At 36.8% G+C, this 144,179-nt stretch overlaps 1 protein-coding gene across 4 annotated transcripts; it reads left to right on the plus strand.

Moving 5' to 3' along the window:
• The first annotated feature begins 23,111 nt into the window (after positions 1-23,111).
• LOC128871929 (homeobox protein abdominal-A) lies at positions 23,112-110,307 on the plus strand. 4 transcript variants are annotated; one of them, XM_054114111.1, is made up of 7 exons: positions 23,112-25,183; positions 26,924-26,958; positions 27,053-30,340; positions 38,433-38,668; positions 55,837-55,884; positions 102,424-102,647; positions 107,555-110,307. In XM_054114111.1, the coding sequence occupies exons 3-7, from the start codon at positions 29,433-29,435 to the stop codon at positions 107,906-107,908; spliced, it is 1,770 nt and encodes a 589-aa protein (XP_053970086.1). In that variant the 5' UTR covers positions 23,112-25,183; positions 26,924-26,958; positions 27,053-29,432; the 3' UTR covers positions 107,909-110,307. The 4 variants fall into 4 exon arrangements, with proteins under 4 accessions (XP_053970086.1, XP_053970085.1, XP_053970088.1 ...); XM_054114110.1 differs by lacking the exon at positions 26,924-26,958; XM_054114113.1 differs by lacking the exon at positions 26,924-26,958 and having other exon boundaries at positions 38,436-38,668.
• Positions 110,308-144,179: the final 33,872 nt, after the last annotated feature.

Genomic DNA, 144,179 nt, shown 5'->3' on the forward strand with positions numbered 1-144,179 from the left:
ACAATCGATTAAAAAACCAAAAACAAAACGATTTCATCATTGAGGCAATTAAAAAGTCATGAAATGTTTATGATGCCTTTTTATAACAGTAACAATCGCAAGCATATACTAACAGTGGTAATGATACTCTCATACTAACATAAACAAACACATACACAGATGTTCATAAGTATACATAATGAAAAACGAACTGTTTTCTTTTGATTTATTTATCTGCTTTGGGAAAGAGACAGGGTAATAAATACATATATGGAAGCATCAACGCCTTAATACTACGAGTACGGCATCAAAACTTACAGAATAGGTGTATAAAACACGAAAGCACGTGCCCACTTGCCAAATACAAGAGAAGCCGAACTGGTTACAATTAAAATATCTGGGTGGTAGCAGTTGGGAGAAGCGTTACAAATGATGGCGTGTTAAGGCATTTTATAATCGTCATTTGCATTACTTTAAATCACTTAAGTAACATTTGTTTAGTTGTTGTTTAATTTAACTCATTCAGCGATGAGTTTTGTCAGATTGGACCCATTTTCTTTATGTTACTATGCATTTAATGGCCATAAATTCCACTCCACTTGCAGCTGCTTCTTGACGATCCGAAACGGTTACTTTCCTATTATTTGGAGCTACTGCATGAGCTAGAGGCACATGAAAGTAATAAAGCGTTTATGCACTCAAAAATTATTTGAAATAACTCTTGTATGAACTAAAGGATACAGAAGCTATGAGCTTTGAACGTTATAGTTTCAAATAATTTGTTTCTGAAGAGTAATTTTTTTCTCTTATTGCACTGTGCTGAATGCCGAGTACAGTCATTTCTTGCTGGTGCTAACCGGTGCCAGTTGGACACACCAAGTAAAACCAAGTCTTTCTACACCTGGTCTTTTCAACGTAGAGGAGGGCTTCTTTTTCCTCTGCTAACACGAGCTAGATCCGCATCCAATAGTTTTGGAGCCGGAGCGTTCGTATCCATTTGCTGCACTATCTCTATGTCGCCGTAAAACTCATACAGCTCATAGTTCCATAGCCTGGATACTCGGTGTCGCCAATGTGCAAAGGCCCAAAAATCTTCTGCAGAATCTTTCTCTCAAAGACTCCAAGGGACGCGTCATCGAATGTTGGCATCGACCAAGCTTCTGATGAAACCCTTTAGAGTGTAGTTTTGACTTTTTTATTTAAATGTTATATCACTTTTTTGGGCAAAGGTATATTGCAGGGATCAAATATCAGATCTTTAAAAAAGAAAATAAAAACTTTAAGACTTTTTTCTATTATTTATTTATTAACTTTATAAAAAGCGCGGGATTAAGAGAATGCTTAGAATCTAGTTAAATAATTCATTTAGTGACATTTTGAAGAAGTACTTTATGGAAGAAAAATCTAGGCCAACATGATTTAAAAGCATAGCAAATTCTCTAAAGCGTTAAACTTTTTACACGAAACAAATTATATATCTTTATGCTGAAGAAAAGGAAATTTCAAGTTAGTTTTTTATATAGCCAAAAATTCAATTCTACTAATGCAAATTACACTAATCAGAAGCCAAAAGATGTGCATATGCCTCCTAAATGTATGCTTTAACTTTGATTCTGGATGAAAGAAACGCGTTAGGTAGCGTTTTAAAAACAAGATTTGGGTTAGTATTAGTGCAAGGATAATGGTAGAGGTGAATTTGTAGATGTAGAAAAGGGTAAAGGCAAAGATAAAAATAAAAATAAAGATATATACAAAGGTGAAGGTGAATATGTAAAGAAAGAAAAATATGAAGGTAAATGCAGAATTAAGGATAAAGGCGCCGAAAAGATAATGACAAAGCACAGAAGAGGAATATAGACAAAGATAGAATTAAAAAGAGTGAAAGAGAAGAAAAGCGAGCACTTGGCGAACACTAGTTACACTGGGCAACAGTAGTTACTCAACATGCACAAACACTAATAGTTATGAAAGAGAATGCCTCTCAGGCACACTTTGGCGCAGCGAGTACTAGTCTCGAAGGTTGTTTTTTACGTGGAGCTAAAGTTTTAATATTTTGACCGAAAGTATTATGTGTGAAATGACTTCTAAGTAGAATTTAATGAGGAATTATTTTGAAGTGGAGTTTAGCCCTCTAACTGCTACTTAAATTGATACTTTTAACTCGTTTTCAAAACAGCTATTATGTAAAGTCGTTAAAAACGGCTACTAGAGGTTTAAAAAGGTCGGGAGGTCATCGAAGAAAAAAATCTTACAGCTTAAGGTAAATGCTTAAGTTTACTTCAAGTTAATGTTGATACACTTGGCACAGATATATTGCGAATACCTGCACTTATGGACGTTAAGGGGTAACACCACTCTACACGCGTAAAATAAACACGATTTTTAAAGAATTTTTTTGTATAGAAAGAAAGGGAAAACAATCACTCTGATTTGGAAAGTTATTACTTATATACTAAAATACAAAACTACAAAGTTAGATCGAAAAATTTTGCAAAATGGCGGCGTTGGAGACATTTTTGTAATGTGGTTTCTCTTGAAGGAGCTCCGCGGCACGCAGCACAGAAAGTGCAAATTTTAATATGGAACAAGGAAATTTTTTTTTTCTTAATCTAGATAAGAATAGCTAGAGAAACACTTAGGGGATTTAAAAAATATTTATTTTTGTGGAATTAGCAAGCATTTGAAGGAAAAAACTCTATTTTGGACTAAAAAACGGCACTTAAATAATTATAACAATCGTTTAAATTAATCTATCGAAAATCCCCTACGCTCTTCTCTTAAGAAGGTTATTATACAGACGTAGTGAAAAACCTGATTAAAAATATTTAAAATTGTTTGAGTTATGCTGCGTGCCAATTTCAGAAAACGTGTTTTGAGAAAAACGCGTTTAAAGTTTGGAAATTTGAAGAAATCGTTAGGTAGCAGTCACTAACGCTTGGTTAAAAGCTTAAAATATTTATGAAATAAACTTCGGTAACGTATAAAACTTTTTGTTCTGTATTTTAAAAGGTTCAAAGAATTTTTTAAGCTTATAAAAAAAAAATCAATTTTTTGAAATTTCTACAGTGGTGTTACCCCTTAAGGTGGGTCGATTAGAACTGGGTGTGAGTTTTGCAGCTAAATATAAATACCAGTAAAAGTGCAATTAAACTAAATTTAAGATAATAGAATTTTTTATACCTTTTAATCCCTTTTAAAAGAAGTTGAACTTTATAAAACTGTTACTCGCACCTTCAAGTGCACATATAATTGGATCTCCATAATCCCAATAATATATTGTTATATAGAAAATAATGTCACCTCATTATATGTCTACAATACGAAAAAATTGCCTTCCGCCATGTGAAAATGCTGCGTATTTCATGCGAGAATAGAAACAGTAAAATTCAACACTTGAATAAAATATATAAGTATATGCATCCATATATTGAATACTATGAAATTGATGATTTAGCTTGTTTTTAATTTAAGTTTTCGCATAGTTATTTAGACGAACTTTTACACACAGACAAATTAGAATCAGCTTGTCCCAACGTTGTCGCGCCCGCATTTTTTATATAGGGAAAAAACATTGCAATATTGAAGTATTTCGGCCAACTAGATTCAACAATTTAAGAAAAAACACGCAACTCCATGCGCCATGTCCTTCGCAAAGACATCCAAAATTTTACGGCTCGGGCGCAGGGCGGAATAAATTGCGTAAAAAGAAAGCACCATTTGTAAATATGCCTAGGAAAGAATGTATATATATATATATATATATGTATATATAAATTTATAGTATTTTAAAAAATGTACTATAATATTTTCTCTTTTTTTCAATCAAACCGTATTTCATTAAAAAAACATTCCAATTCTATAATTTCAGAGAAAATCTGCTAGTTCATAAGTTTTACTTTTTTGTTTGTTCCAATAAAAACAAAAAATAACATTATTTGAAAGACAAAAAGTCGAGTTAATTTTAATGATTTACAATAATATTTTTGTGTAAACACTAATACAAAACATTTTTTTCGTTGAATGATAATTCCGTCTGCTATGACTGTTTGAAGTTGCCCTTACTAAAAACCGGTTGGCTTGACACAAATTTTGAGGCTCCAAAACATAGAAAAACCAGAAATAGTTGTTTGTCAAGACTATACGTACTTCTCGCTTAGCCACGAACTAACTAATTAATAATTAGAAAATGTTTCTGGTCCTCCAATAACGATGGAAATCAAGGAAGCGATAAAACTAGTGTGTGATAATAAAGCAGCAGGGCCCGATTCTTGTACAAATTATAGACTTAATATTGGGTAGTCGAAAAAGTCTTTTCGTATTTTGTCAATAGATGTCGTTGGAGTCATCTATCTCCAGTGCTACCAATCACATTGTGTCATATCATATGGTGTTAGAAAGGTGACATTTTAAGCTTCATTTAACCAAAAAAAAATTAAATTCGGAGAAGTTGAAAAAAAGTTATAGGTGTTCAAAAAAGAGTGTAAATAATGAAGAAATTCGCTATATTTTGAAATTTTTGTATAAAAAAGGGAAGAATGCCACGCAAGCCACCAATGAAATTTATGAAGTTTAAGGAGACGATACTGTATCAGTTCGTGTAGCACAACAATGGTTCGCTCGCTTCCGTTCTGGAAATTGTGAAAAATGCACCTCACTCCGGTCGACCTATCGTTGAAAAAGTCGATAAAATTATGGAAAAGATTGACCAGGACCGTCACATAAGCTGCCATGACATCGCCAAGGCACTAAACATTCATCATCAAACGGTTTTGAACCATATAAAAATCGCTGGTTACAAAAAGAAGCTTGATGCTTGGGTACCACATGAATTGTCTGTGAAAAATTTAATGGACCGAATTAACATCTGCGATTCTTTGCTGAAACGAAATGACATCGAACAATTTCTGGAGCGAATGGTAACAGGAGACGAAAAGTGGATCAAATACGACAATAATGTGCGAAAAAGATCATGGTGCAAGGGTGGTTGAAGCTCAACAAATGGTCGCAAAGCCAGCATTGACGCCTCGAAAGGTTATGCTGTGTGTTTGGTGGGATTGGAAAGGAGTCATCTACTCTGAGCTGCTCCAGCCTGATCGAACGATTGATTCTACACTTTACTGTCAACAACTGATGAGATTGAAGCAAGCAATCGAAAAAAAACGGCCAGAACTGATCAGCAGAAAGGGCGTGGTCTTCCATCAGGACAACGCTAGGCCACACACATCTTTGATGACTCGGCAATAACTGGGAGAGCTTGGTTGGGAAGTTTTGATGCATCCACCATATAGCCCAGACTTTGCACCATCGGACTACCATTTGTTTCGGTCAATGCAGAACTCCCTTAATGGAGTAAAGTTGGCTTCAAGAGAAGCCTGTGATAACTACTTGCCGCAGTTTTTCGCCGAGAAACCACAAAAGTTTTACACTGATGGAATAACGTCTCTAGAAGAAAAATGGCCAAAGGTGGTCGACCAAAATGGTACATATTTGGTTTAATAAAGTTCATTATAAATATAAAAAAATTGAGTTGAAGTTTGATTAGAAATACAAACTTTACTTTTTCGACTACCCAATATATTAAAACACCTTTAATGTGCTGTTCGTGCCGTTCTATGCTGTACCCAATGAATTTTCTATTAAAAGTCTAAAACTAGGTTAGGAAATGTATAAAAAGTACACTAAATGCTAAATTTGTAAATAATTTTATATTCGAATTGAAATATTTTAGTATAATATAAGTGTAAGAATCTGTGACGGGTAAAATAGGTATAAGTGTGCCTAGTTTTGTGTCAATTATTGCATTAACAGACTGTCTATTTTGTTTCAAAATTTGACTTGATCAAATTAATGTTGTCATACGCAGTTTAAAATGAACTGTACAAACTAATTTCTTACATTTATAAAATAAATACACATATCCTTAGAATATAATACATCCACAAAATGCTGCTCACCTCTCAATACTGTGACTTTTTCCTCCCTTCAATGTGAAATCGTTTTGTAGAAACTAATGAAAATAATTTGCATAAAAACCCTTCCACTTCTCGCTATCTATTTTCTTTTGTTTTCCACTTTCAGTTTTAATTACAATCTTTTGTTATCATTCTAATTTTCCACACAGGAGTCAACATTGCAGCATCAAAAGCGGCAGCGGTAAAACGTTAGATGAATGTAAACGGGTTTCGGAGATCACACAGTTAGGTGTATGTGTTCTTTCGTATCCTATCATCCTAAATCGCTGTGTTTAGTTTCATTTCATTTCATTTCAGTTTGTTTTGTTGAGCTTAATTGTGTTTACTCTTTTTCATTACTTTTGGGAGTTTATAGCTTTTTACTGTTTTTTCACGCTGACAATCCTGCAGCGGCAGCGGTTTTATTGCATTCAAGCGGTTTTCCGGCTGCCTGTCTGACTGACTGTGTAAACGATGATACCTGATTTGTTGATTTTTAAACGTTCAGCGAGTCATGAATTTCGCGCTATTTTCCTTCTCTTTCTTGCATGCCCACAACACGCAGTGGCAATCAAAATTATGGCATTAAGTAGGATTTTATTGTTATTTTATTATGTTAACGCCAATACTACTCAACGAAGCATGACACATGTGAATCTCAGACCTACTCGAGCCCCGCCACTTGCCTATGTGGCTCACCGCTCAAGCGCTGTATTATAGCGTCATCCCAGCTCACCCAGTTTCTGTTTTATTAGTTTATTACGATTATTACCTTTTAATGACACCGTTGGACAGACAAATGTGGTACATCGCCGAATAGTTGACGACGACGTTGTGCACTCCTTAAAAAAAAAAACAATAACAATAATATAATGACAAACAAGACGGGTAAAATGAGAAAAAAGTGAAAAACAAAATAAAACCACAAAAGTTGTAGTTAAAACGAATAATATCCGAAGCTGTTTTATTATTTGTTTTGATTATTAAAATGCTATCAGCGGCTGCAAATTCTGCTTTTTCTCTTCCTGAGCTCAGACAACAAAGCTCGACATAAAACATTCAAGTTTAATCACTGAGCCAAGAAACAGTTACACTGGCTGCACATGCGCGGCGCCGGTTTGTGCTCTATTGAGCAACTACGAAACTGCGACGAAAGCAAAAGTGTGGCAGTATATTTAGCTAATTTGAAATTTATGAGCAATTAATCTTAAAGTACTGCAGTTCATGCTTAGAGTTGTTCATGTTGCTTGTGTAAGCTGGAAATACTTAAGAGCCTAGCAAAGTTACGAAATATTTGTATGTGTGTGTGTACCTTACATAACTAAATTTTAACAGTTTGCTTAACAACTTACGTCAGAATATCTTCACATATTGTATTTATACTCCTAGAATAGGTTACAATTCTAGAACATACTGATATGTACATGGAACGTGAAATAAAATGCACTCACATATTTTTACGTATGTATGTGGTTACTTATAGTTATTACCCGGACAACCCAAAATATGCTCAGGCATGTTTCTTGTCACGCATGCTAGAAGCAAGCTGATGCAAAACAAAAATATAGAATTTTAGAAATAGGCTAGACTGACGGTGGCGTTTATCGCAATTACGGATTAATTCGGAATTATCTCAGGAATCAAGTGCAACTAATGCAGATCGACAACTAGACTTAATTGATCTAATTTAATATCTATTATGAGTGAAAAATAATGAAAATTTTAAAGGGAAGAACTGAAAAGACTGGATGCAATGCACTAGGTTATGTTAGGTTAAATGGCTGCCCTATCTAAGGGCTCACTTGGACAAATATTAAGAAATTCGTCCGTTGTGGTGCCATACATGGGAGAGAAGAAAGGAGATGGGAAGGAAGAAGGAGCCTTGGGATTAGAGACGATGATGACCATACATTTTACGACGACGCCGACGGTGGCTGATTTGCGTTCGTAGTTAGCCGTAACAAGCTACTGATGAACTTCACCAAATTTATGATATTTACACCGGCTATATCCGCAGGCGTAGCGAAAAAGTGAGAGCCCAGATGTCTAAGTCTTTTCCAGACGAGAGCAGGGCAGCTGAGAAGAAGGTGTTGAGATGATTCCACCTCGTCCTCCAGACAGTTTCTGCAAAACGGACTTGAGGCAATCCCAAGTCTCACGGCGTGAACACCTAACGGACAATGTCACGTCAAGGATGACCACTAAATTCGAGAGCTGGGGCTTTGTTAGCCTTAGGAGTTCCCTTGACCGTCCCCGATCTACCCGTGGCCAGAAGGACCTCGCGACCTTGCACGGTTGCGCACTAGCCCAGCGCTCGCTGAGTTGACTCGAGGCCCATCTTTCCAGGAGCAGACCACAGGTTCTCAGGGGAACCCCAATTCTCTCATTTCGCGACGAAACCGTCTCCAAAGTTCCCTGTCTAGCCAGCTCATCAGCCCAGCAGTTTCCCTCTATGCCGCTGTGCCCGGGAACCCAAATGAGCCTGATGTCGAAGTATTCGGATGCAATCGAGAGAGAAGCTAGATATTCCCCGACCAATCTCGAACGCACAAACAGCGAGCCCAAGGCCCTAATTGCCGATTGGCTATCGGAGTAAATATTTACTTCCTTAACGGTAATTACCGAACTAAGCAACCAGCCCACCGCTTCCTTAATTGCGGATACCTCCGCTTGGAAAACATGCGCTAACTCTTTCGAAATTACAATAATTGCTTTGCTATTTCGGAGTATTTTGAGAAATAGCAATTTAAGACTTTTTTTTAATAAATAATTATTTCTTAGTATCAGGGCAGCTAATACCCGTATTTGTTGTTTGCCGTCCAGCTTTTACTGACAAAATTGTCAAATAAGCAAATCAGCTGTTCACTAATCACACTACAATTTTAATCAGAATTAAGTGTGCCGGTAATCCCGACTAACGCATGTACATGTTGCGGCCTGCAAAACAAAAATTATCAAAAAACCTGCGCGATTTTTGAGCCACTTCAAACTTGCACCTTATTGTACCAAAATGCAATGGGCACTCTTCATACCCGAAATTTTCTAAGAATTTTCATTATGAGTTTGATGAAAATTTTTTTGTGAAAATATAATAATATATATATAATATTATAATACCTATAAAATATAATATATATAAAGGTATAAATCCTATTTTTAAACTTTTACAAAATATTCAACAAATTCTCATCAAACATAGTTAACTGTCCCCCAAAAAGGGTACAAACCCAAGTTTTAACAACACAAATTCAACAAATTCTCATTAAAAAGTTTGATGAAAATGTGTTCAATTTTTTTATAAAAGTTTAAAACTTGGATTCATACCTTTTTTGTGGGATAGTGAACTATGTTTTCACAAAAAAATATTAAAATTAAATAAGAAACAAATAAATTGTCAAAACTTGTTAATTAGTCACGGTGCCATAGTTATTAAATGTGCTCTATACGAAATATAAGGGGCTTATATAGATTCGAGAAGCGTTTCCGGAGCATAAATTTGGAATTTTATAAATCCAGAAATTCATGGTTTCTTATAGGCGAAATAGGACTAACAGTATTCTTAGCAATTATTTGTATACATTTACAGCTGATGATGATTTTTAAAGAGCTATAGAAAAGTTTTTCACAAAAACACACGTAAAATTCTGAAAAATGCATGAAATTTTTATTTAAATCGATAGTACAGTGCATACAATTTAATGTTGAAGATTATTTCATGCAAATATTCACCGCGACTGCGCCTCAAATGGTCCATCCGCTTAGTCCTATTTCGGCATACTCTTTCCAATGTTTCGGCCGGCATCTCACATATAAATGCTTTAAAGTTGTCTTCCAATGCGTTAATTGAAGGAGGCTTTAACATAGCCCCACAAAAAATAATCTAAAGGCGTTATATCGCACGAACTGGGTGACCAATTGACAAGTACCGAACGTGAAATAAAATGTTCACCGAACTCTCCTCTCAACAAGTCCATCGTTACGTGTGCTGTGTGGCATGTGGCACCGTCTTGCTGAAACCACATGTCATGCAAGTCAAGCTTTTGCATTTTGGGCAATAAAAGTAGGATATCATTTCACGGTAGCGCTTACCATTCACAGTTACGTTACGATTCGCAGCATCTTTGAAGAAGTACGGTCCAATGATACCTCCAGCCCATAAAGCGCACCAAACTGTGACCTTTTCTAGATACATTGGTAGCTCTTGCAATTCTTCAGGCTTTTGATGTCCAATAATGTAAATTTGGTTCTAAATTTAGTCACAATAGCTCGAATAGCCGCTTCAGTGGGTCGATTAAACTGACCATAAAATGGAAGACGCGCGCGATAAACTTTCTTAACAGAACACGCATTTTTATAATAAAATTCAATGATTTGCAAGCGTTGTTCATTTGTAAGACGATTCATGGTTAAATAATAGACCAAACTGAAGATGTTTGACTGTGAAACAAAACACGAAACGTGCGTCAGCTGTTTAAACCAACTGTTTAAAAAGAGAATAGCTTAAAAATCATGACTGTCTCCTACTATATGCGTAAAAATATTCCGAAAACATTGCCTAATATTTTTTGGTGAGGTCTCGTTAGTTTGCGAATTTATCCAAATCTTATATTTGTTCGGGTGAAAAATCAAAAGCCGAGGGACTTGAAATCTTGTTGAATTCATTCGATGTTCTAATCAAAGATACTTTCGAGGCATAGACAGTTCTAGCCCGCTCTAGGAACAATAAAGCATTGCCCCGGAGACTTTTTAAGTTATGTGAAAATGAATGCGCTCTAAGAGTAAAAGCGAGTTAACTGTCCCATTTATAATATCGAAAACAAAACAAAGTGAAAGTATACTTCTTCTACTTTGCAACGATTTTACATATTTTAATGCACGCCTCGCGTTGTATAAAGGAATCGGATACGCGAAGATTAGAGATCTGAGTGCAAAACGAAAAAAAATCTTTGGAAATATTACCCCCAAATAAAGATGGCATGCACCTGCTTCGACCAAACCAACGAGGTAAATATTGATTTTAGAGTGTATGGTCCATAAAATCAGAAGCAAAACGCCGAATGAATGAAAGTGTAGAATACGATTTGGTGCTGACGAAATTCAAATGACTAAGAAACTGAAAATTAGAGTCAAAGATTGCTCCCAGATTAGAAATTTCATTAAGAGTATTTGGATTAAAATATGAATTTAATCGCATATTTTAAGTTGTTAAAATTAGTTGTTAAGAGCTTAGTTTGGGTTGCCCTGGTTATTAGATAAGTGACGCATAAGCGTACAAAGTTTTCTAAGCACTTTAAAGTTAATATGCACTTAGTTTTAAGCTATTAATAATCAACCTGATATAAGCATTGCATGAATTGTACATGAAATTAATAAATATAATTGACTATTACTTTATAAACTTTATAAACTGTATTACAAATGTTAAGTAATTATAAATAAATGTTTAGATACCAAACTTATTTTTTCTCATCAAAGGTTTAGGGAAATAATAATTTTTTGTTGGTATTGTTTCCTTTTTATACAAATATGTGCATAGCAAGCTGACTTACAGAATTCGAGAGTAAGTTTTATGTAATAACTAATTTAACATTTTAATATTGAAAAACCATTTAATGTCGATTTTTAGTTGATTTTTGAAAAATACAAAAAACCACACTTGCGCGAGATAAATACAAAAATCTCTGATCGGGATTATGCCAGTGAGAATGAGCTTTTATCTTAACTTTTGTTTTTGGAGAAAATATTAACTCTTTAATATCGAGATGTCACTGTGAAAATAAACTTTTCTACTGACTTAGTAGAAGCCGTAAATTTAGTTGAGTAGTTCACAGAAATATGTTTGGAAATTTTCCAACAACCTTAAATTCGCATTTTATTCATAGAAAACCAATTTGGCATGATCTCACCTACGAAACAAGCTTTAGCTCCTTTGATTTTTTAACAATTTTAAGTTTTAGTATTTCTTTGGAAAGAAGAATGTGGCATTTCAATAAAGGCTTTGGTGAAAACACGTTTTATATTTCACTTTTATTTATTAAGTCTATGATTACAGACTGAATGCATATATTTACTTAAAAGTAATTCTTACAAGCTAGAACAAAATAGACCTTTATGGATAGTGAGACGCAATTCTCAAATGGAAAAGAAGTCTTGTCATATCAAAATCAATGTCGAGCAGTCTGTAGATACTATTTAACCTCGTAATAGGAGCAAAGTCATGGTAGTTTGATTTTACTACTTCGACGTTAAGTGCATAGTAAAATCGTAAAGGTTTGCGAGGAACATTGAAGCCAACCTATTCAAGAACTTCGGAACAATCAACAGAACCATAAATAACATCAAAAACAAACATCACGGACTGATGCGTACATCTATCAGCAAGGGACCTCAGATTTATTAACATGCATCGAGCACTCTAGGTTGTAGGCCTATTCGAGTTGAGAACGAACTAGGGAGTTATATAAATTCTAGTATAGCGGTCTTCAAAATCCCGCGCATAGAAGTATTAAAGTATCAAACCCTTCGGCACTATCTAACGAACATGATTTACAAATATGTATAAGGAGTCTACATCTTAAAAATCTTTAACTTTAGAAAGAATAACTTTTGATAAAGTATACGAGGGTGGAAAAAGATTCAACGATTTTGAAAAGGTGACGTGAAAACAATTCTTTATATTAGGTAGGTAGGTAGGTAGGGTGGTTGTCATAAGACACACTTAGACCTTCCGCAGGTCCATTGTGATACCACTGGAGCTTATCCTTACTCTACGTGTTCCTTTTCAAACCATCCGGTTGCGTTAATAAACGAGCAGAGCTTCGTTAGTTTTAGATGGGCTATGTCCGCTACATCGGTTAGAAATGCTGTATCAAGAGTGCGTAGCCTTCTCATAGCTAGGCTTTCACACTCACATAAAAGGTGTCTGACTGTTTCCTTTTCTTCTGTATTAAGACAGCTTCTATAGAAATCGAAGTACGGGAGTCCTAACCTTCTAGCGTGGCTGCCTATTTAACAATGACCAGTTAAGGGGGTAGTATGGTATTTTTTTTTAAATTATTCTATAACATCTTACGATTATTGTGTGAAAGTTTGAAGTGCATTAGAGTAAAATTGACAAAGACACAAAGGATTAAGTATCTACCTCTCCAACCGGATTTCACGCTGCCGAAAATCTTTAAACGCGTTTTTCTCACACTTGCCTTTTTTACGGTCGGTGTCCACTGCAGATTCATATCTACTGCACCGATTCTTTTCAAATTTGGTTTTTTTGTTTCTTTACTTTATTCACGAGGTAATGACGTCAAGTTTTTGTTTTTTTTTTTAATTTTGTCATATTTTAAAACAACAAAGTTTTCAAGTTTTTTTTTTATGAAAAATCGGTGTTTTGACTTCAAAGCGCTTTAAAAAATTAAAAAAAAAAAAAAAAAAAAAAATTCGACGTTGTTACCTGCGAAACTTTATTAGCTGATGAAATCAATTTGGTTTTTTGATTTTAGTTGATCCAGTAATGAGTTCTGAGGGACACCGCAATAAAACTTTTTTATGAGACGTCCGCGAAGATTCGCTGCCACCAACTCATTTCTTCATAAAAATCAATGAAAATTTCACACAATATTCTTTAAATATGACTTTATAATGAAGTAATTTTAAAATTTTGAATAAATCAACTGTGTCGACAAAAAAAATTTCGAAAAATATGCTTGTTTTACACCGAATTAACCATACTACCCCCTTAATACACCTATCATTTTTCTTATAGCTTCTCTGTTAAATCTTAGCAAGATCTTCGATCGACCGCTGTTCCAGTTCGGCCATGTCTGTCTACTTAGTTCGCATATTGTGAGGTTTTGCCAGGTTTTGATGGTTTCCCTGTCTATGAGTAACTTACAAGTGGCTATGGGCAAGTGTATCAGCGCCTTATCCGGTTCGAAATCTAGCGTTGTACCGGTTCTTGCAAGTTCATCCGCCTTCTTTATATTAGGTGAAAGCTTATTTTGCACACTCCAAGTCATTATTGCCATCAGTTCAGCCTGAAAGACACTACAGTAGTCGGGGAGCCGAAAACGGAAGGAAATCCCCAGATGCTCGGAGTATACACCTCCGCCCACACAGAACCCGAGCTCTGAGCCATCTGTGTACACATGGATAAACTTGCCCTGTCTTACATCGTCCCATTCCCACTCTACCCTTGAGGGTAGGAGGGTTGTGAACGTTGTAATGGCAAGTGTAGGTGGCAGTGCTCCCAATCCGGGAAGCTCCGAAGTGCCTGCCAGGATTTTGCCGTGACCGTAGCTCTTATTTGATCATTTACTTAAAGTGTTCAGCCTTATAGCAGCACTACGCGCGATTTATTTTTCCTGCAGAAGTTTAATGTCGCATATAAAGCTTTCGATCGTGTGGTTGACATCGCGCCAGTTATGAGAATAGATGCTAGTCTTTGAACTTTGTCAAACTTTTTGATATTCACACCCTACTCAAGAGTATCCCATCATATTACAATACCATAGTGGAGAAAAGGCCTAACCACTGCTGTGTACAGCCAGTATATCATTCTGGGTTCCAATCCCTATTTCTTTCCAATTAGCCTTTCGCAGGAGTACAACGCCATCATAGATTAGCGTACTCTATCTGCGACTGTGAGCCCCCAATTTAGCTTCCCATCCAGTACAAATCATAGATATTTCGCCTTTTCTGTTACTTTAAGTGGCTTTCCCCCTAGGAATATGTCTTTAAGAGCAGGTGTTTTATGTTACGTGCTATACAGTATCAGATCCGTTTTTTACACCAAAGTGATATTCTGTTGAGAGATCTTTGTTGAAGATCACATAATGTTGGAAAGTGTTTCCCCGAGATTGCTATAAAAATATTATCGGCATATGAGAATATTTTCCCTCCCATTTTTTCAAGTTCTTGAAGAAGATTATTGACAGTAAAGTTCCACAGAAGTGAGGAGATTCCCTTATCGGGAATTTCTTAGTGAATATGACACCCAGATTTGCGCTTATCATTCGCCTAGTAAGCATTTGTTCTATAAACGAGACATTCCCTCCTTTGGGAATGAATACCACTTTTGCTTCTGCCCATTTTTTGCGTATATAATTGAGTCTACTGGTCTCCGAAACACTTTCTATCTTTTGACAGAAGCTTCTCCAAGACGCTGCCCTTATGGCATACCTCAATCTACGTTGGCATTCTTTGTATCCACGAGTTAGTTATACATAGTTCTGCATTCCTTTTTAAGGTCTGCTATATCAGTGGAACACCATGGAGGTTTCGGTTTCCCTCTTCTCGTTCTCTGATGACGTGCTCCTTTTTCCCGCTTGTTGAAATGTTGAAGTCAGCTCATCAACCCCTGAGTCGAGCTGTAGTTTGGTAGGAGTTAGTTTGGTATGTCGCGGCAGGGAGATTGTTGGCCAATGTGATTTCAAACACCTCCCGGTTTCCACATCTGCGGCTTATGGCCGGCTTTCATTGCTTTGTTGTTCATGAAATATTGTACATTAGGTACCTATGATCTGAAAAAAGAAATGTCGTTAGACACTCTCCAGTCTTGTAAAATTTGCGCACCTCGTTCGTTGACACAAGTGATGTCTACAACTTCCCTTCTCCTAGTTGTTACAAAGGGGTACCACCTGTATTACTAATATAAAGATTGTTGCATATAACGAATTCAAAAATGTACTCACCACTTGCATTTGTGTCTGAACTGCTCCAGACATGATGATGTGTATTAGCATCTGCTCTCAATATGAATGGGGTACCACATCTTGATGCTTTCTCAACTGCACCTTTTATGAGCGGTAATGGAAGTGGTTTCTCCGCGTCGTGTGCCCTATTTGAGGACGCGAGCCATATCGTCCTTCCCCAGAACTCCACCGATATGATGACGCAATCCGCATCCCTAAATTTTATTAAGACATATACATTAATACATGTTTTTACTAGTATGCATGGCCTGGGTTTACCTTTGACAGTGACATAGACCAATTTGTATTCTTTATTGCTCAAACCGCAAACCCGATCTTTTACGACCCATGGTTCTTGGATGAGCACGATATCGTCTTCTCTCTCTGCGAGACGTAGGATGAGTACGGCTGAGTACGGCTGAGACCGCCTTACTTTGGTTAAGATTGATTTGTACAACCCTCACCATCGCTTGTATGCATTATTGGGGCAGCCAACCACGGTTTGGTCAGCGTTCTCTTCATTGGATGTAGAGGGGAGAGACTCCTCATTCTCCATAGCAGAGAGATCGGAGTACTCCCCTATGTCCTCTAAGGTAACCCTTTCAAAGAGTTCGCCAACCATGCCGGAGTTGGATGCCACCTCATCATTGTCTGTAAAAACCTCGTTCGCCTCTGCAGATGCAGTCGTATTTTCTGCGGAGGTGTTTTTCCTAGCTACAGCCCGTCTGTAGACATGGAGAGTCAGTGCTTGGAAACCATAATTTATCTTCCATTTTCTGTTGGCGAGTGGGTCTAATAATTCCTCGTTTAGGATTATCACGGCTAGTCTTCTTTTGCCATCCACTTCGCCAATCTTTGCTGCCTCCAGTCGCTCGTAGGTAGTTCAGGGTTGCCTCGTTTTATCAATTCCAGAACCTCCTCTATATCAGATACCAGGATCTTGATATTGGCCGGTTGGGGATGTCTTCTTGGAGGATCACATCAAGGCGACGCCCCGGCCAAGGATCCCCTATGCGATTAATCGCCAGGGTGTAAACTGCGATCAATCACCGCCTGTATACGAGTATAGCATATTAAACATTATTAAATATCTATCATCCAAATATTGCTTAATCAACTATTCTACGTTAGTTAACACAAGGAAAGCGCTAGTGCTATCCAAGATAGATTATGGACTCCCCATCTATGGTAACTGCGCTAAAAGTTCCATCAAACTGCTTTACTCCCCATACCACATGGCTGTAAGAAGAAGCATTCGCGCCTTCCCCACATCAACAACAAAATATATACTAGTGGAAGCCGACCTACCCACGATCGAGCAACGATATGAACTTAACGTAAAAAGACTTATACCCAAGCTTTTCCTTTGCCATAACAACAAACTTTACGAGAATGTATTATTCGAGCTGCATCCGAAAAAACCTCCCAGACGCAAGTCGGCAATTTCAATCTGTATCGAATACGCCAGAGAACTCGGCATCCTTTATCCTTCACTTCGCCAAAAGGAATTGTCTCCGCCCTGGAAGATAACAAAATCTCAATTCCTATTAAATTTAGAGAAGCACACGAAGAGCAGTACAAGTTCAACAGTGTACCAACAACTTTTTACTGAGCACACAAATGCTCTGCCTCCCGAATGGTGCCTGATTTTTACGGATGGTTCAAAAATCGACACAAATACTTCTTTTGCAGTTGTTGATTCTCAGGGAGCAACAATCATAGCAGGTATACTCCCCAGCTATTCTTCTGTCTACACAGCTGAAGCTGCAGCAATCTTCAATGCAATCATCTTCGCAGAAAGCAACAATTTAAAAGCCGTAATTTGCACCGATAGTAAATCAACCTTACACTCCATAATGAACAGAAAGAACAAATCTTACTTAATCTCCGGCATACTAAGCAAACTGATCGGTAACTGCAATCGTGTGAAACTTATATGGGTACAGGGACATGAGGGCATCAAAGGAAATGAACTGGCGGACGAAAAAGCAAAGCTTGCCTCAAAGCAACCCCTTATAACCTTTAAATATATCACTAAAAAAGACATATACAACTTTATATCGCATCGCCAACATAAAACACTAATGGCATTATGGAGTTCCAACATACACCAATATACCATACATAATCCATACAGGACAACACCAAACTATCCAGCAAGCTGCCGTTGCAACGACGTGAAAGCATTCGTCCGCTTACAGCTAGGACATACAATCGCCACACATTCTTATCTACTACAACGCTCCAGCCCTCCCAGTTGCTGTCACTGCCCGAGATTGGCCTTAACCGTCAACCACCTACTTGACGAATGTCCACATTTCGCAGCAATAAGGAAAAATATATTCCTATATATTCAAACCCTTTTTCGCTATTAAATACTACTTCTCCAGAAAACATATTAAAAATTTCGGAATACTTATTACGAACAGGGCTGGGCCCTATCTATGCGAGCTGCATGGCCAGGGGCTATATACCGGGACCTTGGAGGGCGGTGAGGGCTGTATTCATACCCAAGGCCGGCAAGAGCTCACATGTCTGGCCCAAGTATTTTAGGCCAATCAGTCTCTCATCTTTCTTGCTGAAAACCCTTGAGAGGCTGATTGACCTACACATAAGAAGCGGAATTCCTCGGGGCCGTTTGTCGCATACCCAATATGCTTACTGCAAGGGCAGATCAGTGGAATCTGTTAAAGACATTGAGGAATCTCTATATCAGAAAGAACTCGCAGTTGGCGCCTTCCTCGACATCGAGGGAGCTTTTAACAACGTTCTCCCGGAGGCAATCATTAAATCTCTGGGTAGGCTGGGGGTTGGAACCAACCTTTCCAGGTTTATTTACAGAATGCTTAGCGACAGAACGGTCGTGGCAGAGTGGAGCGGCATCTCTCTCCGCCGGCAGGTGAGCAGGGGCACGCCGCAAGGCGGTGTTCTCTCACCATTTCTCTGGATCATTGTTATCAATGACTTGCTAGAGGAGCTGGTGAGGAGAGGCTGTGGGGTGATTGCCTACGCGGACGATGTGGCATTAGTTGTTAGAGGAAAGTTTATAGACACCCTGTACGATTTAATGCAGGGGTATCAGAACGTAGTTGTTCGATGGGCAGCGGATTGCGGCTTATCGATGAATCCTCTTAAACGGATCTCGTTCTTTTAAATAATAAATATCCTTTTAAATATATCCTTTAAATATAAAATATCCAGAGCTCAACCCCTTCGATGGGGGGCGCTCCACTGGTGCATTCTGACAAGGTGAAGTACCTAGGTCTAATCCTTGACAGTAAGCGAACGTGGAAGCCCAACATTGAGGAAAGAGTAAGGAAGGCAACAATCGCCTTGTATGGATGCAAGGGCGCAATTGGCAAAAGAGTTGTATTTTGGCTCTATAATACCATAATTAAGACAATCTTGTTATATGGATTCGTTGTCTGGTGGAATTCACTAAAGAGGACGACATCAGTTAAAAAGCTAGAGAGAGTTCAAAGGTCTGCACTTATTGGAATCAGTGGGGCGCTTCGAACTACTCGCACTCTAGCGCTTAATGTAATGTTAAATGTGGTACCTATAAACATCGCAGGCAGAATTGCCGCTGCACGTACCGGAATTAGACTGAGGGGCTTGGGCTATAAGCTCAATCTCACATATGGGCAGTCAAGCATCCTCAGAAACTTTGAGTTCATCCCCTCGTCGACGGATCAGTGCGTGCCTTCTATTATGGTGCACTCGAAACTGGTCAGGGAATGCCTGGTCTCTCTCTCGATGGCATCAGAATTCTTCGATATAAAGATAATTTGGGTACCTGGCCACAGTGACATTGCTGGAAACTGCGAAGCCGACGAGCTGGCCAGACAAGGGTCCTGTGAGGCGGTGTGCCCGCAAAAGGAGAGAAACGGGATCCCCTTGTCAACCTGCGCTCTACTCCTGGAAGGATGGGCTTTGCAGCAACTCAGCGAGCGCTGGGTAAGTACACGAACGTGTAGGGTCGCGAAGTCCTTCTGGCCACGTTTGGATAGGAGGCGTTCGAGGGATACTCTGAGGATGACGAAATCTCATCTTTCAAATTTCGTGGGCATCCTCACGGGGCACTGCCCGCGGGGTACACATGCCGTGAGACTCGGAATCACTTCGAGTCCTTTTTGCGTCAGCTGTATGGAGGATGAGGTGGAATCATCTCACCACCTGCTCTTCAGCTGCCCAGCTCTCGCGGGACTAAGATTCAAGCATCTTGGTTCTCACTTTTTTTCTGCGCCTGCTGATGTAGCGGGTCTTGATAACAAAAAACTGATGAACTTCATCAGCAGCATAGAGAGGTTAACACAACCGCAGACCAGTCACCGTTCATAGTCCACAAACACTCAACCCTCCCCAACCCTTTCCCTTCGTCCTATCGTCCTTTTCCTTCACCTCTTTTCCCCCTCTTGCAATGGTATCACAAAGGATGAACCAAACTCTTTCGTCCAAGTGAGCCCACTCTCTGGTTACCAACACTACCTAACCTAATCCATTACGAACAGGATTAAACCCCTTAATTAGATATGTACAACCACATCTTAATAGCTAATTTCATCATACCCTCACTCTTACGTTTAAGTTTTAATTAAATTATCCTTCTTTATATCCGCATCAGCGAGCCGAAGGCCCTGGCAGCCAGGGCTCCTTATTTCGTGTAAAAATAATTTATTGTTTTTCTTCGTTATAAATAAATAAATAAATAAATAAATAAATAAATATTTGTCAGTGCTGGCGTTTTTTTTTATAGGAGAGTGATATCGTTCCGCTAACTTTGCGTGTTAAAATCTGCCATGTAATTTTAAAAAGTAGGAACTAAAAACAATATAAACAATCAAATGCATAAATATTAAGGCAGTGTTATATATATGTAATTGGCGCGTACACCCTTTTTGGGTGTTTGGCCAAGCTCCTTCGATTATTTTTGGCGTGCGTCTTGATGTGGTTCCACAAACAACAGGCAGTAAGCTCACTCCTTAAAGAACTTTCTAGCCAATTTAACTGTATTATGTTGCAGCGGCCGCCGTATCCGAATGGGTTGGTGCGGACTACCATTCGGAATTCACAGAGAGAACGTCGATTCGAATCTCGGTGAAAACTCCAAAATTAAGAAAAACATTTTTCTAATAGCGGTCGCGCCTCGGCAGGCAATGGCAAACCTCCGAGTGTATTTCTGCTATGAAAAAGCTCCTCATAAAAATATCTGCCGTGCGCAGTCGGCTTAAAACTGTAGGTCCCTCCATTTGTGGAACAACATCAAGACGCACACCACAAATAGGAGGAGGAGCTCGGCCAAACTCCCAAAAAGGGTGTACGCGCCAATTATATATATATATATATGTTGCAGCTTCACAGCTTGAGCTGAATATAGCATCCTTTACATTGTGCCGTCTGTCTATGCAATCAATTTTTCAATCAAAAATTTCAAAATTTTTAAAAGTACTATAAAACGGTATGCACTAATGCACGAGACTTAGGAAACTAGCGCCAGCGGTCTAGTAATTCTTTTAACTCTCATATGATTGTGTATGGAATTTTTGTATTTAGAGTAGTGCATAATAAATCATTGCAAAAGTACTTATATTCTTACTCGATACTTTTCAATACTTCCTTTGTTTTTCATGTGAATATTTCTTATCAATTCCTTCATGCAATGATTTGCTGTGGATTTCCATCAGCAACTCAGCTACACAGTTTACATAAATGAATATATAGCAACTGAATGCTTAATAAATTATTAAGGACAGATTTGCCGTTAAGAAGCAACAGTCTACGAGCAAGACGAAGTGATGATAATTGCACGGCTGTCGCTATGAAGTGCATGAGCGGCTTTTTGATTTACAATCCATTATGACAACCATAGAGCAAATCTGTTTTTAATATTTCTTTTATTTTTTTAATGGCAAGTGGAACACAACGACGTGTGATAAGGCAAATCATCTGTCAAGTCAATCCAAATTGTGCGCACATATATCTGTATGTACACATATGTATATATAAGTTGAAAAATTTTTAATTTCTAACAGTTTTTCGAGTTGACTACACATACTGCTTGTTGACTAATAATATGCGGGTTAGGGCTCGGCCTACCTCTTAAATCTAAATTCATTTCTTGCACAATACACTTGCATATATGAAGGCGATCAACTGCAGTGGCAATCAGTCATCTCCGAATCCTCACGGTATGGGCAGATTGTTTATTGTGAAAGAGAAACGGCCACAATACGCCCGCCAGGTAGTAGCTTAACGCAAATTGCTACAGTTGGTCAAAAGTAAAGCTGCAGTAGGTATCCATCCATCCGGCTGTCAACCGTGCAGATTTGATGGTGAATTTACAGCAGTTTGCGAAATCTATGCCACAAATGCGTTAAAAGAGTTCAACCCTACATACACGGAATGCCCCAAAATATATAATATATTATAGTACAGCAACAATTACTATGTAATTGCAGCCGCCCATCATTTAATGCCCGCCTCACCGAGTTGGGTCGAAATGATTGGATTTGCAAATGATTAGAGAGAAAATGCGGAACCAAACGAAATGAAAATGCTCCCCGCCATCTGCATATGTACGAGTATGTGTGCTGTTGTCTGTGCTTTTTTTACGAATTCTTGCGCTGGTACGGCGCCTCTACACACATACATGCATACATAGTTCAAGTGAATTGCCAGCCGAAATTGCTCGAAATGGCTTGTTGTCCAATCATAAATTTGAAAATTTTCATAAAACTGTCATAACAATAATTTTAAATCGCAACAACAACTACCACCACCAAAACAACAATTATGCATATAACTGCGACAACTCAGAAACATTTAGTAACCGCATCAATGAAAGTCCTCAGTCAGCGAAATTACTATGCCGGCGTTTTTCATGTCATTCCAAATCCAAATTGCACTCCAGCAAAATTTTACTTCTGTCAGACGGTACGTCTGCTTGGATACTTTCTGGTCGGCCCGCTGCTGGCTTTTCACCTCTGCTACTGTCTGCTACTGATATGAATAGGACGCGGTCGGTTTTTTCAATGTATGCATAATTTTTGTCGTGGCCGCCTGAAAAAAATTGGAGATTTTTTGAGTGACTCTATTAAAAAAAAAACATGAAAAGGGCAACAAACTCAAATCAGTATAGAGCAAGAAATTGAGGGTTTAAGAGATAAATATGTATGTGAATGCATAAGTATTTAGGTAGGATGAATAATAATAGCTGAAGTATTGTTGAGGTTTGCCTTAACAAGCAGACAAATAAGATAAGTTAACTACTTGATACCAATTCGAATATTCTGAACAATTGATTTCAAATAAATTGGTAATTTATGAAAACCGAAAAGTAAAATTAGCACTGTCTTTAAATACACAGATGAATATTAAATAATTTAAAAAGTAACAAAATATACGTGCATGTTAATAAATCTGGGTTTTTGAAAAATTTATTAATTGAATTCGTAAAATGGACTGAACTAAAAGCTCTCGATAGATTTAGTAAATTTTATATTTTATCTGGCTTATTTTTTATTGAATTACAGTAAATTCTCTCTTTCCGTTTGACACAAACATTCATCCCACATGCATACGTGGGCATACATTCACGTGGCTTCTGTTTCATATCAGCAATCATCAATATGAATAGATACCTTATTACATCCAGTGGCTTTAAATTTACACCTTTTTACGAAACGATTTCATATGACTTTAACAAGATTTTCATTTATAATAGAGTAGAATTTCAAAGATGTTGGTCTCTACTTACTGAAATCCATGCCAATTGGAAGCACTCAAATACAAACGTGTTGCCTCAACTAATTCTCACTCGTCTCTTTTATCTGCATCAGCAAATAAAACTCAGCCCAACTCATATTTGGAGAGTGCTTTCTGCTTTTAGTAGATATTTTCACGCTATTAAGCAGAAATAAAGTATCCATAGAACACTTAGTAAACAAATAAAGAAACTGCTACAAAGCTACTAAAATGTCTACCTCACTGAGAGAAATTTACAAATCGCGCGAGCTCATCTGAACCCAATCTCAGAGAGCACACTTTTCAATACACCAAAACAACTACTCAAAGATTCTGAAAAAGCATCAAAAAGCAAAGCATGCCTGCGATTCTACTCAAAAACAGGAAACTGAAGAGGCAGTCGTCACATACACAATCATTCACTGCGAGAGTATTTATACTTGCACACAAGCCGGGAAGCAGCAGCCATTGAAAGGTACGGCGCGGTGGTGAAAGCGAAATAGCACTGCATGGGTAGCGCAACTGACATACGTAAGAAATATGGAAGAGTGAATGTGTCGGCGAGTGTCATACGTGCTGGCAAAGCTTAAAGCAGAGATGAGCAGCGCAGCAAAACAATGCGTCGCGTACAATGCCTGCTACCGAACCGTCGCTGTGGCTGCTGAGTGTGAAATTGCGGTTTGTTTGTTTTGGTTTTCTTATTGTCAATAAGGCATCTGGTCGATTGGGTGCTGCTGCCCAGAAGAGAGTGAGCAAGGCTGAAGAGTTATTGGAATAATGTGAGCAATTAAGTGGATGAATAAAGACTAAAAGCTACTGCAAAACACATCAGATATAAAAAATTATAATGCGCATATTTAAAAATTATACCCCAAATCTACATATCCAAGAAAAAATAAATTCATGTCTCGTTGCTTATTAACCAGTAAACATCAATAGTACTAGTACTAAATCTTATTATGACTATAAAAGCGCATTTTAAGTGGCTCGTACATTGAGCTCTGGAATCCAATCCACTCAAAACATTCCGCTCTCACACCTTTTAACCTGACAGTTTTACCCTCACCAACTCGGTTCTCTTCCCACTTAGAAAAACAAAGAAAACAAAACCAGAAAACTGCAAATATTTCCAATTAGACTTGCAGCGCAGACCCTCTTATCGTTTACGTCCCTAACAATTGTAACGTAAGCACAGTTCCAATCAGTTGCTGAGCAACTCGACGAATAATCACTCGACTCATTTACGCATCGTTTTGCTTCGTATCAATGGGCCGCCTTCTACGTCTCGGCCCACCATGGCACCGCTGATTTGTGGCGTGAGTATGCGCCCGGTCAGGCGAAGCACAAGCGTAGTAGAGTCGCTGCACTTGAGCGATTTAGTGTCGCAGTAGCGTCACCGCACTTCTGCCCTGTATAGCTGCTGATTCTGTCGCTGTGTTGGAGCGCCGCTGCTGCCGCATACGTGTGCATAGTCATAGCGCGTACAAAGGCGCAGATATTACCAATTACACGAATTTTTATACTCTTTTAAAAATTTCGTTTTATTATAATATTTATTATCGTAGAGCGCAGTAGTGTCTGCGGAGCGTTTAGTGTTTTGTGTTTGCGCTGACTGTGTGTACCCGACGAACAACAGAAGCGTAGCCAAGCGTATACAAAAATACCAGCGAACCAACGACTCCAAGTCGATTTCAAAGTGTACGAGCGAGTGCCGTGAAAGCAAATTTTCGCGTCTTATTGTCTTTTAACTGTTTGTGATTATTACTACAATACGAGCGACAATCGTCAAACGCCATACGCCATCGCCATACACCATAATATATCGTACGTTGAACGCGCTACGTCGTGGATACTAGTTCTTTTTTGCAATATTATTACTATTATTATTATTGTTATTTTTTACGTTATTTTCATTGTTATATGGGCTATGTGCCTTAGAGCCGTGTATTGTACGTTTTGGTTTCTCTGCTGATTGTGTTCACGGAGAAGTTGACAATTTTCGCTTGGAGCAAACCTACAACCGACCAACTCGACACTGCAAGACTTCCTGTCAGCCGAATCGCGGATGATACGCGCGCCAAATAGTTTAAAAATCGTAAAAAGCGCTCTCCAAAGTGGCAATGGCAACATAATAGATAGTAAAATAGGAAATAAAAATATATTTGAAAGTGAAGTAAAGCCAAGCCCGAGCAAAAAGGCGGATTGAAAATGCAAATTAAAAAAATTGTGATAAGTCTTAATAAAAACAGAAGAATACAACGACGCTGAAGAACACATACGTATGTATATGTGTGGGAGTATACGACAAAAAATTATGCAGTAGGCAACAGCATTGCGAGAGTCAAACTGAATGCCCTCACTAGAAACTCCGGCTTTGCCTTCCCAATATGGAACGACTCGTAAATTAACTGTTTGCAATGCCATAAAACATAAACGACAGTTTTAAGTAAAAGTAAACATACAAATGTAAAGCAAAATAAAAACACGCAAGCGACGTACCATCAAACAGAAACAACAACAAGCGGGAAACCAAAAATCAAACCGCCGATCGAGCACTTGGAAAAACATAAAAATTAAATAGTCATAAAAGTAACGCACTTGTAATTACATGCCATAAAAACAAAAACCACACAAGAAACACCACAACACCAACAATGGTGCAGCGTTTGCAAATGCAACAAGAACGGAAGAAGCTGCAGATACCTGCGAATGGAAGCCCAAGAAGGCAGCTGGATATTTACTCAGTAAGTCCATCAGTTAAAAAGACACTTGCGCTACACAAAATATTTGTCAAAATATGGTTTGCTGACAAATTTCTGGCAAATTCAGAAAGCAATTTCTTTTCCTACAAATAATCAAAGAAATATGTCTGACAATCTGACTACATGCATACGTGCATGTGTATATGAGTTGAACCAAAGTACATGCCTGGCAATTTAATTAATTTAATAAAATATACGCTGCGTAGACTCCAAAGAAAACTTAAAAGAGAACAGGAACAATTAAAAATAAAAAAAAAACACAGGAAAAACACCTTCTGTATGTGCCCGTCAAGTACGTGGCCACCTTTAGTTATGTACATACATATACATATGAATGAATGCAAGTATATATTAAGTATACACACGCACATACACATATATAAATGTGGCCAATTGTCGCAAAAGCATTTTGGCTGATTTAAATTAAATAGTTTTTTAAACACCGCACTTAAATGCCAACATAGATAGTTAGTAAAATCGACAAACATATAAGTATGTAATGCAAATAGAAGATGCAGACGAAAATATGGACTTCGATCGTGCCCAAGTGTACGCATTTGTTATTGGTGAATGCGAACTCTGTAAAAGTTTCACGGTGTCGTAAGTTGGTTGGTTGTTGTTCACGAACACTAAAAACACACAACAGCAGCAGCAGCATCTACAATAATGCAGTCTCAAAGCCAAAAACCAGATTATTGAAAATACCGTTAGTAACAAATAATAATAATAATAATAATAGTAATAACCAATGTATGGTAAACCAAAAGTGAAAAAGTGTTGATTCCGCCGCATTTATTTAAAGGTGGAAAATGTGCCGACGGCACTTGAGCTGTGATGGTGCGATAGTGTTTTGTGTTTTACTTTATTTTGTTTGAGAATGAAAAAATTATGTATTCAATTTTCAATTAATTTTTTGATTTTTTATACCCAGTGTTTCCACGACACGGCCAATAGGCAACACTGTCATTCCATTAAATACGCAAACACTAATAATTGTGCACAAAAACAAAAACAAAAAAAAAACAGAAACAAAAATAACCGCACGAAAAAATTAACCAGTTTTATTCCAAATCAAAAGGATACAAAAATTAATAATTTCACCAACTTTGAAGATAAAAAAATGTTATAAAATAATTATATGCGTGGTCGAAAGGCATACATATAATCTCAATTAAAAAGGTAAACACATTTTAAGATTATGCTCAGTTATCCACATTCTTGTAGTTGAATCCCGATCAGAGAAATATCACTTCTTTTCTGTTCCTTTTTTGTCTCTCTTCTTCCAATTGAATGCAGTAGTATTGGCTGCTTTCAATCCCATCCCTAAATAATGCCTGTCATTTGCCCTGGATGTCATTTTACACTAACAACTATTCTCGAATCGGTGCCAGTACCTGTGCGCACTGCTTCGACATGAAGCATTCATATTTATTTTCCACTAACACATTTACTTTCAAGCGGCCGACACTAACCGGTGGCCATATCTCTTTTCCATGTTCTTTTTTGGATTCCCATCCGTGCGAATGTGGTTTACTATCTATACAAATTTGTCCGTCGACTGCATATTGCCTGAGAGATATTGAAATTCAAAATAGCATATAATTTATTAAATCTTTTTGATAAAATACTAAAACGAACTAAGGAACTAAGAAAGTAAAATCTGTTTGTTTAGCTGTCTGTGTCACATGAGAGTGCTTTTTGAATGCAGCAATCGGAAAAAGTAAAGACAGATGACATTTCCGACGGCTTTGAAATTAGAAATGCATTGGCTACTGGCCAGAATTTTTTGTTTGGAAATAAATTGAACATAAATTATTTACGATTTGGATCAGCATACCTATATATTTATATATTGACTGCAAATTAACTTTAACAAATTAACGTAAATTCAATGGAAACTATCGAGTGAATACTGAATAAGAATAGATCTTTAAAATCATCCCTTCTTTTTTTGTTTTTGAAGGACGCATGTGTATTACAAAAACTTCAACAGTTAGGAGGAAAATATAATTTCAACTAAAAAAAAAAATACATTTATCACACGGCATCTATGAAAAACAATTTAAATACCTCGTATTTGAATTCCGTCATATTTGCGTGAAATATATCGGCTTAAAAATATATCATTGCCATATTAGGGCTTAGGCTAAAATAATTCCTCTTTAAACCTCTAATTAAGTTACATTTTGCATTGACAAAAATTGTTTACTTAAAGTAGATGTAATTGAAAGTATAAAAATTCTTTTTTTCACCTCAATATATTAATCAGCATAGATATACAAATATATCTCTTTCCTACATTTTTTATTTCCAATTTGAATGGAATGTAGCTTTAAACGAGAAAAATATTTAGAGTTTTGGTAGTTTTCTTGTAGTTTTAACCTTTTGAGCAGATCTGCATTGATAAAGTAAAGAAAATCATAGAAAAAGTGTTGTACTAACAAGTGGACTTTGTACTCGCACTTCAACGCCAATTATTATTTACGCTGGAGCATTGAACTCTAAGAGTATAAAAGCCGCATAACTTTAGTCATTTGACTTTGTAGAGTATGAACCATTCATAATTTAGTTTACTTTATCAGCTATTTTCTCCAAGGCAATAATCATAGTAATATTAATTTAAACCCCAGCTGATAGAGGTAAATCAATTTTTATTAATTAGCCATAGAAAGATGTTTTCTAAAAGGTCTTCATAATCAATTTGTTTTACTCTGGTAGGTACATAAATATTCGTATATTTTTCGCAGTACTTATAGCAAGAGTTTGTTATACACTTTTACTCATTTGTATATAAATATTAGCTGGTATGTAATATTGGCTGGCTTAGGCAAAAGGAATAATAATTATCAGCACAATGTTAATCATATTTTAGCTGAAAATCTCAAATACAACCTTGAACTTTACTTTGACCGATTCGCATCTGCTGAAATCTGAATTTTTCGAAAGTTTTATCTTTCCTATTTTTGCGATATTGTCAAAAATCTGTTGCTCACAGTTCGTAGCCGCAGTTGAATGCACTCACGTCAACAAAATTTGTAATTCCACACACACCAATTTTATTTTGTTGTTATTTCGATTACTTATATTTTAATTTATGGGAATTTCAAATTCGGTAAACATAATTTCAAGTCAGAAGTAGCAAGTTCGTGTAAATCGCAACAAATTCGTAAATCAACAAACTTTCCATAATTTTTAAAAGAGCTCAAAACGAGTAACGACATTCGATAGCAGACGAAAGCGTTTGCCTTAAACGATCTGTAAAAATATACAAATTTTGAGAAGAGAGGCTCGAGGCTCCAAAAGAATGTGCAATGTCAAAATTTGTTTTCGATAGTATGCTACCGAAGTACCCACAGTTTCAGCCATTTATCAGTTCACATTTAACTTCAACATCACAAAATTCGTCATCAGCAGCTGTTGCCGCCGCTTTAGCCGCCGCCGCAGCCTCCTCATCATCGTCCGTCAATAGCCTCAGCAGCGGCCTCAGCCACAATAACGGTATTAGTACTAGCAATCACATCAACGGCAATCACATCTCTTCTGTAGCCGTCCACTCATCGTCGCTGTCGCCTTCATCGTCCAGCGTGAATATCAACAGCAGCCATTTAAATCAGTCGTCCAATTCGCCGGTGTCCTCGTCCTCCCCATCGTCCACCACTTTTGGAGCGCTTACACCACAACAACAACAACATCAATTGCAACAACACCATCACCACCACCAGCAACAGCAACAACAACAGCATCATAGTCAATACTCACTGTCGGCCGCATTACAATTGCAGCAACAACAGCAACAGTTGCATATTAATAAATTAGCCGCCGCTGCTGCAGCGGTCAGCTCTCAAAGCGGAAACGGTCTGGGACATAGCCATAGTATTCAACAGCAACAACAATTGGCACAACAACAGCTCTTGCTCACACCACCTTCAGCTACTAATTCGCAGACCGGCGACAGCAGTTGCTCGCCCACACCGTCGGCCGCATCGTCCTCGCTGCATCGCAGCGTCAACGACCACTCACCCACCTCTGCATCCGCCGCCGCCGCTGCCGCGTCCGCAGCAGCCGCCAGCACAGTAGCTGCCGCAGCAGCCGCCGCCGCTGCTGCTTCCTCGTTTGCCATACCAACCAGCAAAATGTATCCCTACGTGTCAAACCATCCCACATCGCACGGCATTTCCGGCATGCCGGGCTTTTCTGGACTAGAGGACAAATCATGCAGGTGAGTCTTCATAGCAGATAACAATCAGGTCTCCGGCAAGCAAAAATGCAAAAAATTAACATTGGCACTGGGAAAATTCTGTAAAAATAATTAGGCTCCAATTAAGAGAAAAGTTTCGTCTTCAAACATTAATCCAGACTGAGACTGGATGGATTTAAAAAAAGTACAAAGAGTAGCTTTCGCTTTAAATTTGAGACTATTTCACGAGTGGAGTCGAATATTTTATTGCTAATGTGGAACTAAGCGATGTATACGGAAACGGTTTCTTCTTAAAACTATTGAATCTCTTATACATATATTTTATTTTATTGAAAAAAGTTACTGCTAAAAGTGGATTTTTTTATTTTTTCAAATAATATCGTATATTTCTTCAGTCAAATAATAGCTGTTGGAAAATTACTTAATTTTTCTGAAAAAATAAAAGGATTGGCTAAATATGGTAACAAAAAGGCAACAATCAACTAAACCTGGCTTCTAAATTTAAATAATAGGTATATAATTTATTGGTATTCAAACAGCGAGTCATGAAAGCAGCCGGAATGATAGTAACTCTTCTGCCAATATATACAGTAACTTGATTTTGACTGTTCTAGCTTTAAAATTTTGCGTCTTACAGAGCCACTTCTTGTTCTCGTGGAATTTCTTTCAAAATTATCACGAGAACAGAAGTGTTCATTATAGCAAGACTACTGTTAAATAAATGGGATAATGCGATACAGATTTAATAATTTGATTATTGGAAATTATTGAATTATTTTATTTATTGAAAACTCGTTTAACCCAACGTATTGATATGTGCAATACGCTACTCAACCGGAGCAAAATAAAAACTTGTTTACCAAAAAACGTCCTATTAAGTCATCCATTTTGATGAGAAAATATGTTACTAAGCCTCAAAAGCGCACATTTTTTTCCGTTGGAATCAGGCAGATTACAGCGAAAGCCCGTTAAAAAAGATCCAATGCTGAGAAAGCTCGTTCAAATCTAACCTCCGTCCAGGTACTGAATGGACAGCAAAAGCAAGTTTTCAGAACCATATGAATTAGTATTTTTTGGTGTACCAATACTCAATTAAATTCGCACCAATATCGACTTGCTTTCTTGAAGGGACATAATCCCGTAAAAGGCTTTTTGGAATTCATAAGACAGATTCCTCATTGGATTATGAATTCGCCAAATTAAATTCAAGTAAATCGGAATCGGGATTAAATGTAGTGGAAAAAGAATTGCTAAGAATATTTAAATAGCAATAGATGGTTAGAAAATCATTTAAAACTTTCTTTTTTAAGTACTGCACGCTACGAACTTGTTCTTTGAAATGATTTATGGCGGTTTCCGTCTTCTCCTTCTGAATAACTCGTTTTAATCTTAGATCCAAAAATAACGTCGCATTCATAATTTCATTCTTAAGCAGCGGAATATATATATATATATAATTGGCGCTACACCCTTTTTGGGTGTTTGGCCACGCTCCTCCTCCTATTTGTGGTGTGCGTCTTGATGTTGTTCCACAAATGGAGGGACCTACAGTTTCAAGACGACTCCGAACGGCAGATATTTTTGTGAGGAGCTTTTTCATGGCAGAAATACACTCGGTGGTTTGCTATTGCCTGCCGAGGAGCGACCGCTATTAGAAAAATGTTTTTATTAATTTTGCTTTCACCGAGATTCGAACCAACGTTCTCTCTGTGAATTGCGAATGGTAATCACACACCAACCCATTCGGCTATGGCGGCCCCCTGCGGAATAAAACCTTTAATTAATCACGCTTTCTGTGTTTTTGAGCTGAAGTGTCATCTCCAGCCAATTTTTATAAAAGTTACCCAATAGCAATTGACTCCCTTGTAATTTTAAAGTCAACGAGAGAATTAATGCCAACACTGCCACAATGTTTTCTACTAAATTCTCAGATAATTTGAACTACATTGATTTTTTACCAAAAGTACATGAAAGGGAATCACACTGTAGCTAGTTTTTGTCTCGCTTGTTGAGTCGGGTAGACGCATTGCCAACAAATTACATATTTTTTTAAATCGAAAAGTCAAGTTTGGCGCCAAATTATCCTGAAGGATTTTTGGATTGGCTACTTTTATTTTTAAAAATTATAGTCTAATTTTGACCGTGATTTTGTGCCTGAAAAAATAAAAGTCTACCTTTAACAGTTTATATTGGACTTTTTGAAAAAAGTTAAAAAAAGCATGTAGAATTCTTATATTGCATCGAACATTTTTGTCTACAATATTTTTGTCCTCGATTTTTTTTAATAATATGATAACTGCTACTTTTCATCCTTCATATTACTTGTTAGTTATTGCAAAACCAATTTTTACTGGTATTTTTTTAATTTCACCATAAGCGACTTTCTTTTCTAGAAGATAGTCTATGACTAGATAAAAGGGGAATGTGATTTTAAGTTTTTAATGCTCATCTGTAAATCGATTATTTTTGATTAAGAAATGCTTGCGGATTTCTCTTAATCTGAACTGAAAAGGAATATATAAATATACTTATTACAAATGCCAATTAATCATTTGAGTTCAAATTTTACCCGCTCAATAAGCATGTGTGGATGTAGTAATTTAATTAGTTAATACTCATATTTGAATAATTTTAATGTAAAAACAATAGCTAATTGGCATTTTCACCTTTCATAGTGGCACCGTTCCGTATCCGTTTAAAGCCGACCAACACCACTGAGCAATTGCTCGCTTACACCTCATGGAAGGGCAGATAGATATTTAAAAGCAATTTCTTCAACAGAACATATGGGCTTTGATACCTGCATTAAAAACATATTACAAAAACTGAAAGTTTCTACAATGTTTGAACGAACCAAATTTAGGAAATATTTGGCCAAAGCTCGGTTTTTTTCGAAGCCGAACAGAACTGAGTTTCCGTGGCCGAACACGGCCGAAGCCGTAGGCGAAGTACGGTCGTTCTACCATATTGAGTCTAGAAAGTGCACCTATTTTGCTTTACCTGAGGCAAATGCAAACCTGAAGTTAACGCTCTTGCCACTAAAACACTAAATGAAAGTTCGCTGTTTATAAATGAATGTGCTTGTGTGAAATTGACGGCCTTTAATAGATCAAAAGACAACACGTATGCACATTTAAAAACATATACATTTTTAAAAAAAAGTTTATGGCATAGTTAAATTCTTTGACTTTAGCAAACTTGTTTCTAACTCTCCGATTATCGATTTCAAAAATTAAGCTTCCTCTTTTAGAGTTCAAAAACTTGATATCGTTGCTTCTTGCGACTGACTGGTAATACTGACCAGTAGGGCGGGTCGACTTAAAAATCGCTCATTGTTCTGTGAAAATCGAATTCTAGGGATCAAAATAAGAAACTTCGCCGAAGGAACCATACCTCTAAAACAAATTCTGATGTCCCCCTATTTAGGTCGAACGAAAAATCCTAATTTGACCCATTTAGAGTGCTCCAATCGAGTCCAAATGTATGACCGACCCCCACTAACTTTGGACGGCCGATCCACCCATGCGAATCATTTCAAAATATCACCATTTTTGGCCTTTACATGAGAAAATAAACTAAAAAGTTCGACACAAATTGGGGGACATCAGAATTCGTTTTAGAGGTATGGTTCCTTCGGCAAAGTTTCTTACTTTGATCCCTAGAATATGATTTTCACAGAGCAATGGGCGATTTTTTTGCCTCCTCACAAATCGACCCGGCTTACTGACCAGGTATCCATCAGACCTTCGGCAACTAATATAAATTATTTTTAAATATCACATCACTGGTTACGTCAAAGCCGCCGATGAGCTAAAATACTTTAAGATTATTGGCTTCAATATCCGTTCTGGTATTTATTATTTTTCAAACCAAAACTTACGAAAATAATTGTTGTAAGAAGAAATGATAACATATCGCCGATTTCCGTAAATAGGGTTTAGATTTGTAACTTCTTCGAAAACATTTTTAATTTTGATAGACTTCTGGCACAAGGTTTGATAAAAATGATCCTGCTAAAGTATGTTCAAACTGATAATCTCTAAAACAAATTAGTACATTAGTCTTTAAAATTACACAAAACAACATATTTCTGTTGAATTTTTTCGTTAAGTTAAGTTAACGTTATACGATGGCACTCAACAAACTCCAACTAAATTAAGTGTGGTTATTCAGATAGTCCGAAAATCTCATAGAAAACTTACCGTAGACTTCATCCCTTCTTATCCTTGTACTCCTCACTCATATCGTCTCCTTAGTATAACAATAGCCTATGTGCTCATAGGCTATTGTTTTTTTATTGAATTTTTGGATTCTACATCGTCGATTTTATATGTGGTTGAAATTTTGTTAAATTCAAGTTCCACAAAGTGGGTCAAAACGTCAGTCAAAAAATAATAAATATTTTCAGACATAATGAGATTTGAGTGAGAGCTACTTTCGACAAAAAGTTTGAAATTCATTTTCTCAAAACATCAAAAAATGTATAGGCTATTTTAATACTAAAGCGACGATATATGTACATTCCATTATCGTAAGTTTGTCCATAGCATTCCGCCAAGGGTCATATAACACGTTTCCATAGTCTCATAAATTAAAACAGCAATCGCTTTGTCTGTAAGAGGTGACAAAAAAAAAAAACACATATGTATACCAACTAATGCTCAACTTGTGTTGCTAAGCCTGAATAAATATAGTAAAAGCTTAGAAATATAAAAATATTAAATAAAATTATTTTGATAATTTTTCTGTCTCTACCGAGCTGAGGAAGAACGTTTTTAGTCTTCTCATTTGGGGCATAGTCGAACTATTTGAGTATGGTGGCCGCCGCAGCCAAATGCGTTGGTGCTTGAATACTATTCGGAAGTGAGCAGGTTCGAGACCCCGGGTACGAAAGCCCAAATGTTATAAAAAGTTGTTTCTAATAGCCGTCCCAACAAAAATATTTTAAGTTCAATCCAACCTTATTTAAAGATTGTTCTTGGATTTCATTTTTTGTCGGTAGGCATCGTTGGAGCACGGGGATTCGGAACACTTCCTCCTTCGTAAAGAGCTTAGAACACACATGATTGTGCTATGTAGAGTGGTAATTCTGTGTTTTGCTGCTCAACATTTTTAAGTAAAAGAAATAAAGAAACTTGTTTGTTTTTTCTGCGAAATCCATTGAATTAATCGTCGGTTACTGCAAATTAAGGGCTAAATGAGTGATATAAACGTGGTGATACAATCCCCAAAAAACTTCACTGCTAAAACCTCCCGTTTTTTGCTGTTTTTTGACTAGATAATATTTTTATTTTCCAACCATATTTTTAAAGTCAAGAAGGAAACGAAAAATAATAGTCTATAAAAAACAGAACAATTCGAAGAAAAAAAATCAAACAAGTTTCTTTATTTCTTTTACTTCAAATGAGTCAAATTCAATATTCAGAAGTACTAGAACACGGGGAGAATAGCTCTACAACGAACTATTGGTTTATGTGCACCTGAAGAAATAATCGAGGAAATGATGATTGGCAAAGAAATATGGAATACCGTCGCAAATTTTTTTGAGGAAAACGTAAAAATAGGCGTGAAATGCAAACTTATGCTAAAGACCTAAGCGTATGTTTTTCAAACACTCAAGCGACTTCAAACAAGCGACCCTGAAGACGAACTAAATTTCTTAATTTTTATTATCACTTTAGACCTGACTATTTATATTTTTAATATTAAAAAATTTACTGATAATACTCATAAAAATACCTAGAAATAAGCACACATTTTATGAAACTTAAATTTATTATTGAAAAATGTAAAATCTACGGAACGAAAAAAGTATAAGACCAATGCTATTATAACAGGTGGCGCAAAATTAATCAATTATGGAAAGATTTATAATATTTGCAAACATCGTCCTACGGCAATCATATTTGACACTTGTGTGCTAGACAGCTGCAGCATACAAACAGGCAAGCAATGGAACACGTAAGGGTCAAAATAAAGATTTACGTCATTCAAAATATTTTTTTTTTTTTAGTAAAAAGTTGAATGGTTAATTTTGCGCCACCCGATTAATGAAAATAAACAACTAAAATTCCTGTGCTAAGTTTGTAATTTGGAGCTAAGTAATTTGTGTTGATCCTTCTTGTGGAAGTCGTCGAGGCACCGATTTTGATTAAGTTTTTTTATAATATTTTGATACATTTTTGACCATCCTGCAATAATCGCACTTCTAAGGGGTTTAGCGCTATCAAACTGTCTTGCGTTTTTGGCAACTGATTGGAAAAGTGTTGCCAATACATTTTCGATTGGGTTAAGGTCCAGTCTGCAGTCAGGCCATTCTAAAATTGATAATTTTTTCGCTTCCAAAAACTCTTTTCTTTGTTTCGAAAGTATGAACAGCTGCGTTGCCCTCAAGTTTGTCCTACTCGTCGAAATTATCATCAAAATATTTAATATGTACTTCGTCTAGTTTATATTCGTGACACCATTAATTTTGGTGGGTAGGAAATATATAGGCCTTTTGCTTTTGTCACTAATGGCTGCCCAAACCATCACAAAACCTCTCCGAATTTAAGTGACATTCTCTCCTCCGTTTTCTTCCGTTAATCATGCCAATACATTTGGGAACCATCTCATCCATCTAACATAGATTGAAAATTTCATCGGAACAAATTACTTTTTCCACAAATCTTCTCAACATTGGTACTTTTCTGCCAATATCAATTTGTGCCAAAGGCTGTTTGTGTCGTGTGGTTAACTTAAGTTTGAATATTTTTTTTACATATTATAGATTAGAATCCGCTTGCGGTAGTAACTTCTAAATTAAGGATGTGTTTAATTCCCTTAGGGCTATTTGATTTATTTATTGCTAAACGTTTGATGCCCCGAACATCTCGACGGTAAAAACTATCATAATGAATACAGTGTAAAATGTGATTGCTGCAGTGTAACTTAAATTGGCCGTCGGCACGTGTTCTTTTTGTTTAAATCCAAAAGGCAAAATTTTCCCCTTAGTTTCTCATCAAAAGAAAGGATTTTTTCAGGCGCCGCAAAGATTTTAATTTTTAACGACCACCCTAATGTATATACATATATCATAATCAACTTGGCCTTATAATTTTTTCGGTGTATACTATGTGCGCATTTAATACAAATCGTGAATGCTTCATAAGATAGCAGCTAACAAAGTAAAGCCTCCTTTACGCTGCACTACCAACTCCTCATGTCAATAGATTCCGACCATACAGTAGAAAAGTTTTCCCATAGTTTCAGCATAACCTCCAAGTCACATAGATTTTGTGCGTCTTAACACTATTCACAAGATCGTTGGAGACCTCTTCTATGGACTTATAAATGTATATAAAAGACACAAACACTGATATTAAGTTATATAATTTCCAATTAAAACAGTTGCAATCACTGTAACGACCATCTAAATCATGCGATTTCACGCACAATACAAAGCAAAATGGTCACGTCTCATCCACACGCTAGACTTACATCCAACAACACCAGAAACTAACAACAAATTAGAGCACACATGCTGAACACTTAGTTGCTTGCCCACTACCAATCTCACATTCTTGCATATCACCACCTTTCAGTCAACAGTGAGTAGCCCATAAGAATCATAACAATGTGCAATGGTATGATTAGCAATTGAAGCTAATTTGTAGGCACACCACTGCCTCACCTCGAAAGTGTGGGTACAATGCGGTGGTCAGTTGCCAATAGCCACGGCGGGTAACACTTAGTTGACCATAACCAAATGCTCAATCACTGCTACCTTTTTAAAGAATAAATGAGGCTGAAAAGAAAATTTCGTACATTGACCTTCGCACATTTGCATACGCATACGTCCAAACATTCAATAACGTAAAACTCTCGACTTTAAGACCCTTCGACCAACTGTGCCCTAATAAAGAGAAATAATCCTCAAATTGGTGTGTAATTGGCTTACAAACGTTTAGTTTAACTGAAATGACTTCCGAAAATGTCGCAAGACTATGGGTAGAAAGTCATTAGCAGCACTTAAAATCACAGTGCCGAGTTTTGCATTTTTTGTGAATTGCCTGGAGGTAAATCCATTAAAATATTGTTCAATTTTGCAAATTTTCGAACTTTTTCTTCTCAGCAGGTACACAGACAGCATCATGAATAGTTATCAGTCAATGAGTGCGCCGGCCTCGGCGTCCAGTTTTGCGCAATTCTATCAACATGCCGCTGCTGCAACGGCCGCCTCTGCAGGTGCCGTTGGCGTTGACTCGCTCGGCAATGCATGTACGCAGCCATCATCGGGCGTTTTGTCCACTGGAGGAGCCGGTCAAAGTATTGCCGATTTGCCAAGATACCCTTGGATGACATTAACGGGTGAGTTTTTTGGTTTCAAATACGTATTCCACTTAATTAAATAACATTTTTAAAAGATACTGGGAACTATAAACAATATTGAAAGCATGTTAGGTTACTGCTATAAAGCAAATTACGAAGATTCTCGACGGTTCACGGGTTGAAGAAAAAATTCTAAAGTAGTTTGAACCTTATTAAAACATTAAAATTTTCAAAATATTTGCATGGCATTTGGATAACTTTTACTAAACAATTTCCACGGAAAATATTAAGATAAATGGGAATTTGAATTAAAATATTGAAATAATATTGTAGATAATAGATAATGTACAAAACTTTCATATATAAACACAAGTAAGTATCTAAGAAAGTCTGTATGTATGAATGTGAGTACGTACAGGTACATGAATATTCAATGCATGGAAGTTTATTTCTCTAAACAACGAAATAAACAAAATGACAATGAACTACTGCTCCATTCCGCCTACGAGGTATATTTAATAAATCTAAGCCAATTGGCTCATAGATGAACTATCGCTAAGCAAAGTTAAATAAAAAATTAAATTCAACACAGTTTCCAGTTCCAAAATATTTGAATTTTATTTTTTATCAAAACGTATAAAACATATACGAATGTATAAAAAACTCCCAGAGAGCAATCGTATCTTAATCGCTCGTGTTTTTATTTACAACAAATCGTTGGTCAGAAAATTGATTGCTCTTACTGGTATGCCGATACCAGTTAAGCAGCTATCGCAATGCCTCTCCAAACAGGTCCACTCTTCATCAAATTCGACTTTATTTGGACTTGAGTTTGCAGCGATTAGCGCTCAGTAGAGCGCTTGTTCGCATTCTTTTTGCCCCGGCTTGTCAAATCCAATTCTTTATTTGTTAACGAGTATATTCTTCATTCGGCTCTCCCTACGCGTGTTCATTCTTCGCACTGCTCAACTGCCCATCCAGGCTCATTTCAGCAGCAATTGCCTCAATTTAAATTACACCTTTATGGCCGTGTAGTATATAAACAATAGATGAATGGCATCGTTATTGCCAATTTGCGTACAAATCATAATGGCCTCTTCTGAGCATTTCTCTGCTTCCGCTTAATATTTCACCGCACTCACCCCTATCGGTGCTCACCACACTCTCCCACTACGCTGTTGTTGTTTACCCAACTGGGCGAGTATTGTTAAATGGTAGATAATCATAAAAAAACCAATTCTTATAATAGTTTATTCAGAAATTGTATTGTTGCCTAGTGGCTGTAGAAATTTCATGCTATTGCGGCTGTTGTGCTTCGTGTATCAGCATCTGCCCTGGTGATTTATTATTTAAATAGCGTCAAGGTTAACTCTTTGCGCTCGTCGTTTGGGCGAGCTAACAAATGGGAAATGTCTCGCTCTTCAGCTAACTTAAGAGCTAAATGACTACGACAACGTTTTGTGAATGATGTGTGTTAATTAAAAGGTCTTTTGATTGTTTCATAGACGCTTGGAATTTTGAATATGAAGCGTGTGAGTGAACACAATATATGCCGGCCTGCTAATTTATTTCATTTTGTATTTTGTTGCCAGCAAATGCGTGAGATTTCTTTCTTAATTAGGTAGATAACCAATTTACTGCTGAATAAACCAAAAGTGTATTTTTCCAATATTATCATAGAATTGTAGTATTGGTCTAAATGTAATTTAGAGACTAGTAAGGCAGTCAATGTATTAATATAAAATGAACTATGTAGTGGGGACTAAAAAGAAAACATTTTTTAGATGAATTCACAATAACTTATTATTTTACATAAAACGAAGCTATGATTACTTGTACAATCATTTAACTTTCTTTTAATAAATGAGTTTAATATTATGAAAATTTGAAGAATTTGGGGCAAATATGTTAATACATTTTTTATAAAAGAAGGATTGCCCGTATACATATATACATATGCATAAAAATGTTTTTTTTTTTTTTAAATAAACTCTCATGCAACAAAAATGTACCAATTTGGAATTTGGTTTTTGAGGGAGAGTTGGTGCCAATTGTGGGGGGAGAAATTAGAAGTTAATATCTTATGTATTTGCTTTGTTACACAAAGGTTTTATTAAAAAGAAGGTATCTGAGTTTGATAGCACGGGCAGGTCTCTAGGGCAAGAAACAACTAGTCTATGATTGTGAAGGTAATCAGGCTACCACAGTTATTACTTGCCAGGCAGAGTTTAGAGATTGGGCTCTATAGCTCAAAAGCTCACATGTAGTCAATTATTTATTTCAGATGCCTAATGAGGGTTTTAAAGTCAGCAGAGGTTAAGGAAAAAATGTGCGGTGCAATTCAACGATTATGAGGTTGTATTAAAGAGAATCTATGGATGCTATTGATAAGATGAGCTTTATAAGGTACATGCAATGTGCGCTTTTGGTTCATTTATTTCAGTTTCACCTGAAATAGAGAAAGTTAGAAAACCCTACTATATTAGCGAGTCATGACAAATGTGGTGTCGGTGAAACAGCAATAGCAAACCTCCGAGTGTATTTGTGTCAGGAAAAAGCTCTTCATTTGTAGAACCACATCAAGACGCCCGCCACAATTAGGAGGAGGAGCTCGGTCAAATACTCCTAAAGGGTGTACGCGCCAATTATATATGTATATATATATTTCACTTAATACTATAAATGCTATTTCTCTTTGCATAACACAAGGTGATCCAAAATTTTTATTTATACCTAAATAATTGAGTTCAATATATACACAGGGTGAACGATATGAAGTGTTACCAACTTCACACTGCTTGTATCTGTAAACCAGCTCATGACATCAACGCCAAAATTGTTCTAATGACAGTTCACTATATTGTTTATAAGCCATCAAAAGCATTTGCGTCTCAGTTTTGTTGCATTTTTTTTCTGTGATGAAATTCAAGCGTAATAGTGTGATTGCGTTATATTTGGCTGGAAAATCACAACCAGCCATTGTTCGTGAGCTCAGTCACCTCAAAGTGAATAAAATGTTTGTGTATCGCACTATAAAACGTTACAACGATACTGGTAGCATTGCAAAACGCTATGGAGGTGGACCAAAAAAACCGCAACAACGCCAGAAATGGTTCGGAAAGTGAAGGCTCGAATTGAACGGAGTCGACGTCGAAGTGGAAGAAAAATGGCCAAAGAACTGAAACTACCGCAAGACAGCATTCGACGCATATTCAAAAATGAGCTCAAGGGCAAGGCTTACAAGTTCCAAAAAGCACACGATCTTTAGCCCCAGCAAAAAAAGTTCGGTAGGAAAGAGCAAAGGAGTTGTTGCGCTTGCACGAACGTGGCGAATTTCCTAACATTGATGAAGCAAATTTCCCAATTGGGCAGTTCATAAACACTCAACACGATCGTGTTTACTTTACCGAACGCTCATACGAGAATTTGAGCCTACGTATGGCCACTCGAAGCAAATTCCCATCGCAAGTACTGGTTTGGGCCGCAGTGACCGCTGATGAACGCTCTCCAATCGATTTTATCGAGCCTGGTGTCAAAGTGAATGCGACTTATTACCGCGAAAATGTTTTAGAAGCTGCTTTAGAGCCGTGGACATGCAAACATTTCGGTCGTAGACCATGGACGTTCCAACAGGACTTGGCACCGTCTCATAAAGCTCGTGTGAACCAAGAATAGTTAAAAAATCATGTGCCACACTTCATTTCGTCCACACAATGGCTTTCGAATTCGCCAGACGCAAATCCGATGTACTATTCCATCTGGCCCATTTTGGAGAGCAAGGTGAGGACTAAAAAATATGCCAGTATGAATGCGCTGAAAAAAGCGATTATACGAGAATGGGCCAAAATAAGTCAAGATCACATTCGTGCAGCATGCAACTCATTTTTTGACCGTTTGAAGGCTATAGTCAAGGCAAAAGGTGGTCATATCGACCTAAAGTGAATAAAGGGTGGTCAAATTTTAAGAGCCGATGTTGAATGTGAACCACACCTAAACATCAAGTTTTTTCTGCATTTCATTTGACATTTTTCAATTTCACACTAACTCAATTTGAACCATGGAAAGATACATAATCGAGCAACGCGTTAAAGTTATTCAGGCTTATTATGAAAACGGGCGTTCAAATCAAAATGCATATCGCGCACTTCGTGAAGAAAATCATCTTCAGTGATGAGGCACATTTTCACTTCAGTAGATTTGTCAATAAGAAGAATATCCGCATTTGGGCGTAGGATAATTCAAGAGTGATTGCCAAAAAACCAATGCACCCACAAAGAGTGACTGTTTGTTTGGTGCGGTTTATGGGCCGGCGGCATCATTGGGCCGTATTTTTTCCAAAATGAGGCCGGTCAGACAGTTACTGTGAATAGTGTTCGCTATCGTGAGATGATAACGAACTTTTTATGGCGCGAATTGGAAGATATGGATGTGGACAATATGTGGTTTCAACAGGACGGTGCCACTTGTCAAACAGCTAACGAAACAATGGCTCTTTTGCGCGAAGCATTTGATGGCCGAATAATCTCACGTCGCGGCGATGTCAACTGGCCGCCAAGATCATGTGATTTGACACCGTTGGATTTCTTTCTTTTGGGTTATTTGAAAGAAAAAGTGTACGTTGATAAGCCAGCAACAATTCAAGAGCTAAAGAATGAGATAATTCGGCACATTAACGCCATAGGACCTCAATTATGCCTCAGCGTCATCGCAAATTTGGACCATCGGATGGAGGTGTGCCGCCGAGACCGCGGCGGCCATTTGGCCGATATTTTGTTCTATGCGTAATTAAGCCATACCAATATTGTCACAATAAAGAGAAATTACAATAATTTCCTAAAAACATTGTATTTTATTGAAAATCAGCACCGGCCCTTGAAACTTAACCACCCTTTACATGTTAAAATTATAATCATTTTTGAACAAGTTTGTCTTTGAAATCAATAAAAACTAATTTCACAAAAAAAAAGTTATGGTGTTTTGAATAGGTAACACTTTATATCGTTCACCCTGTGTATAATAAGTGTACTTTCGTACTTCAGCCAGTACTGCACCGCTTTAATAAAGCTTTTTAAATTTTATTTTAATTGGACATATAAATAATATTCACATGTGTGTGTGTCAAACTGCATCGATTTAATATCAAAAATGCAATTCCACTGTAACACTTATTTCATTAAAACTAAAGTTTACAACTGAATATTAGTTTAAAATTATTCTTTTAGCTGACTACGATAAAGAATGATTGGCATGCCCTTGCTTTTCTCTCCTTTGAGAGGTGTGGGAAGAAATTTGCAAAATTAAAATTTAACACCCCCTGCGATCGCTCTCTTACAGTAGTATTTTGCGTAAACGAAGCACATTGTCTCCTGGATTCAACCATTTACTGCATTTCAATATGACAGTTAAGTGTTCATACTTTTATACTTCTATGCTATAGCTCAGTTTTTCTGTGGGAATGGAGTAACAGGCGTTCAAAGCAACCCTTTACAATATTCCACAAAATCTCTATAGAATTTAGGTCTGCGGATTGTGTAGGGGTCACGATTAATTGAACTCTGTTGTCCAAAACTATTTTTTCGCTAAAGCTGAGGATTGCTTTGGGTAGTTGTCCTATTGGTTTATTCATTTTAAAGGTATTTGAAGGTAAAAATGTTTGCCCAAGCTTTTCGTAATCCAAAACAAGGTCCAATGATATGCCGTTAAGAACATCCACAAACCATAATAAAGGGTCTTTCAAAAGCGATATCTAGGAGTCAGTTGTGAATAATTCCTTGACATTTCTCAAGTAGACAGATGTTTAATTTTACACAATAGAACAACGCTTTAGAATTATTGAAATTTATTATGAAAATGGTGAGCCTTTAAGAACAACATGTCCAAATATATGGGGTTTTTTTTTTTTTGTGGAAATAATCGTCCGAATGAGTCTGGTTCGGTCGACTATAGATAAGGACTGAGGATAAGACATACTTAAAACGGAACGTTCTGTTGAGAATATTGCTACTGTAGCGCAAATTGTTGAACAACCTTCAATATAGATATCTCAAGGTTTCCAATAATTAGGCATTCATGAATTGACTGTATGGTAGATTTATCTTGAGACATTTAACTGATGTAATTTTTCACTTATACTGAAAGAGTAAAAATTTGTATGTGTTTTATTTTAAAACAACATATAGGCGCGTCTTTTGAAATACCCTTTGCAATTAACTCTTACACTTTTTTTCAACAAGTATGCTCTTAACAGTAGGAGATACCACTTTGAAATTTAACTCAGTTGCTATTGCCTCACGGTCCGAGAAACTATTACGTATTGAGGTTAGATTGATCAGATCTTTATCCTTTTCTAGCGTTTTACGGTGTCTACCTATTTTAAATTGCGTTTGTATTGGCAATAAAGCTTCATAAAGAAAGTCTTGAAAACGTTCAATTGTTTTAGCTATTTTCCGTTGGATCTTTCCTTAATTTCGTAATTTGTGAATGATTGCACGTTCTCTCCTAGCACAATGCTTTTTACGCCACATACTTGAAGAAACTAATGCATATTTTTTGCTGATAATAACATCTACCAATCTGAAATAGGCAAAACCATATTCACTGTATCTTTTTTCACAAAAAAAAAAACATATTTCAGCTTATTTTGCCAGCTTCACGCGATTTTGCGGATCTTTAAATTCACCGTTTATTTTGAGTGTTGCTAGCTAAGTGTTTTTGAGAGTAGTCATATCCATCCATGATTTGCCCATTTTGTTCATGCAAGGTTCCCAATAAAAAAAAATATACAATATATATATGTATATTTTAATGAAATTAGTGACCCCACTGTTTTGTCCACAATTGTGTATACGACTCTTATGAATATCTCAACCGCAGCCCCAATTTCTTCTTACGTATTTACAATATGTTGATAATATGAATCAAACCGAATCTTAAACGACTTCTACAAATACAGGGTCCGGCATATAACTTTACGGAATTAAAAATGCTATAAAAAAGAAACTACTCAATATTTTTCCAAACTGTTTTTTTTATTTTGAAGTACACTCCTTCCGGTTAATGATGGAATACAACTTCATTGATATAGCTGCCTCGGCTAGCCATGCACCATCCCATACGATCGGTCCAATTTTTCAACACATTTTCGATTGTATGCGGCTGTATTTCAGCTATGACATCGCGTATGTCGGTCTTCAGTGCATCAATTGTTGCTGGTTTATTGGCATAACACTGGTCTTTGACGGCACCCCAAAGGTAATAATCCAACGGCGTCAAATCGCAGCTCCGAGGCGGCCAAACGATATCAGGATTTCGGCTGATAATGCGATCTTCGAAGACAGTGCGCAAAAGATTGATCGTAGCATTCGCTGTGTGGCAAGTAGCGCCATCTTGTTGGAACCAAATGCCACCAATATCCTCCTCTTCAATTTCTCGAAACAAAAATTCGTTCAACATGGCCCGGCACGCGTTGGGCAACCCAGTTTCTCTTACTTTTGTCGCAAAGTAACGCACATGCGCTTCATTCAGTGCTTTTCTTCTTCCCATTGCCGTACGTAATTTTCGTACACATTCTGCAACATTACCATGATTTTCAAAGTAATGTCGCAGTATTTCCCAGCGTTCTTTGAGCGTATACACGTATACCATTTTCGTTCAGCGGCAGAATAAAACTAATTTTCTGTCAAATCAGATGACAACTAAGTGTTACCATTCTTCAAGTAATACCTAGTTCAAATCCGTAACGATAGATGGCGGGCCCTGTACTTAAATTTCAACACCAATCAGCTGGTTCATCTGCTTCAAGATTTTTTTTATGTTAGCCATATTCTGATTAAAAACAAATCGCAATACAGCAGCATTTTTGGAATGCATATACTGGAAACAAACACAGCCCCACAGTTTCTTCTTCTTCTTAGCCTCACAGTCCGTGGTGGACCATAGCTTCATCAACAATTTTTCTCCACTTTATTCTATCCATGGCTACATCTCTCCAGTTGTGTACGTTCATTTGCTTAAGATCTGATTCGACGTCATCTAACCATCGCTTTCGTGGGCGTCCTCTTTTTCTTCCTCCAATTGGTGTTAAAATAAAAGCTTTCCTAGCATTTCGCTCTTTCGGCATGCGCAGTACGTGCCCAATCCATCTCAAAGGGAAAGAATGTGCAACGAGATGGCAGATCGAAAGAAAGCCTTTCACCTCTTTTTTCCAATCCCCTTACATCGCCTTCACGTGGTGACACTGTTAACCTAGTGCAGAGATCAAGTAGCTATCTTTTTACAAGAAAGAACAAACCTTGGTGGATGCTCTAGGAACGGAAGACGTAAGGTGAGCACCCCTGAAAGGGGACTGGCCTTTAGGCTGACAACCTAATGTCAGTATAAAAAGAAACTTGTCTCGACACATCAACAACAGCCTCGGATAAGCCCCACAGTTTGTTCATGTTAAATATATTTTCTGTAATTTACTATTTTTGTGAGTTATATAATTAATAAAAATGAACTTCTATCTATCTATATTATATACTATATATCGCCTATATCCAAAGCAAAGAGATAACCAACAGATTTTTGCTTGCATTGGAAATTCATTTAGCGCTTTCCTATGTTAAAATCCGATTAGGAATGGCCAACGATGTGAAAATGAAATTCCTTTCAATGTGCAGTGACTCGTCTGAAACTCGCACGGCTTGAGCGTAAAATATTAAAATTCATTAGCTTAATTGCATTTAACGCAAAGTCACAGACATTTTCTTTTCTTCGTCTAACCACTGCTGCAGGCGGCTGTTTATATGTATGTATGTGAGTGACTGCACGTATGTATGTCGATATATGCCATGCGCCCGGCAGACACCGTTTATATCGCTGTGTATCTGAGAATCGCTGCTACTGGGCTTGAAGTTAACAGCAATACGAGTATATGAAATGGTTGGGAGGTGCAGCTGCCTAACGGGTTGGCAAACTGCGTACATATGTAGACACAAAAGAATGAAATGCTGTTAATATATACATAAATATGTTCCAGCTTGTTGTATATTTACGTCGAACGATACGGCCTTGATGACAATTTCATGTTGCGGAATTATAATTTACTAGCTTTAAGACGACGTAATTTTTAAGTGAAGTAGATAGCAAATGCTGGTCAGAAAAAGGTGAGATGCAGGTATGAGGAGCAAATGTATGTGGGAAGTTCAGTATGTAATTTGATTGCTATTCCCAGTAGTATTGCAATTTGTTATTGTAAATAATTTTTCAGTGAAAACTGTGCAGGCTTTTGAAAAATTGTATATATGAACACATATATCTACAAGTAATCTCATAATTGTGCCACTGATGCATTTTGGAACGCATCTAGCACGCAAATGCAGGAAATTGTTAATTTTTAATTAAAACTAAAACTCTAGCTTTCCCTCCAATAGATATTTCATTTTTCTTTCGACAAGAACAAATACTTTGCAGAAAACATTTGAAATATCCAGCACAATCGTGCAGCCATCCACTTGTCGCTTGCATCGACTCATTTGGTCTTTCCCTGCGTTACATTGCTCGAATAGCAAATTTTAATGCAAGATGCGTGCACATTTCTTCGCGGAACGTGTGGAGTGATGTGCATACATTCGTTCCGCCTGCATTTTCTGATGGACAGTAGCAAAGCACACAGTGAGTGATATTGTCTTGTTTGAGTGATGCAGGAATGTCTGAATAAATTCGTTCTTTGTTCCTCTTCGCTAATTTTTAATATTCATTAAAATAAATAACTTACAAACAACGCAATTGTGCGCGATTCCACTTCAATGAGGTTCAGGCGCACGGAAAAACGAATGCCTTGTTTCAAGAATATTGTACCCCATCTTCATCTTCGCCATTTCATCTTCACCCAATAAAGACGGCTATTGTTGCTAGTGAAAATTCACAGAACTGATAAGATAATTTTCAATAAAATTTTCAATTAATACCTAAGGAATTTCTTATTGATTTATTAATGGATTTATGACTTGTGGTTTGTGCTGTATGTACAAGTATAAGTACACACATACGTACATATAGGCAAACGTGTATAAATTTTCAGTAAGACATGTTTTAGTTTAAAATTATTCATTTTTAGAATAAGAGAGTTCTGCAATTAACACATGGGCTGAAAAGTCCCGGACCTATTGCTCAGAATTTACTTTATTCATCAACGTAATTTCCATCAAGAATAAAGCAATCATTCCAGCGCCACTTTAACATTTCAATCCCACTTTCTACTTTCCACTTTGTCTCAAAATATAATCAATCGTCTTTTTGCCTGAGTTTCAGCGATAACCTCTTCATTCGAGCAAAATTTCTTACTTGCGAGCATTTTTAGGTCTGCGAAAACCAGTAGTCGCTGGGCGCCAAATCTGGCAATTACGATGGATGTGCGAGCAATTCACTGTTCATTTCATATAGTTTTGCCAATGTTTTGATTAACTCGTGTCTCAGTGCATTGTCTTGATGAAACAAAAATATTTTATTTGCCACTTGCGGACGTTGCTCTGCACTTCCGTCTTTCAAACGGCCCAATAACGCTATATAATATTCACTTTTGTGGTCTTTCCCTCCTCAAGGTAGTTGATGAATATTAACCCACGCACATCCCAAAATTCCGAAGCCATAGCCTTTCGCGCGCTTTGGACGAGGATCACCAGTTGCTGCCCACTCAGATGACGATCGTTTTTATTTCGAAGTGAAGTGATTTCTCCTCACATCGACACAAAAACTCCGGCTTATTGCGTTTAAACAAGGCCAAACAGTCCTCAGAATCATCAACACGTTCTTGTTTTTGGTCACCAGTGAGCCAACGCGGCACCCTCTTTGAACAACACTTTCTCATAGTTAAATGCTCATGCAATATAAAGCCATTACGTTCTTTTAATATTTTTGTGATGTTAGCCAACTCTTCCAACTTCACTTTTCGATTTTTCAAAACGAGTTTGATATTTTCTGGTGTTGCCGCCTCATTTGGACGTCCACTGCGTTGTTCATCAACGGTGTCTCATCGACCACATTTGAGGTCAGCAAACCATCGTTTTATTGTTGTTTCTGATAGAGCCGTGTCCTTTTAACACTTTGAAAGCCATTGATTTGCTTGAATGGCATTTACTCCCATTAAGAAGTAGTGTAAAATTAAAACACAAAATTATTTTTGATCCACTGTTTTGAAAATAACAATTCAGCGTCACAATAACTCACGAAATAATGAATAGAATATTATGAAATTTTAACAGCTGTCTTTGTAAGGTTAGTGCTAACTGAAAACGAGGTGAATGCAATGAAACGAGTGTTAGACCCGGGACTTTTCGGCCCATGCGTTATAAGAAAGATATTATCTTTTAATTCAAAATTTAATATGAATATAGGAAAATTGCTATCGCCGCCGGGTTGGTGCGTGACTACCTTTCAGAAAAATATCAAAACTCACGGCACAAGTGAGAGGAGGGGTTCGGCCAAACACCCAATAAAGGGTGTAAGTGCCAATTACAATTGTATATGAGAAAAATGGCGATGTTTTAAAACAAATAAAATTTCAAAACACAAAGTTTACGATTTTGTTATTAGCAATTTCTAAAAACTGGTTTGAGATTCCTGATTTAAAGTCAAAAATTACATTTATTAAGATATGTCATTATAAAGACAATAAACAAATCAGCAGCTGAGCTTACCTTATTTTTAAAGTTCAATAAAAAAATATTTCTTTCACATTTTTACAATATAAAATATTTCTTTTTTATTGTTTTTGGTTCTGTTTTCGAAGCACATGCACATACATTTTTTTAAATTAGTACCGGTTAAGATTGATTGGTGATTTTAATTTATGTCGCCTGAGTTGGTCCCCACTTAGAAACTCGGCTGCTTTTATGGCTTCTAACGTAAATTCTTCAGCCGAAATTCATGTGATTGATAGCTTTTTAAGCATTGATTTATCACAAATTAATGGTTTTTATAATAGCGTTAATATAATCCTAGATCTAGTGTTTATTTCAAATAACATCAACTACACATTGGCTGAAGGCATTGTTCCTCATCATGTTCCTCTTTCTCTTGAGTTGGAATTTTTTGAATTTTCTGAGGTATCCGATAAGCCTAACATCAAATATAACTACAACTCATGCGACTTCTCAATTTTTAACGAAATTTTATGAAGTATTGACTGGGATAATGCCTTCCACGACAGTGAGGTTACCTCTTGTTTTCATTTTTTTAAGACTAAGGTTTCTGAGATGTGTTTGAAGCACATTCCTATTTATCAGAAGAAAGTATATAAGACACCTTGGCATACAAAACGGCTTAAACATCTAAAGAATCTAAAAAACAATTTTCTAAGCTGTATAAAAGGTCTGGAGACCCAATGCTCTACTCAAAATTTCAATGCCATTTAAAATAATTTAACTGTTTGAACAAGTTCTTATATAGAAATTACATCTTGTACGATATTGGTTCTTGCTTTTCTTTTGCTGAACACTTGTTGTATGCTGATGATCTTAAAATATTTGCGGTGATTAACAGTGTTAGGGACTCTGAAAAGCTGCAAACCGGCTTACACAATGTCCGTAACTGGTGCTATATAACCGTTTGTCACCAAATATTAGCAAATGCTTTCACGTAAAATATGCTAAATCAAACAATACTTTGCATACTTCGTATAGTATTGCTGGCTTACCTTTGCAATCCGTTGAGGAAATTAAAGACTTAGGCATTATTTTCGACTCTAAGCTGAATTTCACCAGCCATGTTAACCACGTCATAAGACAATCATATGCGATGCTAGCATTCGTACGCCGAAATTGTTCTGCATTTACCAACCCACACACTCACAAAACATTGTATTGTGCTTTTGTTAGATCAAGATTAGAGTATGCCGCTGTTATTTGGAGACCGTACCAAATAGGTCTGTCTATTCGGATTGAGAGATTTCAGAAAGTCTTTCTTCGTTTTGCGCTCCGATCTTTAAACTTTTCTGAACCTGTACCATCCTACCGCTCTCGATGTTTATTGATTGACTTAAAACCACTTGATAGCAGACGATCTATTCTATCGTGCTCATTTATTATTCGTATCATTTCTGGATCTATTGATTGTCCTTCCCTTTTAAGTAAAATTCAATTTAATATACCCAATATGAGGCTCCGACGGTGCGAAACCTTTAAAATTGGCTTCTCGAGAACCAACTATGGGGTGAATGCTCCGATATCTAGGACATGTGCAGATTTAAATATGTTTTTCAATTCTTCTGGTGTTGATTTTACATGGCCGTATGGCATCTTAGTCAATCATCTTAAATCGTTCTTTTCTTAGTAACTACTAAACTATTGTACATTAGCTTAATATAGTCTGTAGGAATGTATCCATTCAAAGACAATAAATAAATAATGATATCAACAATTGTTTTAAATAACAGCTGGAAAAAGGTAGACATTATTGAACTCAGCTTGTAATATTTATTACTATTTAATTTATAATATTTATTACAAGTTCCGTATTCTGTATAACTCGATTACTAGCCAGAAGTTCAATTATTTGCAACAGATTTGGGTGAACTAAAACTAAAAAACCTTTACTTAGTCGCCATGTAAACTAATTTGAATTTATTGCATTCTTATTAAAGATTCCATAGTGGGCTTTAGTTTTAGGATCTACATTAGTCCACGAAATCTAATACCCGACCAATTTTTTTGAGGACGGTCTTATATCGGTTCAATGCTGTTTATTTGAGCAATGACAGTTAAATAAGAAATTCAAAATATATTAAAATAGAATAAATTTAAATAGGAATATTGAAAAGTATGTCTACTACAATCATCTGGAAAGCTATTTGAAAAGTTCTAAATACCTACGGATTTACTGTTATACTTACTGTTCTACTTACACAAAAATATCGTTGTGAAAAAGTTTAGTTAAATTACAAAATACAGTTTAATTGAGCAGAAAAGCATAGTTTAGATAATCTGAAATCAAGCCCCATAGAATTAAAGAACTCGTTAAATTGATGAATATAGCAAGCAATAAGAGCATTGTTTGCATAATATTATATATTCAAATAGAACGGATATTTACTCATATTACATAAAGACTTGGTATACACCAAAAAGTTAATCATTTCTAAAAAAAGAAAAGAGCCAATTTCACAGTTGATAATATTAAACAAAAAAGACAGCTGTTCTCTCCTGTTTTCTAGTTCTTTATGATTAATTAAAAATAGTCGGGATTCATATGACGTGACAGGATCAGAGAAATTCAGGGAAGAGAGACATACATAGAACAACTTTTTGCACTCGTTAACTTTTGTCCATATAAAATTGATGGTAAGATCGCCAAGTAAACACTGCGAATTCTACTGTACATAGAACGAACAAAAGCAGCTTTAGCAACTGAACAGTATAAGGGTCTGCAAAGTTCGAGTAATTTCTTTTTACAAAGCCAAGGACAGAATACGCTTTAGACAGAAAAAAGTCTACTTGATTTAAAAATGTAAAACGCGCATCAGCAACAACACTTGACTTTTTTTTCAGGAGTTATTTTCGTCTACGTGATTTTAAAACATTTTTTTAATATTAAGTGATAATCTAGTGACACTACACCAAATAAATAAGATATTAACATCGGCTTGTATTTTGCTTAAGTTCGAAATAACACCATATGTTTTAAATCATCAATAAATAGAAGAAATTTAACAAAGGCAAAACAGCAGGGGCCCCAAAATATTTCTCTGCGATCCACCAGAGGGCGGACGTAGAGAAAGGTACAGACAGAACGGTAGAAAGACACCATCAACAAGGTTTATTACTTAGGTAAGATTGCAGTCAATATAGAAAAACTGAATGAAAACTGCAAGCCAGGTTTACCACTTCAGAAGCGGTGGCAACTAATTTATTATTTATAACGACAGCAAATGGGACACCAGAACTGGAATTCCCAAAATTTGGTATTGCCCAAAAACTTAGAGCTAGATTTCATATTGTTTTTCACACTTAGATAAAGGGTGTTTTTTTAGAGGTTAGGTTTTCAAGTTGGCACTACTTTTTTCGTAGATGGTCGTTTTGACAGCTGTCACTTGATTTATGCTCAGTTTGGTTTGCCATTTCATAATGAATAGACTTACACCTGAACAACGTTTGCAAATCGTGCAAATTTGGGCCCAAAACGAGATGGCCACCGATCCCGATTTTCACAAGAAAATTTTGTTCAGCGATGAAGCTCACTTTTGGTTGAATGGGTATGTCAATAAGCAAAATTGTCGCATTTGGAGTGAACACAATCCACAAGCCATTGCTGAGACGCCGTTACATTCTCAAAAAGTCACTGTTTGGTGTGCTCTATGGGCAGAGGGAATCATTGGTCCATATTTCTTTAAAAATGAAGCCGGCCATAATGTTACAGTCAATGGAGAGCGCTATAGAGCCATGATTAATGACTTTTTCGTACCTGAATTGGACGATGTTGATGTGGACGACCTTTGGTTCCAACAAGTCGGCGCTACATGCCATACAGCCAACGCAACAATCGATTTATTGAAGGAAACTTTTGGTGAGCGCATTATCTCGCGCCGTGGACCTGTGGCGTGGCCTCCAAGATCGTGCGATATAACACCGCTGGACTATTTCTTGTGGGGCTATGTGAAGTCGCTTGTCGACGCAGATAAGCCGGAGACGATTGACGTCTTGGAAGAGAATATTCGGCGCGTTATTGCTGACATACGGCCCCAATTGCTGCAAAAAGTGGTCGAAAATTGGGCCTCTCGGCTGGAATTTATTCGAGCCAGCCGCGGCGGCCACTTGCCCGAAATCATTTTTAAAACATAATGGCAAACCCTTATCTTTATAATAAAGCTAAATTCTTGGCCATAACTTTAAATTATATACGTTTTATTTCATCTTGAAAACCTAACCTCTAAAAAAAACACCCTTTACATTTTTATATAATTATATTTATTATAAAATTAAATTTTTTTAAGTAATGCTGATAAATTACTAAACTTCCCCTTTACTGTTTTTTTTTTTTTTAATACCTAAAAGAATTTGTCTCGCTGATCCTTAAATCCCTCAAGCTTGCATGTGAACCAAGGAAGCTTGTACTACTTTTTTTAATTAAAAGAAAATTTATGCGAGTGATCGCAACCACTTGAGACTAAAAATAGAATAAAATTTGCACAATGTCAGAATATGTCAAATCAATTAATTTCAAGTATTGAATTATCAACGCGTGAAAACTTACAGTTATTACAGGTCAATACTGATTTTACCTCCTAAGCACTAGATTTATTCGTGTCCTCTAGATTATTTTAGCAAGACATTTATGAATTAATTTTTGGGACTTAAGGATTTTTCTCTCAGCTAAAACTTGACAATAAAAGGTTCATTGGGGTTAGTTGTTCCAATAGTATCGCTTTTTATGGTCACTACCAGCCATTAAATATCGTAATGGGTAGTTTGTGCAATATATAGAATCTTTATTGCAAACCGAAGACAACGGCGTACAGTACTACAGCAAGTGAAATAGATTAACTGAGATCTACAGCTGAGTTTTCTCCATTTCGAAGCGTTTAATAAGTATTTACTTTCAAAATCGAGTAGTGTTTTTCTACAAAAACAAAGTTATCTCATTATACGGCAACATTACGAAACTGTTTCCCTATGCGCTGAGAAAATGCTGCATATTTTATATGAGAAAAGAACAAGAAAAATTCGACCTTTTCACAAATTGCATTTAAATTGAATATAAGAGAGTGATTTAAGTCCATTTTTTCCACAATTAAAAATTTTCGAACAACTATTTCGATGAGCTTAGATAAATTCAAATTAGCTCCGCAACGCTTACTCTCACTTTTTGTATAGGGCAGAAAATGTGTCATTTATGTCCGGTTCATAGCCACCGCGCGGAGCAACATAAATAAAATATTATTACGAGAAAAGGAAAGGTTAGACTTATGCTTCGCACTCATCGAACTAGAAAGGAATATTGTGGACTATGAAGGTCAACATATTGATCAAATTTTAATAACTACCATAAAAATATTAATTATATTTTATATTCTCAAAGGCTTGCTGCGCATATGTTTCTAAAAAAATATGCATACATACATACATACATACACACATTGCCTGCATGCGTAATATTTTGCCAAGGTTGTTTGGAAATTTTTAACTTAATGCGTAGAACGACTAAAAGGTTAATGTGCATTTTTTTCGTTTTAGATTGGATGGGCAGCCCTTTTGAACGAGTCGTCTGTGCAGACTTCAATGGTAAGTACTCAAATCAATCCTACGAATTTCGGCTCGAAATACTAAATGCAATAAGCCAAACATTTTTTAGTTGATGTGGTGATTAGCAGGCGTAAATTTTTTCTAGGAAGCTACTCTGCGTTTGTATTGTTCTTTCACTCTATTCACAAAAATTATGAGAACCGCGTGAGCGCATCCTTTTTTAAAAGCAATGTGCATGAAACGAAGATACCTGCGAGCCGTGCCCGTACAAAGTATACACAGGCATTTGAGTAAATATAATATTTTTAACTGCAGTCGAAAAGAATAAACCCTTCTTGATACACTCTGTTTGTAGCTGAACAGCGTAGAAAATTTTCAAACTATTGCATTTGTTTATATTTAACGTGAAGCGGATTTTTAAGATACTTCTATAAATAAGGTACAAAGGAAGATGCAAAAAAAAAAAAAATTTAAGTAATATTGATATTACTTTTCTCATTTTTAATTATATATAAAAATTCTGCAACTTTGTTTCGACTATTTTGCATTTAAATACAAAATACAAAAAATTAAAACAATCGCCGCAATCAGTAGCAACACTACCGCCCTGCCACATGGCTCATTTGCAGCAATCGCAACAACCGTGCAACTGTGAAATAAGCCTGCCACATTGGCATTTTCGCAATTGAGTCGCCGTTGTCGAACAGTAGCTTTTGATGGCTATGCGCTGATGTAGTAGATGTGCCGGCTGCGTTGTTGTTGATTGCAGCAATTACAATTGTTGCAGCACTTTTACGAGCTCACCAACCTTTGTTTTTGTTTTGTTGTGACAACAGTGCCTTTTAAGTTTTTGTGCTCCCCACTTGTCGTTCTTTCGTACGGGCGCAATAAAATACAGCCAAACAACAAATAAAACCCGCACTTAAAAATCTACACAGTTAGTGAATTCATCTTCTACCCACCGTCGCCTTCCATCCCTATGGTCTCCACCGACGTACACCTCTTCCCCGATGGGCCGCATCATCAGTCTACCGTATTGTTGTCGTTTTCTTTTTCGATTTGAAGTGCTGTAGAAGTTTTGTGTTTGTGTAATTCGAATCCTGGCTACAGGCGCAATGAGGCGCAACATTGGGCTACGCTAATGGAAAGTGGATACCATCCGATTTAGTTGGGAATGATTTTCAAGGGAGGACTGAAAACGGGGGAAAAAAAAATTTCCTACAGTGGGAGCCAACGATTACCAATTGCATTCGTCTTTTTTTTTTTTTTTGCACCATTTCTTCTTTTTGTTTGTTTATGCCACTATACGAGATTAAATCTCAATACAAGCAATACGAGAACGTGATTTCATGCCGCTTCTGCTCTGATATGGCGTTGAGGTGGCTAGTGGGCGAGAAGTTTGTAAACGGTATTCTTGCATCACTGTTGCTGATTGAATGGTCGGATCGTGTGCTCGACCAGTTCCAGTTCGTTTGAAATTCCAGCTGTTACAACGTTTCACGTCAGTAAATCATTCCTGATGATCATCAGGCGTCAAATGCTGCTTCTGCATTAAATACATTTAATGTATGTATACATACGCAGCTATATATACCGGGTGTTTTTTAGAGCTTGAGAATTTAAAATGATAATACAAAACTGAAATACTGTTGGAATAAATTTTTTATTATAATCTAGTAGATAGTTCTATGGCATTTATTTTTTGGATATAATATCCGGCACATGTCCACCGCGGCTACGAGGTTCATTCGATCAGCCCAATTTTCCAATAAGTTTGCCCTAATGTTTTGAATAATGCAATAAATCGATTGGTATTGCACCGACTTGTTGGAACAAAACATCGTCGAAACAAAAATTCCGTCAGCATCACTCGATAGCGATCACCATTCATAGTAACGACAGCTCGATTCTCACAAGGACTGATAATGCCGCCTTTACGAACTTCGCAAACAGATCCATTTTTCCCTAAGTAAGTTTCCGCAATTTGGAAGAGAAACCTTACTGAACAGAAATGTACACGCAGCTTGCCAATCTCTAGTCAAACCATAGTTATCGATATCGATAACTCTCATACAGCTAAAAACCACACCCTATATATATGTAGATATGAATATGTGCACAATTTATTAAAATGGAAACACGAGAATAAAAGCCTAATATCATTTTATTGAATTTACCTAGCAAATTACAAATTAGTAGCCGATATAATCGAAATATTCGAAATTATGCCAGCTTGCCTCCATTCAAACCTTTAATGTGGCGTTAATCCAAAAAACTTAGCTCAGATTTCACTGAGCTATACTTAAGTTCAGGGATTTACTCACATTATTCAACTGATACAAATCAAAAGCTCATGAAACAATGTGGCGATATCAAAATTTTCCTAGGAATAAGCCACTTATATCCAAAGGGCGTAATAAAGGGCTTTTCAATAAGGGCGGATAGATGAAATCGTCAATCGTGGCGTTTGCTGTGTGGCACGTAGTGCCGTTCAATATGGGCCATAAGAAATTGAATATTATCGTTGTGTAGCGCTCGCTGTTGACGGTGACCGCCTCACCAACGTCCCAAAATCCGGCCCAAAATCCACACCGAACGGTAACTTTTTGAGGATGCATTATCACCTGGTGAACCTTGTGTGGATTGGTGTCGTCCCATATATGGCAATTTCGTTTGTTAACACAGCCATTCATCCACAAATGCGACTCGTCACTAAAGATGATTTTTTGCCCAAAACTGGGGTTCTCTTCCAAACGATTCGAAGCCCAGTCAGCGAACAAACGGCGTTGTCTATGGTCAGCAACTTTGAGCTCATGGGTCAGTTGGATCTTGTACAGGTGTAGGCCCAAGTCCCGACGCAAAATTCGCCAAGTTGAAGTCTGCGAAAGGCCAAGTTCTTGTGCACGGCGAGGAATCCACTGCCTCGGGTTCTGCTGTACACTTTCACGGACCGCGGCAATGTTCTCGGCTGATCTTGCGTTGCTTGAACGTACGGGTGTTGGCTGATTGTTTACTGACCCGGTCGTCTCAAATTTGGCCACCAAACGTTGAAGAGTCGACTTTGAAGGGCCACCACGTCTACCGAAAAATGGGCGCAATGCGCGCAACGTTTGCGTTAATGAACACTCATTTTGATAATAAAGTTTTATCATTTGAACGTGCTGTTCAATCGTGTAACTTGCCATGATGATTTGACATAAACAACTGAATAATAAAAACAAGATTTGACAGATGTCACCAAAACAAAATGGTTGCCACAGGGCTCCAAAATCGACCCGCGCCAATTGAAAACCCCTTTATTTCATTTAATAGCTGGTTGAGGTTATTCCGAGCGGAGCTTTATCAAATATTGAATTAACATTAAGCTGTAAACAAAATTTTAATCATCAATCAATTGTCAATTATTTCAATCGTTGAATCAATCCCGGTCTCTAATATTAAAATTCCAAAGCATTATTACAAGACCTCATAGTCATGCACCATAACAATTCCAGTAAATCACAAATTGCCATCAACGCCATTCCACTTGATATATAGTGCATTAATAGTAGCAACAATAAAAACACAAAATTTATTCAACAGACATGATTTGAGAAGCACCCAAATAGTCATTAAAATTTACTACGATCATCGTTCGCATTATCATTTTTGCCGACACCGGGACAATTGCTGTGGCGTCGTCATCGTCGTCGCCTCCATCAAAATTCTGAGCATCAGATTCGTAGTCAAGCGCACAAAATCGTAAATAGATCATAAAAATGTCGTAAAAGTGAAACATGCTTTGCCGTTGAACATTTTGTGGTTTTCAAATGATCTCATTTCGTTTTGGTTGCTCGCGCCAACGCAGCCAAATTAGTGCCGAAAAAAGTAGTTATCAAAAAGTGGAAAATAAGAAGCGCAAAACAAATTTTAATTATTGAAGTAAAATAACAACAACACTTCTTGCAAAACCCTACAAAGCGATTTCGAAAAATTCCAACCAAACTGTGGTGGTGAAATGGTCGTTGTATTGTGAGAAGATAGAAGATAATTCCCAGCAATCAATCGCCATCATCGCAGTACTAATACAATACAAAAAAATTCGTGAATAGAGTATGAAACATTAAACATATACATTCACCCAGGCTTTTTCACATGCCCTGCCATTTGCACCGCCAGTTATCGATCGTATTTGCTTCACTCTAGAGTCCAGACGCAACCCGCTCTTCACTCTCACAAATGAAAGCAGACAATTCTTGCACTGTGATTTTTTTTTTTCTCACAAAAGCCGGTTGGGTTACCGGCGACACCCTCTTACTTGCATTGGAAACTCATAAATAAACACACATCCATATGTGTGCTACATGCACACATACACCTACACAAAAATGTGTCAGTGAATATACAGATGCTTGAAGGGGGCAATGTATTCGTAACCGCTGCCACACACCGCCTAAGCCCGTATGTTTAATAATTTTACCTGGCAGTGTTCATTTGCTTGTTGCTTTAATTTGCTTTGTTCTAATTTTTCTTAAATTTTGCAAACTTAGCAAGTAACTAATTTTTATTTTGTTTATATAAATTTCACGAATTTCACGAATTGGACGAATCATTTATTTACCAGTAAAATACAAATCAAAAAACTTTATTTAAATGCCATTCAATTCGAGCGACCAAAGTAATGACTGTCGAAGAGACTTACTGGGCGTGATGCTTTGCTTGCGTACTGTGAGTAAGTGAGATGAAATTCAATTTGCTTCAACTCAGTGACGAGTTAAATATATCTATATATGTACATATGTATGTGAATTGACTTACAAGTAGTTATGTATAATTTTCCCCTCAACCACAAGCAAACTTTTGCTTAACACCGAGGCAAAAAATAAAATGATTATCACATTGACATTTAAGCTGTCTATGATTTATCCGCTAGAGCAATGGAGGAATGTTGAATGTTTTCGCAGTCACTTCACGCTGGCAACTGTGAATTCAATTTATACCTGGCTTTACAGGCGTTTTTGAAGTTTATCTGACCAAAAACAAACACAAGTTTTTGCACCATAGTTCCGGCACTAATGTATATGTATATATGAACAAATAAAATCAAAATTGCTTTTTTTTTAATTTCTTGTATCGATCACTTATTAGCAAGCATTGAGCTTTCGATAAATTGCCAGATAGTTAGATCGATAATTGTAACGAAAATGTCGGCCATACGTTTTTTTGGAACATCCGCCATTTGCTTATTATAATTGCTACATTCATGCTACAACTATATATAGCGTTTTTCAATAGGTGCGCTTCAACTTTTTTCCGATTGGGAGGGCGAACGACGCAATATTTTTTATTTTTCGCTTGTCATTTGTAAACTTCATTAGTATACATTTCATCATGGAACGCTACACACTTGAGCAACGATTGCAAATCGTGCAAATTTTTTATGAAAATAATCGTGCAAATTTTTTATAAAAATTTATAAATTTTTCAAAAAATCATCTTCAGTGATGAAGCTCACTTTTGGCTCAATGGCTTTGTCAACAAGCAAAATATGCGGTACTAGGCAGGAAGCAATCCCCACGTGATTCATGAGGCACCGTTGCATCCCGAAAAAATCACTGTTTGGTGCGGTTTACATGCCGGCGGCGTAATTGGCCCATATTTTTTCGTTGACGAGAACGATCGCCACGTTACTGTGAATGGAAATCGATACCACGACATGATAAACGATTATTTTTAGCCGCAATTGAATGGTATGGACTTAGACGACATGTGGTTTCAATAGGGCGGGGCCACAAGCCACACAGCATACGCTACAATTGATGTGTTGAGGAGTAAGTTCGATGAGCGCATTATTTCCAGAAATGGACCGGTCGAATGGCCGCCGCGCTCGTGTGATTTGACGCCTCTAGACTATTTTCTTTGGGGTTATGTGAAGTCATTGGTCTACAGTAACAAGCCGGCGACGATTTGTGAGCTCAGAGCCAATATTGAACGCGAAATTGCTGGAATTTCGGCCGATTTATGCAAAAGAGTGGCCGAAAATTGGGTTCAACGATTGGACTTCGTAAAACGTGCACGCGGTGGTCATGCAAAAGAAATCGAATTTCATACTTAAATGTATATGCTCAAACTCGATAATAAAAAAAAAATTAGTTAAAAAAGTCAAACCGTTTGTGTTTTATTCAAAAAAAAAGTTGAAGCACTCTTACTGAAAAACGCTTTATATAATAGGACTATGAATAAGTTCGTGCGGTTTTTTTTCGAAATTTGAAACTTTATTGACGTAAAATGGTTACAAATTTAATATTCAAAATATTGTCCATCGCTTACTACTACTTTTTCCCATCTTTCTGGCAATTCACGGATTCCCTTTGTGAAAAATTCGGTCGGTTTTGCCGCAATCCACGAATCGATCCATTTTTTGACTTCATCGTAATTACGGAAGTGCTGGTCAGCCAGGCCATGTTGCATCGATCGGAAGAGATAGTAATCGGATGGCGCAAGGTCTGGACTATACGGCGGGTGGGGTAGGACATCCCATTTGAGCGTTTCTAAGTATGTTTTGACCACTTGTGCAACATGTGGCCGAGCATTGTCATGTTGCAAAATAACTTTGTCGTGTCTATCGGCGTATTGCGGCCGTTTTTCTCGCAGTGCTCGGCTCAAACGCATCAATTGTCGCCGGTAGACATCCCCCGTAATCGTTTCATTCGGTTTCAGTAGCTCATAATACACAACACCCAGCTGGTCCCACCAGATACACAGCATAACCTTCAGGCCATGAATATTCTGCGCCGACGTCGATGTTGAAGCATGGCCAGGGTATCCATACGTTGCCCGACGTTTTGGATTGTCGTAATGGACCCACTTTTCATCGCCAGTCACAATTCGATGCAAAAAACCCTTTCTTTTGTGCCGTTGAAGCAGTTGTTCGCATGCCATAAAACGGCGTTCAACGTCTCTTGGCTTCAATTCATACGGCACCCAATGGCCTACCTTTCGGATCATTCCCATGGCTTTTAAACGTTTGGAAATGGTTGATTGATCAACTCCCAAAGTTTTTGCAACCTCTTCTTGCGTTTGAGCCGGATCTTGATCGAGCAATTCCTCCAATTCGGTATCCATGAACTTTGGCGGCGCACCCTCGCGTTCTTCGTCTTCCAAGCCAAAATCACCACTTTTAAAGCGTGCAAACCACTTCTGGCACGTTCGCTCAGATAGAGCATGCTCACCATAAACTTCCACCAAGATACGATGACTTTCGGCTGCTTTTTTCTTCATATTAAAATAATGAAGAAGAATTCCCCGCAAAAACACATTATTTGGCACGAAATTCGACATTTTCAAGTGTGGTAAAAATATTGTTGTTTACGCTTCAAATAAAAAACTTATACTGACGTTTGTGCCTTACGACAGTAGCTCTCCAATGAATGTTTGGAAATGTGGATCGATGGAATAATAATCAAGTTACGCCATCTGTTGTAAAACCGCACGAACTTATTCATAGTCCTATTATATATATATGTAATTGGCGCGTACACCCTCTTTGGGTGTTTGGCCGAGCTCCTCCTCCTATTTGTGGTGTGCGTATTGATGTTGTTCCAAGCCAAGTTTCAAGCCGACTCCGAACGGCAGATATTTTTATGAGGAGGTTTTTCATGGCAGAAATACACTCGGAGGTTTGCTATTGCCTGCCGAGGGGCGACCGCTATTAGAAAAATGTTTCTCTTAATTTTGGTGTTTCACCGAGTTTCGAACCAACGTTCTCCGTGTGAATTGGTAATGGTAATCACGCACCAACCCATTCGGCTACGGCGGCCGCTACATGCTACAACTACTAGATCAAAATTTCTTTCGCTATAAGTACAAGAGATTTAACTAAAAAATGAAAAATTTCATAATTTTCACAAGCATTTTATTAAAAAAATTGTGAAATTCCAAAAACTAATCAGTTTTTTCAACCAAAAAACTGTACTTTCCAAAACCGAATTTTTGTTTTTAGAAAACTAAGCTTTTTTCTGAATTTTATTAAACATAAATAACAAAACCCATACATTTACACACCAAAATAGCATTACCAATGAAATAAAGAAAATAAAATATGGATCGATAGGGCATACTCTGCGAAAGCCTTATGAAGAAATACCGCATGCCGCATTTACTTGGAACCCGCAAGGAGCGAAAGGAAGAGGCAGACCATTGATGACTTGGCAAAGGACTATCCACAATGATGAAAATAGAAATGTTTGGAAAACTTTTGCTGAATCCTTAAGCTCCTAAAGGAGTAAGGAATAATAAAAATACATTTAAAATGAAATAACATTAACAGTTTAAACTATACTTAACTAACAAACGCGTCATTAATAAATTGTATATTTAATATAAATCACAGTTTATTGAAATGAAATTAAGTTTCAATATTTTTCATAAATTGCTTTGTTAATTTCTTTATACATTTGATTCAATACCTTAAATTTAGTAAAATCTAACGCATTTTGTTTTTGAGAAATCGTTCATTCTTAAAATACTCGAGAGTGGTGGGCTTTATAATTTATTTCTTTGTGCTTTATTCAAATTGGTTCTTTCAATGATGTTAGATGCGGCGACTGAGTGTAAGAGACAGCTGAAACCATTTAATTCAGAAGGTCTTTTTGTCCTAAAATTTACGCCAAAATATCTCAGTATCGGTGTCATATGTTAATTCAAGAGCAGCAACATTGATGCGCCGTAATTTGCGCCATTCATCAACAACTGTCTGTAATTTTTCGTAGCTGAAACGATTATGAATGAAAGATATTTTAATTTATTCTTTAAAATCTGAAATTTTGGAAAACCTGTAATTTAGTTTTTGGAGGTAGTTCCAAAAATGGAGCTGGTAAAAACAAACTGTAGTTTACAGTTAAAGCTGTGTTTGCATCTTTCCGTTTGTTTTCTGTGTATTTGTCGAATGTGGCTTCAAAATATCTATCTTAAAACTTGATTATCTAGCACATTCTCATGGCATTCCTTTTCAAAGTAAAAACAAAAAGCGTATCAGAGCTCGTAAGGTTCTGTGAGCGGCGCAATCTGAGCTTTTTCTCTGTTGCGATGCTAATGCCCGGCATACAATCTGGGGCAACAGCGAATGCAATGAACGAGTCTCACAGTCTCACGGCTGTTAGAGTTTATCGCTTCCTCTGCCTAAACATACACAACAAAGGCACACAGCCTACGTTTGTAACTGCTAGAAGGCAGGAGGTGATTGATCGCACTCTATCAAATTAAAAAACTTGAGTGACCAGTCTAAAACAGGAGAGTCCTTTGTCGAAGATTCTTGCTCAGACCACAGGTATATTGGGGTTCAGTGCAGCGGAGAGGCATAAATGCCAATGCCCTGAGGACAGTATTGCATCTCTGAGTGACACGGCGAAATTAGTTAGAATCCTGAAAAGGGATCAAACCGCAAAGCTGGTGTCAATCTGATCGCTCCTTCACGGAGAGGCAAAGTGGGAGACTCTGCTTGCTGATGGAATCTCACTTTTCAGGTAATCAGATGAACGTCGGACGGCAACAGCCCTTATTAAAAAAGGCTGTTGTCAGAGTTGCTACACCTTCTTGGCATGACTGGTACGTTGCCAGATCTGTGGTGAATGATGCCGCCATTCGATGTACCATAAAATCTTTTGGCGGCTACAAATCACCCGGACCAGATGCCATATATCCTGTCATGTTGAACTGTTGAAGGAAGGCATAGCGTCCGTGACTGCAGCCTTGAAGAAAATCTTCACTGCGTGCCTGACACTGGACTATAACCACGCTTTGCGAGCCGGTACTGCAAATCCTTGTTGCTAGGGTAAATAGCTAGCCATCGACAGGAGAGACGACGCTGTAGGCAGCTTTTTGTACATTGAGGGGGCGTTTGATAATGTCACTTTTTATAGTATATGCAGCTCTGTTAGTAGGCACGGCGTAGACCGGGTGCTAGTGAATTGGATTCGTTCGATGCTGGCAAAGAGGACAATCTGCTGTTGTCATCCGGGGTTAATAGAGGCTACCCCAAGGCGGTGTGCTGTCTTCCTGTGCATGGTGACTGATCCTCTACTCACCACCTTAAGTGGTGTGTAAGTCTACGCAAAAGCATATGCGGATGACATTGCCTGTTTGGTAACAGGCCCTTCGGTTATGAACATCTGTAGAAAAATCTGGATATGATTGACACTTGCTGCGGTGCGAATGGGCTATCGGCAAACCCCACCAAGACTAAAACCAAAGAAATTAAATATTTTGGAGTGATCCTCGGTAGTAAACTCCTTTGGAAGTCACTCGTTGAAACAAAGAAATCAACCTTCTGGCAGTGCAAAGGTGGTTTTGGGAAAACGTGGGACCTTTCTCCTAGCAAGGTCTTATGGATCTACATGGCTATGATAATACCTATTATCACCTATGCATCAGTGGTATGGATGAGTAGACTCTCTCTCGTGGGAGTCAGGAGAATCTTATCGAGACTGCAACGCACTGTGGCCATCTGTTGCACCGGAGCTTTTCCGACTACTTCAGGTCCGGCATTAGATGCTCTGTTTGGTCTACCACCACTTGATGTTTTCATCCAAGGAGAGGCCGTGAAGACCATTTGCAGGCTGAAACACGTTGGGAACTGGTGCGGCCCCTATCCGGCATTGGAAAACAGAGAAGGCATGGACTTCGATCCAATGATTCTCTTCATGCCCCTTGACTCCATGCCATCAATAGTCGTACTTGACAAGAGATAGAGTGTGGTGCTGTCAGAGGCTCAAATGTGGTAAAACTCAGTGTTCTCGCATTTTCACGGATGGATATAGGACCGAGCACGGTTCCGGCTCTGGTGTCTACGTGGAATCCAAGGAGACAAAACAACATTTGCTCTTGGAATGCACACATCTTTGTTTCAAGCGAAGGTGTTTGCTATTCAATAAGAGATGAACTTTGTTGTGGGAAACAGACAGAGAGGCAGATCTATATGTGCCTGCAGATACAGTAAAGCTGAGTCATGACCTTAGATAGCCCTCCAGCCAATTCAAGTGTAGTGGGTATTGTAAATCCAGGTTGAACTATGTCGGCAGATATAATATCGGGTAACAATATCTCTGACTCTTTAGCTAGGATGGGCTCTGAGGCCTACTTCCTTGGCCCGGAGCCCATTCTTCCAATCCTTCTGTAGCCATCAAAGCCACGGGAGCGTGACAGGCACAGATAGAGGCTTCAGATGACAAAACTGATGTTACCTGTCATGTCCGACCGACTATCGCAGACCTTCCTGTCATTAAATAGAAGGCACTGTAGGCAGCTGGTTGGACTAATGACGGGCCCCTTTCTATGTGCGAAGCACTTGAAAAAGGTAGGCATCTCAGACAGTGCACTCTGCCCAGCTCGTGGAGAGGAGGCTGAGACGGCGAACCATTTTCTGCGCGTCTGCCCGGCCTTCGCTCGAATCAGGCTTGAAGTCTTTGGCGCTGATGTGTTAAGAAGGGACCTCCTTGGCTCCTTGGCACCACAAGATCTACGCAGATCTATTCGGAGGTCGGGTAGATTTGATGAAAAGGGAACCCGAGTGCAGTAGAATGGCCTTAATTTTGACTGAATGCCGTACTTGATAGTCTGTCCCGACAAAAAAAAATATAAGAACAACATTTAAATATTTAGCTGAAGTAGCATAAACTTCAAAAATGCTGATGCTTTTACTTTGAACTTTTTATAAGCTAAAGTGATGCACGATAGCAAAACGTAGTTAAAGAAAGTCTGCTTGATTTTGTCAAATGTGAATGGAATAAGAAGCGTTAGGATTACTGAAATGATCCTCACAGAAAATTGACAATCTTATTGATTGCAAGCAACTACCACCATTCAGGGTACCGATTTCAGTTCTTCAAATATTTCGTATTAAAGGTATTTCTTTTCCAATATCACATCATTAGAAGGGAGACGAGTTTCAAATACACTTAACACTCTCACACGTTTACCACAAATAAAGGCTTGATCTCATGTGTTGAAAGAGCCTAGCGCCAAGCTTTCATTCAATATTTTAATGCTATTAGTACCCAGTACGCGGCGCATTCAAAAGTCAAGCTGAAGAACAACAGCATGAATTACAAAAACACCAGCGACAATGGCTGCCAGTAATTCCTGATAAGCGCCACATTGTTAAATATTCTGCGCGTATGTTGTCATTGTAGCTGCAACAAATTACACTGGGGCAACAACAAATATCATACAGCGCAGAGTATTCATAAAGTTAGAGCAGCAGCTACAGCAGCGATAATAGCACGTAGTACAACAATAAATTTTGTTGATTGCAAAAACAGAAAAATAAGAAGTGGAATAAATGCAAAAAACATTTACCAAAGAGTGGCAAGACAATGTGGCAACGACTGCAGTGGTATATCAACACCGCGTGCACACCGCTGTTGTTGGCGAGGAGACTAAAACTTAATTACAAAAACAGAATATTTTCTACTTGCCGATATAGCTGAAGCGAGTGCGCATGGGCGGGGCACAGAAGCACAGAGGTCAGGCTGTCGGAAGATTCGTTGCAAGGGGATGCGTTCAAGCGCTATATGGATCAACGGTCACCGTTGCTTCTGGCCAATGAATATACATATATACTCGCATTTATGTACATATGTATTTTTAGTTTTGCCGCCACCGCTCGATATAGCCGCACACAATAACACTTATAACGTGTCCGACATGTTGGTGGTAACAACGCATGGATGCTGAAGAAAATTTGTTGTTGGGTACTGTCGCAACAGCATTTTCACGACAAGCGTCAGCATAGTGTGCTATGAATCAGTATGTGTGCTGAGGGATTGAGCTTTTCAATGTGCTTAACACGCAGTTGTTCTTATTATGTAGCGTTCAAGGGTTAGGGGGTAAAAGAGTTAATTTATGAGGCGCGATAAGCAATATTCCATTTCATTCTGTGGTTTTTGTTTAATTTCCAATTTTCTATTCTTTTTGCGTTAACTCCGTAGTTGTGGCTTTTTCTGCTGTTGTTTCCTATAATATTTTACTTTTGTTGCTCACAAAATATACGCGACGGTGTTATCGGCACGTTTGTGTAATTTCATACGTCGTTGCCAACAGACACAGGTTTATGATCCCAGCGTCGCACACATACATATGTATGCTAGTATACGCTGCAGGGCAGTCCACTAGTATATAACTGGTGCGTTTCTAGTGAATTTCGAATCATGATTGGATGTCATCCCTTCTCACTTCCGACTAAGCAGCTAGTGAATTTTACCCAGTGACAGCGTACCAATTGTCCATTGCCACGGATACATTATTTTTGAGATAGTTTGAAACTATTGATGTATGTAAGTATTTTTCAATTTTTATGGACCAGTGACAAATTCAAAAAAGTATGAGAAAGGAAACTGTAACATAAATTACGCCGCTGCTCCCGTAATGGCAGTGAATAAGGTAGAGCTTTGGCGTGCCGTTCAAAGTTCCCTAGTCTCCATTATTGGCACAAATTATCAACTTTGGTTTTTCTGAATTTTGCTTGTATATAAAAACTGAAATTTTTAAATTTAAAAATTAACTTTTTATTAAAAGTGGAATATCCATTAATTGCGAAAAGGCCGGACTCACACGCCGCCTGGGCTGTAAGTTGCGCGTATGGCAATTGCTTGCGTATAAGTTCTTGGCAGCTTTGGCACTCTCGCACCCTGCGGGCAGTGTACTTGCAATGCGAGTAGTGAAGTAGTTCCGAATTGACGAAATAGTACTAATTTTGAACCATGAAATTTGTTACACTATTTCAGGTTTTCTCTAGCGGGTAGATACTGCTAAACCACAACCTCCACATAGGTACTGCACGCAAGCAAATTCATATGTATAGAAAATGACGTGAATACAAATAAGCGGGCATGTGTGGTGGTTGCAAATGTTGTTAATCTTCTGCGGTTTTAATGAATTAAATGCATGTGTATACAGTTAGCGGTTAAAGGATACAGAAAGGATCGAGCAATGCTCAGACACATTCAAATTAAAATTACTCGTTGGACATCGTGCATGTTTATCTGTGCCTTTATATAGCGACAAATTGCACATTACGTCTGTCGATTTCTCATCCTGGCTCCCAGTTCGTCTCAACGATTTTACATAAAACGTTCATTGCACTCGTCACTGTTCAGCTAATGGCGAGGCAGCCATGCGACGCCACATACATACACACATACAGTGGCTCACATAAGCATTTCGCTTGTGAATACGATTAAGTAATTCTCTAAATTTTATAATTTTTTGTTTATAATTTATTTAAAAATTTATTAAATAAATAAACAACATAACCTTAAAATAATTATTATTTTTCATTTAAACTTAACCTCCCGTTGGACAGTGTTTTAGAACCTACGGTTCGGCACCCGGGTTCGGTTATACCTATACATAAATCGTTAAAAAGTCGTTAGCTATAATAGAAACCAGACTATTCAGAATTCATAGCTCACAAAAGTATTTTGCTATGGCGGCTTGTAGTGATGTGGGCAAAAAGTAAGGTGAATTTGGTTGTAAAATAACAAATCTTTATTTATTCTTGTAAATCAATTTCATCCCCCCATTTCCGGTATAGCCATCAGCACCTTCTTCGATTCAGCTTTTATCTCCTCAGTCGACTCGAAACGCATTCTCTTGAGTTTTGGAATAGCCAGAAGTCACACGGAGCCAAATCAGGCGAATACGGTGGTTGCGGAACGATATGTGTGGAATTTTTGGCGAAATGGTCACGAAGAACGAGTGCAGTGTGAGGCGGTGCATTATCGTGATGCAAAAACCAAGTGTTGTTGGCCCATACTTCTGGTATTTTTAGACGAATTACTTCACGTAAACGACGCATAACGCTCAAATAATATTCCTTATTAACAGTTTGGCCAGGTGGAAGGAATTCATAGTGCACCACACCAGGAAAATCGAAAAAAACTGTCATCATGACCTTTATTTTTGAACGACTTTGACGTGCTCTTTTCGATCTGGCCTCGCCTTTAGCACGATATTCGCTTGATTGGTCGGTTGTTTCAGAGTCGTAAGCATAAATCCAAGTCTTATCTCCCGTAATGATGCATTTGAGCTTGTCCTGATAGTCTGAAAGCATTGTTTCACACACATCAACGCGACGACTTTTTTCCAAGAAATTGAGAGTTTTCGGTACCAAACGAGATTTGACTTTTCGTAGGCCCAAATGGTCTTTCAAAATGGTTTTCACAGATCCTTCTGATATTCCGATCATATCAGTAAGGGCTTTAACAGTCAACCGACGATTTTTGAGCACTAACTCCTTCACTTTATTGACGTGTTGGTCATCTGTTGACGTCGATGGTCGTCCGGAGCGCTCCAAGTCATCAACACGTTCTCGACCCTCTTTGAAGTCTTTGTACCACTTATAAACATTTTTCTGCGACATGATCGAATCACCAAATGCCTTCTGCAACATGCTAAACGTTTCCGCAGCCGAAATTTCATTCCGCAAACAAAATTTGATGGCACTTCTCTGCTCAATCAAATCAGACATTGTAAAAATCTGAAAAATGCACTCTTGGTCGTTTGGTAAACACAAGCGTAAATATATTACTGATAATGACATTCACATGAAAGTTGGCCGAAATGTTGTTAACAGTGCTGCCAACTCATGAAAAAATAACTAGGGCGAAATTTTAATCCCGCGAAGTTTGACAAATAAATTCACCTTACTTTTTGTCCACAGTAGTATTTACATGCTATTTAATATTTTGTATGATAACCATTACCTTTGGAAAAAGTCTCTAAGCATCTTTCGATGAAACTCGGTATTTTTTGCCCTTCCTCGAATGAAACAGACGTAAGACCATTTTTTGATGAAATTGTGTGTTCCAATACTTTATCTGCGAAAAGAACTTCAAAGTCAAAGAAAGTCAGGGGCTTGGGAAGGTGTTTACAAATGCTTTGTATTAAAAGAGATCACATTTTAATACCAAAAGCTGTATGTTTCCTAGTTTACTATTAGTTTCTTGGCATGCCCATTTTTTCTGCGCCGGAACGAAATTTTCCCCAAAAATGGCCAAGTAAAGATGCTTACCCATTGTGGCTTCTACAAAAAATAGTTTTTCGACTCCCAGAGCTGGCATAAAGCTCAAACCAAAACAAACAAACAAGCCGTCAAAACCTCGAACGTGCTTAACAGTGGATTTAAGGTTTTTGATTCATTTTACTTTTGCCATACCATACGACCACCATCCGATCCAAAAATATCAAACTTGCTTTCGTCTGCTTTTCGTTATTTATTTTTTATAAAACCAGGTTTTTCAGTGCGAGGCGACCGTAGGCATTTTATTACTTCTAAGTACTCCGCACACCGTATCTCCGACTCAAATCAATTTTTAAAACTGTAAAAAACCCAAAACACGCTCAGACGTAGCATTACTCAAGAGGGCGCAACTTTTACAAATGTCAAGCAAAGACAATAAACTTTTGTAATGATCACAGATGTGGCATCTAACTAAACAAAAAACGAAAAACACCGACTAAACATGTGACAATTGTGTTTCGTAATTTTTTTTTTTTTTTCTTGTGAAAATATGAAATATGTTTTTTCTTCTTTAGTTAATTCTTTACCTTTTGGCTTTTCTGATATGCACAGTTCCGCAATAACAACCGATAGGAATTCAAATATAAGTAATATTAATAATAATACGCACTAGTAGCCCTCAGTTCAGCCAAAAGATAAATAAACAAACGAAACTTGATCGGATCAAGGTTTCAAAAATAATAAGCAAAATACACTAACTTTTTTTCATGCACGCTTTTTATTGGCATTAATTAGCGGTATATTATTTGTGATTGCTGACTACACAATTTCTTTAAGAAATGCGCAGCAGTTAGAATACGCATTTAAAAAAGTAAATTCTTCTACGCAATGCACAAAGAAGTTTAAATTTGTGGGACTCTGCAAAATACTTATGTGAGACACTGTATGTACTTATTTCTAGATATACTCCAATATAAGTACGTCTGAACAAGGCATGAATAAACCACATACCATCATACATGCGGACACATAGCCGAATTTAACAAATTACTCTTTGTTCAATTATTAATTTCATTGCGAAAATATGTATTTTCAAATTCATGTATATGCCCCCAACCTCTTTGGATTTAAATACTTCGTGTGCAGTTTTTTTACACATTTTATTTGGCGTGCTTGTCGCGTGATTCAGCGCAGTTTTCCGTCATACAAGTCAAAGCAAGCAGAGTTCCTTTGCGCTGTAGCTTATCTTGATTTGGTGTAATTTAATTCGTTTAGTTTTGTTTTGTTTAATATTTAATACTTTTAATTAAATGAAGTGCACATTTAAACTGAATATTTCATGAGTTTTATGCACTGCACCAACAAATCATAGCTGGCGGAAAATCGGTGGTGGGTCTGCATATCGGCTTAAAAGTGCATCTAGATTTTGTAATTATTTATTTGTAATTAATTCAAACCTTTTTTTTGCATTCGCAGTCTCTTACTTTATTGTTTTAATACTTTTTTATGAAACGGGTTAGGAGAATGAGATGTCACCATGAATTTATGAATTCGAAATTAAATTTGGCTTTTGAAAGGCGCGAAGCTCATTAAAATTAAAATAATTTTTCTAGTCTTGGATAAAAATGCTAAGGTTGAATTAAGAATATATATATATATTTTTTCCGAAGCAAAGGAGGATTATTTTTTTGTGTTGTAGTAAAAAAAACTTACTAAAAATATAAATTCCTTTTACTTCGGGAAGTTGGCGTAAATTAAGCGCAAATAATTTACACAGAGTTGTCATATTTTCAATGAAAGCCACTTTAAGGAGTAATCAAATAAAATAATTTACTTTCCGAAACGTTCACAAAAAATTTTGGAAACCAGTGCTCAAGTACTATATATATATGTGACCTGGTCTATGAAAAGGTACCTTACGTGTCAAAAAATCATTTTTCACTTTTTTGTTGAATAGTGTGTGAAAGGCTCTTTAAAATGGTGAAAACCAGAAAGTCATAATTTGTTTAAGGCCGGCGGGCCAATTAGATGTCCTAAATTCAGTAGTTTTCGCGAAGCGTTGTAGGATGAGAAAAAAACAATTAGCCAAATGAAGTTTTGGGGATAGTTTAATATATATTTGAACTAAAAAAAAAAAATTTGTATTGTACAATCTCCAACAATATATTGTGGAAGGTATTTGGGGAAGGTAGAAAAAAAAAATGGTTTTTCAAGGAAAAAAAAACTCTTCAACTGGGTAAAAAAGTCGCTTAAAAAAGTTTTTGGATGTTTTTTTAGTTCACATAGAAGAGAAAACAATACTGAAGATAACGCATTTTGAATGAAATGGATAGCTCGTTTAGTGTTTTTGCAATCGTGTACATAAATTAGGTAAAATCGTGAAAATGAAAAGCCGAGAAAACGCGCTTCAAAGTCAATGGTCAATGGGCGGAGCACTACAACAATAAGCGCACGGTGGCTCGACGCCGCACTACGCTCGGCTCTGTAGCTCTGCAAATACTTGGAATTTAACTCTGAAAATTTGTGTCTCATGTTCTTGAATATCTAAGCTATTGATTTCAGGAAAAAAAAAAATCGATTTTTTTGACCTTTTAATTGGCCCGCCGGCCTTAAAAGTTTGTTAAAAGTAAAAGACAAGAAAAGTACAAATACGAAAAAGACTGATTTTTTTGTCATGATACAAATTAGAATAACGAAGACAATAATTTGTGCAAATTAAAAACTGAACCATTCCTGGACAGTCTGAGGGGTAATGAATACGATACTGAAGTCTGTTTTCAAAAAATTTGTTACAAAAATATATATTCATAACTTTATAAATGGTGGTTTTTAAGGATTTGTCAAAATTTCCAAAATTGCATTGTTTCAACATCAAAAGTTAATTAAAATATTTAAAAACTGTTTTTCGGGGGTTTGCGAGGTCGCTGGATATGAATATGAAGTGAGATTATTTAAAATCAAAATGGCGGATCCAATATGTCGGACATGTTTTTTTAAATTTAACGGATCCTCTTAAGATTCAAGGCACGGGGGTTTTTGGCGTTGCTGATTACGAATCCGATATCAGATTTCAGAAATTCAATATGGCGGACATATTTTTTCAAAATTCATCAGATCCGCTTGAAACTTTTCTATGTTTGGAGCGCCATCTTGAATATGCCATTTAAAATTTTTCAAATTTGACACCAGAATCGTATTCAAGACTTCGAAACATTTTTGTCACCGGGTCTTATAAGTTTTTTTTGGCATGGATGTCGGTACAAAAGCTTACTTATTTTTGAAAACGATTTCTGCGATTTGCATTAACTTTTTCTTATTTATTTATATATAAAAAAATGTTTTTCAAGGCTTCTGTGATTTTATTGATACTGTGATCTATGCTGAAGAAAAGAAGCCAAACCGGATTGAAAAATATTAATATTTAAAAAAGTTACAAGGGTTTTTAGAAGTTTAAATTTTAACTGCTGTTTTCTCGAAAACTTGTTTTCGCACGTAAGGTACCTTTTCGTAAACCAGGTCACATATACTAAACAATTCCTGTTTGGATGTTAACCGAATTATTTTTTTTTTCAAGACTTAAGCTTTCGTTATCAAATAAATTAATAAGTTTTCCTGGTTCGAATCAAAATTTGGCTTTGGTTGTTTTGGACTTTGGTTTTGAAGAAATAATTATAATTATAACTATTCTTTATTACGAAAGTTGAAAAAAGCAACAAGTAACCCAAAATAATTATTTCATACAGCACTGCCCAACGAAATTTCACGCTTTAACTGGTAAATGACTTTTGCCGTATGATAATTCCTAATGTTATGTCGCTGATTCTAAATATTCGCTTACTTGTCTTCTAATAAGTAATACGAATTAAAGCTCTCACTAATTTGATTCATTTTAACTCAGCTTAATATCAGCTCATTAAAAATAATTTAGTTATTTTATCATAATTTGATATGGCATCACCAAAAAAAGTTTTTGTGAATGATCCAATATGCAAAACGTGCGTTAAGTCTCTACGTTTGATGTCAAATAAGTAGCGAAGTAGTTTCCCGTGTGAAACCGCTAGGACATGAAATGAACCCATCAACCACGATGGCCATTGGTGAACATAACTGGCATTAACCGAAAAAATCTGGCTAATTCGGAATATCCTTGCAGGCAATCGGGGCATAGATGTACTATACCTGAGCCTCAAACTGATGGTTCACAGAAGGAGCCACTTCACTTTGAAACTGAAATTGACAGTAGTGACAGTGACTTTGAATGTGACTTTGAAAACCTGTCAACCAAATTGATTTCAAACGACCTAACTAGAGATCTAGGATTGTTCAGGTCTACTTCAGAAATTGTACGCTCTAAAATGATTCCAACTTTTTTAAAGATGTACCTGGGATTAAAAAATTACGTTTATAGCGAGTGAGTCGTTAAAATGGTGCCTAAAATCTGGACTTTTATGCTATGGAAATAAATTGGGATCGTTGCTAATTGCACCATCTACAAAAGTAAAAGAAGAATATTCATACATACGGAAAACTGGCTCATATGTGTTGCCTTAGAAATGGTTAACTTTTCTGTAAGCCAACAAGGTCGTTAAACAAATTATGTCTGTTGACTTTGCTTGAAGTCTAGCCGCAATCGCTACTGGGGTAAAAATAATTTGCCTACTTGGAAACTGCTATTTTCAGGCCAACAAAACATGATAAACCCACATTTAGTACCAAGAGATCGTATAATTTAGCACCATTGCATATAAAATTTGGGCTTATAAAACAATTTGTTAAGGATCTTCAAATTGCTTGCATTGAAAACTGTGCGCCGAAGAGATAAAAACGAACATTTCTTAGGGGTCATAAATTACTGAAAGACACACATTTTATGGAAATTATTACAAATCTTGAGTCTTGTTTGGGTGGTTGGAAATATTTTTTCCAGATCAATACGTTGAACAACTAATGAATATTTTTCAAACGCTTGGGAGAAACATGCGCTTAAGTAGCATTTTTTCGCAGCTACATAGCCTATTTTGCCGTTGATCTGGTGAAACGAGGCTATGAATAGGGCGAGCGATTACACCAGGATATTCCAAAGAAAGGCTTATTTTCAATTTAAGAGCTGTATAAAATACAATTAGCATTACAATTTTGTGTTTTATAGTAAACGGCCCATATGCTACATCTTCTTAACCAAATTGATACAAAAATTTCAATCGCATTTAAAATTTTATTTGAAATTGTCATTGAAAATTAACGATGGTGTGATTTTTTTAATGAAAATAACTAAATTCATAATCTTTCACAATACGAATAAATTGTAGCACCTCTAGACAAGCGAAAGCCATTGCCCATAATTGTTTGTAATGAAATGAATTTATTTTGCTGTAGTGCTTTGCATGTTTAGCCTTTCATCTGTCTTTATTTCCGTTTGGCGTGCCCCTCAACACTGCCGTATGTGCCCCTAAAATCAAAATTGCTCGTTTTTTTTTTTTAAATAAAGCCAATTTTATTTCGAAAGTTTTGCTGAGATTTTCTAGTGTACAGTGCATATTTATTAATCTGCCATATATGTATATATATATGTATGCAATCCACATTCACACACACATATTTGAAAATGCATTTATACTAATATTATAATACATATTTTTCGAATCGATGATGAAACTTTGGCAGTTTACAGTTGGTAATACGTACTTGTTTGGTGCCAGCTAGTCTATAACCTCGGCGCTCTGTGATAAAGTCACGCTCACATAAACTACTTACAAATACTTATATATTCTACATACATGCATACATACATTCTAGTCGTTTAAGGATGAAATGTTGAGCTACAATTTTCCAAACACTCTTCAAGTTAAAATTTCTTAAAGTGTCTTCAACGTGGAATAAAGTTACCTAAATAAGTAAAATACTTTTGATAGTTGCTGTTTTAAGCAACCGGCCAATCCGTGGCAAGTATTTAAAATCCATTCAAAGGGAGGAACAAAATGGACATTCGTAGTTTAAAAACCTACAAAATAGCTTCTGTATATATCGTTTAAGGTTAAAAGCTTGTATTATTAATCATTATTAATTTTAGGTATTGTGTTTTGTTTTATAATCTCTCACCTTTGTGAATTTACTTTGCACTTCAATCGATCATGTCAATCACAGCCCTATTATTAGAGACCGCCCATAAATTTCTTCTACTCCACGGAAATATTCGATATTAATTCATATAGGTACATATAAGTGTAACAAATGGGATTTTCGGTATCTCACATGTCTCCCATGTCCCTTTTGCCAGTTAGAGTTTCATAGCCAACTGTTTTGGACAACTCGGATGCCCTGGCTAGCAGAGCGACTACTTAATGGCATAGCTGGCAAGCAAAATTTATTATCATCCCTTCTCCACCCCTTAAAAAAAACTGTTCCACCTTTCGGTACTATTCTGTATATGCGTATATTTATTTTTTGCATTTTCTCTTTTGCGGCTCATTCAAATATTTGCTTCATTTTCTCTGTTTTTATTAAATTGCACCAACAAACTTCTGCCCATATATTTTTCACATTTATTGCGGGTATTTTGTCTTATCACACCCCTGTGTTTGCAAAAAGCAACCCACGCCACCTTTTCCTACTACTCATCCTCTTCTCTGTCTTCCTTCGTAGTCGCCTACAGACATAACTAAAACACATTCTTCTTAGTCGACTGGAAATTTTTGGTTCAGGGCAGCTATTTATGCCGAGCAAAGTAGCATTTGTGATAGTGGGGTATATGTATTTGAGGTCCGTGTTGAGGCGTGTAACCTCCCCCTCCTTTCAACCTTTTTTCCTTCCAGCACGCACACAAGCCACCCATCAGATTAAAAGCGCTATAAAGACAGTAAGGGTGAATGGCTGAGAGAGTAGTTTGTTTTGTTTTGGTGGTTGTTGTTGGAATGTTGTGCTTCGGATAGTTCTGGAGTATTTTGTTGTGTTGTGCATTCCACTCAAGTCACTGGTTCGATTAGAAACAGACAGCGCGAAAGTATGTAAGTATGTGTAAGCCTAGATAGTAGTAGAAGCCAAAAAGGTAAGTAGCAGCAGAAATCGCTTAGTGTGGATGCATAAAGTTCTAATTTCATGAACACACCTTTAAAATATTTCAAATTTAACAAATTCTTAAGTAAATTTGATGTAGAATTTCTGGGAACGCACATAACGGCTTGCCTTTATTTGAGGTTTTGGTTTGTGCACAGTATTAAAGGCAAGACAAATGCTAAAAATACGAATGTTGGTTGAACTTACATTAAAAACTATTACATTTTTTTTTTAACTAGGTTTAGCCCTCAAGAATCCGAATAATATTTGAATTACTTTGAGTTTAATAATTTCAATTAATTTTTGCAGATAAAATCAATCAATATAGATATGTAGCAATATCTACTTAGATTGACTTGAATTGAGCGGCTCAGGCCCTCACTTAAGGGCATTCAAGTCCACTACAGGCGTTCAGGCAATCAAAGAACGTGTGTAGTGCCTAACAGGAAAGTATAAGTAAATATCTACTCTGCCAACAAACCTGCAAATAGGAACTTGAGCTCGATGATGGGGCGTTCGGAACTGGTCGAGAAATGCCTGGCTTCTGTTTCGATCTCATCCCAATTTTTTGATGTTAGGCTCATGCGGATACCTGGTCATAGGAACATTGCGAGAAACTATGATGTATTTAGTTTCCTCGCTAAATGAAAGAAATGGATCCGCTTGTCTAGTTGTGGTTTTCCCATGGGAAGATGGGCTTCGCAAACTAGCAAGGTTGCGTGTTCTTTCTGCTTCGGGTAAACCGGAAGGATTCGAGAGAGCTTCTAAGGTTAATAAAGCCTGAGCACTCGATATTTTTAGGTGTCGTTGCCAGGCATTGTCCGCGACACTCGGCATTACTTCGGAGTTTGTGGCAGCGTTCTGTAGCATAAGATGGAATCATCTCAGCCCCTTCACCTTAGATGATCTGCTCTCACGAGATATTGAAGAACCTGCTAATATAGAAGAACTAGATATTAAATATTTTTCTTAGTTGTATTTAGGTACAGGTATATCTCCACCCGCTGAGATTTGCTACTGATTATAAACGTCTAGTATTGAGAATATTCAAGAATTTTTATTATAGGTTTTTGGTACAGGAAGGCGCAATTACTAAGACTCCATTTTCATTTGAGAGGGCTTTTAAGAATATCGAAATTAACCTCCGTAACATATGTAATATTATACAATACAAAATTCGAATTTAAAAAAATTCAGCTCCTATGTCAAAATATTACTGGCTTTAATCATTCTAATCGCTCAAATATTACTCTGTCTGCAGCCTGAATCCCATTTCACCCTTGACTGACTTCATTCTGGACCGGTAACATCTGGCAAGAAATACGTACCATATTTCTCCTTTAATCTTTTGTTTTTGTTTTCCCAATTTGACTAACCATTAGAAATGAAGCGAGGTGAAACAAAATTACAACCATTCCGCCCCAAGCGCCCACACGACTCACTCTCCGCCCAAATTTGAAATCGCAAACTCAAACAAACAAAACATTCGCTCACACAAAAAACGAGATGTGGCCGATGCGATTAGCGTAGCAGAAAATGAAAGTTTATGCATTCAGAACGAAGCAGCGGCAACAACAGCAAAAATTGTGTGTCCTCGTAACGAAAGCCTTGGCGCATAGTGAATAGTAGAATCAGCAAGAATTAAACAGGGAACGAAAAGTGGCAGCAACAGCAGTTACCTTGTATCACGAAATTTTACCCTCGTAGGTATTGAGTTTGCGAATGGCGGAGAAACATGTAACATAGACGGTAATTCTGGAAATTCAACGAAACTTAGTAGAGGGAGTTTGCTAATAATTTATGTTTATTAAATTTATTTAAATTTAATCAGTACGAGACGCATAATGTGTTATAATGCCTTATTAACATTTCCGCCACCACCGTTCAATCTTCTACTTGACTGTCACCAACGTCTTAGTGACTGCAGTTTGGCAAATGGATACCGGTTCGCCTTTTTTTGGCTGTAACCGTATCAGGCGTGTCTCTTGTTTTTGTTGTGTAGACATGTACATATGTACATACATACGTTCACCCTCCTTAGCATCCAAAATGAAATTTCAAGAGCACCACGATGTGAAAACAGTTTAACTTATTCACGAAGCGGGTGTTTTTGCGTAAGATTTGTGGAAAAAAAGAGCCATTTGTATAAGCAATAATTCCTGAAATCATATGGGACTAATTCATTCGAATGAAGAAATTAGAAGAATTTTGTGGAAGACTTTTTCTGCTGAATCATAAATATTAATATTTTCCAAAATACATACGTATTTATAAGTATGTGTATATATAAAACTATGCCTATATTACATACATTAAGAATAATTTCTTCCCTCACGTTTGGAATCAACGAAATATTCGCTCATACAGCTTTGGCCAAAAGTATTAGGCAACCCACTAAAATACCAGTAATTTCAAATTAGGCTACCAAAGTGGCCGCTGCTTTTTGCTTGTGTTTAGGCTTTGATTACAACAATAAATTATGTTATGGGAAAAGCCGTGGCATAATTGGTGCGTAAAGTCTAAAAAGTAGCATTTTTAAAGGTACACTTAAAAGAGTTTGTCTATTTAAAATTTGGTGGTCAACGTGCGAATAATGCAAAAATATTAAGTGGATATAAATGAATGCCTGAAAAAGTGAACTTTGTTACGACAAAAAGGTGAGACTATAAGTTTTAAGTGACGACGGGAAGTCTCAGGTTGAGATTGGCAACCTGGTGGGATGTACGCAGTGCGAAGTCGAATGCACTACTAAGCGATATGCGGAGATAAAACCCCACCATAATAAATCAAAAAGTGGAAGAAAATGTCCTACTAGTGTACGGGAAGACCGAAAACTTATACGTGAATCTCTTAAGGATCATTCAAAATCTTCTTCTGCCTTTGCAGTTGCCCTGTTGGAAAATCAATTAGTGTTGGAACAGCTAGAAGAAGGCTTCTGAAAAGAGATTAAAAGAATGCAAAGCCCGAAATAACTCGTGGCTTTCAGAAAAAAATTGAAAACATTTTTTTTAATCAAATTTAGTATATTTGCTTTGAAAAACGAAAATCACTTTGCTAGAAAGTTATCTATGTAAAACCTAATCAGCTGCAACTTATGAGAGGATTTGCTTATCGATTATTCTTTAGACGTGGGATCTCTCCTGAGGGAATAATTTTTAAAATTGTTGAAATTAACAAATTGGAGTAATAATTATTAATTACACTAGTTTACGAATTTTCACTTTCAAAAATCGTTCTCGACCAAAAAGCGTTTTTTAGACTGATTTGAGGTCGCTGAAACCAAAAATGAATTTTGTTTTTTTTTCCAAAGAACGGTTTCCGAGATATTCCCAAAAAACCTGTTTTTTGTGCAATAGTGCAGTTATTACCTGCAATCTCGAAAACAGTGCGCGCCATTTCTTTGAAGTGCATAAATTTCGAAAGGCACACATATAACCTACATGGCAATATATAATTCGTGTCAATGGAAATCGTAGTTTTCGCAAAACAGCTGTTGAAAGTTAAAAAAAGGCATTTTTGACATTTTTTACTAAATTATCAAAGTTTATTCACTTTTTTCTGGAACAAAAAATTTTTTTATATCGACATAAGATAGGTTTTCTGAAAGACAATTTTGTCACCTACATTTTAAGTCTAAGTTTGTTTTGTTGGGATCAAGATCAGGAAAAATTTGTCTCCCTTTTCGAAATCTTAAACCCGCCATACAAAAAATATATAGAACATGAAATAACATGAAGACAAGAGAGAGTTAGGTGCTACTTATATACATTTTATAATTTAGTCGTCAATTAACAATCAACAAATGTTAAACTGGAATTTCAGGTTTTTTTCTTTTTAAGGTAGAAAACATAAATTTATAACAAAAATAAATAGCTTCAGATTGCTTTATCGATTTTGGGAGCCCTCAGCACATACTAATAGTACGGGTATAAAGCAAAAAATTTAGCATGCAAGAAATGTTCAAAAAACAGTTTGCCTTTCACTTATTTCAATCACAGCCAAAGTGAGAAAATTTGGTTCACAACCACTGATTTAATGTTTTTTTAATTTAGAAACAAATACTTTAAAAATATACTGACGTCACACCGATCTACTGTGGAATCGACTATCAATGTCAGGCTATAGAAGTTATAGAAAATCTACTAATTGAACAACATTTACCAAATTATCTCAAAAGTGTCAATAAAATATGCCTATAAAAGCGATCAAAGCGTCAATTGTAATCAAATAATAAAGGCCAGATAATTTTTACTTAAATTTCATGCGGAAAGCAGTTGCTCAGATATTGGAAGTTTAGCTGTTCATCCATACCTGTTAATTAATGTTTAAAGACCAGCAGAAGTGAGTACTTTAAAAATGTTATGAGTACTTTAAAAATGTCTGTGTTACATATTTTCCACTCCCATTCATTTTTTTGGTTCAACTTCAAATATATACACACATCTCGGACCCATAAATATTTTATATTACGGGATCATTTTATGCTTACGCCTTTAGCCAAAAACTCACAAACAAATCACTGAAAATGAAACGAAAAGTCGGCCACTCAAAGTAATTAATTGGTATTGCAGTTAGTGCTGGGCGAGCAAATAGGTTTATACCGTTTTCGTTTTTTATGATGCCACTTAGGTATAGTTTTTGTTGTTGCACTTGTTTGTACTCGTACGAGTAAGCACTCAGAGCAGACTGTGGTATGTTCCCATTTCTGTTTTTGTTTCTCTTACAGCGAATGATTAATGACGTGTTACAAAAAAGGTGTTGCCATTTACAACTCAATTATAAGCCGTAGCCATAAAATACGGTAATTAACTTTACTGTTGCCGTGTATTGTGTATTGTATGAGTTGGTTAAGTTGTTAGTCGTATGCGTATAGTACTTTGTGGCTTTATTTCGGATATTAAGCATGTATAAGTGGCCATTAAATTGGCTAATAAAGTTTTTTTATAATGGTTATAAAAATAATGTCATTATTATTATTTTCGTTTGTACTATCTACGAAGAGTAAATGAGTGAGTGCTAAAACAGAGAATGAACAAGATTACTGAATGATATGAGAAATTGGAGAAGTACGCCAAAGCTAATTCGCTGAATGAAAAAATGTTGAACAATTGACTTATAAATTCACATAAAAAATTAAAGAATTTGTGTAGTGCTCAGTTTATTTAACGCAAAACTACTTTTATTATTATTATTATTTTATTTGGAGGTAAAGAAGGTGCAACATAAAGGTGCGGAGAAATTATTGGGATGAGAATATTGTCTTGAGTCAAGATTTTCCTAAGGATCTTCAAATTGTTTGCATTGAAAACTGTGTGCCGAAGAGATAAAAACGAACATTTCTTACGGGTCATAAATTACTAAAGCACACAGATTTTATGGAAATCATTACAAATCTTGAGTCTTTTTTGGGCGGTTAAAAAAATTTTTTCCGGATGTCAATACGATGAACAACTAATGAATATTTTTCAAATGCTTGGGAGAAACATGAGCTTAAGTAGCATTTTTTCGCAGCTACATTGCCTATTTTGCCGTTGATCTTGTGGATCGAGGCTAGTAACAAATTTTTAGGGATGGGAGCTTGGACTTCATGCAGCTTGCATTGGTTGGTTGGCTGGTTGGTTTGAGTGGTGATTCTTCTAGAATCCAACTAGCGCTTCCGCACCCTTTTGTTGCCACATCCTTGCTACCAACTTGTTTAATGGTTATTTACAGTAAGATTATATCCAGTCTGTGCGGTTTAAGAACCTTATTAGGTTGCTGACATCTAAGCCACACAGTTGCTCGAAACTATCGAACAGCGGCCTGCCCAGGGTTAACATTCTGTCCCTCTATAGGGCAGGGCATTCACAGAGGAAATGGAAGATCGTTTCTTTTTTCTCCGGTTCTTTACAACTATGACAGTATGTATTGTGAGGGATGCCCATTTTGGCTGCTTGTTCTCCGACAGACCAAAAGCCAGTTATGACTGCCGTTAGTCTCCAGGCGTCCCGTCGTTTCATGTTTAACAGTATGGACGATTGTTTGAGGTTGTAGGTGGGCCATAACGTTCTCCTAATTTTGCATTTCGTCTGGTCTCTATATCTAAAATCCGCGATTCGAAGGTATTTTAGGGAAATTGTACTCTTGACTGCACCTAATGGTGTGCATACTGATTCTGCAAGAGCGTTATTCTTGGCAGATCCTCCAATTGCTAGTTCATCCGCTTTTTCAGTACCTTCGATGCTCCGATTTCCCGGGACCCAGATTAAGGTAACATTATGGTTTTCGCTCAAGGTGCAAAGGCTATTCCTACTTTGTTCCAGCCCCATAGAGGTTGTTGTAGCTGAATCCAATGCCTGGATTGCAGCTTGGCTATCCGAAAGGATAGCGATATTGCCCTTAAAAGAGAAATCTGCGATTAGTAGCCTACAAGCTTCCCCAATTGCCAGTACTTCCGCCTGGAAGACACTGCAGGCATTGGAGAGACGCACAGATTTTTCAATTTTAAGTCTATGAGAATATATACCAGCTCCAACACCACAATCTATTTTAGAACCATCTGTATAGACTGTAGTGTCGAAGTTGTTAAGTGAGAGTTCCATTCCTCCTAAGATGGAAAGAGAGTGGCAAAATTCCTATTGACTATGACTATTACCGTCGGAACGATGTGGTCAGGTTAACCGAGGTTAACTGAGTTTGTCGCAATAGTAGACTGGCCTGACCATAAGCTTTTCCTTCCCAGCGACCCGCTTCGTTTAACCTAAATACACTCATGGTTGCCGTCTTCTTAATGTGCAGGTCTATTGGAATAACGTGTGTCAGTGCGTTGAGAGCCTCCCTAGGACATGATCTGATTGCACCGACCGTTATTGCACAGGCTGATCTTTGTATTCTGCCGAGTAATTTGGTATTGTAATCTCTCCCTAGAGCTTTCAACCAAACTACTGAACCATACGACAAAATTGGTCGTATAACCGCCTTATACAACCATAATGTATGCTTAGGTTGAGGACACCATCTTCTTCCAAGCATACGTTTACAGGCATATAAAGCAATTTCAGTTTTTCTTACCCGTTCTTCGACAGTTAATTTCCAACTAAGTCTGGAGTCCAAAATTACCCCTAGGTGCTTTGGACTGGGTGAAAGTGAGAGGGTTTGTCCATTAATATTTGGTAGGGTAAAGATTGGTAGCTTATATCTGGTGGTAAAGAGCATGAGTTCTGTTTTACGCGGGTTTAAACTTAGGCCACAGCCTGTTGCCCAAGAATTAAGCTCGCCTAATGCCCTAAACGCCTAATGACGGCCGCCGTAGCCGAATGGGTTGGTGCGTGATTACCATTCGGAATTCACAGAGAGAACGTTGGTTCGAATCTCGGTGAAACACCAAAATTAATAAAAACATTTTTCTAATAGCGGTCGCCCCTCGGCAGGCAATGGCAAACCTCCGAGTGTATTTCTGCCTTGAAAAAGCTCCTCCTAAAAATATCTGACGTTCGGAGTCGGCTTGAAACTGTAGGTCCATCCATTTGTGGAACAACAACAAAACGCACGCCACAAATAGGAGGAGGACCTCGGCTAAACACCCAAAAAGGGTGTACGCGCCAATTATAATAATAATAATAATAACTTATGTGTAGAGGAAATACTTTTAGATTTCCTTAAGCGCTTGTTGGCAAATTGTAAGTGATTCTGATGGACCGAACTATCACTTCAGTTAATGTCATCGCTGAAAAAGAGATTGAATTTGAAAAAATGCTCATAAAATTTGATACATTTAAATAAACTATTCGACTTTGTTTTGGTTGCTAAAGAATTTTCAACCGAAAGGCAGAATGAAAGAAGTAAAAGAAAAACACGAACCACAATGAACGTTAAATAATAATAACAATAGCGTAGGCAATTAAACGTAATAAAGTTAATAATAATAAACATAACTGTACAATAAATATACAAAAACATGGAAAATAACAAACAGCAGAAGAACGTAACAACGCAAAGTACTTGTACCTATACACATACATAACACACATATCCATACATATAAATAACAATTGCCCGCACTACGAAGTTGTGTCACACTCCGCCAGTCGATGTGATTGCCGTACGGCTCAAATGTCTGGAAGACCGCGCCGCGCCTTTCGCGACGAATGTACTATAAAACATGCGAGATGCCGAAAATGGGCTTTGCTCACTTGCGATGAGTAGGCGAGTCATAATGATAATCGTGCCGGTGACGACGACAACTACGACTATAGCGTCATTAGCCTTTGCATTGATATCATGGTGTTGGCACAGGCTGCCAACGATGTAATAAACATCATAAATGTAATTCTAAATTAAAATAACTCGTTCATAAAATCAAAAAATACTATACTTTATGAAAATTATAATTTTCAGCACGCTGCGCAGTCATTCTGTGAGAATGGATTGAGCAAATCACTTCCATTGCGGCGTTGCAACTGTGGTGCTACTCATTTTTGTTTCCTCCGCTTGCCGGTTTCCACTTGAAAATGTTAACACCTCGCTATCACTAACAGTGACACTGTCCCACACAGCAAAGCTCCACTGCATTCAAATAGATTATATAAAATTCATTTTCAATTCTTATTCTTTCCCACTTGCGAGGGGAAATGTATGTATTTATGTATGCAGTTACAGATATATTACGAGTATATGTACGCCTATGTTGGTACAAATATTTGTAGCTTCCCAAAATAAAATGGAATAGGTATGTAAGCAGAATACATGCATCTAATTACAGCTCCATCCATATGCGTACATACATACATACATAGTTATACATGCAATGCTATTGTCGCCATAATTGTGTGTTTCACTACCTATTGCACAATTGTCGAGCCTTTTATACTATTTAAAATTCTCAACTGGCACAAATGCGAGTAAAAATCATTTGGGCTTTAAATTACTAATGCGATGTGATTGATTTTTGATTGGTCAACTGGTCACTCGCCATACTCCGCTCGCCATTCTCCACTTTAGTCAATCCATTTGTAGAAACGTTTTAGTGGTGCATTTCATACTTTTTTTCTATTAATATTTTTATTTCCTTTTTTTGTGTTTTTAGTTTTGTTAATTTTTTCACACTTGTTTGTGAGCAATTGTTTATAGTTCAAGAAAAGAGCTTCCCGGATGGTATGTTGAAAGCAGCATATACAAGTAAACAAATTCTTCGCTAGCAGCATAGGCGGATAAAATATCGACAGGAGTTTGATGTTGTTTCTCATATACTCACATACTTATGCACAATAACATTGTATGTGCTTACACACATGCACGCAAAAGACGAACGTGGTTCGATGTTATTGTTGTTCATGTGAACCAACATAATTTGTTACACTTTGAATTCGAGTTCTTATGCTTTTTATTTTTGTTTATTGCCTGCGGTATTGCCTCTTTATAATTTCTGTATATTTTTTATGTTATTTCAATGCAACGAAAATTCTTTGGAATTCGGGCTGAGTTAGCGCTTCTCGGGAAGACAAAATGTCGCCCCGTTCTTCCATATTAGTAGTGCTTTGCACTGTATTTAGATGTTTAAAGACGTCACAAGGAGGTGGAAAAGAAATATACATATTTGGTTAGGAAAATATTTTTCCACTGACAGTTTATTTAAAATATTAAATCTTTGAATTGAAATATGGGAGGTTGAATTAGTTTTAAAGGTGACACACAGATGGCGCTATTTATCACTTTATCGCGTTGGCAATACTGAATATATATTCATGACAAAGCCTCATCCCTAGACTTTGTTTATCAGTATCTGTCATTTCGCTGAAGTATAAACAACGCAGTGTTTTCGTGCTCCGAGTATGTCAACTTTCGTGCCGTCGAAACGCAATTTGCGGGAAGCTTTGCTTTTCTGCTTCAATTTGAAAAAAAAAAATACAGCCCAAGCCCGTGAATTGCTGCAGGAGGCCTACCCAGATCATACTCCGTCGATTCCAACATGTGAGTAGTGGTTTCGACGATTCAAAAGTGGTGATTTTCACACCGAAGACAAGGAGCGTCTTGGCCAGCCCAAAAAGTTCGAGGACGCGGAATTGGGGGAATTGGTAAACGAGGACTCGTGCCAAACCCAAGAAGAGCTTGCTGAATCATTGGGCGTTGATAAATCAACCGTTTGCAAGCGTCTAAAAGCGATGGGAATGATCCAAAAGCAAGGACATTGGGTCCCGTACGAGTTGAAGCTGCGCGACGTCGAACGGCGATTTTTTACGTGCGAATTGCTGATCGAGCGACAAAATCGGAAGGGTTTTTTGCATCGGGTGGTGACTGGCGACGAAAAATGGATCCACTACGATAACCCAAAACGCAAAAAATCATGGGGTTTGCCCGGCCACGCATCAACGTCGACGGCCAAGCAGAATATTCACGGCAAGAAAATCATGCTCTGCATTTGGTGGGATCAGGTCGGCGTCGTATATTTTGAGCTGCTCCAACCGGGCGAAACAATCACGGGGGATCGTTACCGACTGCAATTGATGCGTTTAAGCCGGGCATTGAAAGAAAAACGGCCGGAAACGGTAAAAAGGCACGACCAGGTTATTTTGCAACATGACAACGCTCGGCCGCATGTTGCTCAACCTGCTCAAAAAATACCTTGGAACGCTTGGCTGGGAAGTGTTACCCCACCCGCCGTATAGTCCAGACATAGCTCCCTCCGATTATCATTTGTTCCGGCATATGAGTCTCGATTTGGCGGACCAGCGGTTCTCCTCGTACCAGGCTACCAAAATATGGGTTGAGTCATGGATAGCCAAGCAGCGGCCAGAATTTTGGAGAAACGGCATCCGGAAATTGCCCGAAAGATGGGCGAAAGTTGTAGCTAGCGATGACCAATACTTCGAATAAAATATTTTGTACCGTTTTTTCACAATTTCGGTCTAAAATTTGTACAGTATATTACCAATATATCGCACTTTCAAAATATGTAAAAAACCGAAATTCGAAATTTTCAAAATAAGTTACCAGACTACTACCTTAAAAGCAGTGGGGAAGTTTTCGAAACTTTACTCCTAAGCAATCACAGCACGGTAATTTCGAAAATGGAATCGACTTTTCGGCAATTTTGCAAAAAAAAAAACGGTTTTACTATTCCTATAATTAAATAAATAAGACGAAGATATAAATTAATAATTTGATATTCATTGGGTTCCTCAATTTAAATCTTCTTTTAATTTCTTTCGAAACCGCGTCGTGGCCACGAAAGAACAGAATGATTAAACAGATGGGTTTCTCCAATAACAATCGTCCCGCGTTAGGCGAAGGCAAACATCCGAGTGTATTTCTGTCATGAAAAACCTCCTCCTAAAAAACAATCTGTCATTTGGAGCTGTCAAAGAGCCGCATGTCCTTCCGTTTGTGAGAAAGCATCACGCATTCCACAAATAGGAGCTCGATAAGTACCCAACAAGGAGTGTACCCGACTAAAATTACAGTGAGGCATGCCGAAGAATCAGTTAGGGCCGAATTAGGCAGGCCTTACTGAGGCACGCCTCACTATTACCCTACCAGACCCACGTTAGACAAGGCAAAGACTGGCATGCCAGAGCAATACCAAATTTGGTTGTGGTCACGAAAATCTGTGGCAGTGTCTCACTTAGGCATAAATTGGAATCCCTAACTGATTTGTAGAAGGGCATCCGGAGTATTACCGAAGTTTGGTTTTTCGAATCTGCGCCTAATGAGGCAGATGTGTGGCGATACTTTTCTGGACTTGGGCCTAGTTTGGTTGCCTTATGAGGCGCAAATTTGGAATGCGGTCTGCCTTATTTGCTCCTAATCACCGCCTTACCAAAATTTCTAGTCGGGTAGGTGATAATTATATTAGGTGTATATTATCTTCGTCTTCAATAATAGGTATCTTCAATAATATATCGAATAAATATAATGAAATAACTGGAGTATGGAAAATGGAATAGCAAAGGTTTTTATGTGAACTTTCTTAAGTTTCTTCAGATAACAAACCTGTCGAACTCCTTTACTTAGACGAACAAGTAAATAAATAACTTAAGTTGCCTTTTCGTAAATCAAAAGTCTTAATTACAGTACATCCGTGTATTAAAGCCTTATACACAGAACTTGGCGTGTTGTACCAACTATTATTTCGGAGACACAATTGCGTTAAAAATTGTGCGACAACTGTTTTTGCATCAAACCAATTCAGATTGCGCAAACAAGTAATGCTTTTCCGATCAACAATTTTTATTTATTGTCATTTTTTCTTACATGAGGTTTTTGAATGTTTTTCTGCTTAAATTTTCACAATTTTAAGATTTTAGCACCTTTGAAAACTCATTTGCCTAATATTAAAAACGATTTATTTTTTGTTTCTTTATATTTTTGGATTCATCAGATGTATCTTTGTTAATCAAAGTACAGGAGTAAATATTGTTAAGTATGGAAATATGAAAAATACAACAAAATTTATCAGCTACTATAAAGCAACTATACACCACTACAAATATAAATACAACTACAAATATAAATACAATGTGGCGCAAAATTAATCATCCTATCGCAAGATTTATGACTTTTGCAAACGGCTTTGTATGTCAACCAGATTTGATACTTGTGATGTTTAATTCACCGCAGTGTACAAACAGCCAGCAACGGAGCGCGCAAACCCAATTTTTAAATTTAGTAAAAAAGTTATTCGGTATCAAAATTGGATGATTATTTTTGCACCAATATATTTGATTTGCGATGAAATGTAAAGCGCAAGGTCTATTTTCTAACGAAAATATGTAACAAGCTTTTCTTATTTTGGAGCTTGAGCTTTCTGCGTTCGATGCACTGTGCGGCGGGCACTACTGCACAGAATTACTTCTAAAATTAACGCACAATGGATACATATACACACTCATGTATGTATGTATATGCGCATACTTGTACACGGGCTTATATTGTACATACAGGGTGTCTGAAGAATTTTGCTATATTAAGAAACTCAAATAACTTTTTTTTTAGTGTATGGAATTCATTTATTTTTTTTTCAAGTTGAAGGTCATTAAATTTTATTAAATGTAGCTTAACTAGTTTTAAAAATAATTGAATTTAAATGCCCCCCATGCTCGTTGACACAAGTGCGGTATCTTAGTAAAAAGTTGTTCATTGCTGCTTTGAGAGTTGCGACAGGAATAGCCGCAATTGTTGCCCGAATGGATTGTTTTAGTTCATCCAAATTTGTTGGCTTTGTTTTATAAACTTCTGGTTTACATAAACCCCATAAGAAAAAGTCAGGTGCAGTAAGGTCAGGCGACCTGGGGGGCCAACGAAATTCGGAGTTTCTTGAAATCAGTTTATTGGGAAATTTTCGTCGCAACTCTGTCATAACAGTCTGGGCTATGTGAGACGTTGCCCCATCTTGTTGAAACCACACAAAGTTGAAAGGAATTCTCTTTCGGCGTAGTTCTGGATAGAAAAATTCTTTCAGCATTTTCAAATAACGGTCTCCAGTAACCGTAACGGTGTGACCATTTTCTTCAAAAAAATAAGGCCCGACAATACAGCGTGAAGAAACCGCAAACCACACTGCCACGCGAAGAGGATGCAATTACGTCTCGTGGAGTATCTGTGGGTTAGAAGTACTCCATATTCGACAATTTTGTTTGTTCACATTGCCGTTTAAATAGAAATGGGCCTCATCAGACATGAAAAGGCAGTTTAACATGTTTTGGTCTTCTTCCACCATTTGCAGGATCTTCTGGCAAAATTCCAAGCGAATCGGCAAGTCTGCTGCATTCAGTTTGTTAACCATTTGAATTTTGTAGGGAAATAAGTCTAAATCTTTGTGCATTATTGTTTGCAAAGACTGTCGGCTGACACCAAGTTGAGCAGATAAGCTTCTTGTTGAAACCCTTGGATTGCTTTGTATAGCTGCAGCTACAGCAGCGATCGTTTCCTCCGTCCGAACTGGTGGGCTTCGATGATAAGGCCTTCTTGCGACTGTTCCTTGCTCAGCAAAATTATTCACCAGTGTCATTATGGTCCATCTGCTCGGGGGATCGCCGCCAAACATCCGCCTGTACTCTCTCTGTACCAAAACTACGGACTCCAGTGCGTGATAGCGGCGGACTATTCAAATTCTTGTTTGCGTGTCCCAGTTATCCCTTTTAATAAATTTTAAAGACCAATCTGCAAATTAAAACAAAAATGGAACAGATAACTTAAAAAGAAAAAAAGTTATTCAATTTTTTTTTGGTAGCGGCTTTCATCAGACACCCTGTATATGCACACAATCTTATAATTATCCAGGCAGTCAAAGTGACAATGAGGGGGGGAAGGCATGCATGCAGGGTACACTCGATTATATGAAAATATTCCCCAGCATACATACACAGAAATGAGCAATCAACGGAATCATCGAGCACATATGGGCATATTTGTCTCGCTTTAAATGCAACTAAAGAATGTCATCCGTCGTTTGTCCGCATATGTATGTGTGCATATTCATGTCTTAATATAACCTTATATATATAAATAGACCTACAAACTCATGATGCCATCAGACTCTTAATTCCCAATGCTTTGTCGGTCGAGACGGTAAACGGAAGAAAAAATAACTTGTTTTAGTAATATTTGTTATTCGTCTAAAATTGCTAACTCTGCACGACCTGGCGGAATTTCCTGAGTTCTTAACTTCACTACACTGCGGAGGCAAACTCCTAAACATTGTGTAAGGCTATATAGAACGCTTTGTATAAAGCTTTAACGCCTATTGTTAACCCTAGAAAACTATTGCTATTTTACTATAGTTTTAGTTTTATTTGATCTAAGCATATAAGGGTGTACGCGCCTGCCGAGGGGCGACCGCTATTAGACAAATGTTTTTATTAATTTTGGTTTCACTGAGATTCGAACCACCGACCTCTCTATGAATTCCGAATGGTAATCACTCATCAACCCATTCGGCTAGGGCGGCCGATCTAAGTATAATAAAATAAAATTTTTGCATCTTAGTTATTACTCAAATTTTCAAAGATTCATTTTAAAAAATACTTTTGCAAGGAACATTTTTTGGGATCAGGTGTAAAAAATAAATAAACGCATAAAAACAAACATTTCGCAATTTCAAGATTCATTAGAGCAAACCAAAATAAATTCAAAAATAAAACATAGCACAAATATGTAAATAAAAATTACAAAATAATATATTTGTCACTTTAAGAGTAATTGTTGCAGACTGGAACTTTGTGCTCTCCACACAATTTTGTTTTTTGTACATCGCACGTGTAGACTTATTCAGTCTGCGCTTTACTTTTATAAAATGGTTTGTTAACTTTTTTTGAAACGCATTTTCCGCCCTGAAATAGCAAAAGCTCAAACAACTCTTTACCTCCAAAACGAGAACCTAATATTGCTAAAAAGAAGGTTGAAAGTTACGTAAATGTTAGTTAATAGTCGAAGTGACTAACTACAAAACAACAACACTTTATGCCATGATATTGCTGAGTCTCCATGCATTGAACAGCAAACTAACAAAATAAGTGTTTTCTAATTGCGGTTGCCCCTCGGCAGGCAATGGCAAAACACCGAGTGTATACCTGCCCTCATAAATAACCATCAGCCGCTCGAAGTCAGCTTAAAACTGTAGGTTGCTCCATTTGAGGAGCAACATCAAGACGCACACCACCACAAATAGTATACTCCTTCTCGGCCAAACACCTAACAGCAGTGTATGCGCCAATTATGTATTTTTAACTGAGATTGCAAGATATTTGAAAGCAATCGGCAAAATGGGAGTATAACTGTGTTACGAAATGTTAGCCGAATTGGCTTGTTTTGTCAGTTTTAAACCTGCTTTAAACAACATGAAAATAAGTTACGCGACGTCTGAATTCGGCAAGTTTTGTAAAACTAGTTCGTTTATGTAAAATGATATTCAGCAACAGAGCCATCTCCGTCGGAATTGACAAGAGCTTCTCCGAGTAGTTTATTACAATACAACGTCTCGATCTTGGTAAAGTTATACATATATCGACGAACAAAAACCACGCTTTATAGGACTCTGGTTATGCCCGTTTCTTGTATGGCGCAGAAGTTTGACGATGATAAGCCAGATTAGAGCAGGCAACCATTGGATTATTTGGGCTCAAGATTCTTTGGAAGATTTGTGGGTCTTTGTGCTTTTGCACTTACCCTTTTTTTACACTCAGCTTTAGTTTAATATTTCCTTAAAAATAGTATTTTGTCAAGATTTCCACCAAATAATCCAATACGACTTTCTCCTACAATTCTGCCTGACACAGAAAAACTTAATTTGTAGGTGATTTTCTGTTTTTTTTTTTTTTTTTGTTTTTAATAAGTCCGTATTTCCGTGTTAATGACTTTCACATATGATTATGTGGATTCATTTGTTGTACATATAATTTAATTCATCAATGTTGAACGAAGTTTTGCCTCTTCGAAGCAGGAGTACCATAACACAGAATTTCAAAAAAAAGTGCTCTTTCAATTTTTCTGAACGCATGCAAAAATTTCAATTACGAGCCATCACGGAGACGTTAAAAAGTCTCACGTCTACACGTCCATAAAACGACACCATATTTCGCAGCGATGCAGACATAAGGCACCAAATAATGATCTATGCTGGATAAGCCAAGTCTCTGATATTATTCGATGCGGAGCTTGCTGATGGTGATAGAAGTAAGAAGATAGATAAGAGTTTATTAAGTAGAAAAACGTCACAATATTTATGTTATCGCACAATTTACAGAATATGATATGAATCTTAATTCTACATTACATCATTATATTTGAATATTTATCACAGGTTTGGTTTTTTAAACGATTTTTTCTTTTTTTCGAAGGAAAAAACTACTATGAAAAACCTCCGCTATACATCTTACAAGCTAGGGTTAATCTATACGCATTTAAGTACCAGGGTCTAATTGAACATTAAGAAAGTTCAGTTATTAGCCGATTGTCCGAAAAACTGGAAGGAATTTTGAATCTTTTAATCAAATTTTGTATTTGATCTGACAAAATCTTAGTTTTTGATTCATCATGAAGCTTTCTGGTGGAGAAATGACATGGGAGTCGTAGCATCATTTTGAGTACCTTATTTTGGCAGATTTGCAGTTTCTTAACATGTGACTTTGCGATATTACTCCAGGCTGGACAGGCATATAATATTATTGGCTGAAATATAGACTTATAAATTATTAGCTTATTTTCATCACTTAAGCCTGAGCGTCTATTTAATAGGGGATATAACATTTTAATCGCCAAATTTACTTTCTCCTGTATGTACTTTACATGATCGCAAAAAGATACTTTTTTATCAAAAATCACCCCCAGATATCGTACGGTATTGGCCCACGGGATATCATAACTACATAATTTCAAACCTGTACTTGGTATAAAGCAATGACTTCGTTTTCTAGTGAAAAAGATAGCTTGCGTCTTACCAATGTTTAATTTTATTTTCCAATTATTTTTATTTAGAAGGAAGAAATTACTCCAAATATCAAATGGAGAAACGCTTGGCTTCAGTTCGCGTTCCTTCTTGGCGCCAGTTGGCGCTATTAAGACTATTAAGAAGAAGCAATGGGGTCTCTTTGCTCTACAAGACCAAAATAGCTTAACCTGCGCGATTACTATGCCAATTAAATGAAGCAGAAAGGATTTTATCTATTATGCTAAAATAATTTGACTTTAATAGCGTTAATATTTGTATTTAATTAATAATACACGCAGTATTTTTTACAAATTTTATCCAAATATTATTTGTTGGTAGTACAAAAAAGATGGTATTAATACAGGCACACGTACAAAGGGCGCGGCTCAGTTAGTTGGTGTATTATACACATGAAATAAGTATACTGTGTTAAATAACTATAGCACTAGGACTTATAACAAGTTTCGACAATATATTTGCTTTTCATATATTTTTAATAATTTTTTCATGAAAATATAATTCATTCTCCCATAAATTACGATCCAGTTTCTAACTACTTCTAACTTTAATATCATTATTTATTACCGTTGAGAAAGGAAAATGTGCCCTTTATTTTCCGCAGCTCTCGGCATTGTATTCAAATTTATTATTGAAATCTACAACTGCGCTCTTTCTACTCATTTTTCCCGATTTCAAAATTTGTTACTATAAGCAACCGGTTTCTTTATGCTTTCGCAGTTAAATGATTTTAAAACTTTTTCACACGTGTGTGTGTGTGTGTTCAATAGCTCATATTGTATTTGTGGTAATATATTAGAATATTCATGTATGTTGCAGTTTTAACTTTAGTTTTTTTCCTCAATGAAAAAAGTTATTTTATTTCATAATCAGAATATTTAATTATTAATAATTAAATACCTATTCTTGTCAGCACAAAGTTATCAAACCCATACCAAATAGAAAGGAATGACAAATGTATTAATTAATAATTTTTTATGAGTTGTGGCAATTAGAATTTGTGTTACTAACATGTGAAGCGCTCTACCCCTGGCTACGACCTTCACTTCATGTCGATGAGCTGAGAGATACCCTTAATGCTCATATTTTCTATATGTGTTACCAAAACTAAATATACTGAATATATACCCATGTACATTGTTCAAATTCAATTAAATGAATAAGGGCTTACATTTAACAAAAAAAAAAAAAAAACAAAAAAAAAAAAAAACAACCAAGACCAGACAAACGTCTACCTCCAGGGATGGATTAAGAAAAATTTAATATTTAGTGTTTCCGTTGACTATGAAATTCACAGCTCTCCTTTATCTATTTATAGCCACACATATGCACATGTGTATGTATGTGTATACGTAAACACTCGCATTTATACTCCAACTATATTGCATCCTCCTACACACCTTTTGTGCCCATAATCTTAACTATTATAGATAGCAAATAATCACTTCACGAACAATGCCATTGCCTTTATCGTGACCCGTCTACTAATTTGTGTTGTGGCTACCACGCATATCCTGGAATTATTGTGGCCAAACTAGTGCCTCAGTTTGCGTGGTGATTGCAGGTTGAGAGCTTCTTTACCTCAGCATGAGGGCATGAAAAAGACGCGCAAAGCACAGCAATTGTAGGAAACAGTAATATGGTACTGTAAGAATGTTAGAACGAAATTTCCTTTAAATCGAAAATGAATACGCGCATTTGTTTAGATGCCTTACTATTTCAAGAAATGTTAGAAACAGTGTCATTCTTACCTGCTTTTTTTAAGACTCCGAATTAGTTTCTTCAATAATTAGTCAATTCTAATTCCAATTTGCATTAATATTGCTAAAACACATTACCTCGCACGTAGTGACGACAGCTCGCATTGTCAGAGAGCGGAAAAGCAAATCGAGTCTCGAAACCAACTCATCACACTCTCCTGTGTTGAATTTTACAACTCACCATTGCTATTCTTCTCTGCACGTGCTGGGCATTCTTTACAACACGACGCCGCTACTCATTCACGTTGAGAAAAGCGCATGACTAACCACCATACAAACAGAAAAGAGTGCGTTAGCACCTCCCAAACAATACTCGTTCCGTTACCATAGAAACGTTCGCGTGGACATGTGTTTGTCTCTACCTGTCGAATAAACCACTATTGAAATGGCAGCCATATTGGATTCCATTACTGCTGCTGCGCTATAGTAAACTCCGTACTCAGAGTGAACTCTTTTCGTACTGCATTGTTACTCAGCTGACATTTATCGTACACATTCCCATTGCACACTCAGTAATTTCGAGCATTATTGGTTCATCCGTCTATCTATCTCTCTTTAGCATGAAAACGGTTTTGTTGTAATTTTAATGATTTTGGTAAGCTTAAATGCTGACTGGTAAACGGTGGCCATAAATCTTGTTTGAGAGATCTATATCATGGCACAATTTGCATGATGGGCTAGTATCTACCTACGAGTAGTAAAATCAATAATATGGATTTATGGAAATTAATTTTTACCCTGTTTTACGTGCAATCAACGCGAATACTAAGTATACACACATATTCAGAGCAGGGTTGAGATACACCTAGTTAAGAAATTTATATATATTTCCAATACAAATTTAAGCAAAGTCAATCTATTCAAAAAAACGTAAATAAAATTAAAAAATAAACTAAAAGATACCAATAATATTACAATAAATAAAAAATAAAATTATGAAGAAATAAAATAAATTAAAAAATGAACTAAAAGATACCAATAATATTAAATAAAAAATAAAATTATGAAGAAGTAAAATAAAACAAAATAAAGAAAATTAAATTTTATTTTAAATAAATAAAAGAAATAAAATAAAACAAGGATTCATTCCGGGCCGAATTTCATAAGCTCGCACACATTTAAGCAAAATTTAATTTGGGCGCGAGCGTAATATACTTACATATTGCACAGGCTCGCTTATTTTCATAAAGTGTAATTTTGCGTGGCCACTAAATTATGAACTTCGCGGATAACTATTGCATTTTAACTATTTAAGTGGAAACTATTGAATGTAACGTAAGAAGCGAATTGGATAGTTCATGAACAGAGCCTTGTTGTCAATTTTCGAAACAAAAAAAATTGTGCACATTTATCGCTGAGTCACTTAGATGGTCCACAATTTTTCGTAAATACCTTTAAGCGTAAAATATCCACTGAACAAATTGGTGGCAAAAAGAAATTGGCGCGTACACCGTTTTTGGGTGTTTGGCTGAGTTCCTCCTCCTATTTGTGGTGTGCGTCTTGACGTTGTTCCACAAATGCAGGCACCTACAGTTTCAATCCGATTCCGAACGGCGGATATTTCTCATGAGGAGCTTTTTCATGACAGAAATACGCTCGAAGGTTTGCCTTTGCCTGCCGAGCGGCGACCGCTGCTCGAAAACCTTTTACTATCATATTCTATTTCGTGTTCGCCATTCTACTACGGTAGCTGCCACGATATATTAATAAAGTATATTAAAGTTATTGTAATGTATAATAATATAATTAATATATATTTTATATGATTCTTAAAACTTTTTTGGTAAGTCCAAATTACATTTTACTTAAATGTATAAAACTTGGTTCCGTTTGCACTCAGCATTTTTACTTGCTTAATTGCCGTTATGTGGTAGGCAAGCGCAGCTATTAACCGATTTCGTCAATTCTCAATAGACACTTATCTTGTATCAAAATCAATGACCTTAGAGAGTTTTGCAAATATACCTACATTTTCTTTAGTTCTATTAAGTCATTATAGAAATATAGGCATTTACCAAAAAGAGGGGGTTACATTTAAAAAAAAAGTCGTAACATTTTTTAATTCTTCATTTCAGCCAAATATGAGTTATTTTGCTTCACTTATATGTAAAATAACTATTGCGTTTTATTTTTTAAATTATCGCTAGGAGGTGGATATTTTTATTGAATGTTTTCGCCCAATTTCAATACCAAACTATCTTGGAAAACGAGTGATAAGTGTACCATCGATAATCAATAATCAATATATATACAACACTGTGTGACAAAAAAAAAAAAATTAAAGATACTTTTATGGATACCTAGCACAACTTGTAGGTATAGTAAAACTAAAAAAATGGTATAGGTGAAATTTCCAATACAACCCCAAAATCTCATTTTATGGCCAAAAAACCGTTTTTCAGTAGGTTGATGTGAACAATCACTCCTAACTTCGCCAATTTCCATCCGATTTCGAAATTGTTTGTTTAGTTCGAAAGAACAAAAACAAGCCTTTTTGACAGTGTGTTGAAAATTTTTCTGAAATGATAACTGACGAGGCTGTAGACGGAAGTATTTGGAATTTTTTTATTTTTTCTCTATTTTTTCAACTTTGACAAAATTTTTACGATATTATCCGATAATGAAGATTTTTTTTAGTACACTACTGTTATAGTAAATTTAATTTTGCGTAGAATAAGTTATATTTGACTGTAATTGAATTAAAACTCATAGAGTTGTGTGAGGTTTAAGATTTTATTTTTTTTACTATTGAAAATACACGATTTTGTTTGATTTTCTCAGACCGAATAGTCAAGTCTTTTACTCACTCAAAAGTCCAGCGGAGTTGGTAAAATAGCAGATATCGTAAACTATGAACTTTAATCACTTCTTCTTTTTGGAAATATAATACAGAAAAGCTAAACAAAATCTTAAATCTTTGCTAGGTTTTACATTTATTTGAGTCACTCAGCTACAAGTGTAATTTTCTAACTAAAAGGTTGTTTGCCCAACAGAAATCGTGCGTGTCAAAATATTTATTATTCTATTTTGGACGGTTAAAAAACAAACCCATAACTTGTTCTTTGCTGCAAGAATTACCTAAAACCTTATGCAACTACGGCGTTTTTTACGCATAATATTACACAAAACCATACAAAATTGCCAATTTACCTGTATCTACATACATACAAGATGCCCTGAAGAAGGAAATAAAAAAGCCAGGAGCGAAAACGCTGTCAGTCAAAAATAATAAACAATTTGCAGATAGCGGAATTCTGATTTCCGAAACAAAAATAGTGAACGAGACACCCGTCGCGGCACACCGTCACCAATTCGCATAGCACAACACACACATCAAATATGACAACAATAACAAGTAAACCACCTAAGTAAGAAAAATTGACACAGGTAGCGTGGAAAATTGCAAAAAATGAAATTAAAGGTAAAAAATTCACAAATCCAAGTACTAAAAAACTTGTTGCCATGAATGTAATAACAAAAAAATTAGTGAAGCAAAGCAGGTGGTCGTCTAGATGCAGCGGGCTATAGGAGAAATACATGGTTTGAAAATATTTAAGGCACATTCGAAATCAAGAAAAGCTGCAAAAACATGAGGCAGCAGCCCTCCAGCGCAACGAACAACGCAGCCCAACTGCAAACGACATGAACCCGCTGAGCGCTAAAACGGTTGCTGGCGTTTTCACCCTTTAGCCACGCCAAGTGGCTACACTAACTAAGGAGATAGAATTTTTCCAAACATTCCGAACGGCGGCTTTAAAAATGAGAACAAACAAGGGATGCCCAAAACAACTGGCACTATAGGTGTTTATACGATACCCTGTGGCGTCAGTGGGCAATCCTTGCGTCTGACATTGGCAAGAATTCAATCAACTCGTACAACTAGCAGACACACGCACGCAAATAGTTTGTTGCGATTTCACGTCATAAGCCAATAAACTACTCTTGTTTTCCTTTTCGTTTAAAGCATTTGTGCGTGTATGTGTGTGCATGTGTCAACCAAAAGGTGAAAAATATCGAAAATGTATGTACAAAAACGTTTTCGCATTTTGACAAAAAATGCGAAAGCCGTATAAACCTTTAATATTAATTGTTGTACGTTTTGTGAATTTATTTTTAAATATGTCACCCAAAATTATATTACAAGGTAAAATGCAAGCAATAATAAAAAGGCTAAACACAACAGCCATAAACTGCGGCAGGGACTGACGAGAGTGTTTTCCAAATTACTGGTTTATTAATGAAGACTGAACTAATCACTACATTACATTAATTTGCATACACTTCTTTCCATTACTCGTAACTTAACTTACTTCTTGTCGCTAACTTTACTTTTTCTGTTTCTGCCTTAGGTCCAAATGGTTGTCCTCGTCGTCGCGGTCGTCAAACTTACACACGCTTCCAAACACTTGAGCTGGAGAAGGAGTTCCACTTCAATCATTACTTGACACGGCGACGAAGAATCGAAATCGCTCATGCGCTTTGCCTCACTGAACGTCAGATAAAAATTTGGTTTCAAAATCGACGCATGAAATTGAAGAAGGAACTGCGAGCCGTCAAAGAAATCAACGAACAGGTAATTAGTGCGCAATATTCTCTAGAATATAGCAAGGAAACTTAACTACAATAATGTTTTTTGAAGAGGATTTCAAGCGTATTTTACCGGACATTGTTCGTTAGGGGTCCATGCGGTAAGACTTGGAATTGCTTCAAGTCTTTTCTGCAAAAGCTATCTGGAGGATGTGGTGGAATCATCTCAGAACTTTCTTCTAAGCTGCCCTGCTCTCATCGGGTAAAGATTTAGACATCTGTGCTCTCACTTTTTTGTTATTCCAGCGGATATTGCAGGTTTAAATATCATACATCTGGTGGATTTCATTAGTAGCTTCAAGCGGTTAATACAATTGTAATTAGCTACTGTTAGCCGTCATAATCCAAAGCCTCTTCTTCCTTTTTTCCACCTATTTGATTCTTTTTCCTTTGTTTTTCCCCAGTATCACAATAGACGAACTTTAATTCTTTGTCCAAGTGGGCACTGCGCGTGGACAGCCAATTATCTTATCTTAACTTATTTCATCGATTATAATAACCATTTTAGCTCAACTAGAGTTGGTGGTATACGGAACGCAATGAAAGCTTCTTAGATACTTGAAAAGCTATTACACACCTTTAGATTATTTTTTGTGGGACTATGTTAAAGCTCATGTCTATTCAGACAAGCTTGCTTCAATTAACGCATTGGAAGACAACATTAAAGCATTTACAGTACCGCTCAACTGAATAGGTTTGAAAATTATTTCTTCTATTTTTTCTTCTCTCTTTGTTCCTATGGCATTTTTTCCTTCTTTCTTTTTTTTTTTTGAACATTAATTTGTTTACTTATAATATGTATGACAAAAAAATGTAACGGGTTCTATGCAACGGTAAATCAGAATTTTGCTTTCATCGTGAAATTCGCTAAATTTGTGGTATAGTTTTGGCTCATCTGATTAGGTTTGACAAATTTGACTTCACTTTTTGATTGACTGCGTGATTGAAAACATATAATTTCTAACCACTGGTCTACTAAAATTTAAAGCAATTGCTACCATTTTTTTTAATATGGGTCGAGGAAAATCTTTACCTGATTTTGAAAAAGGTCAAATTAAAAGCTATATTGAATCTGGCCTAAAACATAATGAAATAGCAAAGAAGATTGGCCGAAGCCAAAACGTGGTAAGCAATTTTCTTCGAAATGAAGCCGATTCCGGCAAAAAAATTAAAGGAGGAAAAAATATTCTACAACGGCATCAGAGAGGCGACTAATCTTTCGAACTGCTTCGAATTCCCACCTCTCTGCCTGTAAAATCAGGGATGAATGCGGTGTAAATGCTAGTTTGGCGGTAAAACGAGTTATTCGGAGTGCTAAACACTCAAAGAGATTAAAAATAAAAAAACCTCCTCTCAATGATGCACGGAAGGAAGCACGACTTCGATTTGCGCGGGATCACATGACATGGAACAAGGAGTGGAAGACTGTGGTCTTCGCCGACGAAAAAAAGTTCAATCTCGACGGACCGGATGGCTACAACTATTATTTTCACGATATGCGAAAAGAGGAATGCTTTTCGAGTCGTCATCACTCTTGTACAGTCATATCGTTTTATGGAACTTGCGAGCTGCAGTTTGTTTCATCAAAGATGAATGCAAATGTCTACAAGACTGTGCTCCAAACGGCTTTTCCCCAGTTTTCCGTAATTTTTGGACCTATTCAATGGACGAACCAACAAGACAACAATACCAACGTACAGCTCGGGTTACAAAACAGTGGATTAAGGAATAGAATGTCAACTTGCTCGAGTGGCCGTCATACTCCCCAGGGATAAATATTATCGAGAACATTTGGGGACTTTTATCCAGGAGAGTGTATGAAGGGGGGAGACAATTTCAAGACTCAGCGACCCTGGTTGAAGCGGTTAAAAAAACCTGGTCAACAATTTCACTGAGTGAAATTGTAAAATATTACGATTCCTTATCAACTCGAATGTTTGAAATAATTAAGAATATCGATGGTCATACCAAATATTAAATAATGCAGAAATAGTGTATTTTATAATTTAAGTCACCAAGTGCCATGAAATATTGCTGTGAATAATTTTTTTTATAATTTTGTTGGTAAAACCTATTCACTTGAGCCAAAAATAATGTAGATTTCCAGCTATGTTTTTGAAAATATAATAAAAAAACCAAACCAAAAAAAAAAATCTTTTGTATTTTATAAATAACACTGTGCGACAATTTTGGGGTCATCAAAATCAAACCACACCGGACCTTTTTTTTCTGAAAATATACCTATTCAATAGCAAAACCCTCGCTGGGTTTTTAAAAGTTAGCTCGATTTTTTTTTTTATTGCGTTTTGAAGTTTTCTATTTTCATGAGATTTTGGAGTTTTACCTATACGCTAAATTTGACTTATAAATCGACCTTTGTTTGATTTAATCGATTTATTTTGTCATAGCTTGATGCAGAAATTTCGTACATGTACAAATAAACTTATTTTGAGAAGAACCTATATCTCAATACGCAATTTTCAATACCAAAATTTCGAAAAATTGTATGTTTTTACCATTTTTTACTGTAATTATGAAAATAATTAAAATTTCTCACTATTTCTTCTATCAAAAATGTTGCAAAATGTACTAAAAAAGTCATTTATAAGATAAAAACATAAAACTGAACTTTAAGTTTGTTATTTTCTAAAAAAATAAATTTTTAACAAGATTTTTCTTCATAAAAATAATTTTTTTATACTCTGTTGTGAAACGTCCACAACAATAGCAGAAAACGTTAATATTTGCAGGACAATTGTACATTTTTTATTTTCTTAATTCATAAAAAATTCACGAAAATGAAATTAATAAATTCAAATATGTTAACAAAAACCGTATTGTTCACAAAATATTTAGCGCGTCAAATGAGTTTTAGGAGTTGCTATGCACGAACCTGATCTCGCAAGACTGCTGCGATCTTAGAACAGGTAAAATCGTTGGGAACAAATTTTGGAATTTCTAAAACAAACATTTCCTGATAAGACAGACTACAACCTTCTTTATACTTTTTATTTTGGAATGTGTGCTAGCCACTTTTCTATGTACTTAACAGGCTAAAAGTCTTGTGAGACCAATCTTGCTTTTCACTACTCACGATCACATTTTGTTACATCCAATATTCATTGGAAAACCGTATCTGGAAAAAATACTAGCAAAAATAGAAAAATCTGAAAATGTGTATAACGGGTGGTTACGTATAAAATTATTTTCATAATTACAGTAAAAAATGGTAAAAACATACAATTTTTCGAAATTTTGGTATTGAAAATTGCGTATTGAGATATAGGTTCTTCTCAAAATAAGTTTATTTGTACATGTACGAAATTTCTGCATCAAGCTATGAAAAATAAATCGATTAAATCAAACAAAGGTCCATTTATAAGTCAAATTTAGCGTACAGGTAAAACTCCAAAATCTCATGAAAATAGAAAACTTCAAAACGCAATAAAAAAAAAAATCGAGCTAACTTTTAAAAACCCAGCGAGGGTTTTGCTATTGAATAGGTATATTTTCAGAAAAAAAAGGTCCGGTGCGGTTTGATTTTTGATGTCGCACTGTGTAATTTATCGTTTTACTTAACAAAATTTATTTGGTTTAAATCCGAGTGCTCGTTAAGAGGATATTATGTTCTAAGTCTAAAAAAGAAGTCAAACCTATTCAGTTGAGCGGCACTGTATATGTGAGATACCGGCCAAAACATTGGAAAGAGTATGCCAAAATTGGACTAAGCGGATGGACCATTTGAAGCGCAGTCGCGGTCAACATTTGCATGAAATAATTTTCAAACATTAAATTATATGGACTCTACTATCGATTTAAATAAAAATTTCATGCATTTTTCTGAATTTTACGTGTGTTTTTTGAAAAACTTTCCTTAAGGTCTTAAAAAATCACCCTTTGTAACTCATTGTTCCATTGTTGTTCCACCATATTTTCATTTTACTTTGATTATGAAATTAATACGGTTGAAGTGCCCGATTTATATAAAAAAATCCACTGCTTTGTTTGGTAACTTTTGTCTCTTTTGAAGGCAATGTTATAATTCTGTGATTCGAGAATTCATTTTCATAAGTCTCTCCTGAGACCAGTTGTTTACCACTAAGGAAATTTTGCAATTGCTTGAAAGCTATTTGGCACAAGACTTGGATCAAACTTTCTTTGTTTTTAGAGAGCGCAACACTCTTTCCCAACTATAACCAGCGAAACTATCGACAGTGCGCAAACTTTAGATCCATCTTCACGGGTTTCATGATTTTAACGATATTTGGGAAGATTGTGCCCCATTTCCAACGTCCGTTTTACCAGAAAGGAAGTTTTGGCAACCCCATCTTGCTGTTGCATTCGGCACTAAGCCTGCCCGCACTTCTCACTTTAGTTGTAGTGGTATTGCAAAATATTACGAATTCTCTTTTTTTAAGTCCATTTTGGCACGCTGTAATAGCTTCTCCAAAACTGTGCCCAGAGCGTACCGAAAACTGTTAAAAGAATTTCTTTTTAATGTATATAAGTATTGCACCTATATAAGTACTTATCGATACTTGACGCTAAAAACAGAAAATATACATTTTTACTTTACCATTATTTTGCGCGCTCATCCTGTTTGCTCTACCAATTTGTTAGATATTCTGCCTACAAGTAGGAGATTGTTCTTCATGAGACGTTTTTTATGACACAAATGTGGTTGGAGATGTGCCATTGCCTGTTAAAATTTAGATATTTTTTCATAATTTGATACATGAAGAAGTCCAGGGTGCATTTCAAACGCTTAACCAACCGAAAATTAAGCTCTTATTTATTAAGTATTATTTTTCCTTCAAAAGCACTTCTATGCTCACTTAACACCCCCGTATCTATTTTTTTACTCTAAAATGTTTATGGTTTCTGTTTTTGTAGGCTCGACGCGATCGCGAGGAACAAGAAAAGATGAAAGCTCAAGAATCCATGAAATCCGCCCAGCAAAATGCCAACAAACAAGCGCAGCAACAACAACAACAGCAGCAACAACAACAACACCAGCAGCAGCAGCAACAAGATCATCACTCGATCATAGCACACAACCCAGGACATTTGCATCACTCGGTGATCGGACAGAACGACCTGAAACTGGGCTTGGGCATGGGTGTTGGTGTAGGCTCAGGTGTAGGTGTGGGTGTGGGCGGTGGTATCGGCAGCAATTTGGGCATGATGAGTGCGCTCGATAAGAGCAATCACGACCTGCTCAAAGCCGTCAGTAAAGTAACTTCGTAAATGCACCACCAACATTTGCTACAGCAACAACAACAGTAAGAGCTGAGTGGCAGTGCAGTGATTAAATATAGACGGCTAGAATAAGCTGTCGCTTCCCAGTTGACCATTGATTTAAGCTTAATTGGAAAGCAGGAATACAAAACGAAAGATGATAACTTAAATACGTAAACCACTTTACATAGTAAATTAAATACATAAGTCTACCAACTACACACACATACAAGTAATATATATATTTATAAATATTAAAATACTTTAAAATCAGATATACATATACAAGCATACGTACATACCTATTATATATAAATATATGGTAATGTGAAAATTTATTTACATACATACATACAAACATGCGTACATGCATACATGCATACATGCATTCATACATACATATGCATACTTGCGTGTATATGTACTGCATACATATATCAATGAGTAAAGAGGATATGAGCATTAGAGCGCAGTTAGTCATAGAAAATAATTGACCGAGGGAGTCGGTGCAGTAAAGCGGTGCCGATTCTACGAGTACTAGTGAGTGTAGACTTAGTCGAGCAGCAATTCGAATTGTGCCAGTTTACTTGGTACTAGAGTAGATGATAATTATGATGTTATAAGATTAATGACTGCATTAGTGAAATAAACAGTGAAAACTAAATAATCTAAGTTGCTTTAGTATTTTAGATAGAAATTTCTTTGAGAAGTGAAAGTTGCCACAACAAGCGACATTCACCTTAGTTGGGTTCCCCACTTATCTATGCGTTAAATTGAATTTTTTTAAATTGACATAATATTCGTTCTCAGATGTTTTTATTTATTATTTTTTTAGTTTGAATCAACAATCTTCGCATGTAAAATTCTACTTCCACGTACTCTTTCAACATCATGCTTTCCATTTCCATCTTCTGCACTCACTACTCTATTATTTTGAATGCAAAAAATGATTTATCAAAAACTTCCTCTCCAATGCCATATTTTAGTGATAACAATTTGATTAAGAATTACCACGTAAATGCACGTAACAATTACTGTTAACTGCTGTGCAAAACGTAAAGTAATGCAACGTAACTCGTTTGCACTTAAATCTCATTATTAATAAAACAGCAAAAGAAAAAAAGAACAAAAAAACAAAAAAACTACTTCTATAGGTTGATAATTTTAAGAAAGAGATAATTGATAAATTATTGGCTGCTATGGTGTGTTGCATGCCTAAGCACGTAGCCAGCAAACAACAAATACGTACACAGAGCAAATAAGCAAACAAAACTACTTATTTTCACCAGTGACTAAATTTAAAGCTTAAGTAATGTGTAATATAGCTGAAACCGATGTTTTATAAACATTTGTACCAAGCTAAAAAAGAAAAATAAACCCCTCCCGCAGTTAAGGTATACATACTCGTATACGAGTATACATAAATGCGCATGCGAACATGTTTCTAACACGTGTTTGTACGTTGTAGTGTGACTGCAACTTCATAATTGGCTTAAGTGACTCATTTCGGAGATGCAGCATTTGGCAGATGCTAATTAATTGAGTTCAAGTTTAAACGCAGATGCAATTGGTTAGCAAACAATCTCTCAATATACGTATTAGAGTTAAGGCCCAGTATAAATGTACTATACACAAATATGCATATATAAATATTATTTACTATAAAACTTGCATTAAAAGTACTTACCTATATTTATCTACTACAAACATACACAAAATATAGTGAAGAAAAATGCTAAAATTTACAAAACAATTACTAAGTGTACCGTAATTGATTTAAGTTGATAGAGTGTATTTACGCCCGCCCGCAAACCCAGTGAACGTTTTGACGTGTGCTAAGCAAACACAGAAACGGCAACTAAATATAGGTGAATATGAATGGCATAAAGCGATATGCAATAACATTTACTACGTCAGTAGCTGCAGCTTCAATTCTTCTCGAAAAAAATTAAATTGATACAGATCTACGTGGAATCAATAGAATTGGTTAAATACGCCCAAGGGGCTAACTTAAAGTCTCAATATAAATACATGCATACATAAATACTTATGTGTACATGAAACAATCCATCATCGCTTCCATTTGTTTATGTTGTTTTAACTAACTGTATTTTAACTTCTTTATTTTAATTAGAAAAAAAAACTACTTTTGTTATTTGGAAATCTGTTTCTTCTAGAGTTTTATTAAGATATCTAAAAAATCCAATTGTGTTAATTAAATGGTTATCGCGAAACTTCGTATGATTTAGTTGATTCTTGTTAAATAATTTAGTTATATGTTTTGTAATATTCGTTTAGTTTACTTAATGGGATACGCATAAAGAAATAAAAACATATGTAGTAGATTTAATATACACATAAAACATTGTATTACAACCTTTTTGATTTAATGAAGAAATGAGCGTGAATATGCAATTAAAAATTATAAAAATAAAAAAACACACATTTGTATTTTATTTCCTTTTTTTCATTCCTGGGTTCCTGTATAAAATATTTTTCACATTTCCAAACATTTTATTTGAGATGCTTTGCTTTTACCGCATTTCCTTTTTTCACGCACAAGGTGGCTCAAAATTGATCGTCCCAATTTGTTGTTGAATAACTTTTTTACTAAATAAGATAAATCAGATAATTATGCGATTTTAAGGGGGAGCCTGGTTTATTAGGTCAAAAAAATCAATTTTTTTTTTTTCGTTTTAAGCGATTCCTAATATATTTCAGAATATTCACACAAAGTTACAGAGCCTAATTCTCAATATTTCCGTAGATACAAAGCCAAAGGTAGGCGAGCGTTAGTTAGTTACGCTGTGACCGGACAGCCATAGTACAAACTTTATCTTCTTTTCTCGACTTTTAATTTTTATGATTTCTGTGAACTGGCGTACATGAATGAAAAAAACTAATGAACCTTTTGATATGAATCATAGCTTGTTCCCTTCAGTATTAAATTCTCTTCTATTTGAACTAACAAAATAGATTAACAAAAATTTTTCAAGATTTTTGTACCAAGTTGAAGTGAATATTTTTTTATAGAAAGGCATTTTTTTCTTTAAAACCTCCAAGAAGTTGAAATTTTGGAATTTCTCTCAGTTTTCTTAGCTCATCTAGAATAAAAAATCATGAAAATTAGAAATCCATTTGAATTTTTTGCTTTAGATAATAATTACGAGCTGTATCTTGTACGCCAGTTGGAAACTCCAGCGTTGCATTGCTCTGCTAATTTCTATGTTAAACATTTTTTTCAACTTATTTTAACTTTATACTTTTATACTTTTTAAATGTTCATTAAAAGATAGAAGAAACTTTGCAGTGCTAAATTTATTTTTTCCTTAAAAAAAAATTGCAAAGAGATGCAATTTTTAGACCTCATAAACCAGGCTTCCCCCTTAATCACAGCTCTTCTTTTATGCTTGGTAAAAACTTTATGGCGATATCTTTTAACAGTATAAAGTAGATAAAAATATGTCCTTACTTTTACTTAGGTAGAAATAGTAAATTGAAATCTTTGAAGCCGTTTTTCTGAGCAGTTTGTCTTTTTTTTTGTTGTTTCAACGCTATTGAAGTAAATGAGCGAAATGTAATTAGTAACGCCTAGTTTGCAGAAAAATGTGCTTTTTTCAACGCGCACATGTCTACATTTAACAAATCAAGCATGAGCTACATTATTTGGTCAACAGATATACGTAGAAAAAAATACAAATATATCGAAGCTGGAAGCTCAATCTTCCTGACTTTGCAATTTTAAATCAGTAAAATAAAACCGACATAAATACGTAAATACTTAACAAATGAAGAAACAAATATACACACATACATATATTGCATGCAATAGCTCGTACAATACTAAATAACTTAAAAAAATATATCTAGCGTTAGTATTCCAGCAAGCAAAATCCACACATACGTAATTAATTTATTAATCAATGGCAAGTATTCAACGTTAAAAATATTAACTAAATAGAATTAAAAACATAAAGTCATTACATAAATTTAGATTAAGTCAATATATATATTAAATTCAAAGTATTGAAATATGCTGTACATAATCAAAAAAGCAAAATTCAAATAAAAAGTAAAACTAAAAATAGATTTAAACATCCTGCTGAATGGCTTTGTATGTACACTCATAAGTATATCTGTAGATTAGAAGTCGTACATATGTACAAGTATATGCAGTCGAGCAGCAACATTACTATAATATAAAATAAAAGAACAAGAACAACTCTAGCGCAAGAAGCAAGCATGAGGTAAAGCAGACGTGCATTTCTATATATTTTATTTTACTGGTGATTTAAAGGACCAACGCTATAAAATTATTTTAACGTTTATTGTCAGAACTGAAGAAATTAACTAATTGAATAAAGATTCCGCAATAAATATAACAACTAAGCTAAACATAATAATTGACTAATGTGTAGATAAACGCTAGAATGACTAATATGACACATTAATATCAATCATGAAAGAAAATATGAATAAAAATTATGAAAAATTAAATTTCGCAATTGTATGTATCCTTCACTTCTGATGGTAATTACCCTTTGAACCATTCCTTTTTATGAAAAAAATATATGCCCCATTTTCAACCTTTTTTCTGTTTCCACGAATCGTTCATCATATACACGCTTTTTCGAACTCCATGCGATGGGAGAATGATAAGGCCATATACTCTAAGCCCTGAGCCGCCCAAAAATTTATTGAAACATATTCCAAGGAAAACTAGAAATAAAAGCCTTGTCTTACGAATAATCCTCGTTCCATTTATGCCAGACAACTGAATGTGTAAAAATTAAAACGTTCGGGATACTGTGTGAAAATGTATTGCTCTATGAAAATTATAAAGTTTAAGTGTTAGGCTGGTTAGCCAGATTGCTTGTCTTAGACAACAAGACACTCAGTGGCCCTAAAGCCCTTTGCGATACCTGCATTTGATTTCCATCCTCTAACTAATTTGCTTAAACCACTAGGATCTTGTGAAGAAGGAGAGGCATTTTGAAAATTTCTTAGGTCTACAGAGAAATAATCGCCAAGATATTTAGCACGGCTTCTTTGAAGTGCGGGACATTCACAGAGGAGGTGCTGTACCGACTTACTTTCTTCTTCATCTCTACAACTCCAGCAGAAGTCATTGTGAGGTACACTCATTCTACTTGTGCGCATGCTGGTAGTTAATCTGTTGAATCCAAGCAGACATTTTGTCCTTTAAAGATTCAGTTTTGGCCAGAGCGTTTTGGGAATCCAGCAGTTAGTAGTTAGATACAACCTTCTTTTGGTTTCCGCGATACGCTCAAGCTAATCGAAATGCATAGTTCGTTTGATTAATGCTTATGTCCTCTACCACTCTCTGAAGTTCTAGCTCACTCACTCTTCCTCGCACACTCATTCGCTCTTTCTTTTCCTTCTACTTCAGAGTGACCGGTGACCCAATAAAACACTTTGTTGAAGTGTTGATACAAATAGTTATTCTTGGTTTCCTTAAATATATAGAACACCCAATGTTTAGTTAAGTTAGCCCATTAACACAAAATTGGAAAATGTATTCCATATTCATACATAGAAGCACGATTTATTTAAAATTTTTTCTTCAAATATAAAGTATAACAGCTGCCTGTAACTCGAACCACTTTGACTTCAAAATATGAACGCCTTCATGTCACACTGACGCGGTTCAAAAATCTTGGCCGTTTGAAAATTTCTGATCTGAATATGATTGTTTGTTGTTTTGCGGCACATTGTTTGTTATTAATAATCAAAAGCGTTGTGACCCCTATAATCATCATCATCAATCCCTAGAGTTCCAAGTCGGAGCACAGGACCCCATAATGGTTTTCTAATATGTGAACATGCCATTGCTAAAACTGAAAAAAGATATTTATTTGATTTATTTATTACAATATTAAAATATATTACTAAAATATGCTACGTATACAGAAAATAGGAATAATGTGAGTTTATTTCAGAGTATCAAAGAGGTTTTCATTAATTTGGAAAAATTAATTCCGTTGTAGAATTTCTTCAACGGTGGCACAACTTCTAAGGTCAAAAGGTCAAAAAATGTATTTTCTAATAGGACTATGAATAAGTTCGTGCGGTTTTACAACAGATGGCGTAACTTGATTATTATTCCATCGATCCACATTTCCAAACATTCATTGGAGAGCTACTGTCGTAAGGCACAAACGTCAGTATAAGTTTTTTATTTGAAGCGTAAACAACAATATTTTTACCACACTTGAAAATGTCGAATTTCGTGCCAAATAATGTGTTTTTGCGGGGAATTCTTCTTCATTATTTTAATATGAAGAAAAAAGCAGCCGAAAGTCATCGTATCTTGGTGGAAGTTTATGGTGAGCATGCTCTATCTGAGCGAACGTGCCAGAAGTGGTTTGCACGCTTTAAAAGTGGTGATTTTGGCTTGGAAGACGAAGAACGCGAGGGTGCGCCGCCAAAGTTCATGGATACCGAATTGGAGGAATTGCTCGATCAAGATCCGGCTCAAACGCAAGAAGAGGTTGCAAAAACTTTGGGAGTTGATCAATCAACCATTTCCAAACGTTTAAAAGCCATGGGAATGATCCGAAAGGTAGGCCATTGGGTGCCGTATGAATTGAAGCCAAGAGACGTTGAACGCCGTTTTATGGCATGCGAACAACTGCTTCAACGGCACAAAAGAAAGGGTTTTTTGCATCGAATTGTGACTGGCGATGAAAAGTGGGTCCATTACGACAATCCAAAACGTCGGGCAACGTATGGATACCCTGGCCATGCTTCAACATCGACGTCGGCGCAGAATATTCATGGCCTGAAGGTTATGCTGTGTATCTGGTGGGACCAGCTGGGTGTTGTGTATTATGAGCTACTGAAACCGAATGAAACGATTACGGGGGATGTCTACCGACGACAATTGATGCGTTTGAGCCGAGCACTGCGAGAAAAACGGCCGCAATACGCCGATAGACACGACAAAGTTATTTTGCAACATGACAATGCTCGGCCACATGTTGCACAAGTGGTCAAAACATACTTAGAAACGCTCAAATGGGATGTCCTACCCCACCCGCCGTATAGTCCAGACCTTGCGCCATCCGATTACTATCTCTTCCGATCGATGCAACATGGCCTGGCTGACCAGCACTTCCGTAATTACGATGAAGTCAAAAAATGGATCGATTCGTGGATTGCGGCAAAACCGACCGAATTTTTCACAAAGGGAATCCGTGAATTGCCAGAAAGATGGGAAAAAGTAGTAGTAAGCGATGGACAATATTTTGAATATTAAATTTGTAACCATTTTACGTCAATAAAGTTTCAAATTTCGAAAAAAAACCGCACGAACTTATTCATAGTCCATTCTTATGGCAAATATGGAATGTTTGGGAAATACGAATTTGAATGCACCCATATTAGCAAATGCATACAGCTTAGCAGCTCACCGTCTGCAAATCATGCGATGTATGTATCATCAGCACAGCCAAAGCAAAGTTACAGTTACATATTCTCGAGAATTGCTGCATTTTACACTTCAGACTTCACTACATTTGTGCAATAAAGGTTATGAACAGTTTCCAAGCTAAAGGGGTGTTAATTAGATGGGGGGTGTTAATTAGATGGACAAACCACCAGGTGCATTTTTCCATAATTTCTGCAATATCAGTAATAGAGCAATAAGTAACTACGGTGACTTTCGTCTTGTTGTATTTAAGGCCGCACTGCTTTCCAAACTTTTATCCTGCAAAATCAATTTGGTGACGACTTTCTTTGCAAAAGTGGTCCTGCTCACTGTCCCTCTCGTTTGTGCAATTTAGTGCCTCTGGATTACTTTTTATGTGGCTATGTTAAATTTGATTTATGCCGACAAACAGGCAACGCTTGAAGTATTGGAAACAGGTCCAAAACGTAGTATTGGAAAAAATAATCAAAAATTGGATTGATCGTTGCCGCGTTGGTCATATGCCAATACAGGATAATATGAAATTATCTACCAGATAATAATAAAAAAATTCATTCTAACAATATTTCTGTTTTATATTATGACGTTCTTACAAAAACACCCCATATATAAATATGCAGGATGCTTGTAACCGTCTACAAAGATGTGAAGGTTACATTATAAGGCAAATTACATGACGAAAGGTACATAAAAGGTGGGGTCTAACACAAGCGCAGCCACTTTTATTTTTATCTTGCCCCTCTGCGAAGGTGTTTTTAAAAACACTATATAAAAATAGATATCGAAATCTTATGCTTACGGAAATGAGTTCATTCGAAAGCCAGGTAGGAGCTAGAGTTGCTTGATATACACATAATAACTGCAATTTCTATTGAACGTATGGTCCTTGAAAAACCATATTCATGAGTGTTGTGCGAAGATTGATCTTCGAATAAAAAAATGTTGAAGCTTCAAAAAATTTAGTAGGGTATTGAACGGCTAGAACAGTACTGAGAGCTATTGAGATACTGAGATTGTCATTTCCCAACGTCGCAAACTTCGACTTCGAGTCTTCCAAGAGGAATGATAAGTTGATATGCCTAACACTAACGATGCAAGATATCATGCCACTATACTCCATTGGACTAGCTGCATGTTTATGCAAACTGCTAGGATATTTGAAAATGGGGTAGAGTTGACTGAAGACGCTACTTCAGCAGGTTAATACAGGAAAGTTCGACCATTGGCTTTTTATGGAGTCAATCGCATGGCTTCAACGATTAGAAAAATGGTTGAATCGAGAGCAGAACGAGCTACGATTTCTGAATAAACAGACGTAGCTTTAGGAAAATAACGGAAGCATCCGAAAACCTAAAAACGGAGAATTGTTCACCACGTCAAATCTGGCTTCGTCCCCATAAGTATAGACATCAACAAAGGAAGAACAAAGTAGACTTGAATGGGAGGCTAGGATGTACGTAATCGAAGGGATATCCATTAGCATCAAAAGGTCGATCAGTTTTTTATACCCTCAGCCAGTGATGCTCCTAATTGTTGAATTGTTGATGAAATACGTCAAAGGTATTGGATATGCTGCTTAAGAATAATAGTCGTTGTTGTTACGAGGCCGGTCAAATCTGTATGGCTTCACCACATTCATCGTAAGAGGAACCTTTACCACAAAAACGACTTGCAATTAATGCTCGAACATTCCTTTTCCAGGAGTTAATACTTTTGGGCACCTGAAAGTGTCAGTAAGAAGGTTGCAATTGTCAGCCGCGGTAGAATATCGAAACGAATTGGATCAGATAATGCTAGAAATTTACGAGGTGCGAGTCGAATTATGGGAAAAGGGCAATGCTGAAACACGTCGAGTAAAACTATCCAGAAGCAAAATGGCGTTCTAACCTTCTGGTGCACTGCGCATGGGTGGGTCTTACGAAATAATGATTCGCTCTGTAAAATCTATACTTTAAGACATCCCTGGCGTGGTCAACACACACGAAGGAAATGCACTTTGAAAGAAATGCTTCAATATTAGGAGAATATTCTGGAACACTGGTCAGTTATTGGAAAATTCCGCTGCTGGCCTAGCCATTAATTTGTATGTTAAAGCAACAACAATTTAGCGATGATCAATCGACTTTGCTTCCAGCTGCTTAGCTCCAAAGCAAAGATGGAATTATATAGCAATTCGAGCGACATGAAAAGCGGGAAGCTTGCCTTTTGACCGTCTTATGACGGGATCAAACCATTTTGCATAATTTCCTTTTCAAATTGTGCTGCCTGAAAACCACATTTTAAAAAGCAATGATTTAACATAACGTCAACGCGAAAATAGTGCAGTGCGTTAAAGCAAATGCCACTTTGGATTCAAGGGAGTATTTTTGTTTTATTCACTACTCGTTAGGGTTGTTGAATCAAAATGACCTATTATTATTGACGAAACGAATTTATTGAAAATACTTAGTAAATAAAAACGTGTTTCACAACTCCGATAATCTCTAAACAGTTAAGTCTCAGATAAGAGTAAGTGCGTACGGTTCTCTGTAAGCATAAGAATAAATTGTGTAAAAATTTATATGACCTTGTTTGCTTTTATAATTGCTGATAGCCGAGAAGACACAGAATGAGCCAATTTTCGAGTAGTTCCCAGAGTTATTGTATTCCATTCCTTCAGTAAAACGTACTTTAGGCTTTACACCGACATGACGTAGCCATTCCAAATATGCTGCTTCACATGGACCCACAAATATTCATGCCATCAGCACTTCGGATGTTATAGCTTAGATCGCCTATTATAAAGGGTGGTTTAATTTCAAGGGCCGATGTTGAATGTGAACCACACCTAAACGTCAAGTTTTTCTGCATTTTGTTTGACATTTTTGAATTTCACATTAACTCAATTTGAACTATGGAAAGATACTCAATCGAGAGGCTTATTATGAAAACGGGCGTTCAAATCAAAATGCATATCGCGCACTTCGTGAAGAAAATCGTCTTCAATGATGAGGCACATTTTCACCTCAGTAGATTTGCCAATAAGCAGAATTGCCGCAGTTGGGCGAATGATAATTCAAGAGTGATTGCCGAAAAACCAATGCACCTACAAAGAGTGACTGTTTGGTGCGGTTTATGGGCCGGCGGCATCATTGGGCCGTATTTGTTCCAAAATGAAGCCGGTCAGGCAGTTACTGTGAATCGTGAGATGATAATGAACTTTTTATGGCGCGAATTGGAAGATATGGATATGGACGATATGTGGTTTCAACAGGACGGTGCCACTTGTCACACAGCTAACGAAAAAATGGCTCTTTTGCGCGAAACATTTGATGGCCGAATAAACTCACGTCGAAGCAATGTCAATTGGCCGCCAAGATCATATAATTTGACACCGTTGGACTTCTTTCTTTGAGGTTATTTGAAAGAAAAGGTATACGTCGATAAGCCAGCAACAATTCAAGAGCTAATGAATGAGATAATTCAGCGCATTAACGGCATAGAACCTCAATTATGCCTCAGTGTCATCGAAAGTTTGGACCATCGGATGGAGGTGTGCCGCCGAGAACGCAGCGGCTATTTGGCCGATATTTTGCTCCACACGTAATTGAGCCATATCAGTGTTATCATAATAAAAAATTAATAATAATAATTTCCTAAAAAATTCTATTTTATTCAAAATCAACACCGGCCCTTAAAACTTAACCACCCTTTATAATACAAAAAATATTTTCTGAACAAACAGGAAGTACGAGTATGCTTGTCATTTGTCATTTGCTTCCTTCTTTAACACCGCAAAGTCAAACGAAATATAATTAGAGATTTCATTAAATTCCCTTAGTGCGCGGGCAATAGTTTTACGCGCATAATTCGTGTTAAGCAATTTAAGGTGAAATATTGTAGGTAAATGCTGCGTAGAGTTCTAGTAGGGATGTAGAAGGGAATGCGTTTCAGCAGAAATGAACAATCAATTTCTCTTTTAATTACACTCCTTTAATTACACTAAAAACAAAATACAGTCTCTGGAGACTTTAAATTCATAAAGATCAAACGGGAACTATAGGAAGGAGTAAAATTTACAGTCTTTTGGTTCCTGCAATATTTTGGGATACTCTTCTGAATACGCCAGACGTTTTCCACATTCACTTTCTTCAGAAACAGCTTCTCTCTTGCAGTTCTGCAAGCGGCATTGCATAGTTTCTAGATTACCACTTGTTTTAGTCAATTTCACAGCACTCTGCAACGTGCAATAATTTTATGGTTAATAAGGTCAAAAGGTACCTGTCTCATTGAAACTTGTTTTATAAATAAATTGTAAAGTTAAGTAAAGTTGAGTAAGCCAAATGTTTTAATGATTTCTTTTTATTTATTAATTATTGTAGTTGTAGGTATTGCTATTGGTTCTCGAAAGTTTTTACTTCCCGCTAAGAAAACTGATTAGATATTTAATATATAGGTACGTTAAAATTTTTTGTCATATTCATCGAAACCCTACTAGAACATTTTTCCATTAAGTAGCGTATTTATTTTTTAGTATTTGTTAAGAATAGAATAGTACAACTAATTCAAATAAATGCAGTATGAAAATATTTGCAATGAGATTGTTCCTTCTGCCTGCATTTATTCCATTTCTTAGGCAAACGATTTATTTCTTGAAAATAACTCTTTTTCAGTTTTTATAGCACCAGATTAGTAATTTCCAGGGGTACGGACAATTATGTGACTGGGTGTATTTGTTCATAATGTTCAATGCAGAAATGGACTTAACGATTTGTCTGTCGAGAAACGATTGGCCTCCTGTCTTTTATTTGATATTTCACATTCACAGCGGGCATAAGGCAAGGGGCACACCGAATAGTACGCACGCATACTCGGTTACAGTGATCGGTAGCCGTTTTGACTAATTTTTCCAACAAATGTTATATATTTGAGCAGGTTCTATAAATCAATCCTTAGTGAATTTCAATTCAATTGCGAAAAAATGTCAATGAAATTCACTTGAAAGTGAATTAGAGAACTTGCAAGGCATACACAAAATTCCATTAACTTTATATATTTTCAAATTGGATGTACAAATTGTACGAACTTTCAATTGTTACCCGAATTCACAATAAATTTAACTAAAGGGGGATTTTTTAAGAAAGTTTTTCAAAAAACCACATGTAAAATTCAAAAAATTCCTGAGATTTTTATTTAAATCGATAGTACAGTCCATATAATTTAATGTTTGATGACTATTTCATGCAAATGTTGACCGCGACTGCGCTTCAAATGGTCCATCCGCTTAGTCCAATTTTGGCATACTCTTTCCAATGTTTCGGCCGGTATCTCACATATGAATGATTTAATGTTGTCTTCCAATGTGTTAATTGAAGCAGGCTTGTCTGAATAGACATGAGCTTTAACATAGCCCCACAAAAAATAATCTAAAGACGTTATGTCGCACGATCTGGGTGGCCAATTGACAGGTCCCGAACGGAAAATAAAATGTTCACCGAGCTCGCCTCTCAACAAGTCTATTGTTACGCGTGCTGTATGGCATGTGGCACCGTCTTGCTGAAACCGCATGTCATGCAAGTCAAGCTCTTGCATTTTGGACAAAAAAAAGTAGGATATCACTTCACGGTAGCGCTCACCATTCACAGTTACGTTACGATTAGCAGCATCTTTGAAAAAGTACGGCCCAATGATACCTCCAGCTCATAAACCACACCAAACTGTGACCTTTTCTAGATACATTGGTAGCTCCTGCAATTCTCCTGGCTGATCTTCACTCCAAAATCGATAATTCCACTCATTTACGTACCCATTGATCCAAAAATGAGCTTCGTCGCTGAACACAATTTTTCGATAGAAAAGTGGATCTTCAACTTTCTAACAGAACACGCATTTTTATAATAAAATTCAATGATTAGCAAGCGTTGTTCGTTTGTAAAACGATTCATGGTTAAATTATAGACCAAACTGAAGATGTTTGACAGTGAAACAAAACACGAAACGTGCGTCAGCTGTTTAAACCGACTGTTTAAGAAGATAATAGCTAAAAAATCACCCTTTATATGCGTATATGTCTCCTACTACATGCGTAAAAATATTGCGAAAACTTTGCGAAATATTTTTTTTGGTGAGGTCTCGTTAGTTTGCGAACTTATCCAAATCTTACCTATATTTGTTCGAATATAAGTACAATAATCCATACTTGAATAATTATTAAACACGAATTTTGCAAGCTTTAAATTCCACTAACTCAATGCTAAAAATTATTTGTTTTTGTTTTTGTTCTATGCACTCTGCTAAAAACTATAAATAACGCGCCATCAGGGATATACAATATTCTCATACTACTAGTAATTTCAAATTTCTATTCAAAAGAAAACAAAGAATGCGCTCCTTATTTGTTTAATAATTTATGACATTGAAGCGTTGAGGGGAGTGTAATTTGGCCGGCAAAAATTTGCAGACACATAGTAACCTGTGCATCTGCGAGCCATGGCAACCGCCTTGAAATGGGCGTGCAACGCAACTCAACCTTTCGGGTGGGTTGCCAACAGATGAAAGCGCCGAGTGTTATATAGGTATAACAAACTGGCAAGGCGAGTCAGCAGAGGGGGAATGTTTGCATTTTTAAAACACCCTTTTTGCATTAATGGCCGTTGCCTTCACGCCAACACTCAGCAAAAGCGCTACGAACCCAGGTACGAGTACTAAGAATGTGTCTGCTGTTCCCAGCTGCCGCGGGGTGCTTTAACGCCTAGAGCAAAGCAGGCAACGCTTACATATAAAGACACACATACTATCGGCACATAGTACAAATACATTTCAGATCCCATCTTTCGTACATACATATATACATACATATGTATATTGCTTAGGGGAAAGAGAAATGTTGAGCCGCCACTTTTGCATTTGGAGCAGGGTGTTTTATACTTTGTTTTATTTATGCAAAAATTATGTTTCAATTAAATGAAACACAAAGTAATTTCTACAAATAATGACATCGAATAGTCATTCACCGCTGCTGTTGCACCGTCTGTACCTAATAGTTTAACATAAGCGTACATTTAGTATGTCTGTATTTACATATGTATGTTTCAGTCCCCGCCGGAAGTATTTATGAAGAAATCTCTATCCGTGAGCAAATCCACTTATTGGTATAAGTATATAACTCTTATTTGGCAATAAAATTAAATTTCAAATTTTAGGTTAGGTTGGTTCCAACTAAATTTGGCAGATGTTTAGAAAATAATTGGCATTAATCTCGACACCCAGCCCAGTCGTGCAAATACGCACGAAACCTTTTTTACAAAATTGTATTAAATTAGCACAACTTTCATAATAAGCCCCAATTCCATTTAAACATTCCTCCCTGTAAAAGTATAATCAAAGAAGACTCCCCATAATGCAAATTAATTACACCGCGTTACACACATTCTGTCCTATGAACCAAATATACTTTTTCGGAAAGGGGATAAAAAATAAAAATACACATGTATCGGCGATTTTCATGTACACGTCACAATTTTTTTTTTTTTGTATTTTATAACCTTAAACGAGCAGTTCTTGTATGCATCAGGATTAGCTTAACGGATTTGAATGAAATTGGGCACACAGATAGTGTATCACATTTCTAGACTTTTCACCTAGGTATTGCCACTGACAATGTTCCACAGGGTTGCCATCTGTTTGAAATTTAAAAAAAAATTGCATGAGATATGCCGATGTGGGTATCGAAAGAAAGGTATTTCACTCCGCATTACAATAGAGATATAAAACCTCGAATTTTTTTATTAATTTTATTAAATTAAACATTAGCGTAGCGAATTTTGTTGCGGCGAAAGTGTTGGTACCCCTTAGTTTGAGTAAAAGTTAGGCAAAAGTAGCACAGTTCACTGCAGTGCTCGCTACGTGGTAGCCAAATTGTTGGTACAGAGTACTTTATTGTTGACCTTCCATCAGTAAACCTGCATAAATTTCTATAGCAATAGTCGCACACGACTTCCGGAGTAGACCACAAGTAAGGAACATAAGCAGTCTTGAATATTTTCTGAAACGAATTAACCACTGTTTTCGTAATATTTTTAAAACTTTTACTTGGTGCGAATAAGCCACAAATGTAACAAAAGTTATTTCGAGTCGGGCACTGCATTTTTCGTAAGATGAAATATACAGAAAGACGTTTTCGCGCAACAGAACTTAAAGCAATTGTCAAAGTATACGTCTCCTAGTAGCGCAACTGTCAGATTATCGGAACTTCCGGAACTGTAACAAACACACAAACGGCACAGAGTGTGTTGTATGAAATAATAAATTAAAGGTTAATAAGTTGTTTAAAAATTTGGAGTCCCTTCAAGTTATCCGAAAATTTAGAAAAAAAATTTTTTTTTTAGAAAAAAAAAAATTTAAGAAAATCTGAGAATTGATAAATTTTTTTTTTTTTAATTTTACATAATAAAAACATTTCCACGAGTCTGCCTGCAGCAATTCAGCGCAATTGGATCACGGAAAAAGGGTTAAAAATTGATCCAAAGTTTTTCACACAGGCGGACTACGAGCTCTATATTTTGTACATAAAAAAAAAATTCTCACGTGTACATGAAAATCGCCGATACACGTGTATTTTTATTTTTTCTCCACTTTCCGAAAAAATATATTTGGTTCATAGGACAGAAAAAAAGTTCGTTTTTGTAACGCAGTGTTATAGACTAAACCATATGTTTAAAAAAAATATTTTTCTACTATTAAGTATATATGTAGTACACATAGTTTTTACTATTGTGGTCATTATAACCATTTCTCAAAGATCTAATTTAATTTAACTAATAAATAACTTTTTATCTGAAATAACAGAAAAAGTTGTGACTAGTTAACTAGATTGATTGCCTTCTACTTCTTACCGCTTAAGTGATTTCTTACAAGTTCTCATGATAACTGGCAACAATCCGAAGCATGAAATTAAGCCAATGTTTTCAATTCATATAACTCATCGAATATATATTTAAAGCTTGAGCGGACTTGAAGTAGTCAGCGGATCTGGATTGTTATTTGCTGCTTGTTGCACCAAGCCCATGCCGTTGTAAAGTTCATCGAGAAAGCTCATTGACGTTAGCATCAATTTCCTACTTAGCACTTGTTGTCCAATCCAATTGTTATGCAATCCATACAATTCGTTGGCATAATATGAGGAAGTTGTGCCCGTGAGTACAAAGTGCGTGGATTCTTTGTATACACGAAGTTGTACCAAAGATCAAAAATGTTCCATTTTTTAGCACCGGTCGTAAAGTTCATTTATTTTCGTATCATACAGAACAAGCTATTACTGTACAAAGCCATGATTAAACCAATCATATAGCCTCATTGGCTACAGGTGTGGGCAACGGCAAAAAAGTCTCATATAGTAAAAATTCAACGACAACAATCGAAGATTCTTCGAATTTTGACCATGTCTGACAGGTACACGAAAAATTATGACATCCACAGCTCTTTTAATATAGCAACATTAGACGAAGAGACCAAAAAAATAGCAAGAAGACATTTTGAAAAAATACAGGAACACAATAATGCAGAAATCAACAAACTTCTGGAAAGGGGGAAAAACACTGAAAGACGCGATGTATGTAAATCCTGGCCAAATTGTTAAACAACGTACTTAATGTCAATGGACAGATGTATAAAATAAAGGGGAACAAAAAACAAAAAAAAAAAAAAAATCTGAAAACATTAGGAGCGAGTTTTTTTAGGATATAAAATAACAAATAATGACAAACTCTGCCGAAATGCGTGATTTTATTGAGTTTTATAAATATTTGCCGGAACTATGGAATTGTAAAAACTAAAACTAAAAACTACTAACTATAACGCAATTATATCCAATGCCTTCTTTACTCAAAGTCACTTGGTTTGAAAGCTAAGTTATTCAATGAGATTGTATGTATGTATTATATATAAAATTGTTTGGTTTGCGGACGAGATGGCCAACTTGATTACCAACCAAGTTGTATCCAACTTGCTTGTATGGCTTGGATTATACTGTGCGTCGGTACATTGCTTCTGTTGCATTAAATTGTCGCTTTTTTATCCCCGAAAATTGATGAGGTTTTCGATTGACAAGGGTGGTTTGGAGTGGCACATTGGTCAAGCTACACACTTTCTTCGTATATACCATAGTATGCATATACGTGGGTGCTGTGTTATGCTAATGAACAGCATGAAAACATCTGCTATCCCGAGTAAATAATTATGGCGGCATATCTTGTCAGAGTCAGAAGCGAAAACATACAATTTTCGGTAATAGCCGAGTAAGAACTTATGTATGTATGCTTATGCCAATCAGAGCTTTTAACGATTCGAAATCGTTGACTAACAACAATAACAAACAAATTTTCAAATCTGCCAAAACAAGAGCTTCCAAAACAAATCAGAAACTATATTTTTTTAGATGGCACTCGTTTTATTGTATTCACCTCTTTTTCAAAAGACAGCAGTTAAAATTTCAAGATATTCTATTCATTGGAGAGTTATTGTGCTAAGAATGGATCAAAAAGAAAGTATTGGGGCACTCCGCTCCATCATAAACAACAATAAATAATGATTTGCCAGATTTGTCTCCCAGCGACTACTGGCTACACGTCGGTAAGAAATTTCGCTCGAATGGAAAGATTATCGCTAAAACTCAGGCCTATTTTGAGGAAAAAGATAAATCGTTCTACAAAAGTGGTTTTGAAATGTTAGAGCGGCCCTGAAATGGTTGCGTTGATCTTAATGAAAATTACGATGATGAATAAAGCTAAATTTGACAAAAAAAGAAGTGGTTTCCTTGTTTGACAACGGACTTTCCAACCCATGCGTTACATGGGTGAAATGGCTGAAGTGCCGGTCTGGCACTCCTCAAGTAGCACTAAAGCCCCGATTTGATACCATTATGAGACCTCCAACAGGCAGAGGTCTACAGCCAGCCAGAGCTGTTGATATAATGAAGGAGATTGATTGGACTTAGGTTGGCGCACTGCCTCAGGTTGTCGAAGAGAGGAGCGCCCAGTGACCTCAATCGTCTAGCTGCCAGGCCCGGACATTTACAGAGAAAATGCTCTTTAGTCTCTTTCCCTGAAAGGTCGCCACAACTTCTGCAAGGGGGGTTAAATGGTAACCCTAGCTTTTCCGCGTGTATGCCGATCATCTAGTGACTGGTAAACACAGCTACAAGTTTGGAAATTGAATAGCGAGGAGTCCACAGGGGTTTTTGAAATAGCACATGAAGAAATGGAACTCCATCTTTTCTGCGCTTTCCTGAGAAATAATTTGTACAGTTTCCCTTTAACAACTGTCAGGGGGATGCCGATAACCGGGTAGGAGGTCTCTGAGGTCAATTCAGTCTCCTTTCTGGCAAGCTCATCAGAAATTTCATTTCCCTCTAGCTCCTATGCCCTGGAACCCAGATCAAAGAAATGTTACCTGCACACCCAAGAGATTTGATATCCTCCTTACAAGAGTTAACTAATTTCGTGTTGCACCATGGCGTCGTCAGTGCCTTAATCACAGCTTGACTATCGGAGAAAATGTTAATATCTTCCTCGCTTCCGCGTTCCCTAAGCATTTTTCATGCCTGCAGGATCGCAAAGACTTCTGCTTGAAAAACACTAGCTGTGTTCGGCAGTTTAAAGGAGATATATAAATTGGCTGATTTGGAGAAAACCCCTGGTCTGACTCCCGATTCCATCTTAGAATCGTCAGCGAGGACAGAAGTGCAAACTTCGGTGCACATTACCCCACGATCCAATCCTGCCTATCTGAAAAGATTGCCCTAGCACGACCCTCAAACTCTAGTTTGCGGATAGAGAGATCTGTTCGTAGTTCGGAGAAAAACGGAGTTAACTGCCCGAAAATGCCACCATGTCCCTTGAGAGATTTCCGCCAGAGGCCAATCTCCTTTAACCTGATTGCACTTTGAGCTGCGGTGGACATGACGAAAAAGTCGATGGAAAGTAAGTGCAAAAGGACATTCAGGGCAGCACTGGGATAAGTTTTACCTGCTCCGGTAATTCCAATGCATGCAGTCCTTTGCATTCTCCCCAGTCTAGTGTTATTATAGGCCTTCCGAAGAGCTTCCCATCAAACTAGGCACCCATGCGTTAAAATTCGCAAAACCACTGCGTTGTACATCCACAGCAAGACCTGCGGCTTGAGTCCCCATTTTTTACCGAGCATAGATTTGCTGGAGTAGAAGGCTATACTGGCCTTCTTTACCCGATTTTCAATGTGTAGCTTCCAGAGGAGTTCGGAATCAAATATCACTCAAAGATACCTAACTTCCGATGAGAGCGGGAGAACGTGGTTGTATAATTTGGGAAGTCGAAAGGGTGGAGGTTTATATTTTCTGGTAAATAGCACCAGCTCCGTTTTGTCAGAGTTGGCTCGAAGACCGCAGATCACCCATTAGGGTGACTGACATAAAAATTGCAGTTTTTCCAATGGAAATATAAAAACTATTATACTCTAAAACCTACGCGAAAATATTTCGTATAAATATTAAGACTTTTGAGAGCTGAACCGACCGATTTGAAAGCACCTCCGAGGCTCGAGTTGTTTTATAAATAACGTCAGTTTTTTTAAATATTTTTTCGAAACAATCACCTCAGACCAAGAACCGTAATCATTATGAGCTTTGCCAAAAACGGGATACCTGTAAAAATTCGAAAAAAAAATTTTTTTTCCATAAAATGTTAATATAATCCTGGATATAATTAAGGATATGACAACAAATTTTTAGAACGTAAATTTAAGTATTTCTTATACTATATAATTGGCGCGTACACCGTTTTTGGGTGTTTGGCCGAGCTCCTCCTCCTATTTGTGGTGTGCGTCTTGATGTTGTTCCACAAATGAAGGGGCCTACAGTTTTAAGCCGACTCCGAACGGCAGATATATTTATGAGGAGCTTTATCATGGCAGAAATATACTCGGAGATTTTTGCCATTGCCTGCCGAGGGGCGACCGCTATTAGAAAAATGTTTTTCTTATTTTTGGTGTTTCACCGAGATTCGAACCGACGTTCTCTCTGTGAATTGCGAATGGTAGTCACTAGGGCGGATCGATTTAAAAATCGCTCATTGCTCTGTGAAAATCGTATTCTAGGGATCAAAATAAGAAACATTGCCGAAGGAACCATACCTCTAAAATGAATTGTGATGTCCCCCAATTTTCTTGCGATTTTACTACTGCTATTACTTCGGCTAAAATATTGTGAAACATCTTGACCTTTCGAATTTGTATTTCTAATTCCCAAGTAACTGTCACGTTCTCATCTGAAACAGTACAAAAATAACGAATTGTGCGAAATATAGTTTAGATTCCTTATATCAGATTTATTGTTTATGTACTAGATATCATTTATGACCTGGGATTGAATTGGTGTTGCAGGAGCTAACATAATAATAGCAGCTTTTCGGGCCTTTCCATCTTAACTAATTTATCTGAACCCTTGGAAAATATGTGGTACCAACTTATAAAAGGATAAAATGTATGCAAATGGGAAAAATGTATGGTGCTTGTACCTGACCTGAATCGGTTTTGTATTTAAAGCCGTAATTTACTTACATATGTATTACATTCCAATATTTACCATATATTATGAAAAATATTTATCAATTTTTCATACTACGGAAAGTCGGTTTTTTCTTTATCATTTCAAATAGAAATAAGCATAACTATTGACTTTCTAATAATGTAATCTAAATGAGTGCCTCCACCAAAACTCTTTGAACGTGCCATGCATTATGATTTCCTCAATCATTCGGTGCTAAATGCTCCCTTCTGTCCTTTGACCACACACATAAAAGATAAATATGCGCATGCCGGACACACATACAAATGAATTATATAAGTATGTTTGATTGTAAGTATGCATGTAGTTATATACCATAAACATATATGAATGAACCTCTCCTCGAGACACCACTGGCAACAAAGCTGCTACACCCAATAGGTCAGATTGGCCCGCTGTTTCTCTAATTTCCGCACTAAACGCCAATCTATGAAATGCTCTATTTGGAATTTTCGAAGTTCCTTTATTGCGAATATTAACAATTCCAACAAACACTTCGACATGTCCCTTCCAGCCATAACGGTACATATTTGCCAATTTTTGCTAGTCGTTTAAGCCTCCGTTGGCGACAATGCTGCCATCCCTATCCGCCCCCTGGCACCCAAATCACATCTTGAAAACAAAAATGTGCATGTATCGATGTCAACGCGATGTGACTGGACGTGATAAATACCCAAATTTATACACTAACAGCAATGGATATACGTACATTAGGGATGTTCTACTAATGAGAAACTACCTTGAGAGTACATCCATAAATATAATAGCATATCCATAAATCGCCCAAACATACAGAATACGGTATTGGAAAATCTTCGAGTGACTGAAAGATATAGCAATATTTTGAACGAAGTATTGGGTTTCAGAAAGCTGTCTGCACAATGGAACAAAACACATTAAAATGCGACATTCTCAGCAACATTTAACGCGTTTTCGAAAGGATAAAGCGTTTTCAGGGAGACTATACTGAATAATAAAGTATATTTAAATCCACAATCTTCTGATTTTCTTATCCTACCACAAAACTTTAATTGTCTTAAAATTCGCCTTAGCCGGCATAAAACATCAAATGAGCAAAGGGTTTTTCTAATAGCGGTCGCGCGAGTGTATTATTGCCATAGAAAGACTCCTCATAAAAAACAGCTGCCTTTCGGAGGCAGTATAAAATTGTAACCTACTCCATTTGTAGGAAAACATTAAGACGCGTACCAGAAATTGGAGGAGGAGCTCAGCCAAAAACACCTAATTATATATGCCTATAATTGCGATTATTTTGAAAATTCATATCGACATAAAAACATTTTTTATTGGTGCATTTACACACATCGACAGTGCTCATTCACAGTTATTTCATAGCTTGATTTTATAAATGTATCAAAAGTCGAATCAAGAACCTACTGTACGTCACTCACAAGAACAACAGAAACAACGGTCATCTCATAATATTAATTGCTATTCAAATTTGATTTCTAGCAACAATTCGATTTTTGATCGAACCACGAGGCTGAGAAATAAGGGCAACCCTAGTTTTCCCCACACTTCTTTATTAAATTACTTGCATATACATGCATACTTGTATAGTAGTGTATGTATATAACAGCCGAGATATTGGCGGCGTATGTGTATTACAACTTATTATCATAATCCGTTTAGATTTTCTTGCCTGAATTAATTAAATTTAATTAAAGATGCTTTGCAACATTTCAGGGAAACGTGCTCAGAGCATTTTTTCTTTTGCGAGAGCTAGTCATATATGAACGAGTATATCAACCCCATTCGATTTATTCTTAATCCAAACATAGCGAAATTAATTCAGCGGAACGTGTCAACATTTTAAGTACAAAATATTCATTTGTGAGGTTACCCAAATCAAATTCATAAATGCAATAATTTTCATATGACATGGGTTTGTGCCTTTCATCCTCCAGGAATATCATGAACATATACATATCTACTTATGTATATATGTAATACTCGTACATAGTTTAAAGAAAAAATGAAACGATAACGCCCAAGGCACAACTGGTATTTCATTGGATTGTTTAAAGACTAAATAAAAGTTAAAATAAAGTTATATGTGAACTTAATGCGCTTATTAAGAAAATTTCGCGGCGATAATATATAAGAGACGTGCGTGAATCAAGCGCTTAAAAACAAACAAATCAATTACTTTTCTTGTCTAGCTGTAAATGTAAAATTTTTATTTAGACCGAGTATTAAAGCCAACTACTATACTTCACTCATAATATCGTAGAAATCGATTTTTTTTAATTTGCTTCACGGTAGATTCTTTCTAAATACAGTTTGTTGCATTCAATCTTCAATACTTTTAACAAAGACACTTTTCTGATATTTTTGCAACCAACTTTCGTAATAATTAATGTGTAAGATTTGGATATGTTATGATAAACCTGATTATTAATAATTTGTAAGGTTTTGATGTCAAGGACTTTTGGTTTCGTTATAAGCTGCTGCATATTGCTCTTATTATGTAAAAAATACTAGCGCTGCAACCTAATGAAATATTTTGTGCATACCTACTTGTAAAAATTCTCCCGTCTTCTTAGTAGCTCTGCAGTAGCCGTAGTTTTTTTTGTTTTTTGTTTTTTTTTTTTTTTTTTTGGCGGCGTTTTTTTTTTTTTTGTTTTTTTTTTGGCGGCGAGGTTGGGTTAAAAATGCCTTCGCACCATATAGTAACCGTCGCTACTACGTTTGTGGTGATTCCACTAAAAATATCCCTCCTCTTCTCTTGGAGTTTTCCCTCCACCCCGGGACTGCTTCCGCATTGCTTCGAGGTAGAGAGCCAAGACGGCGTCCTAATAAGGACACTTACTTACTCACCCTGCGTCCAGAGTCGCTTGTTTTGAGAAACCTATGCTCAATGCTCTTCAGCATAACTTTCCATTTCGCGCTTCTTTTTTCGAATTATATCCTCTACAAAATTTGTGACGGCATTTCATTTTTCTTCGTCTATCATCATTTTGTCGGTTATTCTCTTGAGGTGTAAATACACCAATAGCTCGTTGCAGACCTGTTGTCTCTACGTTCCACTTCTCGCATTTAAAGAAGGTGTGCTCCGCATCATCATACTTAGTATCTCCATATCTGCAGTTTGGTTGGCTCACTTTACCCATTCGCCACAAATACTTGCGAAAGGACCCATGTCCGGACAAAAACTGTGTGAGGTAATAGTTAACCTCACCGTGCTTTCTTTCTACCCACTTTTTTAGATCGGGTATTAGTCTCGCTGTCCATCTACCATACCGCTCAGAGTTCCATCTTGCCTGTCAAAGTGTGAGCGTTTGAACTCTAATATCGGAGAAACGTAGTACTGGGATTCCTGTGTTTTTTGCCTCCCATCTCCGTTTGCGCTCTTGTGCTAGAATATCTATGGGCATGGTTCCGCTGATAACTAACACCGCTGCTTCAGATACTGTTCTGTATGATGAAGCCACTCTGAGAGCGCAAGTGCGTTGCACAGATTGCAAAGTTTTCCGCCGGCATTGCACCCTTAGCGAATCTGCCGTAGTTGGACTCCACCTTTTCCATGATCGTCCCAATTGATTTGATAGAGTTTTACAGTTTTCCAGAAACGGCGATTTCTTTTATGTAAGCATAGAACATCCGATTCGATAAATTTCCTGGCCCTATTTGCCCCTCTACGAAGTCTTTCATGGAAACAGATTTCGATAACAGAACCTTGTAAAATGGTTGGGTAAGTGCACGTTAGCAGGCTTTTCGGGAATCTTGGAACCAACACTCTGACTCCAGTATTCCCATCTTCCAGCCGTGGTAAATAAGTATGTAAAATTTGAAATCTTTCGCCTAGAAATGATACGAGGGTTATCGCTTCATATTGGTTTATTTCAAGAAGCATGACATTGTGGAGCCCATATTTCTTCAGAGACGAGACCTGTGCCAATGTAACAGTGAATGGCGAGCACTAACGCACCATGATAAACGCCTTTTTGATGCCGAAAATTTAAATCCGTGAACTCCACAACTTTTGGTTCCAACAAGATGACTCTATTTGCTATACAGGCCGTGAAACAATGGATTTACTGCGTCGTCGTTTCGGTGAGCAATTTATCTCTCGTCTCGGATCAGTGGATTGGCCACCAAGATTGTGTGACCTTTGGACTTTTATTTGTGGAAGTGTGGGTTAACACCCGACTAGAATTACAGTGAGGCATGCCGAAGAATCAGCAGGCCTTACTGAGGCACGCCTCACTATTGCCCTATCAGGTCCACGTTAGGCAAGGCAAAGATTGGCATGCCAGAACAATACCAAATTTGGTTGTGGTCACGAAAATCTGTGGCAGTGTCTCACTTAGGCATAAATTGGAATCCCTAACTGATTTGTAGAAGGGCATCCGGAGTATTACCGAAGTTCGGTTTTTCGAACCTGCGCCTAGTGAGGCAGATGTGTGACGATACCTTTCGGAACTTGGGTCTAGTTTGGCTGCCTTATGAGACGCAAATTTGGAATGCGGTCTGCCTTATTTGCGCCTAATCACCGCCTTACCAAAATTCCTAGTCGAGAAGTTGAAATGCTTTGTTATTCATAAGATACCGACCGCAGTACTTCAGCGAGTCATTCAAAATTAGTGTTTATGGCTGGCCGAATTATAGTGCATTTGCGCCCAACATTTGAAAGGCACTATCTTTAAAAACTAAAAATCATGAATGGTTCTACACAAAAATAACAAAGATTGCCCAATCAATTTGAATGTTCGTTGTTTTATTACAATTTAAAATCTGATACCTCTAGATTGATCACGCTTTATATAATTAAAAAAAACTTAAGAATTTTCAGATATTTTATACCCTATATAAAATTAAATATGATCAGAATGGGTTAAACATTTTATAAAAGGCTTTGTTCACAATGATTTCTTGAAATCGATCATCATTTGCAATTAAAATAAAAGAATGATTTAATTAATAAAATAATTCCCTTATTTCGTGTTTACTATTTCTTCCCTAATAAGTATGCACGTTTAGTTAGAGCAACGAATTTAAATACAATTATTTCTAGAAAAGCATGGCTCAATAAAATATTTTCTTTAAAGAAAATTGAATGTGGGAAGTTGTATGTTTCCCATAATGTCTAATCTAATGGTGTAAGGTTTTAATTATTAGTTGTTTATAATATAATATTTATTAAAGTTTCCGTATCTATTACATATCTTGCGAATTATATAAAATCACAAATTCAGCCTTGAGGAAATTCCAAAATGAATACTCATTTTCACTGTTAAACAAATTTCAACCATTTGTTTAACTTTTCTTTAATATCAAGCTTTGAAACTTTCTTCTAATCTCATAAAAAATATTCCAAAACAGTCAACTGAAACCAATCTTCCTTTAGGAAAACTGCGAGACATCAGCAGTGACATGTGCACAATAACATCTACGCCCCATTCCCTTCAATTCAGTACTCCATTTGATTTAATAAAATCGCACCCAGGGGACTAATTTACGCACTACGCGGTCGATAGCCGGTGAAATTAGCTTTTACCGGCCTGCCAATGTGTAAGTCACCAATTTGTTTGTCAACTACGATTTCCATTTAACTGAGTGTATGCTTGTCTAATTGACTCTGGTGTATCTGAATATATCCGAAGAATACAGAATAGCGCAATTGTAAAAAAATTTCGCTGCTGCCAATGCAAACTCATACAAACTTTCTTTTATATTACTTGCATATGTATGCATGTATCGGAACAAGAAAAAATAATCTTCTTTCCTACGGAGTAATCAATAATATACTTACATAAGAATATGGACCTTTCATCTTCCGCAGCTTTTGGTAAAATTTAAGGCATTTTTCTAAACAAACAAAAAATTGTGTCGAATAGCAACTTACGTTCATATGTATAAACATATTTTTCAACTTTTCTTAAATTCTCCACATTGCCATGCAGAAATCTTTACTACGAATATTAGATTCCCCTGCCCTTATTTCTGTCACCTTTACGAGCATCATCCCTTACTCTCAGAGGGTGGAAACGAATTACACGCACAACAACACAATTGAAATGGTAACGCGGTGATTTTCGTATCGTATACGTACGAATCTGCCGTTTCAGAAATGGCTTGTTTTGACTCATGCATATAAAATATCTACTTGTACTTATATATAAAGTGTGTGCAGACATACAAGAAATTCGTTGTGTATAAATGCCATTTTGGATTTGTTATAATGCCAGCTTATTTGATGGCAGTTTATTTCTTGTAAGTTACTGCTTGAAAATAAAATTCTAATTGTCAGCTACTAAAAATAATAGTTTCCTTCCTTTTCGGGAGTTTTATTTACTACAGGTAAGTCTATATAAATTAAAGTCAATGTCGATTTTTCGACGCAAGTGTTTCCGTAAAATAATCTCTCCATCCAATTACTTATATTGAGGGTTGCATAATCCAACTGCGCAAATCTCCATAGCAGCTTGAGAAAAAATATGCCAATGCATCCCAAAAGGCGGCTATTAGTAAAGCGAATTTTATAAATGCCGCGGTTGCTCGCAATAAAATAATAAAAACCCCACGATTCAATAATTTCAAAGGAGAGTTTGGCGATTTTCCATCGCTATTCGAAAGAGGTCTTGCACTGTTTCGAGAATTCAAATCTTAAAATGGACTCGTACCAACACACCAGTAGTCAAGGATAGAGATGATGAACTTCTCACGCTGAAACGAAGTCGAAGAAGCAAATGGAAATGTATTTTGAGGGCCCACGAAAATCGTATGGCTTGGAAGGCATCAACAAATTGTAGAAATGTTGAACGAAGTATAGCGAGTTGCCAAATTTCTGTTTTTTTTTTTTGGTGGGTGAGGTAGGGTTCAAAATGCCTTCGCACTTACAGCGACCATCGTCTACTGCGTCGTGTGGTGTGGCCACTAAAACAGTCCCTCCTCCTCTCCTGGGGAGACTCCCCTCCCGGAACTGCTTTGTGCATTACTTCGGGAGGGTCCAGAACGGCGTCCATGAAAAGGACCAATTCTATTCACCCACGTCTGGGTCCACCATATTTGTAGCCAGCATTCATGCTATAGGCTCGTCTTCTTGTGTCTCTATCTGCGGGGCTTCATGTTGTCGGCTTATCTTTTAGTCAGGTATATTAGCATGTCGGTTGGGCATCTCTGTCCATGTCAAGTTTTTTGGCACGTAGGACTCGCTCTATATACGTGCGAATAATTTGCCAATTTTCTGCGCTTTCTATCATTTTATCAGTGATGTTGTCAGCTCTTAAGGGGCCTAGTCTGCCTTCAAGAGCTTTGCGATCTAGTTTCCATCTCTCACATTTGAAGAGAGTGTGATCTGCGTCGTCAATAAGTGCATCTCCGTAGATGCATTTAGTGGTTTCTGACTTGCCTATTTTGTTTTACCTTGTATCCATGTCCAGATAGCTTCAGTGCAGTATAATAGCTTACCTCGCCGAACTGTCTGTTATACCATTTGTCTAGATTTGCCAAATAAAACGTTTTTCTGCCGCAATCTAATTTAAATTTTCAAGAACTTATTGACCGAGTCTAGGATTTACATAATCTACCTGTAAAAACTTATCGGGTGCTTAACTGGCCTTCTTTCAAGATTTATGGCATGCAATTCAATATTTTCCTGCAACATAAAGGTCTACCACCTGACTCTGGTATTCATTAGAGGAGAGAAAACTTTTTTCATCACTTGATAGGTATGGACTTATTTGCTTAGCCATGACACTTATAACACTGATGGCACAAGTTTTATTGCACTTACCTCCTTTTCAGTTAGTACTAACCTTAAAAACGCAGCTGTTAAAATTTCATGATATTCAATTCGTTAGTTCATCAGTTATTGTGCTAAGAATGGCGCTACTTTTGTTATTTTCAAAAAGAATTACGTGTTTTAATTTTGCCCTACTCCTTAATAAGAGAAAATGCCATTCAAGCAAAGCAATGGCTTGAAAACTGTTATGCTCCATCAGAAACAACAATAAAATGATTTGCCGACCTCAATGGTGTAGAGACACCATTGATGAACAACGCAGTGGACGTCCAAATGAGGCGGCAAAACCAGAAAACATCAAAAAGATCCACAAAATCGTTTTGAATGATCGAAAACAGAGGTTGCGTGAGTTAGCTGACATCGTAAAGATATGAAGAGAACGGGTTGGCCTTGAGAATGAGTGAATGAAGAGGTCATCGCTGAAACTGAGGTCTATTTTGAGACAAAGCATAAATCCTTCCACAAAAATGGTATTGAAATGTTATATCATAGCGTTGTTCTTGTCGGCAAATTACATTGATGAGCAAAGCTAATTTTGAAGAAAAAAAAAACGTGTTTTCTTTGCTAGGTCCGGGACTTTTCCGCCCATGTGCTATTAAAGAAAAAACATAGAAAAAATTAATTTTATTACTAATTATAAATTCCCACATTTTTATAGTTTCAACTGCCATATACCCACTGAAAGTAGTTTATTTATAAACAGGCTATCGCTAGCAGGCGACACGTTAACCAATATTGGTTAAGAATAAATTGGGACTATTTAATATTTCAGGACATTGGTAAATATTTTATGAAGTAAAAAGATCTCAAAGTTCCCTGTTGAAATGGACATATGTACATATGACAGGGTTCTGCGAATCCTTTCAGAGTTGATTTCGATGCTATTACCAGAAAATTTCAATGAAATTTACTCGAAAGTTAATTAAAAGAAGTGCGTGATATGCGCGATTATGCAAATAGTTTCAAACAGTTTCTGACAAATTTTCAGTCCCAGGTAATGAAATAAGTACACATATTACCGTTCGACCAGAAAAATGTCCATAATTTTTGTTGCTATTGCTTTCGAAACTGTGCACATTTCTTTAGACGTCTGCTCCAACTTTTCCAAGACAATCGGCTTCATTAAATACAAAACTGTCAAAGAACTGTTTGTGAAAATGTATAAATAAAAGCAATTATTGCCTGCGAGATTAGTGAATAAAATGCTCATAAGTTATTGTCTGCCTCATATCACAATACGTTGTCTTTCTCATATTTTTAAAACTATAATATATGCATACAACTTTGAATAAGAGCGCATTTTATATATACATAATAGGCCGGGTCGATTTGTGGGGAGGCAAAAAAATCGCCCATTGCTCTGTGAAAATCATATTCTAGGGATCAAAATAAGAAACTTTGCCGAAAGAACCATACCTCTAAAACGAATTCTGATGTCCCCCAATTTGGGTCGAACTTTTTAGTTTATTTTCTCATGTAAAGGCAAAAAATGGTGATATTTTGAAATGATTGTATGGGGAACCCCCCAGGGGAGTTCCAGGGGGTGTGCCACTGGCATGGGTGGATCGGCCGTCCAAAGTTAGTGGGGGTCGGTCATACATTTGGACTCGATTGGAGCACTCTAAATGGGTCAAAGTGGGATTTTTCGTTCGACCCAAGTTGGGGGACATCAGAATTCGTTTTAGAGGTGGGGTTCCTTTGGCATAGTTTCTTATTTTGATCCCTAGAATACGATTTTCACAGAGCAATGAGCGATTTTTAAATCGACCCGCCCTAATACATATGTAAGTATACCTTATATATATGTGCATATGTATATGACTTATGCTCCACACTGCAACTCTAGTAATTTATGATATGATGCATCATACTATACATTGTTGTGTGCTTTACCGAACTACTCCTTCAATCTGTGGTAAGCATCTTGATGTTATCCCACAAATGAAGCGACCTACAATTTTAGGAGAAATGCACTCGGAGACTTGTTATTACCTGGCCGCTGTTAGAAAAAAATCTCTCTATCATTTTGTTGTTTCGTACCCAAAGTGGGTTTCGATCCCGGGCTCTACAGAGTGGTAGTGACGCACAAAACCCATTCGAATACGGTGCCCACTTTGCTAAAATTAAAACATGAAATCAATTATGAACAACAAAGGAAACTTATAATTTCTAAAAAGACATATTACCTTTTGCTTCACCATATGTGACCGGTAAGAATATTAAAAAGATGAATTATCAATGCTTACAATAGCAGATTCTTAACCGTTTTCATAAATTTTTATGACCATCTTTTGTGTGCTGAATATCTGTGATGCTATGCGTCGTGTCGCTTTCTCATTACAATAACAGCAAAGAGAAGAGCCAAGACCACTTGAACAGATGTCAACGCAGACATTGGCAGCAAATTCAAACTGCCACTAACACACAATAATATTTAATAAGAAACTCATTTGGCGAAATGTATTATTGCATCTTGAAAATGTACACACATACGAGTACATCCGCATGCTTATGTAACCATCAACATCACAGCTGACGGCGAGCATGGCGGCCAGAGTACTCGTACCACAACCCGTTTTGTTTCACCCAACAATTCGTCGCCTCGTTAACTCCAACCCCCGAGTCGTTTCTCGTCTGAATGTACATTGTTTATACTTCTGACTTACATATGTACATCCGTGCATACATACACATATGTAGTATATGCGACGTGTGTGCATGAGAGTCTCGATATTTTTTTCTATGTATGTATGTATGTATATGTGCATGACGTGCATGTCAGATTAAAGGAAAGGCCATAAAATGCAATGAGAAAGGATGACACTTTTGTTCTCAATTCGTCTTTGTACCCTCCCGTTGCACAAATCGTCTCAGCGCTGTGAGCTACGACGACTGACACAACGTCTTCCTACTGCTCAAGACAACTTAAGATGATAAAACCCAAAGCCACGGTCAAAATGCAATAAATGCGAGTAATGGCTAGTATATGAAGCGCCCAACCGCGAACGTGCCAGCGCAACCAGGCCAAGCCTTCATCGTTCTACCACAGTGTGCATGCACATACAAACAAATGGATACAGTTGAGTATTAGTTTATACATATAGAATGTAGGTATATATATGCATACGTATGTATGTATTTTGTATAACTTTAAATGTTTATGTAAGTATGTATATATTATATGAAGGCAGCAAACAGATCAAGAGGTATAGCAATACTCGGCCATTGTGTTTTCATTAATCTATCGGTTAAAATACTTATGTATGACTGCCAATAATGTCTACACGGATATTTATTTAATTTGTTATTGCTTTCTCTGTGTCGGCAGCAACTTTGAAGGAATAAATATGACAAAAAAATGCTACTCCAAATACTTCGTAGAGAAATGAAGAAAGTTTTATTTTTTGTTTTGCAACTGGAAATAGCCTTTATTACTGTAAACACCAATAAAACTGTCAAATTTGACATTCGAGAGTTCCAAGTGCTTGTATGAAATTTTTACCGTAGTATCGTGTAGTTTTACAAGCACGCACAAAATCTACCATCGATATCTGCCACATTGTCCTGGGGATGTATATCTAACAGATGACAGGATCACCTTTTGTTTTTACGGAAATGGCTCAAATTTAAAGATATGTCAACGCATAGTGCAATGTGTTTACCTCATAGCTTGTAGATGGTGTGTTAGAGAAACATTAATGTTGACATTTATTATGCAAGCAGAACACTAAACAGCAGCCGAAAATAGCAATAAATGGGAGTTTGATGATTTGTGTAGCCCCACACTTTTAAATCTTCTAGACCATCTTTTGCAAGTTTTAGCGCCATGTGAGTTAGGGGACACCCTATGGAATAGAAGAGGAGGCGTACATTTAATGGTGTAAATAACTAATTTTTACAGTTTATATCAACATTTTTCAATAATGGAGAATTTCTTTGTGTAACCCAATATCTTATAGCTCCTGGTGACGCTCAAGCATGCATGCCCTGCAATTTATATGTGTGCGTGTCGGGTGGCACACGAACTTGCTTCGTGTCACATATACTTGTTGTCGGCTTTTGCATGATGAAAATCAAAAATTTTAGATCTTAGCGTCATGCTCCCCTTAAGGCGGCTATCCGCTTGCGTCCCGAAATTTTTGTTGCGGTACTACAAAAATGCTTAGACGAAGGTGTTTTTCCTACACAGTGGAAATTGCAACGACTTGTGTTGATACCAAAAGGAAAAGGAGCAGCCGATGATCCGTCCTCGTACCGGCCGATTTGCCTACTTGACACCATAGGCAAAATACTCGAGCGTATTATTTGCAATAGACTATTGCCTGTACTAGAGGGGAAGGGAGCATTGAGTACAATGCAGTTTGGCTTCCGGAACAACCGTTCGACGATTGATGCAGTTACTAGGGTTGTCAAAACGGCTATTAAGGCAATAGAAGGAAAGCGGTGGCGTTGGGCCACCAAGGAATACTGTGCTGTAACCACATTGGATGTCAAAAACGCCTTTAATTCGGCAAGCTGGTCGCACATCTTGTATGAAATTGGCATTCCGCCATATCTTCTCAAGATATTAGGGAGTTACTTCTCTGATAGAGAACTGATGTATGAGAGCAGTACTGGAACAAAAAGGTACAAAGTTACTGCTGGCGTGCAACAGGGATCGGTCCTAAGTCCTGGAATATCATGTACGACAAAGTCCTTCGCTTACCGGTATCCAGAGAGGTAAGAATAATAGGCTTTGCGGATGATATAGCGATAGTGACGGTGGCTAAGCACATACAGGAAGTGGAACAGATTACAAATGGAGCGATAAAACAAGAGAAAGATTGGCTCGAACAGGCGGGACTCAAATTGGCAAAGCAAAAAACGGAGACGGTTCTGATAACAAGTCGGAAAAAAGTCGAGCAGATAAGAATCAGAGTGGAAGAGCAAATTGTTCACGCACAACCGGCTCTGAAATACCTAGGAGTTATGATAGATTGTAGGTTAAATTTTAAGGCTCATATTGACTATGCGGTAGAGAAAACCGCTATCATACAAGCGGCACTCTCAAGGATCCTACCTAACATAGGTGGTCCTAAGTCAACTAGGAGGACATTGCTTGCAAATGTGGCCACTTCAGTCCTCCTGTATGCAGCCCCAGTTTGGGCAAATGCGGCGAAACTGAATGATAACAAAAGGAAGCTATTGTCTGTGTATAGGCTAAGTGCCCTTAGGGCATGTTGCAGCTACAGAACAATATCGGAGGACGCGGCGTTTGTCATAGCTAGCATGATACCAGCGGATATTCTCGCGAGTGAAATGAAGCGAGTCTATGACAGAGACGTTGAGAGAAGAAGAGCGGCTTGTATCACTAACAAGGTGGCAAGACCGATGGAATACCTCCAGTAAAGGGCGATGGACCTATCAACTGATTCCCGATTTGCGACCATGGCTAAATCGGAGTTTTGGAGATACAACCTACCATGTGACACAGTTCCTCTCTGGACATGGAGGTTTTAGGAAATATCTGCACAGGTTCGGGCATGAAGACAGCCCCTACTGCCCTGTGTGCATCAATGTAGAAGAAGACGTGGAACATGCCAGTTTCCACTGCCCACGCTTTATAACAGGAAGAATATCTCCAAATGCAACTGACGTAGTCGAGTTCATGTTGCAATCGGAAGAAAAGTGGGAGGAGATAGCTGCATACGCTACTGGAATTCAAAAAGAACTCAGATACATTGAGCAAATAAGACGCATTGGCCGATAGACATTGACGAAGCTATATAGCTAAGCAGAGCTGCGAAGTAATACGTTGAAGCAGTTCCGCAGGGAGAGTGGTGGAGGAGACGGTGTTCAAGGGTTTAGTACGTAGGTGTACTGTTTTGCAAGTCCAGACAGTATGAAAATTACTGACTGTGCGTGGTTCCGAATGAGGTGTACCCTTAGCAAGCAGTATGAATCGTGCATGCCGTCTAAGTTGACGGTATCTATGAAAGATTCCCCCTTCGTTAACAAAAAAAAAACCATGCATGCTTGAGCGTCACCAGGAGCTATTAGGTTACAAGTGTGCACATCGAATACTTTTAGAGCTGAAACACTTAAATGCATACTAGCTAGCGCGTTTCTGTTCACTGCACCACGCGGTGGGAGAAACCCATCTCTAACCTGACGGTACTGCTGGTATTATTCAATAATATTTTATACAGTCGTATCAGTTTTTGGATATGAGAAATTCCTTTTCTTTCTAAAAAGCGGCTTTAAAATGCACAAAGATATGGAATCGATTTTCTTTTCATAGGTACATATTTGCCAAGGCTAGACGAGGTATGTTCAAAAAAATAAAGTGAAGGTTTCAAATTTCGCGGGCTTCGTATATTCGACTCTCACCGTATGCCACTGTCAACATTTTAAGTGTTTTTGAACACTTAATTCCATTTTGTACACTAAATTTGTTGCAGAAAATCACTGAATACTCAAAACACTTGCCTTATTTATGCCTCTCACAAACAAACTAAACATCATATATTGCTAAAACCGTGAGCATATCTTCGAGACGAGTGTACCAACATGAAAACAAAATAATAGTCGAAAGTTGATCGTACGTAGCGGTTTGCTTTTACTCTTACAACGACATTTGTCAGAGATACCTTCCCTAATGGAAGGATACCAGACATTCCAGATTCATGCCCTCAAATCATAGGTTTTTGAATATTTTCCATAATCAACATCAAATGGGTGGAGGGGCTCTCAGAATTTGTTTTTCTTATCATTGGAAAGTAGTGACCATATTGTAGACCTCCTCTGACTTACTTAAGTCATGCTGCATATTTATATAAATAATATTTCAATCACTTTATCGTGTTAAGTGCAGAGGGCCAGTGTGCATCCAATCAAAGTAATTAATTATATTATCAGGCGTCGAGAGAGCGATAAGAACTGATATTTTATTCAACTTAATGATGTTTTTGAAACAAAAGCTTTTCTTTTATTTATCTACCTACATCCATCCATGCAGATATACTCCAAATACGGTCGCATGAACATATGCATACGTATTTATCAGCTTTATAAAGCTATTCCGTTATACACTCATTGACGTTCTATCTTCGCTTAATTACTTCATTCTAAGCGAAGATGCTGTTAGGTCAGTGATACATTTGGCTTGGTGGACTTGTTTGCTATATACCCATTCGTTGAATTAGTCTATATGTATGAGTATATCATTACGAGAAAAAAAGATGCTAACGCATTAACCTAGGCGCACAAGCGTTTGGCACACAATCACGGAAGCCGGTTTTGAGTTTAACACGTCAAACCTGAATTTCCTTTCGAGTACCGCGTACGCAATAAAGGACGGAAATTATATTATCTTTGCAAACCTAACTGATACAATCAATCCCAGCACTAGCCCAAAAGATGTCTGGCACAGTATTAGGCTGATTTCCGGCTCCCACAAACAAAACAAAGTTTCAGTTATAAATACAGAAAGGGGTACCATTACTGA

The sequence above is a fragment of the Anastrepha ludens genome, chromosome 2, assembly GCF_028408465.1.
Source record: "Anastrepha ludens isolate Willacy chromosome 2, idAnaLude1.1, whole genome shotgun sequence".
In the NCBI taxonomy this organism is placed as follows: domain Eukaryota; kingdom Metazoa; phylum Arthropoda; class Insecta; order Diptera; family Tephritidae; genus Anastrepha; species Anastrepha ludens.

Bases quoted from the DNA above. Each gene is read 5' to 3' on its own strand.
- LOC128871929 (XM_054114111.1), top strand. From the start codon at position 29,433: ATGTCAAAATTTGTTTTCGATAGTATGCTACCGAAGTACCCACAGTTT. The intron at 38,669-55,836 runs GTGAGTTTTTTG...TTTTCGTTTTAG, and splicing joins CCCTTGGATGACATTAACGG to ATTGGATGGGCAGCCCTTTT. The intron at 102,648-107,554 runs GTAATTAGTGCG...CTGTTTTTGTAG, and splicing joins TCAAAGAAATCAACGAACAG to GCTCGACGCGATCGCGAGGA.